Below are 109,180 nucleotides of genomic sequence, written 5' to 3' on the forward strand. Positions count from 1 at the left end.
ACACCCTGGATATATCCGTGAATACATCGTACGTTTTAACTAATGCATATTTTAATATTCAGTATATTAAGAATTTAGAAATTAACAACAATAACAAGCAATGACAAGATAAATAACCAAATAGAAAATAGTGTCCATTTAATAATCATTTAAGTTAATAACTGCAATATTAGGAAAAGATAAGTAAGTATATATTTAAAATTCCAACCCACTTGATGGGTAAAACAAATAAAAAACTTAATATCTTTAATAATCATTGCTATAGCATTCCAATGTTGAATTGAAAACTAGATAAGTAAATGACAATAGAAAGTAAGATGTTATAAAAAAGTAAACAATGTCAGTCACTATCAGAATCAAAGAAGCCATACTACTAGTTCCAGTTCAAATTTCAAATTGTAAGTCAACCCTCTATATCTTCCAATTCTTCAATCTCTGTATCTTGTCAATTGTGTGTAAAATAAGTGATTAAAATATAAAGAAATTATCATGGAGAGTTTAATTCTGCATCCTTGAGTGGTAACCTTATCAGAATCCATTACAACAAAAATAAATTGGTGTCAGGAGTGGGCTACTTTGTTAGCGCCTTGGAAAAAGAAAAATTCAACCAGTGTCTATAAGATTCAAGGAATTTCATCCAACCGCACAATCTACCTTGGAAGACAAGATACTACCTGGTATTCTTACACTGCAACAACGGAAATTGGAGCAGTCGTGACCTATCCCTTTAAACGAATCGAAAGAAACTCTAGGGGTTCTGAAATTACATCGAATAGGATGTACATAATCATCTTCTTAATCCTGTAAGTTTTTAAAAAAAAATCTGTATCGTTGTATTTGTGCTTATGTCTCCGTACCCTGATATATCCGAAGAAATTATGAACGCAGAAGCTTCTACATCATGCTGTTATGTCTCCTTAGAATTAGCTGAAAAATGCTAATTAAGTTCGACGGTACGAAATCTAAGATATACGAATTTTTAAATAACTGTGACAAGGCCAGAATTTAGGATAATCTTATAAGCTATAATAGAAACCAAACTAACAGATAACGCACAAGCTCTAATAAGGAATAGAACACTTAATGATTGAAATAGTTTAAAAAATAATTTACTTGACGCATATGCTGAAAAAGAAACAATAGGACAGTGGCAGTTAGAGTTGAATAGTTGTATGTATGTATGTTAGTTAGTATGCATATTGGGCAGTACAATTAGTGAGTCCTAAAAGTGAAAGTAAAGCGTACACGTGTGAAATAACGCTGATAAATGATAAAAATCCACACAAAAAGCTCACAATACTCGATTTCTGTCAACAATTTACAAATAATGAAAACATTTTTGACAGATCCATTAAACTACCTTTGGGCATACTTTCTGAATTTTCAAACACTGGTGACCCCGACTAAAGAACATATGGACACTAATGAACTACAGTGAAACAGTGGTGACCCCGATGGAGAACATATGGACAGTAATAAACTACAGTGGTGACCCCGACTAAAGAACATACGGACAGTAATAAACTAGGTGGACGCCTAATCATGCCGCGTCCTCAAAATGCCGAAACCGTTATCTGAATTGCCGTCAACGAAGGAAGGAACGTCATCGTCTTGCCCGCTTACAACTAGCCGCCCAACATCCACCTTCACCTCCTGACATTAGTGACCACAGCCGGAACCTTCTGAAGATGATCTGCCATCCAAGCCGCCGTCTCGTCCGTTACACATTTTCCACCGGCCAGTCCTCATCAGGACTACATTGGTCACCCTGCGAAACAGCACAAACCTGTTCCACGACACGCAGCATGTAAACTAACGACACCGCCCAGGACAGCCGCAACGTGACGCCCAAACTTGCCACAACACGCCACCATGTCCCTTGACCGACTAGACGTCAAATTGCCACCCTTCGTGCCATCCGACCCTGAACTCTGGTTTTGTATGGTCGACTGCACTTTTGAGACCTACGGAATTACGTCCGAATTACCAAAGTTTGGGTATGAGCTAGGCAACTTGACTCTCACTATGCGGCGGAAGTGCGTGATATCATTGTCATTCCCCCGGCGACTGAACCATATGCCACCATCAGGGCAGCACTCATTCGTCGGCTGGGCATCTCCCAAGAAACACGGATGAAACAACTCCGCGAGCCAGGCGATTTGGGAGACAGGAAACTCACGCAATTTCTGCGCCGTCTACGCGGTCTGGGCGGAACCACAATATCGGACAATTTACTGCGAACCATTTGGTCAAGTCATCATCGCAACTATGCGCGATAAAAATCTGGATGAAATAGCAGAGATAGCTGATTGCATCACGAAAGCAAGTCAAACACAGTCCACGATGGCAGCTACGGTCAAGCCTACTCTCCAGCACGATATCATCCAACAAGCAAGGTACAGGCACTCCAGATTGATCTAAATCATATAAGACGACACATGGCAAGAAAACTGAAGAACCAACACCGTTCAAATTCACGCAGTTCTCTACCCCGACAGCGTTCCAACCACAATATTAGGGCAAATGGTCAAGGGCAAGGCACACTAGCGCATCCCACCATGACGGAAGACAACAGGAAATCAACCACGAAACCACGCATGGCAAACTCAGTAGTTTCCACTAAACTCAGCGTCGCCTATTTGTGTCGGACAGAGCCACACATCAAAAATTCCTAGTCGACACCGGTGCTGATATCTGCATGTATCCCAAGTCACTAACACCTGGACTACGTCAGAAATCCACGTTCACGCTACAAGCAGCAAACGGCACCAGCATAGCGACTTATGGTACCATTGTTCTGTCTCTCAATTTAGGTCTACGAAGATGTTTCCCGTGGCGTTTTATCATAGCTGACGTCACCAAACCAATTATCGGTGCAGATTTTCTTGCACACTACCAATTGCTAGTAGACTTAAGCAACCAACGACTCCTGGATCGACTCACACACCTCACCACCTCTGGTCAACTAATCAACTGCAGCCAACCTTCCGTCACTTTCGTCATAGAAACGAAATCGACCACTTCTGCATACCACGAGATACTTCAGCATTTTCCCTCACTATCTCGACCAAGCGGCCAGATAACCTTTTCGAAACATTCAACAAGGCACTACATCAACACTACCCCCGGTCCACCGGTAGCATGTAAACCACGACGTTTAGTTCCGGACCGTTTCTCTGCAGCCAAGAGAGTGTAGCTGTAAAACACCGTTAAAATTAATTTTTATATTCGTTTTTGTTGAATTTTTAATATTATTATTGTTGTGTAAATACTCTTCTAAATCTATTTGTAGACTTACAACTTGTGCATGCCTTTGTTTCAACCTAGATTCTATTGTTCTACTATCGTTAGCCTTACCTAGAATTTCATCTTCACCTATACTTGCATGCACCCCTTACTAATATCTCGACTTTCCCTTAATTACTTTTCCTAAAATTCTATATTGCTCATTCTTAGTGTACCTGTACCTTCAACATTACTGTCCATACTTTTCCTTCTTGAATATTCTATCTCTTTTTACTAAAAATTCAGCTGTATATAAACCCCTAAATTTCCATACTCACCAACCACTCTCCTGCCAACATTCGAGTAAGTCTAAAACATTTCTTTATGGTTATTGTCTGCTTGTTTTAATTGTTTTTTTTGTATATATTTTTTGTGTCTTGTGTTCTTGTGTCTTTTGGACTTTTATGTTTTTCGTCTGTTGTATATATCTTTTCTATTCATGGTTTTTGTTTCGTGTACGTAAATTGACGTATTGTTATATCTATTTGTGTTCTATTTATGTTTTTATTTATCAAACATACCCAAAACGCTAAAAGAGAATTTGAAACGTTGGTACAACTGGGTATCACACGTCCCTCCTCCATCATCTGCGCATTGCCACTACACATTGTCCCAAAGAAAGACGATGAATGGCGCCCATGCGGATACTAGCGCACTCTCAACGCGAGAACAATCCCGGACAGATTGTACGCAATATTGACGATTTCACATATGCACTGGCAAACAAGACAATTTTCTCTACTATCGACATAGATCGAGCTTATAACGTAATTCCAGTTGCAGAAAAAGACATCCCAAAAACAGCAATTACAACACAGTTTGGTTTGTTCGAGTTTCCGTACATGAATTTTGGATTACGCAACGCCAGCCAAACATTCCAACGCTTTGTCGACGAAGTGTTACACGGTCTTGACTTCTGTTTTGCTTACATTGACGGCATACTGGTCGCATCGGAAAATGCTGAACAGCACAAGCTGCATTTACACACCTTATTTACTCACCTGCATTCCTACGGAATATTGCTTAATCAAGCAAAATGCAAATTTGGTAAACGAGAAGTCTCTTTNATCGCACACAAACACACTCGAGCTCGCTACACTGCTCCTCCTTAAGGATGTTTCGTCCCGAAACATTTTCACTTTCCGTTTCGCAGGATCATGCCGGAATCTGCAGTCCTCGCCTTCACGACATCTACTCCGGGAATAGAAGTAATAGTCCATGGTCTTCTCATGATTGGTCCAATTCGGGTTATTACTGCAAACCAAAATGTCTATTCCAGTACGGCGTAACAGGACTTCGATCATGTTCCGTACGATCATCCAATCTAGGTTGTCCAGTCCACAACCAAGCTTCGGAATTGCCAGCTTCTGTAGATTTTTCTCCAGAAGATGTCGGCGGAGTTCCAATACTGCGTCCCAAAGGTCTCTATAAGTTGGGTTATCAGAGCATCTTCCTTTAGTTACCAGGTAATAGATATTGCGTCGTCCGTCAGGCAAGTCCAACAGTCTTTTTCCCTTCTGTACTTGGTCTTAAAGATGTTTCAAACCGCCAAATCTGCGTTTGAACTCGGACGCGATACCACGGCTCATCCTGAGATCCTTTCAAACGCAGTGGGTCAGAGAATATTCCTTGGATATAGTAAAGAGGTCTCGTCGGATTTCTTGCGTCACTCCAAATCTCTTGTTAACCTGGGGTCCTTCCTTCATGAACTCTTCTAATGTGGGCTCGGAAGGAATAGTTCTTAATAATCTGGCCCGCGCCTCCTCTTCATTTGCACCGGTGAATGGAGTCAAACGATTAAAATGGACCACCTTCGGCTTCCAATTTGGAGTTTTCTTAATTCGGTAGATCATGTCGTTAATCCTCTTCACTATCTCCTAGGGTCCTTCCTAGTTCTGTTGGAACTTAGGTGATAGTCCACGGCGACGACGAGGATTGTACAACCAAACAAGATCTCCAATTTGGTAACCACCTGCTGTAGCCTGGATATCGTAGTTTTCATTAATCCTGTCACCAGCAATTTGTGTATGCAGACGAACCGACTCGTGGATATCGTTAAGCATCCTTCGGAGGTTGGTAACATAATCTTCTCCAGCCAAGTTATCTCCTGTTTTACAGCCGTTTTTTAGGTCAAAAGGCAGCTGTTTGGCCAGTCGTTTCGCGGACAGATGAACGATATGCCATTAAAAATAAAGGTAAATAGCGGTACCAGTCCCTTTGGTGATCAGACACTACCTTTGAGAGATATTTAATCAAGGTCCGGTTCATTTGTTCAACCATGCCGTCCGAGTGTGGATGTGGATAAAGTGGAGTGCTTCGAGTTTTCTTTATTCCTAGGAGCTCGCATATTCAATGGAATATATCCGATTCGAAATTCCTCCCTTGGTCTGAGTGCAACTCCAAGGGCACCCCAAAACGACTGATCAACTCTTTCAGCTCCTCAAATATGGTCTCCGACTCCTGGTTCGGAAGGGCATAGGCTTCAACCCACTTGGTAAAATAGCCCATAACGACCACGATGTACTTATTACCTTTCTCGGACTCTGGGAATGGAACCGCCACTTCGATTGCGATTCGTTCGAAGGGGCCACCGACATTATATTGCCGCATTGGCGCCCTTGGCCTTTTCTGTGGTACATTACATAATGTGCGTAGGGTGAATTTTCGTCTATATAGGTATTTAGAAAAATGTTCTACACCTTTAACTACAGCCAGCACTTCTCGCCTAGTGACACAGTAGTTTCTTTCGGCTTTTGATAAGGTTTTACTAAAATAGCCGATTACCTTCTTTTGGCCATCTTGTAACTGCGAGAGAACGGCTCCCATTCCCACATTGCTGGCGTCGGTGTCGAAAATGAACATTCCATTGGGCCGAGGATATACCAGTACGGGGGCTGTGATTAAAGCCTGCTTCAAAGTCTCAAATGCCGTTTGACAATCCGAATCTCAATGAAATTTACGGTCACTTTCGGTAAAACGTGTGAAAGGTTTGGCGATATTGGCGAATCCATAAACATAGCGACGATAATAAGTGCACAATCCCAAGAAGCTTCTTATATCGTGGACATTTTCAGGCACTGGCCATTCCTTTATGGCCTTTATCTTCTCTGGATCCACGGCCACGTCCTTCGCTGATATAACATGTCCTATGTAAGAAACCACTTCGCGGAAAAGGTGGCACTTTTTCGGACTGAGTTTCAAATTGGCCTCACGAAACTGCTGGAACACCGCTTGCAAATTCTGCAGGTGTTCATTAAAGGTGTTTCCAATCACTATGATGTCATCCGAGTATACCAAGCAGGTCCTTCCAATTTGATCACTCAAGATTTTCTCCATCAACTTTTCGAACGTCGTCGGGGCATTGCATAACCCGAAAAGCATAACTGTAAACTGCCATAGGCCCGTACCGATCGAGAATGCGATCTTTTCCTTGTCGGCAACTTCTAAAGCAACTTGCCAGTATCCGCTCTTCAAATCGAGTGTGGAAAACATGTTTGAGCCAGAAAGCATTTCCAAGGTGTCATCAATCCATGGTAGCGGATAACTGTTTTTCTTGGTTACGTTGTTGAGCTGTCGGTAATCCACACCAAAACGGGTTGTCCCACCCTTCTTCCTTACCAATACTACCGGTGATGTCGATGGACTTGAGAATGGCACAATTATGCCGATCTCCTGCATTTCATGGATTATTAGCTCTTCTTCTTCCTTCTTGACCAGGGGCAATCGTCTAGGCCTTTGACGAATAGGCTGCACATTCTTGTCAGTCTCAATGATGTCGACATTCTGACAAAGTAAATGTTGCACTTTGCATTTCTGCTCACTGGTTAGATTCCTACAATATCCGTCAATCACTCCACTTATTTCAACTGTTTCAGAATTTACCTGTTGTTGACGTCGAGTACTTGAGAAAGGAGTAGTGATCCTACTATGCCTCCTCATACAATTTAGTTCGCCGCAATTCCAACATCCCAGCTTCTGGGTTTCTTTATCGAACTTGGAGATGATTCGGCAGACGGTGTCTTCTAAAGATTCTGACGAATCCGCTTCTTCACGCAGTAGCCGAACCCTTCTCTGTTTGCTATAGGCCCGTTTAACAGTTTCGTACTCCAATGCACGAGCCAATGCATCAGCTAGCGTCTTAGGTCGGTCAAGGCGTATTCGTTGTTGTGTGTCACTGTCCCGAAGTCCATTAGTAAATGCCTCCATTGGCAACCTTTCCATCAATTCCTCTGGAGTATTAGGATAAGCCAGTCGAGACAGTCTCGCAATATCGGCCTCGAATTCTTGTAGGTATTCCGTTGGTTTCTGCTGACGGGTTTTCAGCTGGATGTGACACACCGCTGTTAAATGAGCCTCACCGTAGCGCAACTCCAACCGTTTTACCAACTGGTCATAATCCGCCAATTCTTTCGGGGAAAGGGTGTTCACAATGTCACATGCATCTCCACGAAGCGCAACGATCAACGCAGTGGCTTTTTCTTCAGGCGCCCAGTTATTCGCCTTAGCAGCCGCCTCGAATTGCTTGTGGTATTGGTCCATGAAGACTTTCAGTCAAACGTTGGTGGTTTTACTCATGTTCTTGACTCTATACCGCTTCCTTGGCTGGCTTCGTTGAGTGTACTAGATGCGCCAACATCCCCTTCGATTGTTTTTGTTTTTGCTTTAAAGATCAATTCTTCCACCACTTTTATCTTCTCTTCTGTTTCTTAGATATTTTATTAAATTTTTCTTCCCATTTATTTTCCANCACTTTCGTCATAGAAACGAAATCGACCACTTCTGCATACCACGAGATACTTCAGCATTTTCCCTCACTATCTCGACCAAGCGGCCAGATAACCTTTTCGAAACATTCAACAAGGCACTACATCAACACTACCCCCGGTCCACCGGTAGCATGTAAACCACGACGTTTAGTTCCGGACCGTTTCTCTGCAGCCAAGAGAGTGTAGCTGTAAAACACCGTTAAAATTAATTTTTATATTCGTTTTTGTTGAATTTTTAATATTATTATTGTTGTGTAAATACTCTTCTAAATCTATTTGTAGACTTACAACTTGTGCATGCCTTTGTTTCAACCTAGATTCTATTGTTCTACTATCGTTAGCCTTACCTAGAATTTCATCTTCACCTATACTTGCATGCACCCCTTACTAATATCTCGACTTTCCCTTAATTACTTTTCCTAAAATTCTATATTGCTCATTCTTAGTGTACCTGTACCTTCAACATTACTGTCCATACTTTTCCTTCTTGAATATTCTATCTCTTTTTACTAAAAATTCAGCTGTATATAAACCCCTAAATTTCCATACTCACCAACCACTCTCCTGCCAACATTCGAGTAAGTCTAAAACATTTCTTTATGGTTATTGTCTGCTTGTTTTAATTGTTTTTTTTGTATATATTTTTTGTGTCTTGTGTTCTTGTGTCTTTTGGACTTTTATGTTTTTCGTCTGTTGTATATATCTTTTCTATTCATGGTTTTTGTTTCGTGTACGTAAATTGACGTATTGTTATATCTATTTGTGTTCTATTTATGTTTTTATTTATCAAACATACCCAAAACGCTAAAAGAGAATTTGAAACGTTGGTACAACTGGGTATCACACGTCCCTCCTCCATCATCTGCGCATTGCCACTACACATTGTCCCAAAGAAAGACGATGAATGGCGCCCATGCGGATACTAGCGCACTCTCAACGCGAGAACAATCCCGGACAGATTGTACGCAATATTGACGATTTCACATATGCACTGGCAAACAAGACAATTTTCTCTACTATCGACATAGATCGAGCTTATAACGTAATTCCAGTTGCAGAAAAAGACATCCCAAAAACAGCAATTACAACACAGTTTGGTTTGTTCGAGTTTCCGTACATGAATTTTGGATTACGCAACGCCAGCCAAACATTCCAACGCTTTGTCGACGAAGTGTTACACGGTCTTGACTTCTGTTTTGCTTACATTGACGGCATACTGGTCGCATCGGAAAATGCTGAACAGCACAAGCTGCATTTACACACCTTATTTACTCACCTGCATTCCTACGGAATATTGCTTAATCAAGCAAAATGCAAATTTGGTAAACGAGAAGTCTCTTTTCTAGGTTATTCTGTCTCGGTAAATGGAATACGCACTTTACCCGACAGAGTAACAGCAATTTTCAATTTCCCCAAACCTACTACCGCAAAACAATTGCGACGATTCCTGGGTATGTTCAACTTCTACAGAAAGTTCCTGCACAATATTGCCCGCACCCGTTCTGCTTTGAATGAACTTCTACTGGGGAAGATCAAAAGAAATGCACCACTACAATGGAATCCCACAGCCGACGAGGCATTCGATTTAAGTAAGGAGCAACAAGCGCAGACTACTCTTCTGTACCATCCGCAACCAGATGCTACCTTAGCAATTTTTGTGACGCATCCGAACATCACTTGGGCGCTGCGTTACAACAATTCCACAATGGAACCTGGGAACCCCTTGCATTTTTCTCCTCTAAACTCTCGAATGCTGAAGTTAAATACAGCACATTCGACAGAGAATTTCTCGCGATTTATCGCACCATCAAGTATTTCCGTCATTTTCTCGAAGCCCGTGAACAGCACACACAACAACCCAGTCCGGTCGTCGAGTACTTTTCCCAAGCTATATCCGAACAGGTTAAACCACACCGTTCCCCACTGGAAGGGGAATCCTGTGGGAACACTCGGTGTAGCATTAAACAAATTAAATGTGTAATAATTAAAATCATTTGTGCCGACTTAGTAAAATCGCGGTACAGTGCGACTAACTAGGTCATAGACATTTACATACACAGATGTAAACTGCTCAAATAACTATTGCCATTACACCAATGTAAATAATTTTTATATAAATAGCGTGTAAATAATTGAATAAATCAGTCTAACACAGGGCTCACTTTTATTCGGATGCTGTAATAGTATCAACCCTTGGATACTGCAATAGTGTCAACCATCGGATCTTCCAATAGTGTCAGAACTCATCATAGATGCAGAAATGTGTCCAACGCTATTATAAAATCGGTTCTTCTCAGAACCACAACTTTTGTAGGTCACATCTCATACGACTACACCAATAAGGTAGAAAATTGCTACATAAAATTATTAAATACATTAGATCCTAGTTTAGGTAGGGAGACTAGGGAAGCGTGTGTGAATTTACTAAAAAGTCAGGCATTAAATGTTTTCATTAGAGGATTACAAAGTAACTTATTTCTTATTGTAAAATCACAAAGAATCTTTAGAAGACGCTATAGCAGTAGCTTTGGAGAAAGAGCAGGAACTTAAATCTAAATTTGAAATTCAGAAGTACCAAAACATTAATAATTCCAACGCTGGATTGTGTTAATTTTGTAACAAACGAGGGCATACAAGCTTCAAATGTCATTTCAATAAAAGTAATTCTAGACCACCAAATATAAGACACTTTTTCAAAATTTAAATACTAGTCACAGTAACAATTTTTCAAGATTTTCTAATAATAATTTTCGAACAATTATGATAAACAAAATTCACATTCAAATAATACAAACAAACTAAAGTCTGCGCATATTGCAAAAATATTTGGCACTTGATTAACGAATGCAGGAAACGGGAATACAACAATAAAATACGTTATCAAAATAATGTTTCAAATAACCCAGGTCTTAGTGGTTCAACTAATACCAATCAGTTGTTTTTAAACTCACAGGGCTCTCGTCAAACGCCCGGGACGAGAACAACACGAACAATACAAGCTGAATCAACATCATTAAGTTCAGAAACTTCAAAATTTTTAATAGATACTGGAGTTGACATCTCTTTAATAAAAATTTCTAATCTTAAACCGGAAGTAAAATGTTACGAAGATCACAAAACAAAACTTTGGGTGGTATTGACCATGTCGAAAATCCTTTTTGTACATTATATTATGCTTTTTTCAATGTTCACCGTGGAACAGTTCAGTCTGTATTGTCCCTAAAAACTAGATGCGTCAGGAGAAAACATAGCGTGTTAGATTAGATAGATTATCGTAAATGAAATTTAGTAACTGTAGGGGATAGTCACCCATTAGTAAGGTCAACTAGGTCATTCTAAATATTTTACCACTATTTTTTTAATTTCCGGGTTTCACCAGATCAAAATAAATTCGAATGACGCAGATAAAACAGCATTTTCTACTTCCTCTGGGCATTATAGCATGCCGTTTGGTCTCCGAAATGTACCTGCTACATTTCAGAGGCTAATGAATACAGTCCTTTCAGGTTTAAATGAACTTAAGAGTTTCGTCTATCTGGACGATATATTTATTCATGACGACACAATCCAGAACCATAACCTCAAACTTCAAAAGATATTTCAAAAATTATTAGAATTCAACCACAAAATTTAGCCCGATATGTGCGAATTCTTAAGACGTCAGGTTATGTACTTAGGGCATTCGATTACCGATTCTGGAGTGAAACCAGATTCAAAAAAGGCCCCTTCCGTACAAAATTTTCCTATCCCTAAAAATCTCCAGGATATTAAGTCATTCTTAGGTCTTGCTGGGTGTTGTAGGTGTTTCAAAAAAAAATTCCGAAAGCTATCACAATCGCTTACCAAACTTTTAAAAAAGGATATTGCCTTTCTTTGGAGCAGTCAACAAGAAGCGGCTTTTCAATCCCTTAAGAATATCCTTTGTTCTGAACCGATTCTCCAATACCCCGATTTTTCAAAATCATTTACCTTAACCACAGACGCAAGTAATTGTCCAATCGGCTCGGTATTGTCACAGGGTTATTATCCTAATTATCTACCTGTCACTTACGTTAGTCGTACGTTAAATGGCACTAAATCTAATGGGAGGGAGTTATTAGCAATTGTCTGGAGCATGAAATATTTCCGTTCTTGCCTTTACGAGCGATACCTTAACATCTTTTCTGACAACAGACCTTTAATGTGGCTGTTTAATGTCAAAAATCCAGGCTCTCGGCTTATTCGGTGGCGACTGTTACTAGAAGAGTATGATTATTAAACCTGTTTCAAACCGGGTAAGATTAACAACAATGCAGATGCAGTCGGGCTAAAATTGAAAATGAAATTGATAACTATTCTACATTTTTAGATAAATTCCATAAAACATTAATAACATATGATAATAAAGTTGAAGGTAGTCAAAGTATTGTTAATATTACAGATGTTTCGGCAATCCCAATTTCTACAGATATAGAAGTTAAGGTACTTAATGAAATCTTTTTAAAATTTTCCCAATCAGTTGCAAATGTTAAAATCTAATAAAATCAATAAGAGAGAGAGGGAAAGAGAGAGTCAGTATTCCTTGGAAACATTTCACTTTCAAACCTAATGAAGACTGGTGCGAAACGATTCAGATTGACAATCAGTACAAGGTTAATGTCAAATTCGTCACCGGTGCACACCGCAATGTGATTTCACTGGAAAATCTCAAAAAAGTGTGCACTGATGAACCAGACCATGTAAAGTTCTCTGCAATTTTAAAAGCATATGGAGGAAGCCAAATTCCGGTTTTAGGAGTGTTACTTGACATGCTAATTTGAAAATCGACGTCCATCGATTTTGGAATTTGTTGTGGTTGATAGGAACTCAAATGTACCAACCGTGATTGGCTCACCTTCATTAAAAAAGCTTTAACTTGTACACAGAGTCAATGTTATTGAAGAAAAACAAAAAAAAATAGTTTGAAAAATGAGTTTGTTAAAAAATACAAAAAGGTTGCTTCGGGAACAGGTTGTATTAAAGATTTTGAGTATGATATAAAATTGAAAGAAGATGCAAAACCAAATGTTTTGCTTTGTAGAAATATTCAAATTGCGCTTACGGATCCTTTGAAACAAGAGTTAGATAAAATGGAAAAGTTAGGAATTATTGAAAGCGTACAAGGTCCTTCAGACTGGGTAAATCAATATGTAATTGTGAGAAAACCAGATGGTTCATTGATAATTTGCCTTGATCCACTTATTTAATTCAAAATATAAGAAGGGAACATTTTAAAATTTCAAGTTTTGAAGAATTATGCTCTAGAATGCCTAGTACGAAGGTTTTCACAACACTGGATGCAAACAAGGCATTTTGGCAGACCAAATTAACTGATAAAGGTTCTTTTTTAGTAGTGTTCAATACACCGTACGGAAGGTACAGATTTTTGCGCATGCCTTATGGCATAACATCAACTTTTGGCATTTCAAATGATTTTTGGAGATATTGAAGATGTTTTAATTATATTGATGATCTCATGGTTTGGGGTAAAGATCAAAACGAACATGATGAAAGAAGAAAAACTTTTGCAAAGATCAGCAGAATGGGGTACAACTTTTAAAACATGTATTTATGGAGCTGTGTTAAGATTCATAAAGTATTTGCCGATTTTCAAAAGTTCAGGTCATGTATAAACCCATATTGTATTTACGTCTAAGAAACGGGGTGCAATATCTATTATTATTTGCATTTCTAAAGATATTAAATTGCACGTCATAAAACTATTTCAAATACAGTGGAAATTCGATAAGTCGAACTTCGATAACTCGAGTGTTTGATAAGTCGAACCAAATTGGTTGGCAATAGCGTCAAAAGTAGGAAATGCGTGAAAATTTGTCTTGATTACTCGAATATCTTGACGACTCGAACGAAATATTTTGCGCCAACTTCGATAAGTCGAATTTTTTGGGGGAATCCCGTAATTACTGTCGATTTTAACCTATCTTTTTTAACGTATTTATGCAGGCAGTTCAGTTTCTGCGCTTACTAAGTTCACTTGTTTGACTTACTAGCTACTACTAACAATAAGTAAAAAACAACTGCGCCTATTTTATTTATATATTACATTAAAGGTATTTTTGCGTGTGTTAATATGTCATAAAGGAAAGGCATTGGAGTTTAGTAAAAAACTAGGACAACCAAACTTTAAGACAAGCTACGGTTGGCTTGATAATTGGAAACGCAGGTATGGTACATACAGAAATTTATGCAGTAATTAGGTTTAAAAGTTGTTCGTTTTTTAATTATAGATCTAGCGTATGTCATAAAAAGGCTTATGGAGAAAGCAGTGACGTAAGTAACGAAGATTGTACTAAATGAAGACGTGATGTTTTACCTCATTTGACGTGTTTAATACAGATGAGATAGGATTATTTTTCTAATGCCTTCCAGATAACACCTCAACTTTTAAAAATCAGAAGTGCCATGGAGGTAAACATAGTAAACAGATATTTACACTGATGCTTCTTGCAAACATGGATGGATCAGAAAAAGTAAAATTGTTTTTAATAGGTAAAACTAATCAACCTCCCCGCTTTCGAAGTGTTAAATGGTTGCCCCTTGATTACAAAGCAAACTCAAAGGCTTGGATGACAAGCGCACTGTTTGAAGAATGGCTATTAAAATTGGACAAACAATTTAAAAACCAGAGAAGGAAAATTATTCTTTTTATTGACAACTGTCCGGCCCATCCTAAAAACATCCAAGAAAAATTTAAATGTATTAAATTTGCTTTTTTCCCGCCAAATATGACAACCACTTGATCAGGGAATTATACAATGTTTAAAATGTCATTATCGCCGAAAAATTTTGAAAAAATCTATCAAACGTTTTGAAGAAAGAAAAACAATATCATTACATTAATGGATTGTGTTGACGAGATAACTATCGACGTCAAACCTGAAACAATTTCTAACTGTTTTAAAAAAGCTGGTTTTGGTCAGTATTCCGAATGAGAAGAAGAAGACGAAATTCTCTTGATTTCACGAAAGTGACACAATGGAGGAAGAATTGGAAGATGATTTCCAGCAACCACCTTCAAATGAATTGGTTGAAAATTCATTGAGTGTCTTGCGTTTCTATTTAAAAGCCAGTGAATATACAAGCGATGTCCTTTATAATAGTTTAAATGAAAGTGAAGCTTTTTCCGAAAACCAAAATAAAAAATTCATCCGTCAGTCACAAATAACTGTCCATTACAGGAAAATAGTAAATACATACATATATTTATATATGTACTTGTAGTACATACATATGTATATACTTACTACGTATGTAAAAATATGTTGATAGTACTGTTTCATAATTTTTGTTATTCCTTTGAAAAGCATAGATATTAAGGCACTTATGTAACATTTAACCAATTTTTACTGAAATAAATACATCAATGTTCATTCACAAAGAAATACTAATTAAAAAAGTATTATTTGATAACTGGAAGTATTGCTAACTCGAATTTTTTATGTGTCACATCACAGTTCGAGTTATTTAAATTCGACTGTATGTATTGTAATGTTCGTGGGTTTAACAAAACTTTTTCTAAGACTCACAACAACAAAAACTATTTATTTACACTAATTATTATCAAAGGACTTAAAAACACTATTAAATTATTACTAACTTAGGTGATGAATTACTCTATTTATTTACAGTACTGTTGATGTATCACTATTCACTGCGCTGTCAATTTATTTCTAGATTCACTTCTGCAACGGTCAATTTATTTCTACTACATTTCGGCGACCGTCTCCTCCTTCAAATACACCCTTCCTTTTGGGAACCTCCTCGAGCCGTCCGGAAAAATTTCTTTTTCTTTGAACTGTTTAATTGCTTTCCATGAACGCATCCACGACACACACATTTACAAATACGGCGCACATGAAGAAAGGCGCCCGCGGCTAGTCGGCGAATCGATAAGCCGCCCGCACACACGTATGCCCGATCGCACACAAACACACTCGAGCTCGCTACACTGCTCCTCCTTAAGGATGTTTCGTCCCGAAACATTTTCACTTTCCGTTTCGCAGGATCATGCCGGAATCTGCAGTCCTCGCCTTCACGACATCTACTCCGGGAATAGAAGTAATAGTCCATGGTCTTCTCATGATTGGTCCAATTCGGGTTATTACTGCAAACCAAAATGTCTATTCCAGTACGGCGTAACAGGACTTCGATCATGTTCCGTACGATCATCCAATCTAGGTTGTCCAGTCCACAACCAAGCTTCGGAATTGCCAGCTTCTGTAGATTTTTCTCCAGAAGATGTCGGCGGAGTTCCAATACTGCGTCCCAAAGGTNTGCAAACCAAAATGTCTATTCCAGTACGGCGTAACAGGACTTCGATCATGTTCCGTACGATCATCCAATCTAGGTTGTCCAGTCCACAACCAAGCTTCGGAATTGCCAGCTTCTGTAGATTTTTCTCCAGAAGATGTCGGCGGAGTTCCAATACTGCGTCCCAAAGGTCTCTATAAGTTGGGTTATCAGAGCATCTTCCTTTAGTTACCAGGTAATAGATATTGCGTCGTCCGTCAGGCAAGTCCAACAGTCTTTTTCCCTTCTGTACTTGGTCTTAAAGATGTTTCAAACCGCCAAATCTGCGTTTGAACTCGGACGCGATACCACGGCTCATCCTGAGATCCTTTCAAACGCAGTGGGTCAGAGAATATTCCTTGGATATAGTAAAGAGGTCTCGTCGGATTTCTTGCGTCACTCCAAATCTCTTGTTAACCTGGGGTCCTTCCTTCATGAACTCTTCTAATGTGGGCTCGGAAGGAATAGTTCTTAATAATCTGGCCCGCGCCTCCTCTTCATTTGCACCGGTGAATGGAGTCAAACGATTAAAATGGACCACCTTCGGCTTCCAATTTGGAGTTTTCTTAATTCGGTAGATCATGTCGTTAATCCTCTTCACTATCTCCTAGGGTCCTTCCTAGTTCTGTTGGAACTTAGGTGATAGTCCACGGCGACGACGAGGATTGTACAACCAAACAAGATCTCCAATTTGGTAACCACCTGCTGTAGCCTGGATATCGTAGTTTTCATTAATCCTGTCACCAGCAATTTGTGTATGCAGACGAACCGACTCGTGGATATCGTTAAGCATCCTTCGGAGGTTGGTAACATAATCTTCTCCAGCCAAGTTATCTCCTGTTTTACAGCCGTTTTTTAGGTCAAAAGGCAGCTGTTTGGCCAGTCGTTTCGCGGACAGATGAACGATATGCCATTAAAAATAAAGGTAAATAGCGGTACCAGTCCCTTTGGTGATCAGACACTACCTTTGAGAGATATTTAATCAAGGTCCGGTTCATTTGTTCAACCATGCCGTCCGAGTGTGGATGTGGATAAAGTGGAGTGCTTCGAGTTTTCTTTATTCCTAGGAGCTCGCATATTCAATGGAATATATCCGATTCGAAATTCCTCCCTTGGTCTGAGTGCAACTCCAAGGGCACCCCAAAACGACTGATCAACTCTTTCAGCTCCTCAAATATGGTCTCCGACTCCTGGTTCGGAAGGGCATAGGCTTCAACCCACTTGGTAAAATAGCCCATAACGACCACGATGTACTTATTACCTTTCTCGGACTCTGGGAATGGAACCGCCACTTCGATTGCGATTCGTTCGAAGGGGCCACCGACATTATATTGCCGCATTGGCGCCCTTGGCCTTTTCTGTGGTACATTACATAATGTGCGTAGGGTGAATTTTCGTCTATATAGGTATTTAGAAAAATGTTCTACACCTTTAACTACAGCCAGCACTTCTCGCCTAGTGACACAGTAGTTTCTTTCGGCTTTTGATAAGGTTTTACTAAAATAGCCGATTACCTTCTTTTGGCCATCTTGTAACTGCGAGAGAACGGCTCCCATTCCCACATTGCTGGCGTCGGTGTCGAAAATGAACATTCCATTGGGCCGAGGATATACCAGTACGGGGGCTGTGATTAAAGCCTGCTTCAAAGTCTCAAATGCCGTTTGACAATCCGAATCTCAATGAAATTTACGGTCACTTTCGGTAAAACGTGTGAAAGGTTTGGCGATATTGGCGAATCCATAAACATAGCGACGATAATAAGTGCACAATCCCAAGAAGCTTCTTATATCGTGGACATTTTCAGGCACTGGCCATTCCTTTATGGCCTTTATCTTCTCTGGATCCACGGCCACGTCCTTCGCTGATATAACATGTCCTATGTAAGAAACCACTTCGCGGAAAAGGTGGCACTTTTTCGGACTGAGTTTCAAATTGGCCTCACGAAACTGCTGGAACACCGCTTGCAAATTCTGCAGGTGTTCATTAAAGGTGTTTCCAATCACTATGATGTCATCCGAGTATACCAAGCAGGTCCTTCCAATTTGATCACTCAAGATTTTCTCCATCAACTTTTCGAACGTCGTCGGGGCATTGCATAACCCGAAAAGCATAACTGTAAACTGCCATAGGCCCGTACCGATCGAGAATGCGATCTTTTCCTTGTCGGCAACTTCTAAAGCAACTTGCCAGTATCCGCTCTTCAAATCGAGTGTGGAAAACATGTTTGAGCCAGAAAGCATTTCCAAGGTGTCATCAATCCATGGTAGCGGATAACTGTTTTTCTTGGTTACGTTGTTGAGCTGTCGGTAATCCACACCAAAACGGGTTGTCCCACCCTTCTTCCTTACCAATACTACCGGTGATGTCGATGGACTTGAGAATGGCACAATTATGCCGATCTCCTGCATTTCATGGATTATTAGCTCTTCTTCTTCCTTCTTGACCAGGGGCAATCGTCTAGGCCTTTGACGAATAGGCTGCACATTCTTGTCAGTCTCAATGATGTCGACATTCTGACAAAGTAAATGTTGCACTTTGCATTTCTGCTCACTGGTTAGATTCCTACAATATCCGTCAATCACTCCACTTATTTCAACTGTTTCAGAATTTACCTGTTGTTGACGTCGAGTACTTGAGAAAGGAGTAGTGATCCTACTATGCCTCCTCATACAATTTAGTTCGCCGCAATTCCAACATCCCAGCTTCTGGGTTTCTTTATCGAACTTGGAGATGATTCGGCAGACGGTGTCTTCTAAAGATTCTGACGAATCCGCTTCTTCACGCAGTAGCCGAACCCTTCTCTGTTTGCTATAGGCCCGTTTAACAGTTTCGTACTCCAATGCACGAGCCAATGCATCAGCTAGCGTCTTAGGTCGGTCAAGGCGTATTCGTTGTTGTGTGTCACTGTCCCGAAGTCCATTAGTAAATGCCTCCATTGGCAACCTTTCCATCAATTCCTCTGGAGTATTAGGATAAGCCAGTCGAGACAGTCTCGCAATATCGGCCTCGAATTCTTGTAGGTATTCCGTTGGTTTCTGCTGACGGGTTTTCAGCTGGATGTGACACACCGCTGTTAAATGAGCCTCACCGTAGCGCAACTCCAACCGTTTTACCAACTGGTCATAATCCGCCAATTCTTTCGGGGAAAGGGTGTTCACAATGTCACATGCATCTCCACGAAGCGCAACGATCAACGCAGTGGCTTTTTCTTCAGGCGCCCAGTTATTCGCCTTAGCAGCCGCCTCGAATTGCTTGTGGTATTGGTCCATGAAGACTTTCAGTCAAACGTTGGTGGTTTTACTCATGTTCTTGACTCTATACCGCTTCCTTGGCTGGCTTCGTTGAGTGTACTAGATGCGCCAACATCCCCTTCGATTGTTTTTGTTTTTGCTTTAAAGATCAATTCTTCCACCACTTTTATCTTCTCTTCTGTTTCTTGAATATTCTTATTAATTTTTCTTCCTATTTATTTTCCAAACTTTTACTGTTTTCTTCCAATTTACCTTTCAAGTTTTTGCTATTTTCTTCTAATTTTTCTTTCAATTTATTTTCCAAACTTTTACTATTTTCTTCCAATTTATTTTCCAAACTTTTACTATTTTCTACCAATTTATTTTCCAAATTTTTACTGTTTTCTTCCAATTCACGTTTCAAACTTTTACTATTTTCTTCCAATTCACGATTCGAGATTTGCGACAGTCTTCGAAAAAGAACGTTTCAGGATCATGGCCATCGTTTTTCAACGCTTCCGCTAGCCGCCACTAAAGTTCCGCTTGGTTACCGCTTGTCGCTTCATCCCGATCTTCCAATTATCTTCTTAACTCGGCTACTTTTAATTCGTACAACTTCTTTGCCATTGTAATGTCTTTTACTCAACCCCACACCTGACACCAGTTGTAATGTTCGTGGGTTTAACAAAATTAACTTTTCAGACTGTTAACGACAAAACTATTTATTTACACTAATTATTAAGGAAAACGCTTTTAAATTATTACTAAACTTAGATGATGAATTATTCTATTTATTTACACTACTGTCTATATATCACTATTCACTGCGCTATTTAATTTCACTGCTATCACTGTCAATTTATTTCTTCTTCTTCATTTCTACAGCGGTCAATTTATTTCTTCTGTCTCTCGGCGATCGTCTCTTCCTTTAAATACTCTTTTGTTTCCGTTCGGGAAACTTCTCGAACCGTCCGGAAAAGTTTCTTTTCCTATGAACTGTTTAATTTCTTTTCCAGAACGCAGATACGACACACACATTTACAAATACGGCGCACATGAAGAAAGGCGCCCGCGGCTTGTCGGCGTATCGATAAGCCGTTCACACACACGTATGTCCGATCGCACACAAACACGCTCGTGCTCGCTACAGTATGTATTTTTGTGTGTGCAAAATGTATCAACAACAAACACTGATGGTTCGAACTGTACGTACGTACACACCATCTAGCATACCATTCAACTATACGTACACATTTATGTACATATGATTCAAAGCCAACGGTAGCGTTGCTGGCAGCTGTATGTATGTATGTATGTATGTATGTATGTATGTATGTATGTATGTATGTATGTATGTATGTATGTATGTATGTATGTATGTATGTATGTATGTATGTATGTATGTATGTATGTATGTATGTATGTATGTATGTATGTANAGAAAGAAATTATATATACATAATAAAACCTACTTATTACATATTAAATGGTACTAGGACCTAAGATACTAATGATCAAACAATGTTTTAATTATAAATCGTAAAACTTCACAAACAGGGGTCATGACACAGATTAAAGTCTTTTCGGTGACCAATCCGGGTCATTTTCACTTTTTTCACTAATGTAGTCTTTTATTTCGGATAACCGAACACTCGGAGTTACTGTCAAATTCGGGGCCGAGGCGACCAATTTTTTTTCGAATCGGTCCAACGGGGTCGTTTCCTCGTATCGAGGTGGTAATGGCTTCCTTGCGGACACACGCTGTATGTTGATTATCTTAGTGCAATGACTGCCGCAATCGAGCCATCTGGGTCGGATTAACTTCAAGCAATTAGGACAGCAACAACAGCAGAGTAGGAGAGTGATCGTAATGCTGACCAAAATGGATAAAAGAGCGTGCCACCATCATAGTCCGAGTATTTTCGTAACAGGCTTCAATTGCTCCTTGTAGATATCCAACTGTCCAATTTGTGTTTATTCATAATGAGCTCCTCCTGGTTGAGGGCATGAACAGGCAGAGCATGGATAGGCAAGAGTGGAGGTGCGTGTTCAACCAGTCTTAGGACTTTTGGGACCTTATGATGATGATGATGATGTTGTAGGGGTCCCAAAGGCATAATTACCATGCCACCGAGCGCAGGTCATAAGAAGGCTCACAAGAGCACTATGCATATATGCTAATATCCAAATCCAAACCGTACTAGGAAAAAACTTGCAACTTGCTATTAAACTCAAGCTAGTCAAACAAATTCACCTGTGACGGTAAATTCACAAGATTCGCCGATTGGAAATTTATCCATCCGGCAAGACTCAACACTCTCCTCCTAAACGGCGCTAAACAATGGGCTCGCAACGACAAACGCTGTAGAAGATGCGAATACGTAGGGTAAACACTCCCCCATGTACTATGCTACTCAAACGCCTGAAAACACAGCCATCCTAACAAGAATTTCGAAGGTCAGCAACATCGAAGGAACAAGGAGCACAGACAACAGAATAGAAGGATTGCATGTACATCTCGGCACGTTAAGACCTGATTTAGTTATTCTAAACAACAACAACTACATCATCATTGACCTCACCATCACCTTTGAGAATGGAACCGATACATTTCAACCGGCCAGAAATGAAAAATTTCAATTTCAAATATCAGTCCATCGCTGAATTTCTGACCAGCCGGTGTTGTACCGTACAATAACTACACCAAGACGAATCACCAACTTAACTAACTCTTTCAATACGATAGCTACTGTGCCCACATGGCTAGGACTAACTAGTGCAATACAGCATTACATACATAATAATGACATGTATCATTAAGTTAACATGTAACATTGTAATACATATATACTTATTTGCGCTAACTTAATTGAGTGGATGTTCGTACGCATGTGCCCAGGGCCGGACAAAGAACATTTAGCGTCGTATCTTGCCAACATCATTTTCGGTGGTGGTTCCCGATCATCGGTTGCGACGGCTTTTTTTTTTGGCTGGCAGTTGTCCACCTGTACCCTCCTGAGATGCGAGCAGACAGGACATTTATTTAGGGAGTGTGAGGAACCAATAAGGTGTAGGAACAGTACAAAGAAAGGGGATAGAGGGGATCACAGTGTAGTAAGTCAAGAGCGTCCATATTTTAGAGCTGCGGTGGAAAGGGTGCAACTAAAATAATCATACAGTTAATGGATAATACACCTCTAAAAATAATTCAACTGAATTGTCAAAGATCAATGGCGGTGACAATAGAATTGGGACATACTATGAGGGAGATGAGGGTGAATGCGGCGTTGGTTCAGGAACCTTATGTTAGGGAAGGAGTAGTTTTTGGTTTACCGTCGGACATGCGGGTAATAACTCTAGGAAAAGAGCCTGAGGCGGCCGTGATCATTGATATAGGTTACGATGTTTTTGCTTACAATGAACACTCCAACGAGACCTGTGGTTGTATTTCGCTATCGTCGAAATCGGATACAACTGGACTTGTCAGTGTATATTGTCAGTTTGGACAGGAATTATATCCCTATCTTACCATGATGGAGAATATTCTTGATAACATACATGATAAAAGCATACTCTTGGGGCAAGATGCTACTGCTGTGTCTCCTATGTGGCACAGTAAGATTAATGTCAGAGCATCAAGAAACAGCAAGTTACGCGGTGTAATTTTAGAAGAATTTGTTATAGCAAAGGACCTGGCTGTACTCAATACCCCTGCATCTGAATATACCTTCAGTAGTTCCAACGGTGAATCAGATATTGATGTAACACTCGCTAACCAACAAACTGTAGACAAGTATAACGTGTCTTGGGAAGTATGCGCTGATTCAAGTCCAAGTGACCACAACGCACTTTTCATTACCCTATCTAGTAGAGTAACTAGCCCAATGCTTAAAAATATAGATGAGACGAAAGCGTAGGTACTTAAAGATGTTGATTGGCACACCTATAGCGGAATTTTACAAACTATGATTGAAGAGTTTTCTTTATATCATTATAACAGTATGTCGGCGGAAGAAAAGTGGGGATATGTATGTGATTATTCCCGTGGTACTAAAAGTATAACTTTATAATAATCTTTGAAAGAATAAACGTTAAAACTTAGCAGCTCTCTTATTGAGAAAAGCACACTGTACATTGGTCCTTCGAGCCGGACAGGGTAGTGATAACGGCTATACTTCCGGCAAATACAATGCTAGGTGACCGTGGGAAAAATCGAAAAATTCGAATTGTCTTCAGAGTGCGGCGACGAAATCGATAAGCAGACCGACTGAAGAGTGTGCAGGCGGGGGAGAACTAGAGGCAGGAAGCAGGGAAATTGGGAACTCTGGAAAGGTTAGTGAGCATCCCTTTTTCTAACTGTCCTTTGCTTATCTAAGTGTGACAGCTTTGCTTGAACTTAAATTGTACGTTGTACTGATAAATTAAAATGTCGTTGGCGGAATTGAAGAAGTTGCTCGTTAAGCGTTCTCATTTAGAGGGAAAATTTAATAATATCGGACTATTTGTGCAACAATTCGATTCGTTTAAGCACGATATCAACGATATTCAGGTTCGCTTGGCGGAAATGCCTAAAATTCGAGACGATTACGAAGCGGTAATCTTTGAGATAGTCAGATTTGAAATCGAGGACGAATCTATGTCGGAACAAAAACAGGATCCGAATCCTACAGAATCGATAGGAGAAAACGAAATGTCGGCTCTAAACAAATTCGATACTGATTGGTTGAAAATTATGAGCGACCTCCAAAGGATTTTTTAAAGGTTGTCAGTGGCACCTAGTGCAAACGTGCCCGTGGCGGGTTCTGTTCAGGCGTCAAATCCTAGTCAGTTTAATGTGAGACTTCCACGAATCAATTTACCTCGATTTTCGGGAGAATGTACGGAATGGTTACTATTTTACAATGCGTTTGACAGCCTCATTCATAATAACAATACGTTAGACGACTCTCAAAAGTTTCATTACTTAAAATACTACAAAAGAGATATAAAAATGCTAGGCTGATAGTACAGTCACGTAAATTCGATTCTAAATACGCCCGAATTATCGAAGTCATCGGCGGAGGGCTTGAGCAAATTAGTGAACGACATTTCTGTGAATTCAGAGGCATTAAAGGTAATGCACATTCAAGTAGATCCTTGGGATGCTTTTCTTATATAGTCGTATAGATTATATTATCAGTCGAGGAAGGAACTCTCACGTTGTTACGACGAGATTAACTTGTAGATATTGCGACAAAAGACATTTTGTAAACCAATGCGGAGATTTCTCCCGTTTAAATATCGGCAATAGCATCAAGGAGGTAAAGAATAAGAATCTTTGTCTTAACTGCTTGAGGAAAAATCATACGACAAACGCGTGTAGAGCAAAAGGTTGCAGCATATGTAAAGCACGCACACATCATACATTACTACATGATAGGAGCGCTAAGAATAGTTCGGAATCTAATTCCCCGAATCACGGCTTTGCTAACAAATCAAAACCGGAAACCAAGGTTAATGCTACAGTAAATCACTTTAAATCAAAAGTTGGATAAAAGATTGTGATGGTCAATACCAAGAATGTCGCTCGCGTTTAGACGTCGGATCGCAAATAAATTTAATGTCGACAGCTACATGAAAACGACTGGGCCTAAACCCGACAAACACGACTATTTCCGTATCGGGAGTTAATCACACGTACACCAAAATTTCAAAATCAGTCGAAATATGGATCAGGTCGTCTGATTCCAAATTTAAAATGCCCATTACTTGTATCACAGAACGTGTAACTTCAAATTTGCCCATCGTTTCATTCAATACCGAAAACCTTTCCATTCCGTCAGACATCTGTTTAGCGAATCCAGATTTCAACAAAAGTCGTCCTGTTGATTTATTATTAGGGGCTGAAGTATTTTGGGATTTATTGTGCGACGATCGCAGGAGACTGTCGAATCCTAGCTTGTTCCTTACAAAAACATTGTTAGGTTGGGTAGTTGGGGGAGCATCTTATAATTTAGAGAGTTCGGGACGATCCGGAAATCGAGTCGCGAACCTGGCCATAAAGGATGAAAGCGACGAGCTTCAAAGAGTCATGGAAAAATTCTGGATTCAGGAAGAAATCCCGGAATCCAAGAAAAAGTGGTTCAAAGAGGAAATAGAATGTGAAGAACAGTTTAGAAACACGTACATGCGTGATCCATCGGAAGGTAGATTTGTCGTGAAGTTACCATTCAAGAAAGGAAACGTAGAATTACGTGACTCAAGCGGAGTTGCGCTCAGAAGGTTCTTGTCATTGGAAAGGAGATTCAAAAGGGATCGTAAACTCAAAGATTTGTACGCCATGCAAGAGCTCATTCAGTCGAATATCGTGGAAAGAGCACCAGAAGGTGAAGTCGCTCATAATACCACTTACTATTTGCCACATTCGGGCATAGTAAAAGAAGCCAGACAAAAGGTAAAGATACGAATAGTGTATGATGGTTGGGCAAAGTCGACCAACAGGTTGAGTCTAAACGACAATTTGATGACGGGCCCTAATTTGCAAACAGAATTATTTTCTCTGCTCATACGCTTCAAGATGCATCAAATTGCCTTCTCATTCGACTTGGAGAAAATGTTTCTACAGGCCAAAATAAATCCTGAAGACACGAATTATCAGAGATTTTTCTGGTAAAATTCCGAAAGTGAATCAGTTCAAATTTACCGCATGACAAGGCTGGTCTTTGGCTTAACAAACTCCCCATTTACAGCCATGAGGTGTGTAAGGCAGTTAGCCACGGACTCGGCGGAAAGTTGCAAGTAATCCAACTGAGAAGAGTAGTTTTGTTGTTCCGAACATCCAACCAGTGATGCTGACTGGTACTACGGGAGGTCCGGGTGCCCCAGGCAGGGATCTTTCCTGTCTGCCCGGGTGACCAGAGGTTGGACTCGTAGTGACAGTGGTAACGGATGAGCTGCGTTCCGCTCAGGTACCAAGCCTACTAAGCTTGGTAGGGATTAGATAGGTCCCGCCCGCACCAGAGGGTTCCAGATGGTCTTGCTAACCACATGGAAGGACCTGGTAACGGTGACAGTCATCGCCCGCTGATTGAGGGTATCTCAATCCCGCTCCCCTGAGGGCCGTGGTGGATATGCTATTAAGTAGGAATCACCACGTTAAATTAAATAAATTAGGGTTCATCCCTTGGTACGTCATGTACCCTCCTGCGAGGAAACCTGCAAAAAATAATAACCAATGAATCGTTTTGATGGAACGCTGCAGTCTACTTCCTTCTGTGCTGCCATCCGCGTATGCTAGTCTAATTGTCCGGTGTTGTTGTCGAATCCTCCTTGCTCACGCTACCAATGTAAGGTGTGGGCAAAGAGATTTTCTCGACACTCGTGCATTATATTCTAGCGAGCACGAGGATGTTTGTGTGCAATCGGGCATATTTATGTGTGAGCGGCTTATCGAATCGCCGACTAGCCGCGGGCGCCTTTCTTCATGTGCGCCGTATCTGTAAACGTATGTGTCATACCTGCGTTCCGGGAAAGAAATGAAAGACTTCAAAGAAGACGAAACTTTTCCGGACGGCTCGAGAAAGTTCCAGAAAGGACACAAAAGAGTATATAAAGGAAGAAACGATCGCCGAGAGGAGGAGAAATAAATTGACCGTTGTAGAAGTGAAGAGTAGAAATAAATTGACCGTTGCAGAAGTAAATCAAGAAATAAATTGACAATGATAGAAGTGAATAGAACAGTTAATAGTAACAGTAGTGTAAATAAATAGAATAATTACCTAAGTAAAGTAAATAATTAAATAGTGTTTCGAAGTTCAACAATAATTAGTGCAAATAAAAAGTTTTCTTCTTAAAAGTTAATTTGTTAAACCCACGAACATAATAATTGGTGTCAGGTGTGGGGTTGAGTAAAAGACATTACAATTGCAAAGAAGTTGTACGAATTAAAAGTGAGTTAAGAAGAGAATTGGAGGAACGGGACGAAGCGACTTGCGGTAACAAAGAGGAACTTCAGTGGCGGCTCGCGGATGCGTTGAAAAGGGATGGCCATGATCCTAAAACGTTCCTTTTCGAAGGCGAATTGTCGCAAATGATGAAAAGTTTGGAAAATAAATTGGAAGAAAATAGTAAAAGTATGAAACATGAATTGGCACAAAACAGTAGAAGTTTGGAAAATAAATGGGAAGAAAAATTTAATAAAATATCTAAGAAACAGAAGAGAAGATAAAAGTGGTGGAAGAATTGATCTTTAAAGCAAAAACAAAAACAATCGAAGGGGATGTTGGCGCATCTAGTACACTCAACGAAGCCAGCCAAGGAAGCGGTATAGAGTCAAGAACATGAGTAAAACCACCAACGTTTGACGGGAAGTCCTCATGAATCACATACCACAAACAATTCGAGGCGGCTGCTAGGGCGAATGACTGGGCGCCTGAAGAAAAAGGCATTGCGTTGACCGTTGCGCTTCGTGGAGATGCACGTGACATTTTGAACACCCTTTCCCCGAAAGAATTGGCGGATTATGACCAGTTGGTAAAACGGTTGGAGTTGCGCTACCGCGAGGCTCATTTAACAGCGATGTATCACATCCAACTGAAAACCCGTCAGTAGAAACCAACAGAATCCCTACAAGAATTTGAGGTCGATATTGCGAGACTGTCTCGACTGGCTTATCGTAATACTCCAGAAGAATTTATGGAAAGGTTGGCAGTGGAGGCATTTACTAATGGACTTCGGAACAGTGACATTCAACAACGAATACGCCTTGACCGACCTAAGACGCTAGCGGATGCATTGGCTCGTGCATTGGAGTACGAAACTGTTAAACGGGCGTATAGCAAACAGTGTGAAGAAACGGATTCGTCAGAATCTTTAGAAGAAACCGTGCGCCGAATCATCTCCAAGTTCGATAGAGAAACTCAAAAGCTAAGATTTTGGAATTGCGGCGAACTAGGTCACACGAGGAGGCAGTGTAAGAAAAGTACTCCTTCCCCAAGTACTCGACGTCAAACAGACTGCAAGCAGTATGATCGAATGGAAAAGAACGAAGAGGCAATTCGACGCGTCACGGTAATCGATGACAAGTGGTCACCTGAAAATATAAAACACGACCAGGAAAATGACCAGGACTTGAAGAAGGTGATGGAATGGAAAAGAGACGGAAATCGGCCAACGTGGCAGCAAGTTTCTTCCTGTACCCAAGTACTAAAATCGTTATGGGCTCAGTGGGATTTTGGAGGATGGCATCCTGTAGCGTGTTGTTGAAAGTCCAGATGGAGAGGAAGACAGAAAGCAACTGTCATTCCTCGAAACTAGGTTAGAGAGGTTTTGCAGTATCTTCATGATGGATCATCTGGTGACCATTTTGGAGTGAATAAGACGCTTGGGAAAGTTCGAGAGTGATTTTATTGGGTGGACTGTAAGGAGGATGTCAAGAATTGGTGTAAGAAGTGTACCACCTGTGCCGCGAGTAATGGACCACAGAAAAGGCCAAGGGCGCCAATGCGTCAATACAATGTCGGTGACCACTTCGAACGTATCGCAATTGATGTGGTAGGTCCACTCCCAGAGTCCGAGAAAGGTAACAAGTACATCGTGGTCCTTATGGACTATTTTACCATATATAGGTTATGCCCTTCCGAACCATGAGTCGGAGACCATAGTTGAGGAGCTGGTGAAGGAATTGATCAGTCGTTTTGGGGTGCCCTTGGAGTTGCACTCAGACCAAGGGAGGAATTTCGAATCGGCTATATTCCGTGGAATATGCGAGCTCCTGGGAATAAAGAAAACTCGAACTACTCCAATCCATCCGCAATCGGACAGCATGGTTGAACGAATGAGCCGAACCTTGATTAAATATCTCTCCAAGGTAGTGTCTGATCACCAAAAAGACTGGGACCACTATTTGCCTTTATTTTTAATGGCATATCGTTGTTCTGTCCACGAAACGACAGGCCAAACACCTGCCAGTGTCCTTTTTGGAAGGGAGTTACGACTACCTTGTGACCTCAAATACGGCTGTAAACCTGGAGACGACTTGGATGGAGAAGGCGAGAACTGCAGATTCCGGCATGATCCTGCGAAATGGAAAGTGAAAATGTTTCGGGACGAAACATTCTTAAGGAGGGGGGCAGTACAGCGAGCACGAGGGTGTTTGTGTGCGATCGGGCATACGTGTGTGTGAGCGGCTTATGGAGTCGCCGACTAGCCGTGGGCGCCTTTTTTCATGTGTACCGTATCTGTAAACGTGTGTGCCGTACCTGCGTTCCGAGAAAGCAATTAAACAGTTCGAAGAAAACGAAACTTTTCCGGACGGCTCGAGAAAGTTCCAGAAAGGACCCAAAAGAGTATATGAAGGAAGAGACGATCGCCGAGAGGAGGAGAAATAAATTGACCGTTGCAGAAGTAAATCAAGAAATAAATTGACAGTGATAGGTGTTAATAAAACAGTTAATAGTAACAGTAGTGTAAGTAAATAGAATAATGACCATAAAATAGTAAACAATTAAATAGTGTTTTTAAGTTCAACAATAATTAGTGTAAATAAATAGTTTTCTTCTTAAAAATTAATTTGTTAAACCACGAACATTACAATATGTTACATTTGACTGCTTTCATAGCACAATATTTGTTCCTTCCTATCCAACCATACATTCTTTATTTCGTAAAGTATAATTGTCACCCTTCCTCTTCATTGCGCTCACCAACCAAAGACTTTTCCCACAATAAGGACTCTCATGCACAATATTCCACTGCATTCCTTACCCGCCTCTTGTCCCTCCCTTTGCAGTTTTCCATTTTCTTCACATTTCCTCTCATTAGCAGTACTACTAAATCTAAAATACAATTTACGTCATTTCTCCAACAATCCCGTCAAAATTACCATGTGTATTACAGTTCCTCTTCATCCCTTCAAACTTCCCACTTACGCCACATTTAAGCTGAACAAAAAAAGTATTAACGTCTACAATACAATAATTTCCGTAATTTCCCAACAAAACCCGCAAAAATACCTATGTGAACTACACTTTACCTACAATAAATCTAATATTAGAACATGAAGTTTCATATACAAGCGAAAATAAATAGCGTATGTAATCTAATAAAACTACGACTGTAGAAACTATAGGGCATGTAATGGCACATATAACAGTTCATGTTCACGTAACAAGTGAAGTTTCCATCCATGTCGTAGATAATACTTGTCAAATATTCAATTTACTAATCGGTCGCCCTTTTACGAAATCAGAATATTTATGTCATTAAATCGACAAATTGAACTTCTATGAAGAAAATGATGTTATGTCCTGTCAAGCAATAGAACCCAACAAAAAAGTATCCGTGCAATACTATAGAACAGTTACTATTGTACAGGGTGTTAATCAGAGCGGAAATTTCAGATGGATTATTAACCTCTAATCCGTCGGAACACTCATAATGGTACATCCCTCATTATTCCCCAGAAACCAGACGAATTTCAAAACTATTTGGGAATAGTACTAAGACGTAACGTACCGTGAAGCGCGTATGGTCTCTGGCCGTAGAACAATCCAATCGCTTAGATAATCTTCTGCAGACGTACTGACATTGGTTTGTAACAAACACATCCGAACTGGGAAACACCTCTGTGAAAATGATAATAAGACTAACCAGCTTTACTTCTATGTTACAGACCATACAGACTTACTTTTCATCAGCGACAAATAGTGCAAGGTATTCTCAATGACCTTTTCAAGAATGACGTGTCATCGATCCAACTGTTTCTGATTACACAAACACTATATTACTCGTTAAATGGTCACGGCATCTAGCAAATCCCTAAATGTAAAGTCTACAATAATAGAAAAGTTAAATGAGGAACTAATCAAACTAGATTTAAACACAAAGGAAAACTTATGATCTTAAGCGTATACATGAGAGATAGAAGGAGTGAAATCTATGAAAAAGTAGGAAAAATATTAGAAGATATTAAGGAAGGATTTTAACGCAAGAACAGCAAATAAAGGTGGAAGGGAGAGTGAAATGATGACAGAAGAATATAGGCTATCGAAAGATAAGGTTGTAAATAAAGAAGGAGAGGTACTACTGAATTGGGTTTCAGATAATGGAATGTACATCCTAAATGGAAACGTAAGAGGCGATGAACAAGGGGAATTAACCTACATAGGAACTAAAGGAAGGTCAGTAATAGATTACGTAATTACTAATAGGAAAACTGAAGAACATCTGATAGAGAGAATGCAGGTAGTGGATAACAATGAGTCAGACCATCAAAGATTAGACTTGCAATTAAATATTTTAACGAAAAAGGTACATGAAAAAGGATCTAAATACAAAACAATAATCTACGAAGGATGGTCGGAGGAGGATATCTTAAATTACAACAATAAGTTAAAAGAATTAGGAAGACCAGAAAATTGGAACGGACTCAGAGAAAAGCTAAAAGCAGCGGTATGTATAAAGGAAATAAGGATTAATACAAGTATCCAGAAAAAGAAATGGTGGGATCAAGAATGTCACGCAGCAAAACTGGAGTTAAAGAAGACAAGGAAAAAATATATAGAAACAGGTGAACTGAAAACAGATTACTGTGAATGTAAAAAGAAATACAAAAAAATAATTGAGGATANATTGATGGTTTTCTGTAAGATATTCACTAAAAAGCAATATTACAAAAAAATTATAGAATTCTGTGCGCTGCCCTGTCAAAGTTTATTAACGTACAAATTTTGCAACAGTATAAACCAAGAGTCATCATTATAGTCTTAATTATTTTTTGGCATAAAACCAATTTTAAAATTTGCAACCTTGGTGATTTTCAGCCAAATGCTTAGAACCTGCATTACGCCCAATCCTTAGTGATTTTTAATTTTCCTATTCCCCAGCCAAAAAGAATAAAGTAGGTACTTACGTATTACTTTTATTACCATTTCTTCCCCAAAACTTTTTGTATAGAGTAGGAAATCAAGCTGGAGTATAACCGTATTTGCTGTAGATTAGACAATTGGATGAATTGAACTCTTTTTCTTGCTCTGTTGTAATCTGTAAGGGTGCACCAAATCGACGAATACGTCCTTAGCAGAAAACAAAATCTACAGTTGCTTTTTGATATTTGACAGAAATAAATTCTGGTTAAGATGTGTATTAGTCTACGCACGTGAGGCAATATCGGCATCCTTCAGATCAGGACTACGTGTATTGAAATCTATCTGAGATTTTTTCATTCTGACAAATGCACGCACGTGGCCATTTTGCATAATCATCATTTGTTGATAGCCAGATCATGCATGATAAATTTGGTAAAGTGTGCTTTAGGGAATGTAATTGGTTGGAAACAGCGAAACGATATAGCGGTATCAGGAATGGTCTAACAGCAACTGGGATGTCACAGAAGGTATCCTTGTTTGTACCCGGTATATGGATATGTTTTATGACTAGGGAATCGTTTGAATTAAATTACGATTGAATTATCAATATAAATTTATCATTACACTGAGCATCCTATATTGAAGTCACCAAATCTTACCACAAATTAGCTACTATGTGGAAAACACAACATGATTGTATAAAACAAAAAGAAAGTTGTAGGTGTTGTATTGATATTTAATTTACTGGCACCCATTGTGTAGTCATTAATATTTAAATTACAAAAATTATTGATGAAGGAATAACTGCTTGGTTAGATTTTCCATTAATGGTACAAGTGGAAACACATGTAATACTATTGCATTAGGTAACCCAACATCCGGTCATGTGTAGACAACCCTATATATTGTACATAGTAACAAAGGAGACCATAATTTTCTAGATGTTACATTCTGGATTTTCCTAAAATAAGTCCAGCGCCTATAAATAGTTTCCGCGAGTTCGGAAGAGTCAGTCAATAAAGTCGTCATGTACTTCAGTAAACCAGTCCCGAAAAAAGACAAAATTACTGTGTGGCCGATCAAAGCCACCAGTTATGATTAAAACCCTCCAATATTTCCACAAATACTTACATGGAAGTTACGAAGTTACTCTTAAGAAGGAATCAAGCCTCACTGATGTGGCTACTGTAATTTAAGAACCGGGAAGGACAAATTGCACGATGGTTACGACTTCAGGAGTTATCGAACATTGCACATGCAAACTACACGACAACGTAGATGCACAGAAGAACTGTGAAAAACTGTAAAAATTGCTCGTCTGCAGAGAAGAAAGAAGATTTGGCATCGTCCTGATATAATCTGACCACCGTTCAGCCTAACGGATCCTGGGAAGATAAAAAATTAATCGAAGGATAGAGGAACGAAGAAGATATTCGTTCAACAATTAAACGGAAAGAAGTCGGAATCTGAAGAGTATTGTGGGCAAATGTGAGTGAGACAACGAAAAATTATCGAACCCAGTTTATTTCTCTTGCCTTGAACCACGACAGATGGAACCAGAAACAAACTTCAAGAGGTACTTTGGTTACGAAGTAGAAGCGATGCGGAAGGCCTGTGCCAGTAAGAAGACGTGATGTTTGATCGCCCTGGAGACTCTCCAGAAGAAAACGTGCGCAAATTACATGAACGCCTAGAAGCTATTTACAATGGATATGTAGTAGCAAAATAAACCATTCGCTTTAAAACGATGAGCTCCTCATCATAAGTGGTAATCATAAATCATGTAAAATCGAAGATGTAGTATTAAAAATAAGCTGCTATTTTATTTTATAAGTATTTTAGAAACTGTAAATAAATATGTAAATAGTAATTTATACACCCCGATATATCAAAGAGTGCAGTATTCTATAATATTATTTTAAACCACATCACAATTACAGTTCATAAACAATTCTACTTTCTTCAATTATCTGCCAACAACTAGCTTTTTAAAAATAGACGGAATAATTCGGAATTTCATTGAATGTTTCGGTAAGTACCTTATTTGCAGCTTTCTCAGTAACTCATTCGAACTCTTTCTTTTCGTTATTATTTTAATTATTTTAATTCACAATTTCAGTTTAGTCGATAAGATGGATCAGAAAGTGCAGGATGGCGTAGCTTAATAATCTATAAATTAATTGGTAATGTCTTCACATAAATTGTAATATGAGCTGAGCAGTTAACACTTGAACATTACTCCTTAAAATAATTCGAAGTGGTCTGTATTCTGTCGAAATTGCCAGACGCGGATCGCGATTTCGATCTGTTTGGATCTCATCAGCGCATCGCAGACAGCTCCGACAGAACACAGACCAACTTTTTCCTGCTGTCTTAACAGTGCGTTTTAGAAAATACCACAAATGGCGCGGTAAACGCCATCTGTAGTACGATGCTACATTTTAAGATTACGTATGCTCCATTACATAACATGCTTGATGCCCTTCTCATTCATAAAATTAGCAAATGATTTACTAATAAAAGCCAATCCCCTATCAGTTATTACGCGTCTTGGGTACTAAAACTCACCAAGTGTCCACACTAACGTCTCTAGAGTTTCTACTGAGCTTAAAGTTTTTGTAGGCTTGACTTACGTATATTTAGTAAACGTATCTACCATTACTAACAAACAAGTATATCGCATTACACTCTTGACAAAGGGACCTATCTATGTGCATCGTGTCTAATAAAGTCGCCTTCTTCTCGTAAGGATGCAGAAATCCTTCGCCTCGCCCAAGCACATCTTCTGCATAAGTACAAACCGCCGCATCTTAGGAGACAAATACGATTTCTTAAAAGGATGAAAACGGGATACGTAATATTGTCATGGTATTTTCCTAGTAAGCTAAATTTGGAAATTGCAGGAACATACAGTTTGTCACCTTAACCTGTAACACGCCACAACCCCTCATCTCTCACCTTAAATGCTGTTCGCACGTCTTTATCAGCTATACCTCCTTTCAATTCCTTTATGATAGCCTGCATCTTCTCGTCCTGCAATTTAGTTGCTTCAAACCAATCCGTTTCAGTAATAGCCGCTAAATTTACTCTCTACTTTCGTAGTTGCTTTGCTAAAATAGGAATTCAACTTGCCTGTTGATTTCTTCTGCATCAATATACCGCCCAATCCGATCTTAATAGCGTTAGTGTGCAATTTAATAGGCAGTTCACTGCGATACAATTCTAATATTGGTCGTTGTACCAATGATGCCGTCAGCTTTTCAAATACCGACTGCTCCGCTTCGCCCCAAACTAAATAGGCGGACGTACCAAGGTTCCAAGATCTTAAACTAGCGGAAATAGCTAACCAACCCATATATGAAGATTGGAAAAAACTTTGGCGGTTGTTGTAGAACAAACAGAATAGCTCAAAACCCCAACGCCAAAACACGACACTGTAGTTGTCCGAAGCATTTTCGGTAACAAAGTTACCTTCTTCAGGGACCTGATAGGGAAAACCTTTGTCCTACTTAAGTACTAAAAATATCCGCATTACGTGAATATGATTGGGATTGTTACGCTTTTCGGTATGAAGGACCTTTCAAAAAAATAAATGTTGGAACCTAAAATCTCTATAATAAATCACGGGAGAACCCTATCAAAACCAACCTGCTTGTAAAAATTCATTATGAAAGAAGTACAAGTATATACTTAACTGACCCGGCAAACGTTCTTTTCCCATATAAATTATTTCTAGTAAATATTTTGGTAGTCAATTAAAAAAGAACTAACTTATTGTAAGTATGTGGGGGTGTGTGTATGATTTAAAAGGAATGGAACGCTGTGAAGAAATGACTGCCTATAAAAAAACACAACATGAAACATTCATTTTTTGAGTTAATTGTAAATAAATGGAAAATCATAGAATACAAATGCATAGAACTAAATACATAAAAAAACAACCATATACGAAAGAAAAGGCAGGAGGGAATAAAAAAAAACGTACTATAGAATGGCAAAAAAAAATAAGGGAAAAATAATAAATTATCTAAGATACATATTGCAAAAGCAATAACAAAAGTGAAACCACATAAATAATCTAATGAAGAAAGCAATAACGCATCTAGGAGAAGTATTGGACATTGCAGGAAAAAGTATCATAATATACTCATATATGGAGACGAAGGGTGGAAAACATACAAAGAAACTGAGATTTCAAAAAAATTCGTTAAAAAGACTGTGAAGTTAAACAGAACAGAGAAAGGAAACAAGAAGGCCGCTCCCCGCTCTGGACTGTGCTAATAGTAATACAGGGGAGATTTGAAATAATTGTTCAACATCTTACCACTTTTTGACCCTCAGGACATCTTGCTAGACTTTCAACTCTAGAGAAGGAGTTAGAACACACGCTTTTTGTCAACAATACCAGGAGCTTTGTTGAAGATCCTCTGGAATTGTCGTAGAGCACCACTCGGAGCTTATTTAAATTTGAATTTCCTGCGTTAAGTTGTGACCCATTAAATTTTGTCAAACAAGATATCGCTAGAATATTGAAAAACGGTTTTTTGTTAAAGTAGGCATATTTGGAGCGTTCTTTTTCGTTGGCTATTAAATTTGATCAATAACTGCCACAAATATGTCGAGAAATGGAGGGTGGGCAAGGCTAGGCCTGTTTAAGTTTGAATTTTCCACCAAGAAACATAGGAAATAATATTCTACATTAAATAACGGTAATGATGGTTCAAGCTTTATCTCATTCTATCCGCACTTTAGACATAAACGAAAGGCTACTAACTCAAGCAAAATAATTTATTTGGTCAGTACCAATAAATAGTTGCCACAAGCTCGAGTAACGAGGCGATGCAAAGTGAAGTATAAAGAGCGAACAAGTTTGCGATATAGTTTTGAATTAATAATTAATTAATAATAATAGTGTTGGTTAGAAAGTAAATAGTTAAATAAATTTAGAAATATTGAGGAAGGTGTTTGAATACGGGTTATTTCTTCTTGAGGTGCTTTTAGTTCTTCTTGTGCTATTTTCACGTCATCTTGTACTGTTTCCATCTTCTCTTCTATTTCATTTTATCCTTTTTCTATTTTTTTTTGTCATTTTTGCCATCACTACCATTAATGCCTTTATTTGTTCTTCAATTTTTGTTCCAATAACACAGGTCGTAACAGGCACATAATTTCTCTATTTCTTCGATGAAAATTTTCAATTTTGGTAAAATCGGCCTTCTTTCGTGGTGGGCTTCGCAATCCGGTTATTATTATTATCTGTGGAAACATCTATTTCTACTTTATACTTTACAATGTTCTTCATGTATTGGTGAAGCCTCTACGGTAGGTGTAGTCAAGATCCGCATTCTTATCAAATGTCGAACTCCTTTGTCGATAACCATTCTAACATTGTGCTAAAAGACTTCTTCCGGGCCTTTATTGTGCCCCTTAAAGTTGACTGATCGTTAGTTCTCCGACTGCTGCGTTTTTATTTGAGGTACACTCTCAACTTAGTTGTCCTATTTTTCCGCAACTCCAGCATTTCAGACGACCACTGTAATTCTTGCACTTTCAAGCAAAATGAGTACTTCATCTACATTCCCAAGATTTTGAGTTTCGTTCTCTGGCGTTTGTAGCAGTGCCTTTCTTCACATCCATTATGCATTTCCTGATGAGCGACAAGACACTTTCTCTTGTAATTTGTGCTATCGACGATTTCTGCTCCACTACCCATATATGGAAGCATCCAGAGTACGTGAGAGAGTGTTCAATAACATCGACTGCTTTATACAAGTTATTTAATTTTGCTTGTTCGTTTGTAAAAAACTGGTTCAATTATTTCTGATACGTTTACGCGTATTTCTGTCAAGTTGTTTTTAATGTAGAGTGTCATAAAATGGTACATTCTTGCTTTCCAATATTATTATAAGTTTGGTATACTAAAATTAAACCTATTTCACGTAACTTTAAGTTTTCATAAAGACCGTACAGTAAATAAAAAGCTGTAAAATTAGTAGTAGAGTGTATTAGAATTTTAATTATCATAGTCATCAGTCATTAGTTCTCTAGGGGTTTTGTAAGGGTTTTCTATTTGTAATGTTCGCAATTTTTCTAATAACGTACAATGTAACTTCTCTATTGGTGAATTATTTCTGGGCATATTTTCAAAATAAATCCATCAAAGTGAGAAATTTATAGTTAAAATTAAAATAAAAAATTTAAATACGTCACCATGTATGATTTCAACAGGTCTTTTAGCACATTTATTTATCAATGTGTTTATTTTAGTTTTCATATTAGATCAATAGTATTTTCGTTTTGAATATAAGTACGTTTTGTTTATACCGTTATAGTTTTGTTTATGATAGTCATCAATTGTGTGCATTTGTTTTTCAATACTACTTATACCTTGAGCCATAAAATTTAACTAACCTAATTTTATTTTCTTTAAATATTGGGAAATTTTTTCTAATTGTTCTGAGTTGATTAATTATTTGGATTAAAAATTTCTGTTTACCTTTTAATTGTGTCTTTCTTTTAATTTCCTCTACGAATAAATATTTTATAATTTTACCGAAAAGTTTGGTTAATATTAATTTGTAAGATGAGACATGTCTAACAATTATTCAATTATGAAATTCGTTTACATGTCTTTCCGAATTTGACATCGGAAATGTGGAGGTTTCTATTGAAGTGTGTTGTGTGTCGACATCTTCTAATTTAGCAAATACATTATCTATATTATTTATTTGTGGTACTTTATTTTCGTCTACTTGCGGCAAAATTGATTACTGCACCTAGTTATCAGTATCTTTCCCGCTACGCGTACTAATTTCGGTACGAATGAGGCATCGACATTTGTATTTTCCTATCCTTTGTTATATTTTACTTCATAGTTTCAACAAATTTATTAATAAGATTTTTCCCAACATTGTACAAAAACTAGTGTCCGACCGAAAGTTCGGTTTCCGTCGAGTTTCGGTTTAGTTTCGATTTCGGCGGCAAACCTGCCGAAACTACGACCGAAACCGAAACTGCGTTCGGGAGTTCTCGCGCTCTGCTCGGTCATGTTCGGCGCGTTAAATTCCATCCAAGCGAAGTAGATTAGTAGACATTTCGCCGCGTCTAGGTGCATAATCATATTGTGACTGGTTCGTGTTTGCAGTTCGTTTTGTTATTTATGTTCCTATACCTATTGTGATATTAGGTAACAATAACAAAAGTAATTTTATGTTTAATATTATATAAAAAAAGCATGAATAATCTTCAAAANACGGTTGTTGCAATAATCCTTTAGGTCCACCACGACGAAGAAATACGCTTTCCGTGTCGGAAAGCTCTTTGAAAATAAATATTGACCTCCTACCATGATTTGACCCATCTGTAGGACGTAGTTGCTGTATGTATTGACGTAATGTCTGTACGTAGTTGATTGGTGCGTCGTTACATACAGGATTGGTTGGAACGAAGAATTCTCCAGGTATTCGAAATGGCTCTCCGTAGACCATCTCTGCTGCTGATGATTTTAGGTCATCTTTCCGCGCAGTACGAATTCCTAGCATTACTGCAGAAAGAATTTCTGTCCAACGGGAAACAGCACGGCACATAATCGCTCCTTTCAGCTGTCGGTGAAGGCGTTCGACAAGACCATTGGCCTGCGGATGGTAAGCGGATGTTCGAAAATGGGCCGTACCAGTCAAGATATTTAGTTGCTTGAACAGGTAGTAAAATTAAAACAGTTGGTATAACTACCAAAGCTATAAATGTTATTTTAATTTTTTTACAATTTTACTGTTATAAATATGCTACCTTTAAATTGAAACATTTTTTTGCGGCTTGTTCTGCATACTGCTTTGACAATCCTAGTCTTTAACATTACTCATCATAGATTTTACATATGCCTTAAATATATCATCACTCATCAGTCAGCATCTCACTGTCCTCGTCCTTAAGGGTTCTTCACACTTCTGCAATTTCAATGAATTCAAAATAATATCGATCCTTTCATGAATATAGTTTACATTCATACACAAATTAAAATTAATATTTTATATCAATAATGCAAATGAAATATCTCTATTATAATTATGATCGATAGCTTATTTCTTTACACGTCCAAACACTAATTCGTTATGAGTAAAAGAAACATTTCGGCACTTGTATTACCCGCTAATTCTATTAATATGTATAAGCACGGTATGGTAAAAATATTCTGTATAAAGAGTATATTGTATACAAAAAATAAGACGCTGCTGATTGCACAGTCCAAATAAAGGAAATAAAAAACAAGCAGTACGAATCCACCAAAAGTCTGCACGGTGGCAAATCATTAATTTATCGTTAACCAGAAACAAATGCAACAAACTTTGTACATATTACTACGTAAGTTGTAGGTACCGATATATGTAAATTTTGGCAATTAAGTTCATTTTGAATTTTCAATGAGATTAGTGCAAAAAGTACTGTAAAATTACGTTATGTATATACATAGAAGTGCTCGTTTAGAGATATACCTGATTTGATACGACACAATAACAAAAAATCAAATGCGTGTAGTGTACCTACAGTCTTTAGTATCATGGTAATTAGATATTACTTCTAGGGCTTTTTCTCGATTGTAAGGTGTCAAGTCAACACGGGCTTTTGTAAAAGTAACTTTATTGTTTTATCCAAGCAGCGCTTTAGGTAATGTTTGTAATATAGTCGAAAAGCATTGCTAATTTTGTTGTCAAAATGTACTCCTACTTGAATAGGTACTTTAAAGGGGGTATTAGACAATTTAAACTAAAATAGTGTTAATGTTAATCTGAATGTAATTTCTTTATGTAACATTTGGTAGTGTTTTTGTCGTAAACTTAACGTTTTTCTAATGTAAATGTGCATTGTAAAGGAAAACCTGAAGGGGTTTCTCTTCGAATAATTTCATTGTAGATACAAGGTCTTCTCGTCATTGTCGTTATTGGGTTCATTGTCGTTATTGGGTTCATTGTCATTGACGGGTTCAACTAATTGGGACAATTAAGCAAGGAACTCATCAGCTTCTTAGAGTGGTAAGAAATCTAGGTCTTGGTCTGAACAAGGGTTGACAAATAATGAATCTGTATCAAAATCGTCATCTTCTTCAAGGGCGTTTACCTCCATTCACATAAGCGCGCCTGCTACATGATTTTCTTCTCCTTTTGTATGTTTTTTAGGGGATTGCAAGGTAAAATAACACAATAAAACAAATGAAATCAAACAGGACTAACAACTTAACAATATATTTACAAAACTGGAACAATGAAATTAGAAGTGAAAAAAACTGAGAATAAAACTAGTTGAAGACTTAGCAGATTAATTGAATTGAACTGTAGAAAACCGACTTAGGAAGTGTTAATGTTTTGGAAATGAAAATGTTAGGAAAACTATTAAGGCGGAGCTAGAAGCGTTTAGATGAAAGTAGGGAACCAATTAGAAGAGAATAATATCTGGAAATGTGAATATACAAAATACTAAGAAATAGACAGGTAGAATGTTAACCCTACACCGCTGAAGAAACCTATCATTAAAAAGCAATTAAGAAGGGACAATAGTTATTGACATCATGCAGTTAGTACGTGAAGTTGAACTGTTAAAAGGGATTATAGAAAAGTCCAAGTAATAAAGTTATTTGCAGAGAACACAATAGATAGGTACATACACAAANGACTAAAAAGACGAAAGACGCATAAAAGATGTGATAGTGGAAAACTCTTATTGTACAAACTATTATACTTCTTAATATTAATATTTTATTCATTAAAAACATTCTAAAGTAGTGGATCTGGATTCGCTTTTATTTACCCTAGACAAACTAAAGAAAAAGCCTACACTCATTATTTGTTTTAAAATAGTCCATATCCCTAAATGTATCAATTTGTGATATGTTAATAGAGGCAACTTTATTAAAACCAACTTTATTGTTAGTTAAACACTTTTTCTCAGATTACTACGCTTTATCTGAACGGCTGGTAACGATAATACAAATATCAGCGGGCAGGTATGCGCGGCCACAATACCCCCCTGCCAGTGATTGAGATCACGAAACTTGTAGACGATCCGGGAATCGGACACGTCTTCCAGAACGTGTACAACGGGTTGATGGTTGCTTGACAGAATTGCTGTTTGTGGATGGTTGGTAAATGTTTTGTCGGATCTTTCTACAACTTTGAAAGGACCTTCGTACGGTTGTTGCAATAATCCTTTAGGTCCACCACGACGAAGAAATACGCTTTCCGTGTCGGAAAGCTCTTTGAAAATAAATATTGACCTCCTACCATGATTTGACCCATCTGTAGGACGTAGTTGCTGTATGTATTGACGTAATGTCTGTACGTAGTTGATTGGTGCGTCGTTACATACAGGATTGGTTGGAGCGAAGAATTCTCCAGGTATTCGAATTGGCTCTCCGTAGACCATCTCTGCTGCTGATGATTTTAGGTCATCTTTCCACGCAGTACGAATTCCTAGCATTACTGCAGGAAGAATTTCTGTCCAACGGGGAACAGCATGGCACATAATCGCTCCTTTCAGCTGTCGGTGAAGGCGTTCGACAAGACCATTGGCCTGCGGATGGTAAGCGGATGTTCGAAAATGGGCCGTACCAGTCAAGATATTTAGTTGCTTGAACAGGTGGGATTCAAATTGCCTTCCCTGGTCTGTGGTAACTTTCAGTGGGACGCCGAATCTTGCAATCCAGGTCGAGAAGAACGTTCGCGCTACGGTGGTGGCCTCTTGGTCTTCCATTGGTATAGCTTCCGGCCAACGAGAGAATCTATCAACACAGGTTAAGCAATACCTAAAACCTTCTGAGATGGGCATAACGACAATGTCGATATGCACGTGTTGAAAGCGTCCTGAGGGTGCTGCGAAGGTACCAGATGGCGATTTTGTATAGCGCGTAACTTTAGATCGCTGACACGCTTCACAACCTTGTGCCCACTTTCTGCAGTCCTTTTTTATTGAAGGCCAAACGTAACGCTGTGTTACCAGTTTGACCGTTGTGCGTACTCCAGGATGAGAGAGACCATGAACTAAATTGAAGACTGTGCGCCTATAATTAGGTGTTACGAAAGGACGAACGTTGCTAGTTGATACGTCACAGAGTAACTATATGCCGGTTTCTGGCATTCTTATCATCTTCAGTTGCAAAGATGTAGAGTTTTCGCTAGTAAGGGATTTTAATTCCTCGTCTGTCTTTAGCGCTGCTGCCAATACATTTAGATCTAATTCCTTGGACACCTCGTCAATTCGGGAAAGAGCGTCTACCACTACATTTACGTCTCCTGAAACATGGCGAATATCTGTGGAAAATTGTCCAATGAAGTCTAAATACCTGAATTGACGAGGTGTGCATTGCTTTTCTTTCTTCCTAAATGCGTATGTTAATGGTCGGTGGTCTGTGAAAATAGCGAATTGTCTAGCTTCAACCATATGCCGAAAATACTTTACGGCTTCTTATATCGCTAACAATTCCCTATCGTAGGCTGCATACTTTCGTTCTGCCGTAGTAAGTTTTCTCGAAAAGAAAGCTAGTGGTTGCCAGGATCCATTTACTTGCTGTTGCAGAACTGCGCCTATGGTGAAATCTGAAGCATCAGAGAAAACTGCCAACGGTGCATTTGGTGCAGGATGCGCCAATAAGGTAGCTTGTGCCAAACATTCCTTACAGGCGTTGAATTCCATTTTCGTTGCTGGTGTCCATGCTACGGGTGTATTTCCTTTCACGTTTCCTTGCAGTTGGTCATTCATGCCCGTTTGCACCGACGTTTTACTAAGGCAGACTTAACAAAGTACTGCTTAAGCATAAGTCTTACTTAACTTCCAATTCGTTTGCACCGTACGCTGTCTACCTGCAACTTAAGTAAGTAGTGCTTAGTTGTTGATGGTTTGGCAACAACGGTAAAATTTAGTAATTTGTAGGGTTTTTTGTGCAGAATGGTCAAGAAGTTTCAAATTTATTGTGTCCGTTAAGTAACATCTGGTGTCGTGAAGTGTTGTTTGCCGCCTTTTTCTGCTTTTATACGTTTTTGTTTTTGTAATTATTTGTGTTTTGTTAGGTTTTGTTGTGTTTTAGTTTGTATATATATTAGTGATATGATGTTAGAAACAATTTTTAGTTGTAATTGGTATAGTGTAGAGACAATTTTCTTCTGAATTTCGTATAAACAAACCTTTTCCAACTAAAAGCAGTACTACAGGAGTTTAACTGTTAACGCCAACTGCCAAAATGAACTCTTAAGTGTAATCTAAAAGTGTTTATTTTCAATAAAAACCAAACTTCTGATAAAACGTACTATTATTGTATATTATTAGTTCACCTTCTATTACTAATGATTAGCTATTGGCGTTCTTATCACTACTCCAGTTAAATTGTGTACATTTTCAAATTTCTAATATATCATCAGATACTAATTACTACTCTTGGAATGTAAATAATCCGTACATTGCAATACAATAACATAAATGATAACACACACCAACTTCCATTTAATGATAATTTAATTTAATAATTATTATATTGTTTATTTTATTATTTAATAGTAACATGATAATAACCTCTTTACTATAACGATGTTATTTTCTTACGGCGAAAAATGCCGAACTACTGCCGAAATTGTTACGATAGGCTTAAGCAATGCTTAAGTCAGGAACATCCTGTGCTTAAAGTTAAGCATCTGTTTCGATTCTTAAGCGCGACTTAACTTGCGGTGCAAACCAATTCCGTCTTTTAAGAACTACTTAAAGCTAAGTAGTACTTATTTAGGTCGGTGCAAACGGGCATCATACATTGAAGCAATGCGCTGTTGCCAAACTTCTCAGCATGGCTTTTAGTAGAGACAGTTTTGCTACTACTATTTTCTTTTATACCTTCTTATAATACAGATCAAAGTTTGTATGAAAAAATAAGCAGTAAGGACTTATAACTTTTTATTTTGCGTAAGACCCCGTAAGACTGCCTTTTTATACCATTCTTTTTTTGCTCAATTGATAGTTTAACAGGAGTAATATATATAATATTTATACATTGAAATAACAGTAACTAATCAGGAATAATTTATTATTATTTAAGCTAGGTTTAATTAAAAAGAAACTGAAATTATTTAACATGCGTTAATAATAAATTAATTATTAAACTAATAACGTAAGGACCACTGCAGCTTTATTCAATTCATTCCTGTACTAACGTGGATACTCTTAAGGGTTTTTATTTCATTTTATATGTTTTTTTATTCGTAAGTAATAATAGCTATATTTACCCTGGTGTTTGTTTTCGTAAATCCCAGATTATAGGGAATTTACCGATGCGAACGACGGTGAATACCGCGAGGGGTGGGGCGAAGTAGTCTAAAATAGTTAGCCATCTAAGTCAGACTAAAAAGACGAAAGACGCATAAAAGATGTGATAGTGGAAAACTCTTATTGTACAAACTATTATACTTCTTAATATTAATATTTTATTCATTAAAAACATTCTAAAGTAGTGGATCTGGATTCGCTTTTATTTACCCTAGACAAACTAAAGAAAAAGCCTACACTCATTATTTGTTTTAAAATAGTCCATATCCCTAAATGTATCAATTTGTGATATGTTAATAGAGGCAACTTTATTAAAACCAACTTTATTGTTAGTAAAACACTTTTTCTTAAATTACTACGCTTTATCTGAACGGCTGGTAACGATAATACAAATATCAGTCTCTTGTATCTCAAAACTAAAATAGCTAATAATATCAAATTTTAAGGCCATAATAAAAATATTAAATACTACACAAAATCGTACAGAAACCAAAACAAACTTTAGGAACAAGCCCATTTCCTGTATTTTTAATTATATGGGAGAAATGGTTTCCATTTTCTTTGCATTCCGGCACTGCACAATTTGTCATTTTTATTAAATTTTATAAAACTTTAAAATTTAGTTAGTCTGTCTCTTTTGAACATACAAGATTTACATTAACCTATAGTAGAGACGATTGGAAATAAATCCGCAATAAATTATCCGTAAGAATAGACGTATCCTTTTCCTTGTTCCCACTTGGAACTGCACTGATGCCCGTCTGCACCGACGTAAATAAGTACTACTTAGCTTTAAGTAGTTCTTAAAAGACGGAATTGATTTGCACCGCAAGTTAAGTCGCGCTTAAGAATCGAAACAGATGCTTAACTTTAAGCACAGGATGTTCCTGACTTAAGCATTGCTTAAGCCTATCGTAACAATTTCGGCAGTAGTTCGGCATTTTTCGCCGTAAGAAAATAACATCGTTATAGTAAAGAGGTTATTATCATGTTACTATTAAATAATAAAATAAACAATATAATAATTATTAAATTAAATTATCATTAAATGGAAGTTGGTGTGTGTTATCATTTATGTTATTGTATTGCAATGTACGGATTATTTACATTCCAAGAGTAGTAATTAGTATCTGATGATATATTAGAAATTTGAAAATGTACACAATTTAACTGGAGTAGTGATAAGAACGCCAATAGCTAATCATTAGTAATAGAAGGTGAACTAATAATATACAATAATAGTACGTTTTATCAGAAGTTTGGTTTTTATTGAAAATAAACACTTTTAGATTACACTTAAGAGTTCATTTTGGCAGTTGGCGTTAACAGTTAAACTCCTGTAGTACTGCTTTTAGTTGGAAAAGGTTTGTTTATACGAAATTCAGAAGAAAATTGTCTCTACACTATACCAATTACAACTAAAAATTGTTTCTAACATCATATCACTAATATATATACAAACTAAAACACAACAAAACCTAACAAAACACAAATAATTACAAAAACAAAAACGTATAAAAGCAGAAAAAGGCGGCAAACAACACTTCACGACACCAGATGTTACTTAACGGACACAATAAATTTGAAACTTCTTGACCATTCTGCACAAAAAACCCTACAAATTACTAAATTTTACCGTTGTTGCCAAACCATCAACAACTAAGCACTACTTACTTAAGTTGCAGGTAGACAGCGTACGATGCAAACGAATTGGAAGTTAAGTAAGACTTATGCTTAAGCAGTACTTTGTTAAGTCTGCCTTAGTAAAACGTCGGTGCAAACGGGCATGAGTGTTTTGAACATGCCCTTAATAAGTTAAGAAATACTTCATGAGTAGTACAGACGAAGTGAAAAATGATAACCGAATAACAGTAAGCGCTGCAGCAGTTACAGTTTGCTTAGGTACGCAAAAGATCAGAATCGGCTTTATAACTGCCTGGTTGGAATTATATTTTTAAGCAATCGTCTGTGGTGTAAAATTGTCGGCACAAATAAGAAATCATTTCCGTGTTATGCGATTTTTTTATTAAATCTCAGTAATAGCTAGTAATTGACATATGCGGTGCGAACGTAATAATTACTAAAAAATATTACGGATGTTTGTGAAAATATTAAATAGGCGAAATTCAACTACCTCATATAGAAAAAGAAACGGTACAATGTTTATTCAATAACCATTCGTTACTATTCTATTCAAATATTGCTAATACTAAAAATAATATCTTCCTGAACAACAAAATTTCAGTGGTGAACAATTGACCTAAATAATCCAGAAATGCACAAAATTATTTAATAATTTAATAAAGTCCGAAGACAAGAAATCATCAGTGGATAATTTCTCTAGTAACATATCGCTTTTGCTCGGTCATTTCATAAATGTTTCGGATTTCGACTTTTATTTACTCATCCATATCTCGAGTTTTGTAAGCCTTTCAGGTATTCTATAAAACATTTTGGAATAAACTATTTCTGAAAATCTAAGAAACAAATTCTGTTGAATATTTTCAATATTTTGCTTTGGTTTATTATTAATTTGAATTTTAATTTAAAAGCTTTGTACTTATTTTTCTCGTTTGTCCAACTGCACATTTCTTTCTTATCCTAGAAATGGTTCTGGGGCTATTTTAACGCTTCCGATGCACACTCGATAACCGATAAATTGTCTCCTGTAGTCTCCTTTTTATTCGAAAAGTATAACATTAAGAGCTAATTGCTTACTCTGAATACTCAAATGTTTGGAAGTCATCTTTAAAGTCAAAGAAAAAATAAATAAAACAACGAACGCACTTTTGACCTGTATGAGGACTACACAACAATGACCAGTTATTTATTTCTGAAATATATTTTGAAATTATAACTTACCTATTTCTTTTGCTCAGGCTAATTGCACCCTAAGTAGTTTAAACTAATTACGAAAGCCTACATAATAACAATTTTATTTATGCCTGAAGTATATACATTTTGTTTTAATTACTGAACTTTTTCCGTAAATTGAAAGTAAAATTAATCAATTTCTTGAATTTTTTTATCGTTGGATGTCCAATCCTCATGATATGCATTAATTGGTTATGCTTCTACCTCATTATATTTGGTCACATACCGTTTTCCTTTCCCTCATTACTTTGGTTGGGGTAATTGCACGATAATTAGTATTAACTAATTGCATATGATTTGGTATGTAGGTATCTACATAATGACAATTTTATTTCTTTCTGAACTATATGTATTTTGAGATTAAATATACAGAACCTATTTCAGTTCATTAAATTTTAATATTATAGAAACATTTACCGAATAGTTTTGTAAACTGATAGCAAAATCAGCAATTTCCTGATTTATTGTATTGTTGGATGTCTGATATTGATATTATGCACATATAATGTATAAGCTTCCACATCTTTCTGCTTTCAGATTTGGTCGCATACCTTTTTCCTTTTTCATCTGTAAGTGTCTACTGTAATACTTACACTACTTCTCTTTCTAATTTTTACTATATTTTTAATGACGTCTGTCGTGACTTAAAAAAGGCGTCGCCTTTACTATCGCTATACTCTGTATTAATAAGATAAAAGAAAAAAGAAAATGTGGCAGTTTTACTGGGGACTTTGCCATTTCCAGTCGTCTCTACTACATACCGTCAAGATAAACCTGAAGATCATAGTAATAGCGAGACGTAGCGAGAAAAAATGGTAAAAATCTTCTCCAAGCTTTCGGAGTATGCAATAGAGAATCGCATAGTGAGTAAAGCAGCGTGGTTAAGGGACAAAAAATTTATTAAAAAACCAGACGAAATTGCGATCCGAAGCCAGCCCTGGGCTCGACTTGGCAACGCATAAAGAAATTGCGATAACTAAGCAATTACATCGATGAAAAAAGTAAACAGTTGTGGAACGATTAATAAAGTAAATATCAACAGCTTACTACTACGCTATTACACTAAGAATAAATTAAATACTTTGTTCGTCGCTGATAATATGCAGTACTATTTAAAGTAGACCTCGACGTGGTAATAAAAACACATGGTAAAAAAATTACCATTATGTGAACTTTAATAGATAAATTAATATCCTTTAGATAACTAATAATAGTTTTATTAAATTTCAAAACCAACATTGCCAAAGTGCATTTCCTTTTTTATGAATGGTTCGGTTCGTCAATAGCCCTATCTTTCGATTGGAAAAAACAAATTGCAACACCAGTAAACACACACACACAGACTACAAAAATGTTTACAAGTAGTCCAAAAACGTCTGGCATTTAACGTACATACTCCATTTACAGCGATCATACACGGTCGTACAAATCAATAGCTTTTTGCACTGACGTATGATCACGCTGTTTTATGCAAGCCCATACAAGCAAGTCAAGTCAAGACTAGGCATCAGACTACAAGACCCCCACGTCCGATCCAGGGTCTAGGAATATGTTCCTGTAGAAACTCACGCTTTCGTTAATGCAATAATAATATTCTGCATTGACTTATAAGACTGACACATTGGCACACTTCTAAGACTTCAACTGCCTACATGCATACGTAATACAAGCCTGCAACGGTAAATGAACAAATAACTACTCTACACTGGCTGCAGATATTAAACGTCAATCACACTAATAACAAAAACATGAGTACAAAAATACAATGCCTTGCAATGTTGCATTTCCTTATGTGATGCTAACAAAGCCACACTGGTACGAACTGCCTATCACTCTCTGTAAGCATGCTACATGTTTCAGAAAGACCCTGTATATATGGGATCCTCACTATTGCTCGTGAGTCTACTAACCAACTGGTAGGTGTTAGCTTATATTTTTAAATAAATACTTTGGATGTACTATTTTTTATTAGTGACTTAAATAAAAAATTATGGATACTATGTAACAGTATATTTTTTCTAATTCTAAGTAGATAAATGAAACACAATTGCAAGCAAACGCATTTTATTTATTCATTATTTTCAATCAGATGTAAATAATCATATGATCGGGTATATAAAAACAAGTAAATAAAAATTGAAGCAATCATAGCGTAAATTGAACTAAATAAGATTTTTAAGAGAATCACAATCAATGGAATACATTGAAGGAAATTATCTTTTCGAAGTAATAATTAGATAAAGCAACTAATAAGACTTGTTTTAATTTACGGTTTGAATATCAACTCTGTATGTGTTTGGACGAAGAGCACATTAATTTGGGAATCGATACCAACGCTTTCAACTCTTACCACTGAGGCTTTATTGGAATTCGGTTCTTTACGTACCACCGCAAGACCATAAACTCTTAACAAGTGTTCTTCTCCATTACTACCAGTTATATTCATTCTTACATGGCATAAAACGTCAACGTGGATATATTTTTCTATGGCGCATTGTTTACCACATGATGATGGCACCTACAGAAACAATTATTTCGCAAAAATAAGTAGACATACGTTGATTAATCATAAGAAAAATATTCTTACCCTTTCCATTTTTTCTTCCTTTTGGGGCAAATCTGCTCTCCAAACAGTTGCCGTACCAATATTTTGATCGCCAGCTAGTATAGTAAATTTCATTCCTTTTTCAAGAGCTCGCGGTTCCAATCCTAGGCCATCTGGATGATTATCGGACCATAAATAATTGTTGGGTTCCAAAAGAGAGTCAGGAGCAAATGTCAGCCTTTTGGCATATCCCATTCCAATACTGAGAAGTCTTAGTGATCGTCCCTCAAACAGACGTTCCTTCCTGTCATTTGGACGAACCTTGTAGCAGAATCCGGGAATCACTCGAGGATCTACGTATGTTCCTGAAAATTAGAACGGGTATTATAAATAGCTGCCGTATAAAGCAGATGTCTTAATTAGAATATGGATATACAGTCCACCTACCTACAACTGGGAGTTCATAATGTTCTAAGCCATTGATAGTATATCTAGTTGGAATGTCGTTAATATCTTCTCCTTTTACCACAACCCTTCTGTCCGTTTTGTAAATTCCTGGCTTCAAAATGTATCTGTGACTATTAATTTTAACATTTACAATTTTCCGTATTTCTGCATTGGATTTTCCTTTTTGTTTAATACAGATAACGGTTCCTGAAACAGGTTTTGGCTTTGCCACACCTGTTTCATAAAATTCTACTTTTCCTATGAAATTAACTTTGGCTCTTTTTTCTATGCCATTTTTTGTATATTCAGTGCTAATTTCAATTTGAGGTCCCTGAAAGAGTGAGCTTTGCCTAATATATGTAATTCAATCTTGTAGCATTTTCTTACAAACTACAACTTACGAATGTTAACCATCACGACGAAATACCCTACGAGTAAATTTGAACAACCCTGGAGGATTCTGCAATATGCTTGGTGGGTCTATGATCTAGCAGCACAAGTTCGATACCAACAATTCCAAAAAAAATAACAGAGTTTAAAGGATGTTTGTAACTCACCTCAATTTTAAGAACTTCCAAAGTTCCTTGAGCTTCTTGCATAACGTCATAGATGGTAAATTTATCTCCTTCCGATACTATTTCCATTTCAAAAGCGAACCCTTCTGGTCTGTTGTCACTCCAAAAATAATTCTCATTGTTGTTCAGGCAGCCTTTATCAGCTTCAAAAGTGAAACGTCTAGCGTAACCTCTTCCGATGGATTTCAATGTTAAAGCTTTGCCATTAAACAAGTAAGGTAGACATCTACGCACTTGCTCTTTGGAAGGAAGTGGGCTTACTTTGTACTTAAAACCAGGAACAACTCTATTATCAACAAAGACACCAACCACCGGTAACTGATGTGGTAAAAGTCCATACACGATATATTGAGCTGGAAAATCTCCTAAATCAGAAGCACTTAGCTTTACTGGCTGTAACCCGGTATCTACCAGTTCTTCCAGGTCAGGTTCCTAAAAAACAAAAGTTGTGATTGAAAATTAGATTATAAGAAAGTCAAGAGTAAATAGATATATTCTTCTAAATTTGATGGTATTACACTTACACATTCGAATACTTCTTCTTCATGTATGGGTGTTGGTTTTGTTGCAGGGGAAGCACACGATGCTATCAAAGATGGGCCCTAGAACATTAGTAGGTCCATGAAATTGAAGAAAAGCAATATGAATGTTTCAATGAACAGTATCAGAGTAACAGTGTTCTCCTTTGTTACTTACCACTTGGCTTGCGCTTGTAAATATGTCATCTAATTCAACACTTTCTTCAAAAACTGAGAGAGATGAAGGCTTTCTTTGCCAAACACGTTGCATAGCTTCCAATTGGAGCTCTTCTTCAGGGGTATTTGTCATCATCATTTTGTCTAAAAATATATTTCTGCGTAAATTAATATTGAAGATTAATAATATACTAATAAATTATAGATACAGACATTTCATGTAACTACTATTAAAAAACTTCTTCAAAATACCAATTTAAGGTACATTTATTCAATGAAAGATTATTAACCTTTTTTAATGCCTTCTCTGTTAAGAAAATCGCCAATTTTAAAAACTAAATAAATTACAGCAACAACATGATTTATTAGATCTACATCACACTATGTAGCACTTGTACAGGAAATTGTTTGCTTTGAACTGATAATTAATTAATCAGACATTACCTAAATGTAAAATAAATGACCTAAATGTAACGTAATAATGCCTATTTATCTGAAAAGTTATTCTATGATTACGAAATAAACCTACACAGTTTTGATTCAAAAATTTATTCCCCTTCAACAGTTCTTTTATATTTGTCAAAAATTTAAAATTAACTCAGGGATTATTTAGATTTATTCAGATTTTTTGAGATATCAGTTGATACACTAAACAGGTCAGCAACTAAAGACACTACCATCATAAAGTAAACAATAGGTACCTACATGTTAATATGTATAAACTTGTTACTTGTTCAATTCAAAAATGCTATAAATTTTCCAATACCTACAGGCTAAAGAATTAAACCGCAATTTTATCTCCACAGGGGATTGCAAATTTTTAATGAATCGATTTACAAAACACCCTCAACACTGTCTTAATAGATAACTAAAATAAATTACAACCAGTTACAAGTGTACGTACTTATCAGCACTGTACATACTGTCACTAAATAGTATTATCAATAATTATAAATTAACTTAAAAATCATTAATTTAAGATTGAAAAACTAAAATGAGTTTTTATTTTTATTTTCTTGTGGGAATAAGAAACATTTGAAAAACCTGGCATTTTCAAATACAACGAAGAAAACTAAGAAAGAAAAGCTATTTTCATCAGGAGCTATTTACACGAATAAGTTAATAGTTACTTAATTATTATTTTGAATATTTAATTGGACCTTTAAGGAGATTAGTCGCAATACACATTTTTTTTTGTACTTTAATTTTCTTAGAAAAATGAAAACAGAGCAAGTATGTATATAAGGTTGTGGAAACCATAATATTTATTTATATTTTCAGTAAGAATTATACTCCGTAAGAACGTTCGATTTCCTTAAAGTTAAGTGGTAGCAATTATTGTATCACATTCATTATCGTCTTGAACAGAACTACATACAAACTATGTACCTACATAATAAATGCACTTAAATTATTGTGAATTTACGGCTTAATGATTTATTAAATAAGTAGTTATCATTGTTTGTTTATTATTGTGCTTACTCATAAGTTTAGACTTACGTTTAGTTGACAAACGGTAGGTATTTTATTATAGCAGGCAAGCAAATGGTTTAATAATTTTTCTGGTTTATATTTTTACAACTGGTATAACAGTAGTAATGTTTATATTTTCGGAGTGAAGGACATTGTTTGTGCACGTAGGTATGCAATGTAATTAAAAGTATAGACCACGTATTATATACCTACTGCAAACATAAAATGCAGTAACAACTGGTAACTTAAGCCAAAAGCAAAGTTATTTAAAGATTTGTTGGAAAACAAGCGACTACCTAAGAATATCCCTGACAAAAATGGTCGTTATCCGTTAGAGGTTTGGCGTAGAAAACAATTACGTAAAAGATAAAATTTCTAATAGATGCTTTTATTGAGGCGCTTTACAAAGCAGAAAGAATCAATCTTCCAAAGAGATGATAAAAAGCAGTAAAATTTTCGAAATTTAGATGATTCTGGAGCAAAAATTTACATATTTCCCTCCATCAAGAAATCAACCAAATAGTACAGACTGAATCTAATGAGGTTAACGTTGCAATTCTTACTTAACACACTTACTGGGCTCTCAACTGATAATGTGCCTATAGTGTTCACATACAAATTACAACATATTTACTGTTGCTATAGTTTATATTCCATCTGCCTTTTATCAATACGGACAGATGTACATTGACTCACTTTAATAATTCGAAACTGCGTTGGGTGAGTTCTGTCTTGTTTATTATCCCTCTCATAAGAACACTACGACGATATTAATTGGCCAGGATACATCTGGTATGCACAAGATAATAATCTTATCGCTTTTGGACATCATTCTCATCAAGCAGTGTTCAATCTACAACTCGTTTTGAATAGCCTGGAGTGTTTTCATGTAATGTCCGTACAATATTCTCCCACTGTTAATAGGGTTGATTTGGTTTTAACAAATTTGCCTAATTGTAGTTCTAGCAGCACTGCTGATCCATTTATAAAAGTTAATTATTATCATTATCTAAATGAGATAAGTATAAACAATTTTAATTGAACTTTTAATTTAAAAAAATGTTTAGATTTAATAAGGCTGTTTACTCAAAAACATGCTGATTTTGAAGTGACTGGAATTTTATTAAAAAGGATGTAGAACTGGATGATATTGTCCACACGTGGTGATTAATATTCCTTCCCTGTTTGGTTTAGTGGTCTTATTGCAAGTCCAGTCAAACGCAAGAAATAGTTGCATGCAATATAATGGTTTGATGAATGTAGTCTATTTAAATCTCAGAGAACTTATTGCAATCCATTAATTCCTCGAATGTGCTGATAATTTTGCACTGTTTTTTGCTGCTTTTTCAAGCAACACTCATTCAGTCCAAAATATGGGGGTAAAAACTCAATTTTCTTTTTCATTTAATTTGTATTGATTACACAGAAGCGTTCTTACGCATTGTTTCCCTACAAGCATTAGTGGCTGGTCCAGATAATATGCCTGTAATTTTTATAAAACAGTGTGCGAAGTGTTTGGTAAAACCATTAGCAAGGATTTTTGAATGACGTACCACTGATATAAAATATCTGACTGTTTAGAAATGTTTCTTTGTTACACCATTAATGAAAGATAGTGATTCGTTAAATACAGCTAACTACAGATCGATAGCAAGTATTTCAATTTTTGCCAAATTGTTTGATGCATTTGTTACCAAGCAATTATCTGAGTACTTCTATAGTTTAATTGATGTACATCAGCATGGCTTCGTGATGGGCAATCTACGGTCTTCAACCTGTAGAAAACCCTAAACTCATAACTACAGATATGTCGAAAGCCTTTGATTGTGTTAAGCATGACCTACTCCTCATGAAGCTGTCGAACTGTGGTGTAAAAGACCGATTATTAACCTGATATATTTCATATTTGATCAAAGGAATATCATTTGCGAAGTTGCATAGTTGCGATTGGAAAGAATATAAAAACATATCTGGAGTCCCACTGGGATCCCATTGTGGTCCATTATTATTCTAAATGTCATTAAGTATTTTCAGGCTTTTCTGAACGCAGATGACTTAAAAGTATCTGAAATATTTAAGAAAATCTAAGTACACTAAATAAATGGAGGAGTTTTAATATAACGAAATGTTTTGTCTTTCAATTTTACCGTGAAGGAATTGTCCTGAATTATGACTACACACTTAACGGTAAATCTCTTAAGCATGTGAAGTAAATTAAGGACCTAGCAGTAATCTTTGATAGTAGACTGAATTTGAAGAATATGTTTGTAATACTGCAAACGGAAGCCTTAGGTTCATATTATGACAATCAAATAAGTTCAAGAATATAAACTTGTCCTAGATCACTTACGGATAGACTATATATGTACATACGTTACACCCATATAAAAAAATAGTGTTTCTGAAATAAGTAGCAAGCTTTGGACGGTGTTAACTAGATGCAGCAAGGAATCGCATGGTGAGCAAAGCAGCGTAGTTCCAGGATAAAAGAAAATTGTAAGAAAACTAGACGAAATTGCAATCTGAAGTCAGCCCTAGGAATGAATTGGCAACGTACAGAGAAAATGCGATAACTAAGTAACTACATCCATGAGTAATGTAAACAATGACGATTGTGGAATGACTAATAATGTAAATATCGTGAGTTTACTACTACGCTACTTTAAATATTTAAATAATAATTTTTAAACATACATTGCGATAACAATTAATTAAATACCTTCTTTGTTCATCACTGATAGTATACAGTACCATGTACACCTCGAAATAATATTAATTAATAACAACATTAAAATCACAACTGTGAGGTATTGCTAAGGTGCGTTACCTTTTTTATGGGTGGTTCGCCAATAGCCCTATTCTTCCATTTGAAAAAATTAATTACAACACCAGTATACTCACACACGGAAAGGTACGCACGTATATTACAAAAATTATTTCTGAGTCGCGCAAAAACGTCCGACATATGGCATACTTCATTTGCAGCGATCATGTGTGGTAGGTAGTACAAATCATTAGCATTGTACAGTTTAAACACAAAAATACGTTTTTTTGCGAATAACTGTTTAAATTTTATTTGTACAGAGGGTGAAGAAGTTACAAAGTGTGCGATATAGTCTTGAAATGAGTAAAATTAAAAAGTAAATAGTTAACTAAATTTAGTAATAATGAGGAAGATGTTTGGTTACGTGACAGTATGATAACAACTACCTACCAAATTCGAGCCGAAATTACAATTTTTTTTCGCCATTTTGTATCCGACATTTTAAATTTCGCAAATCCGACATCAAATTCGTAATCAGCATACCCAAAAACTGATTTTCATGTTTTTTCATCAATTAATTTTCGAGATATACCTATTGTTCAGATAATAACTAATTTTGCAGTTTTTTGTTATTAATAAACAAAAAGAGATTTATCGTACAATATCAGCCAGTAGACTTTGAACTTTTAACTTGTTTAGAATATATTTCAAAAGTGCATTTTGATATAGTTACTAATTATTCTGAAACAATTCCTCCTTTTTGAATACGTTTACTTCTCTAATTAACCACAATTATATAATTCATGAAGACAAATATCAAATATTTTAGATAGGGGTTTTAACGATTTTGACGAACACTGCAATTTTAGTCATCCTTTCGAATTAAATGCACAGAGAATAATACAAAATGATTTTCAAACAATTTTAGTTCACAATGAAAACCGCATAATTCATAATGATGAATTCACGTTAGTAGTAAAAAGTAACCATAAAATCATCATATAATAAGTGTAATTCAAAAAATAATTGTCATTTGATTACTAGTTATTTATTGTTTATTGATATGTCAATAACCAAAACAATTCGGAGACCTGGAGACATATCGACTTAGAGTAGGACAGAATATGTGACACGTGTTGATAAAATTACACTATTTTGATGAATGTTAACAGTGATTGTTCTCAAGTCTGGACACGATACAGTAACCGTCAAAACAGCAACTGTGTAATAAAGTTAAAAACATTCACATTTAAGCGTGAGTTGTGTTAATTTTTCTATTTTGGATATTTATAAGTTTACGTTAGTGTTGTGTAGTGTCTTTTACAATACAGGCTACAACTATAAAGAATGGACATGTGCAAAACTTTTAAAGAACAAGTCGTCAGTAAGTACATTCTCCAATTTCAAGTTGAAGTAAGCAGTTTACTGTCCCAAAAAGGCTGGCGAAAAAAATCTTCAGAAACGTTCTATGGGAACACTCTGTATAGATAATATTTTATCAGTAATTTTTTTTTTCATGCATTGGTAAAACACGGCAGTGTAAATGAAGTAGGTCAAAGACATTTACGCACACATATGTGACTTGCTGAATTAACTTTTGTCATATGATCAAATGTAAACAAGGAACTATATATAGTCAGTGAATACTCGAATAAATGACTTTGATACAAGGACTCATCCTTACTAGATGCTGCAAAATATATCTAACCATCCTTCACTGATGAAAGTGTTCAACGTTACTATTAGTTAACCTTAAGCAGAAAAATCTGTTCTTGTCGAAACTAATAATCTACGTTAACCGCAATAATCAAATCAACTTCACTGGAGATCCCGACGTCATCGAAAAATAAACTACAGTTTCTTTTAGGAGATTTTCACAAACGACTTTAAAACGGAATTCAGTTAAAACGAAGGAATATTACTACAAAGAGTTGTAGAATAAGAGAATAATCCCCAATAACACCAAACATTGACAACACTAACAAGTAAAAAATGTTAAGAACGTAATTTTGTTATGTAAATGCATAATTTTTTTTCATTAAACCACAAAAGTGGCAGAGCAATGGTGCGCAAAGCCAGAAACCCGGGTTCGATTCCCGGCGAGAGCGTGCCAGCAGCAAAAAATTTTCCTCATTAATTTGAGATTATCATTAGTTGTTAAAAATTAATTCATTATGTAATTACATTAAATCTACAAAAATTCTTTTAAATACCTATTTCTAGTTGTTTTTTAAGTTACTTAAACAGGGTTTGTACTTTTAAGAGTAAATTTTCAGTGATGAGTAAGTACCATTTTGTAATAATTAATTAGTTGCAGTTAATCACTAATATTGAATATATGTCATTATTGGGTCATTAATAACAAACAGTAATAAAAAATTGTTGTAATGTCTCATTAACTTACTAAAAACTTCAAATGAATGCAAAAATTGTAAAATCGGTTATGAAAATCCTAAACAGCTAAAACCAGTTTCATAATTAGACAATAATTAACCATTGACAATGTAGACTACCAACCAGGAGATTCCAATCTTCTTTTTTTTCGAAATAGCGACATTGATATTGTCGGCCGACAACCGGTGTAATATCCACTGAGATTACAGTAGATTTTAAATCGGGCTTGAAAGCTACTGTATTTCGCAAATTTTACTCAAGAATAACTCCATTATGAAGAAAAAAACAGTTCGAAGAACTATTCACGCTTTTCCTAACTGATTTTACAATGTGTTTTGCTTGCGCGACTTATTTTTGGCTTTAGATGCTAATTTGCAAAATATTCATAGAAAGTTTCAAATCCGAATTAGAGTGCCTAATGTAACCTGAGTCGATATTGAGCAGTTAAAATTAGAAAATGGGGTTCTAACGATTTTGACGAACACTGCAATTTAACACAGAGAATAATACAAAATGATTTTCAAACAATTTTAGTTCACAATGGAAACCACATAATACATAATGACGAATTCACGTTAGTAGTAAAAAGTAACCATAAAAGCCATTTGAAAGAAAAAGTCGAACCCCTTGTATATAAGTACAAATAAGTACTGTTCATTTGTAACGAATAACTTTTTTAATTTTAATACACATATGTATATATACATACTTGTAAATAAATTTTCGAAAAAATAAAGTAAATTATTCGAGTTCATTACCTTCGAATATTTTTCCTTTTGACACGTCAAAATGATAAAAATTAAATCAACTGTTTTTGAATTAACACAATTTCATAATTAATACATTGATTAACAAAATCAATCTTTATTACTGTACGATTAATATGTAACAATGTGGGCGCAAGTAGTTAATAAATAATAATTAACGTAAGGTTAAGGTTAGATTAAGGTGAATATATACGTTTAACATTTTTTTAAGTTTTTATTTCTTGCTTTAGAAAATTAACCACGTCTCTTAAATAAGTTGCAAAACAAGATAACGCAACCAAATTAAATTCATATACTACAAAAAAAAATTAACGGAACTGGCTGACTAAGTTTGGCAAAAAACTTATATAGCAACTGATGGTAATTAAATTATTACTTTCGATAGTAACGGTATGTCGGTATGTCGTAGCAGCATTAAAAAAAGGAGGTATGTCGTAGCACCATTAGAAAAGAGTTGTTAGTAAATTGACCTACAAGGACCAAGTGCATTGATTACTGCTAGTTGTTTGTTTTCAATTGCAATAAAAGCGTACAACACATTTATTAAAATAATGTGCGTTGGTAAGCAATTGTCTATAAAAAGACATAAGCTCTACAATGTTACGTCAATTGGTAAGTAACTAAAAATTATTGCATTTATTTTACAATAATACTACATTAATACTGCAGTGAGCATTTCTAGATATCAATATTCATAACTAATAAACAGGTTCAGGGGCGTCATTACGTGTAGGGTAGCCATGGCAATACCCATGCTCAGTTATAGACTTCTGTACTCTGGAAATCAGTTATTTTTCACGTGTTGGCAGACGGATATATAATCTTATAAGCTTAAGCGTGGACCAAGCTCTCAACCCTCCGATAACCTTACAATGAAATAAAAAACAAGAGAGAGCAAAATAGTGCTCGAGATTTGTTTGAAAAAGTAGATCCCAAGTTATTAATAAACGAGTCTAATTTATAACATAATATAAGAAAGCAAAAATGTTCTTTTTTTTTGTAACAGAATAAATTAATTCAAAAAATCATAAAGAGTAGAATAAAGGGCGCTATGCAAATCAATAAGGAAAGGAAGAAACAGGAACACAAACATCGAACACTTTCTTAAAAATGAAGGATTAGTTAGAAATATTAGAAAAGGTTAGAGAGGAGCAGAAGTAGACCCACAGGTTATTGTTAACAAATAGTTGACGGAATGACGAGAAGGGGTATATTTTTTCTCTATTTGATATAATCTGACCAATGCTGCAATGACTGTCATGCCTCCCCTGCCTAGAATATTACTGTTACTCTTAGAGGAAGTGCTGGTAATAAATATTATTTTGAAACCACTCGCTGGAATTCATATTTAAAGATAAAAGATGATTTATTTAAATTTATTTACGATTAATTATATTCCAGTAGTATAACATGTTTTGTGTAACTACACATGCTTGTAATTTGCACCATTATGAATATTAAATGGTTATTGTGTAATGTGGTGTATATTTGCAATGTCTTACATGAAATGAATAAAAAAAAGAATAGAAACTAATTAACATATTTTACCATTTGGAAAAAACTATAGTAAGTAAAACTGCATAATAAGTTTTACTTAATGACATTTTATTTGTATAAACAAAATAAGTTACAGATGTAAATGAAACAACGAAACTTGTTTAGACTTTACGATAAAAATTTAATTGCAGTATTTATATCAGTAAGTATTTAGTACAAATTAATACATCTGTATACAGAAAAAAATGCTCTTGTTAGAAACCCACCCTCTTCGCTAAAGTTGTAACATACGATGATTTTGTTAATGTACATCATCCAAGTTTTGGGTGTGATACCTACCTATAGGTACATATTCTTCTGGTAGGTATATATGACTGTTTTTTTTTGTGATTCAATTTTAAAGGATATTCTAAATCACCATTTTAATGACATTGATTAAAAAAAGTATAACAAGCTGCTTAAAACACCCACATAGCATGAAATTTTATGTACAAGACTACCTATATGAAATATGACTGTATCGTATGTACTATTTACGGCTATTTTAGGCGGTAAATTATTGTTTTGCGGAATGTTTTTTATACTAGTTAAAAATAGATGATTTGAAAGGTTACTGACCAACAGTAACCGTTCAGAACATATACCTAATCGTAGAATTCTAGAATTTACCACGTCCACATGCCTACACTACTATAAAATATAGTCCTTCGACTAGGTAACAGTAGGTAAAGGAAATATTTATCGACTTTAAATTTGCTAAATTTTTAGAATTTCTCTAAATACCTAATAGGTTACAATTTTACTGATTACAATTTTGAAATGGTTTTAAAAATTGGGTAAGTATAAGGACATCAAATAATTACAGTGAAAGTAGAATTCAAACTTCACCAGCAATTTGAAATTTTAAGAGAAAGTATTAATCAACTTGATTTTATCAAATGGAGATCCAAAAAATGCAGACAAAAAAAATTATAAGGTTTACGGTTGTTCTTGAACAGCTATTTATACACACATGCCGATCTCCATTTCGACCCACTTAACTATTTAATAGTCGGCTTAGATATATAAAGATACAATTAAATTAATTTGTACTTAACGATTTTTTTTTCTTCCTTTTCAAAATAAAATAGGTACTCACCGGTTTTTGTATATAATCTGTTAAATGACTGAAGCAATTAATAAATTTCTGAGAACTGATGGTTTACTGATTAACGACAACCACGTATCGTCGCCTACCGATTGTAACTGAACGAAAATCAAGCACACACAAACCTTCCAGCCTTCTACAAGTTTTCAGATTAAGGCAGTCTACAGTCTACACGGTCAATAATATAACACACCATACCAGACGAGACGCCGGGCGGTGGGTTTAGCTAAAAATGGATTGGAGAGAATGGTGGGGAAGGAAAGTACAGAGTCGGACTTCTATTGATTGTTATAATTACAACTGTAACTATAAAACACCAATACTTGTTTATTAAAGCTATTTTGCTGACATAAGTAAAAGGCTTAGTTACTTTCACTTACAGATGTAAATATTAGAAACCACTTTAGCACCGTTACACTATTATTAAAACGTTTATTTAAAAATGATGTACCTACGTAAGTACCGAAACATTAGCGGAGTAAACGAACAAATGGGAATTTTGAGTGCGTAGTAATTGGATAATTATACCACCATACTATACTAATGATTACGAGTTATTTATCGAAGAGACGACTTACCACTTAGTGCAATAATCCTTTACTGTAAGGGAAAATTTTATTATTTATACTTGCAATGTGGAAATTCTGATTTTAACTTTGCAGTGAAATTTAAACTTCGTAGNTTGCTGGGTTGAAGGTATTATGATTAAAGAAGATTTTTTTTTACTATTTTTTCGTCAATTTTGATAGTGTATTTTAAAATTGGTTCAGTATGTCAAATAAAATACCTTCTTTGAAATAGTTTAATACAATTACCAAAAACTTTTTGTCATCAATTACCAAATACTTTTTGTCATTGGTATAGTATTTGAAATACCACCAGTAGTATTTAAATAAGTTTTCTATATACCTTTATTTGAAATACTTGACAAGTATCTCTCGGTAACATTAACTAAGTACTTATTACTTACAACTTTTTCAAACATTATTAGATTTATTTTATTAAAATAAAACTTAATAAAATGCAGAAGTATAACCAGCATCATTACTTAAATGACTGACGAGTAAATACTAAAAGTATCTTTTTTTTTTCACTTCACAGTTAACACAGATAAATGAGTATTGAAAGAAACTAAAAAAGAAAAAAGTAATTTACCTAAAGATTTGTAGTTATCATTAAATATATTTTATTAAAGTAGTTATCAGATAACAAGCGAAACTTTTTTGGTTGATTTACGTAGACACACACTGTTTCTATAAAAATAGTAAGCAGGTAGTCAACTCATGTTTTCGTTTCTTTTTTATTTAAAAACGAGAAACCTTTAAAGAAGGTCTCGATTGAAAATACTCACCTTCAGTTGTACCTACAGTTTCCAGCTAACATCAGATATAAACTTGTGTTAATTAACTAAGGAGGCAGGTAGAAAAGGGCGGTAGAACTTTATTCAAAAGTAAAAGTTGTCCATATGCTTGTAGTCCAGTCCAGAATTAGCACTTTTACAGACAAATAGATATACACTAGATATACACTGAATTGAGAATGTTCAGAACGATGATAGAAATGCAGGCTTCCTGGGCTTCAATCTGTTAAATCGGCTAATTTGTTTATGAATTATTCTAATAAACATGCTAAAATGGTTGTTTTTTAATTGTTAATAAACCACAGTAAGAGAAGGATCTTGTAGCACATAAAACACAATTGATGTTTTTTGAAATATTGTTATAGTTTATGTTTAATTTCGCGACTTATATAAGTAGTAGTCTGTGGTAACTATCAGTTTGTTTGTAAAAATAAAGAACATCCCTATTTCACTCGTACATATTCTAAATAAATTAATAAATACTTATTGCAACAGGTTATGGGCCCAGAAGCCCTAGTAAAAGCAGACACCGTATAAAACAACATTGTAACAACATAAAAGGTGAAAACGTTATGCGGTGATTGAGACTGTGTTGTGTCAAACAATTCCTTCACCATGATCAGAAAGTTAACTGGTCGAGAAAACTGTTCCACATGGAGATTTGCAGAAAAAACATATCTCCAACATGAAGAACTATGGGCCTTTGTTGAACAAGCGATCCCGAACTTGAAGTCAGAGTCAAATCTAAAATTATGTTGCTTGTGGATTCTGTAAACTGTGCCCACATACAAGAGGTAACAACTGCAAAGGAGGTATGGGACTGCTTGGCAAACGCTTTGACGACTCAGGGCTAAGACGCTGTGTGGGTTTGCTTCGAGACTTATGTACAACAAATCTCGCAGGATGTTCAAATTTAGAAGAATATGTGTGTAAAATTGGCTTCAACGTGGATGATTAGTGGCTTGGAACTTTGCTTCTCTCCGGTCTACCAGAAACATACAAGCCTACGATCATAGCAATCGAAAGTTCAGGCATGAAAAAAAGTGCAGGCTCTGTTAAGTCAAAAATTCTACAAGATGTCAAAATGAGTGGAATAATGTTAAATGGAATATAGGTTCAAATAAACAGTTTAAATAGGGACTTCGTTGTTATAATTGCAATAAATATGGTCATGTCGCTAATGAATGTAAGTCCAAGTCCCTAAAGAAGAGTCAAAAAGAAGTTCAAATTATGCAGCTTCTTTTATAGCTTCTACAATGAACCCTAATGAAGATCCGTGATATATAGATTCCGCCAAACAATAATTTATTGTAAGATGAGAAAGTGCCACTTATTAAGGCATAAAACTAGTAAATAACAAGTACTGGACACTTGAATAAACAAGTGAAAAGAATATTCAGTGTCATTCGTTTCCTTTTTCCCGCACCATTATCCATTACGACGTACTTTAATGTAGTATAGAAAAGAGGTCAATCCGCAACAAATGGCGACCCTGTCAGGATAGTGGTGCATTGAATAATGCGAAGCTAACAAACGGCGCGGCGGCCATATCTCACCACGTGTTCAAAGTGATCGATGAACTTCAAAGACACACGCACAATTCTGTGATTCAATGGTCACGTCTGTTAGTAGATAAAAGTGCACATACGGTACGCTAGTCATAGATGAAGGAAATGATTTTCCATTTACTACTGCAGTTTTAAATCATGACACATTTGTCGATAATCTGCTCTTTGGAGCATATGATGATAAAACGGCGAGTAGTAGCCCGCAACTGAAAGTTGATATCAATTAAGCCAATCATGAGATAGTCTGGACACTCAGTCACCTGATGCTTATGTGGGTGACCCTGAGTGGTTAAGGAAACTGCCAAAGGAATGGCCGAACTCCTTTTCAGAGACTTCTCTGGAAGCCACCACTGATGTTAAGATCAAAGTCCTTCATGGTATTGACAGCTCAAACACCCGCTTGTTTATGATTGCTTCTAAGTTTTCATCATGGATAAGAGCTGTTTTGTTACTGCATATTTGGTACGCTGCAAAAATATTCTAAAATCCAAAGCCAAACATCGACACTCCAAAACCATTTTTTAATCCTCTATTCCACGTCATCTGTCTTCACTAAAATTGACCAAGTCAAAACGTCTCTTCTCAGAGCAAGCTTTCTTCGCTTAACCCGTTGATAGAACAAGAAACGGGATTGCTTTGGGTTGGAAGACGTCTAACTCATTTTCATTAAATGAAGCCCAACATCCAGTGATTCTTCAATCACACCCACTAGTTTCAGCTCTCATTCTATATGTTCATTTGCGTTGTTTGCACGGGGGAGAAAACTTACTCTTAGTACATTAAGACAAATGTATGACCCACAAATTAAATCAGTCCTGTACAACTGCATAACATGCACAAAAATTTGTGCAAAATTAGCATCCCAGTTGATGGCTGACTTGCCAATGGTCAGGGTAACGTGATCACAGCGTGGGTTTATGCACTACGTAGTCAATTATACTGGACCATTAAAGGTTCGCATGGCGGTCAGTCGTGACCTAAGATCTCAACTATGTTATATAGCTGTTTTTATGTGCTTGTCGGTTAAAGCTGTACACTTAGAGTTGGTCTCTGACTACTCATCTTCTACATTCATCGCAGCCTATAAACGTTTTTTGAGTAGACGCGGAACCCTAACCCCACATGCACAGTGATCGAGACATCACTTTCCAAGGAGCTGACCGTTTACTTCATGCAGAATACATAAAAGCAGTTTCAGGCCCATAATTTCAAGCATGCTTGTCCCAGGACAATATCCAATAACATGTTATCTCTCCTGCAGCACCCCACTTTCGTGGGATTGGGGTGCCGGGGTAAGAAACGCATACTTCTGAATCAAACTCCGACTTTTGACACACTATTATGTCAGATAGAAGCGGTTTATTGAGCCATTAACTGATACAATCGATGATTTCGATCCTCTAATTCCGGGCCACTTCCTTGAAGGAAGGGGCTCAATTCAATTCAGGGACCCGTTGGGAACGAAGGCAACAAAACTTGAAACTTTTTTGGAATAAATGGGCAACTTACTATCTATAATCATTACAACATCGCACTAAATGGCTTACTCCTAAATTGCAACTTAAAGTTGGGCAAATGATTTTGCTCAAACAACCTAATTGCCCTCCCTCAAAGTGGAATCTTGCACGTATTGTCAACTGTTTCGCGAGTACGGATGGTCATGTCCGAGTCGTTAGAATTAAAACTGCGAACTCAGAATATACACAATCTATATCAGAACTTGTATTGTTACAAATTGATCTAGAACATCTAAATATTGCGCAAGGTTAACAAGAATCAATTGAAAACTGAGTTCCTGTACTCTGTCGGTAAGGTTAATGTATTGTTTATATTTTCTTAATTATGTACTTGAATTACTGTTTCCTTGTTTCTCTAGTTGTTCATGCAATGATACATGTATTTAGATTAAGCCTATTTCTATTTTCACATTGCTTAAATTAAATAGGTATGTTTGATTACTGATTGTTGAAATTTAGATTTCAAGGCGGACGGCTTGTTTGGGAAGATTGTTTGAACACATCTCAGGAGGTAAGAAGGTCAGGTAGATTTTGTTGCTCTGTATGAAGATAGCTGTGAGAGTACGTGGAACCTTGTAATAACGGTGTGTATTGTATTTGTGGTGAGCCAAACAAAATGTATAGCAATGTGCTAGACTAAGAATGTTAATAATAAAGAGATAAAGTTACAAGTGAAAAGAATATTCAGTGTCATTCGTTTCCTTTTTCCCGCATCATTCATCAATGCACTACCCGCAGAAGTGTCAGCGGCGTATTTTAATGTAGTATAGTAAAACGGTCAATCCGCGGCAAAGAACAGCACTATTTGCCTCGTACATATTCTAAATAAATTAATAAATATTTTAACAATGCTATATGCTTGAACAGTTTTTGCACAATGTATTTGCTAATAAGATTTTGACTTTTTTTACGTCTATTTCTCTGCGATTTGACAGTTCTACAGTAATCTGCCGGTCCGCATATTAATGTTCATGATTAATACCACCCATACCGAAAAATAACAAAACGAAGTATACGTTTTTAATTTCTTGAAAACAAGTACCAAGTTAATAAACTATCTCTTCGACTATTCATGGTACCGAAATGCCGACGAAAGCATCAGGTAGTTGTTCTCGAATTCAAACAAAGGAGTCCTCTTGAAGTTGACAATCATGGAAAAAATATCTGTACAATCCTCGGTTAATTTTGTTAATAGATTAAGTTAAAATTTTGTAATTTGGTAGTGAAACTGCACTTAGAAATGTTGTTACCTCAAGTATACAATCCTATAACTATTATATACTGTACATATTTCTCAGAAGCCTTCATTGAAATGATCTGTAAATAATTTTAAAAGAGTAAAAACATTTCTTTATTCCTTATTTGGTAATTTCATACATGCTGTAATATCCAAATTCTAAAAACTGTAGTAATGATTACATAAATCTACTCATACTTTATGAAAATCATTTCTATATTAAAATTAAAATCATTTCTATATTAAAATTAAAACGTTTGCACCTAGTTGTCTCCAGAAATTATAGAATTGAACATAATGGGTTGTCATTTTCCTTATTCGTACAGAAAGCAATTTAAGTTTTAAGTAAAAGCTAAAAATTAGACCTATTAGAATCTATATTTGGCTAAAATCTAAATTCCGTAACAAAGGTAGGTACCTAAATGTAAATACAGATGCTTTTATAAAAAAAATAATTTAAATAGAAATATAAACACTTAAGAAGTATTTCAAATACTGATACTGCGATTTATAGGTAAAAGACAATACTTCCTTCTATAGATAATAGATAATAGATTCTGGATCTGAAGTCGAAGATGGCGAAATAAAAACAATGGCCATGTCGATAACAGAATTTTTTAATCTAGCTAATAAATTGGTACCAACGGAATTCGATGCTTCTTTTGACAAACTCAAATCCTTCTGAGATGCGCTGATCCGTCACAAAAGCAATTCAAATAATCATACTCAGGACGTATGCATATATCAAAACACATTTAATCGGACGTCCAAGGGACTTAATCACAAGTGAATCAAGTATTGACAACACAATAGATACTTAATAAAATAAAAAGTTCGACACTTTTCACTTCAAAATTACAGAATCTAAAGCAAAATTCAAATATTGTGTTACGTACGTTACTGAGATGGCCGCCAGTTTAAAACAAGCGTACATCAACGAAGGACATTACCTAACTTACACAACAAAACTTTTGTTTTACTTTTATTCTTTTGTCAATTAACATTGTTGAGATCTACTAATCCTATGTATCCGATCGCTTGCTTTTTATCATTTTTTTTATTATTACCCGTAAAGCAAAAATGGTCTCACACGCTCCCCTCTTTCTTTTACACCCGAATTGGTCTTCCCCTAATAAATCTTCCGTCCTTTTTTCCTACCATCTCAATAAATATTTTTGACACAAAGGATGTTAGCTAATTCTTTTAATGTACTAAGTGGATTAAGTGAACAGTCTCTAACCTCTTGTCTTGAATGTTTTAAAATTTCGCTTCGGTACAGTATTTTTTTTTATGCCAACTTAAACTATTGTATTTCCGTCTTTTATCTTATAATCCTAGGGTTTTCTAATCTGATTTTGCTTATATACTCTCGCTGAGAAATCAAGACATGTTTTAGTTCAAATCCATTGCGTTTAAATGTACATCATTAACATTAGTTTCTTCAATTCCCTTTCGTATTTCTGTCAAGCCTATCACATGTATCGTTACATCTTAATCTTTCCAAGTTAAGACTTCCAACATTTCCTGTTCATAATTTTAATACGCCTGCTCCTGACTAACTCAAGCTAGGTTATGTTTATCTGAAAACACCCCTATCGTTTTTATTTCCTCGCCCACAAGAACCTTTTATTGCTCTTTCTTAACCTTCACCTACTATTGAAGTCTATAATTATTAGGTTTTTAGACCTCTCACTAAACATTACCCGCCTTCGATATTTTCAGAGACCGCTTCTACGTCTTCGTCATTGTAAGATGGCGTGGACATACACACCGTTTTTCATACTTGTATAAAATACTAGAAAAAAGTATTTACATGCAAATATAATTATTTTTTTTTAAATATGTTTTTAAATACAAATACAAGTATTTTAAATACTACATTTATTGTAAAATTTTATTAGGTATAATGAACTGACGGTAAAAAATAAAACTAAAGAAAAATGTTATTTTTTAAGCAAGCATATACTTGGTTAAAATACAAAAGAATAGTATCTAAATACAAATACAAATACTGCAGTTGTATTTAAATAATAACAAATTTATTTGAAATTGCTGGGTTGAAGGTATTATGATTAAAGAAGATTTTTTTTTACTATTTTTTCGTCAATTTTGATAGTGTATTTTAAAATTGGTTCAGTATGTCAAATAAAATACCTTCTTTGAAATAGTTTAATACAATTACCAAAAACTTTTTGTCATCAATTACCAAATACTTTTTGTCATTGGTATAGTATTTGAAATACCACCAGTAGTATTTAAATAAGTTTTCTATATACCTTTATTTGAAATACTTGACAAGTATGCCGTTTTTCTGGTTTCAAATTTAACATTATTATAACTATTTTATTATTTTTCTGTAAATAATTTTTTACCTGTGTCCTGTATTCCTATGCATTACAATTATTGGACTTGAATTACTTTCCACTGATACTGTAGGTATTATTCTAAAGTATCCACTCCAAAAGTGTCTCCAATATCTAATTATGCCGCTTTTAGTATTTTAAGCTTGATGCACATCCAAGCTTCCGCATTATTTGGTTGTGAGTGCATGTGCGCTCCTTAATGTCATGTTTTGCTCTATAAATGGACAAAACTTATAAATTTACTGAAGATTTCATATCAGTTTTTGCAGCATATAACACATTTAGCTTCCGTTGTATGTTAAAATTTGTACAGATATTTAATAAGTAGCCCTAATTAATAATTTCATTAGCATGGTTTCCAGGTTAGTCAAAATAGGCACATATTTAATATACCATTAACTGTCTTCAAAAATTTACTCATAAACGAAAGTTTCATCATTAATGTAAAGTAACATTAGTGTGAAGCGACATGTCAAAGGTTTCTAAAGAAGCGCCGTACTGAAAAAAATAAGAATTATTAGAAATCTGGATTTTGACTTTTCAGTATTTTTATTTATTATTTTAAAGTATTTAAAGCTAACCATCCAGGAGGATGGTAGGGTAATATCTAGCTTTTTAAAACGACATCCACAGTAGGAATTACAGCAGCCGACATTAGAAAATGGGCTTCCAGTGTAGAAGCCTATTTACAGAATGAAGTACTTGTCCTTGAAGATTTTCGCAAAATATACAATGGTGACGAAACCTGCTTTTGACTTTGCCCAAACATTATAAGAGCTTTTGCCCCAAAGGGGCTGAAAACGTATACGAAATATAACACCATCCATTGATGTTCACATTTCCTGCTCAACGAGATGCTGCCCCGTCCTATGATTATCTCTGTCAACAAAAGATGAATCAGCATCCAACATTGAAGATAATAATTTAAACATTATGAGGATACGTAAAAGGAACTGTTTATAACACATTTCCTATGACAACATAAGCAGCACATTATAGAAGCTTTAAGAATCCTAGATCCAAAATCCACAAATGTTGATCAATGTTGCTGAAGAGAATACCTTCATGTTTAAAATCAGGCGGTCGTTATTTGGAACACTTGCTATAGGGTAGTATTATTTGTTGTATTTCCATCACTCTTCTCCTTTCCTCCTTTAAACTAGCCCAGCTGTTTCTTACATAATTCCGACCTGTTAAAATGTCATACTTGACTAAATTTATTAAAATCGCTTTATGTTCTGAATTAGCTATAAGAAGATATAACAGTATTCGATAGAGGATTAAATTCTACAACTGCTGTTAACATAAAATACAGGATGTTCTATTTAAACTATACAGGTTATTCTTATTTAAAGCTAGCGTTTAATCATATTTTTGGGACACCCTCTATACGTTGGTCACAATTTCACAATTGCGATACGAAAGTTAAGTAACTAGCAGGCTTCAATTTAAATTTGGTTTCAAAAGGAGGAATGCATGTTGAGAATTAAAAAATTAAAAATTAAATTAAAATTGTTACATTTTCACAAAATTCAAAATATCTAGGAACAAAGTCGTTATCTTTCGTGTCGAATAATGTATAATACGTAATATCATTCTAAAGCCCTTAACATTATAATAGAACTTCTCATATGTTCGCCAAAGTGTACCTACCATTCACTGTATCCTTTACCTTAGCTACTGTATCTAATTATAGTCTATATGTCTTGACTTTTAAATTTTCCGACTTCCCTGCTTGTTACCTATAACATTGTACTTCTTGCAGCAAGCCGCGAAAAGTCCTCGCGTAGAAATGCCTTTATTTTACTTCCGGTATGTTTTACACCAGTGCAATATACAATGAAATGGTTTCCTGTTACCTTCCACATCGCAGTGTCATATGCTGTGGTCTCTACATTAATTGGAGTGTTTAAATACAAATATTAAACACTTTTTAGTCATCAATATTTTAATAATATTTGATATAACAGGTCAATTGAAAAGTCCCCGGCCTAAAATAGTAAAACACATTTTTTTTGCAAAATTCGTTTTTTTTATTCAACATAATTCCCTTCAAGGGTGATACACTGATTATAGCGACCTTCCAACTTTTCGATACCATTTTTGTAGTACGATTTGTCCTTTGCTTCAAAATAGGCCTCAGTTTCGGCGATCACCTCTTCATTCGACGAAAATTTTTTCCCAACGAGCATTCTTTTGAGATCTGAGAACAGGAAGTAGTCGCTGGGGGCCAGATCTGGAGAATACGGTGGATGCGGAAGCAATTCGAAGCCCAATTCATGAATTTTTGCCATCGTTTTCACTGACTTGTGAGACGGTGCATTGTCTTGGTGAAGCAGGACTTTCTTTTTCTGCAAATGCGGTCGTTTCTCGGCGATTTCGTCCTTCAAACGGTCCAATAACGCTATGTAATAGTCGCTGTTGATGGTCCTTCCTTTTTCAAGGTAGTCAATGAAAATTATTCCACGCGCATCCCAAAATACAGACGCCATAACCTTGCCAGCCGACTGTTGCGTTTTTGCACGCTTTGGAGCGGGTTCATCGTGTGCAGTCCACTCCGATGACTGTCGATTGGACTTCGGAGTGAAATGATGGAGCCATGTTTCATCCATTGTCACATATCGACGCAAAAACTCGGGTTTATTACGCGTGATCATCTTCAAACACTGCTCTGAATCATCAACTCGTCGTTGTTTTTGGTCAAAAGTGAGCTCGCGCGGCACCCACTTTGCACAGAGCTTTCTCATACCCAAATATTCGTGAATGATGTGATGTATACGTTCCGTTGATATCTGTAGAGTGTCTGCTATTTCATTCAATTTCAATTTACGGTCATTCAAAATCATTTTGTGGATTTTTTTAATGTTTTCGTCCGTAACAGCCTCTTTTGGGCGTCCACTGCGTTCACCGTCTTCGGTGCTCATTTCACCACGTCTAAACTTAGCATACCAATCCTTGATGGTTGATTTTCCTGGGGCAGTGTCCGGAAATTCGTTATCAAGCCAAGTTTTTGCTTCAACTGTATTTTTTCCCTTCAAAAAGCAATATTTTATCAACACGCGAAATTCCTTTTTATCCATTTTTTTCACAATAACAAAAGTTGCTTCACTAAAAATGCTATAATTCACAAACTAATGATCCGACAGCCGTCAAATTTATAGACGCGTCTTTTGAAGGTTAGGACTAACTGAAAATCATATGGATTTAGTTCTGGTGCCGCCATCTCTGTGTCAGGCCGGGGACTTTTCAATTGACCCTAGTACTTCAAAAGTATTTATAAATGTATTCCAAATATTTTTTTTTATTTTTATATGTGAATCAATAAATTTTAGGACAAAAACTACACTTTAACGACCTATTCTAATAATTCTGCTTTCTAAATCTACAGCCAAACTTTAAGACAACCCTAGTCAAGGAGAAATTGGTGTAAATATACATAAGAAACTTATTTTTATTACTTTTCATTTTTTTACTTTTGGAGAAAACACAAAGTGGCGAAAGGTTCGTCAAGCTAATAATTATATGTTGTATTATTTATTTTACTGTTAAAACGTATTTAAATAAATTGCATTTCTAGGTATATCCCATAGGTACATAAAGATTTTTTGTAAGCAGGTATACCTATTAATTCTACCGACACAAGAGACATAGAGTTCCTCTCTATGATCAAGGAGGATAAACTCCATGTATACAAAAATTATGCGTGTCAACTCTGACACGTGAGTGGAGATTACTCCGGAAGAACGATTACCTTAAAATATATAATATAGGCAAAAGAAGTGAATCCATATATTTACTTATATTGATTTGATAAAATACATTACATAAATTATATAGCATAATAAATATTAAAATGCCAATCGCTTACTGATTTTAAAAAACTATCATTAAAATAATTAAATAGTTATTGAACTAATAATTAAGATTTCAATTCGCTCAAAAGTTGCAAATGATTCCGTTAAACATTACCTTAAAAGTATAACACTTTACAATGCTACAGACAATATTTATATTAATTACTAAATTACTTGAACAACTTTCCAGAAAGATAACCTCTTGGATGGACATATTTTTATTTTAATAGATATTGATTAATTTTCCTTACGTATATTAACCATTATTGTAAAATTGGGATCATTTGTGGCATCTAGTAATTATTAATAAATCTTCTTATCAATGGAGTGAAAGGTCGCAGAATACACTGACAGAAGATAAAGCGAGGAGTTATTTCTTTTTTGCTATGAATAACACTGTTATTGTTATTAAACCTAATCATCTTGTGTATTTTTCCACATCGTTGTGTCTTGCATAATAATTAACAACTATTCTAATAATTAATTACTTAGAAGTTATATTTTAATAAGAAATTATCAATGTATTTTCTAAGAAACGATTGTGCATAGGTAACTTACACATACAAACATATTAAAACGCAACTAACGTTGTCATTCGATTTACGTCTTAGCAAACACATTCGCATGCAATGCCAAGGTCTTACCGTTAGGCTTAAAATAGCTGTTCATTTGCCAAATAATAATAATTTGTTGTTATTTTCCGCAATCTTACTGCGAGGCATATAATTTATTATTATGGTCTGGCGAGTAGCGTCAAAGTTTCGTGACTGATATTACTATAATTCTTTAGTCTTGTATACATTAGTTTTCACTTCAAGAATAAAAGAAACATGTGTTAGTTGGCGCGATTCCCTGATCATCATCCTATAACTAAAAAGCTGCAAATTATTAGTTACAGAAGTTGTACTCCCAAACAAATGTTAGGACTACTTTATTATGACTGAAATTTTATGTTCAATAGTTATCGGTTTGAAAATCGTGAAAATAAATATGAGCTGATTAAACCTGTTTCCGCTTGCTGCTTTAAATAATTCAACTTTTTTCAAGCTTCTTTTACGAATTTTTAACAAGTAGCAACAATTTTTTTTCACGCTCTACGATAAGTGAATGAATATTATATCTAAATTACGACACTAATTTTCAAAAGGTTAAATGAATTAATAATAAAAATGATAAACTGCATTGCAGATCGGTGCGTCGTTTGCCGAGTGTGACGATGAATACAATTCATGTACTATACTTATAAAATAATGTGTATTTCCAATAGATTTCATTCCTTTCATGTACATTATATTTTTAAAATAACTGGAATTAATTTACAATTTAATGAAACATTTAGCATGATGAGTCATCCTCCAAATCGGAATAACTTCCTTCTTCGTCCGAATTGATTTCAGAATCTTCTTCGATGAATGTTTTCTTCAGCTTTCTGAAATTCATAGTTATTCTCATTTTTTTCATCTAAAACATCTGTAATTAGAAGGGAAAATTTTATAAAACTGAACCATCAAGGAGCTCAAAATATGCTATTAAATAGCACTCCACTGCCTCCACTGTCATTTATAATTTTATTAATTTGGGGTAATTGATCACCTTTAAAACATCTAAAAACATGCTTATTATCTTATTCGTCCCATCACAAATCACTTAGGGATGACAATGTCGGTGTACATAATTTCAGAGTTGTGCGATGAGTGACGCTCGCAAAAAATACTGCAGCAATGCAAGTCTGCATCGAACCTTTAATGTTTTGGTCTCGTATGCTCCCTTGCTCGGGTGTTAAAAAATAATAAGACTGTTTTGTGCAGTCGTGAGATAAAAAATTATCGGAAGTTGCGTTTCTGAACTCCCGTTCTACTAGAATGTTTTAAATAAAACTAGTAGCGAATTTGATTTAATGTAGTTAATGAGAAGGTTTCTTACATACTAACTAACAATATTAAATTTACTTAAAACTAGAGAACAACTAACAAAGGGGGTGGAGTCTAAGTGAAAGATATTGTAGTGGTAGATAAATGTAGGAATTTCCTGAATGTCGTCATAGACGAGAGGGTGTTGACTTCAACTAGATACAGAAAAGTTCTGAAAACAAGTATACAAGAGCTAACAATGGGCCAGGTATTAGTGACAGAAAAACCTCATTTATGCTACCAGGAATTATTGAATTCATAACGTACATTTTGTCTGTATGACAATGAAATTATTTACAAATATTATAAAACCAAATAATAAAGGAAAGGAAGTTATAACTTAAAATGTTTGAAGAAATGTTTGAAGTTGAACTGAACAAAGAAATTTGAAATGTAGATAAAGTAATTAACAAGACTAAATCTAACTAAACGGAAAAGTTTTCGAATTAAAATAATTGTATAAAATAAGCTTAAAAGAGATACGATATGGAAGACCTTAGAAGAGCTAAATATAGAAAACAAATTAAAAGAGAGGATAAGAGAAATTTATGAGGAAACTTACTTTAAGATAGAAGTTAATGGGGAAAAATCAAAGATTATATCAATGAGAGAAGGCATAAGACAGGGGTGTCCACTGAGCACAGTACTTTTTAATGCAACATTTGCAAACTTAGAGAAGAAAATGAGCACAGCGCAAGAAGGAGGTATAGTAATCGGTAGAAAAAAAATTTGGTCAGTGTCATATGCAGATGACATAGTTTTATTAGCGAATAATGAAAGAGGAATGAGGGAAATGTTAACAAAATTCAACAAATACATAAAGGAAAGAGGGTTGGAATTAAATACAGACAAATCAAAAATTTTAAGAGGGAAGAAGGCAGGAGGAAGAAAGAAAAAAGTCGAATTCCAATGGAACGGAAAAACAATCGAAGAGGTTACAGAATTTAATTACTTAGGCTTCATATTACAGAGGAATAATGGAGTAGACAAGCACATTAAAAATCTGAAAAAGAAGGCATTAAGTGTAATGGGAAAAGTATGGGGAATAGGAGAAAGAAACTTAAGAGATTGCTGGAAAAAGAGAATGTTTCTTTTCGAGACACTAGTAGAAAGTATAATAATGTATGGGGCAGAAATCTGGGGATGGGAAGAGAGAAAAGAAATCGAAAGTATTCAGGACAGATATATTAAATGGACACTAAAGCTAGATAAGAGTACTCCGAGATACCTTCTTCAGGAAGAAACAAAATATGAAAAACTGACCATAAAATATTCAAAAAGGGCCTTAAAGTACGAAGAAAAAATATTAAATTCCGAAGGCAACGCAATACTAAAAGAATGTGTAAAAGTTAAGGACAAAATTGCGCTCTTGCAAAAGGAAGAAAAGAAAACCACAAGGGAAAGATGGAAAAAAGAAAGAAAGAATTTTTTAATGGAGAGAGGATGGTCAATCAAACATTATATATGGAAGCTGGAAAATGAGAGAAATGTATGGAAGGAACTAGAAAACTTAACTAAAGATATTGACAAACAAAGAAGGAGAGAGAAAATGAGAAACATGAAATTCGCTCAAGAGTACAAGATATTATGGAAAGAAGGAGAAGAAAAACCTCATTATTTGAAAGATGAAGGAGTAAAGAGAAAAAACCACCTACAATTAACTGCAAGATTCAGATTGGGAAGCGAAAATAGAGCGTCAAGGTATTGGGAGGAAGAAGAAAAGAAATTATGCAGATTATGTAAAAAGGAGCCAGAGACGCTTGAACATATTTTTGAGCGATGTGGGGAAACGGGAAGTTCTGCAAAAAGCTGGAAAGCTCAACTGGAAGGAGTGAACAACATGAAAAGGATGAGAGAAATCTTGTGGAAGAGAAAAATAGCAGGAGAAGAAAATTAATAAAAATTGTACCTTGTTTATATTGTAGGAAATGGGAAAATTCAAATGGAAAGAAAGGATGGTCTAAATAAGATGAGAAAAATATGAATAAGAAGGAAAATAGCAAAAAAACGAGAAAGTAGAAAAAGAAAATAAGTAAATGTAAATGTAACTGCACCTTGTATATATAAAACATAATGTTTTTAATAAAGCTATCTACCTATCTATCTATAAAATATAGATAAGTATAAGGACTAAACAAAGACATTACCTTGTTTATGGTTTTCCAGGTACCCGATTCCACTCAGAATAATTGAAAGAAATGGTCGAGACCTAATAATATACAAGATTGGGCCAACCCGCCACACGCCTCTTATAGGAAACCTCTACAACATCAAAGTCACCAATTGAAATACTAATCGTTTAAGTCATAAATTAGGAAATTAATCATTAATACATTCGATTTCTAAAATATCCGCGCAATGGAGAATACCGGTCCATAGTTAATGGAAGTCCGTTGAACGTGGGAAAGCACATTGGTAAATGACGAAGAAAAAGGCTTTAGCGGTGTTGTAGATTAGGAAGCAGGATAGAAAATCGTCGCTACCCTTGATACTGTTTGTGAGCTTTGGAAAGCGTTTAAAAGGCAAGGCGAAAAGGCGCAGTGGAAAGGGAAGATTTTTTGAGTATAAAAGCCCCATAGAATTCATGGAAAGGCGTCCTGCCGCCAAAGCATATAGCCGCACTGTGCAAAATCACAAATACCATCATGCAGCTACACAACTTCCTTTTAGTCTGGAAAGTAGCCACTTTCTATCATCTGTCTCCCTAAAAAAGGGAAGCCCCTCAGTTTTCCCTCAAGCTACGGGCCAATCAGCCTGCTCAATTCGTTGAGCAAAGTAGCTGAATCAATCCTTCTTGATCGGCTCTTCGACTACGTGGAGCAAAACAACCTTCTCCCTGATCATTAACACGGCACCAGCCACCAACTTCTTCGCATATCTGAATTCATTTCCGACAACCTTAACAAGCGGCGTCACACCTCCATGTTTCTTCTTGACGTCCAACAAGGGTTCGACCGAGTCTGGCACGAAGGCCTTATCTCAAAACTCTTCGCTCTTAACATTCCACATTTTCTAGTTGGGGTTATCAGGCCCTTTCTCACAGACAGAAGCCTTCGGGTACGCGTCGGCTCTGTTTTCTCTGCCAGTAAACCCGTCACAGCCGGTGTCTCACAAGACTACTAACTATCACCTATTCTATTTAACCTGTTCTGTGCGGACATGCCCTCCGATTCGAGCATGAGATCGACTGGCTGCCTTAAAAATATATTAGCTTTGGTGTTTTTGACGCCAAATGAACCTTTATTTAGTTGCAGTTCCAAGCCAGGATGCGCATGCTCCACTTTTAGAAGTTTTTCATGGTGCAATAGGATGTATCGCGCGATATTTTGCTGATTGTATGTAAAAAATATATTTCCGATAAGAGGTAAGATCTAGTTCAAAATCTGAAGTTCTGATCAAATAATACATTAATCAATGTATTCGACGTACATCATGTAAAACTGAGTCGTTTTACTGTGTAAACCAAACAGCGTTTTATTTCTGAACTCTTCATACTTACAAGAATTTGGATTAAATATCTGGCTTCAATTTTTGGAATTTCTGATGTGGATGTCTTGAAATTCACTAATCGTAGATAATTTTGCAAATCATCAGTTATTTCAATTTCAAAAGCGGATAGAAACTTTTCTAAATGAAATATATGTAGCGATAATAGTGGATATAATCTTTTACATCTTTCAAAATGTTTTTTCCGGTTAGAAGACCATTAACTGAACCACTTGATGAAATTTCGCTGTTCACCATTATGTTTGGAATACCGGACCCATTGATAAATTTGCCTCTGGCTTTGAAAAAGGTCATGTAAACTTCCAATATGAATAAATATTTTAAGAAATGTTGGTCTTTCTATTTCCAATTTGACGAGCAATTTTCGTAAACACTAAATCATATGTAACTGCAGCTGCTCTCATAGCTTGATGCATAGTTTCGACAACTACAGAGTAATTTTTGTCGGTGAACAGTTTATCATTGTTAAATAGGATATTTTCTGTTTATTCCTTGTATCTTCGTGTTTTAAACTATTGAATCCGATCCATGATAGTGTATCTGGTAATCTTGTGGGATAACATCCTACCCAAGCGTTCGCAAAGAATCATCAAAAGACAACAACATTTCTTGGTACTTCGGTCTCTTATTATAACGTGTTAATTCGAATATAATAACGTCTAGTGATCGTTGTCTCTTCCTTGTCATCTCACTAGAAATAATATCTTGGGCATCGTTTTTCGCATAATACCAATACCGGAATTTGATTCGTAGTTAAGACATCGGTTACATTCTGGAATATTATTCCGATTATGTCATACAACGTTTCTTTTCCACTTGTAACTGTAGCAATGACCGAGTCTATTTACGATGTTTATGACTTGCTGACTATGATGTTTTAACTGCTCCATTTGATATTACATAAATCACTATTTGATACTGTATAAATCAAATGTTCAGATGATCAATTAGCTAATCTCTGATTAATTTCGTCATTTTTTAGTCAAGCGCTTGTAGAAGTCAATGCCAAATAAAAATCTCTTACGAGGTTTGGAACACCGCATTTTCCTCCTATTAAATTCGTCGCTGCTATTTAACGGAAAGCGGTTTCTTTCAATTTTCTTACTTCTGGTCGCTGCTCTCTTTAGAACGTCTCTTTTTCGATACTATTAAAACTGTTTGTAAAGAACACCCCACTGAAAGGTTTGATATCTTTCTTTTTGGTGTAGAAAACAATTGCGATGTGTCTTGGAAATAATACTAGTAATCTTTGTTCTAGGTTACAAACTTCAATGACACCTGAAGATCTTAGTTTCACACAATGTCGGTCTGTTTAGTAATTCCATGTTTCCTCACTCTATATCATATGATTTCAGAATCCTTTCTGCCTGACAATTATTGATTTATTTTTTAGTCTTTTCCTAGCCTGTTACATCATCCGGAACCTGAATTTCTTGGATATTGACGTAAGAAAGTAATTTTCATTGTTTTCCTTTTCCTCAGACCTCGTGTCTTCTATTTTATCTGTAGTGTTTATCTCAACATTAGGGCTTTGACTTGAACTGAAAACATAATGGCGAAATTGAATTTTTAGATTGAGGTACTGTTATTATCTCAGAGGCTTTATAGTTATAATTTATGTGATTAAAAAAGAATGTAATGTACACGAATAAAAAGCGGAAGCGATTAGATTATTGGTACTTCTTACCTTGGTTCACTTGACATTGATTCTTCAACATTCAATTCATTAGTTTCTATCGAGAAAAATTTTGATGTAGTTGCAGACGATCTATGCTTTGGTAGCAAAGCAAAAAATTTCGTTCGAAGGAATATGTCACTATCTGTGATTGTTTCTGGTACCCATTCATTGTAAATCGCTGTCATGAAGTAAATTTATATATTTATTCCGAATTGATTACCGAAAATTAAACGAAAAGGATATTGAGGATAAATACCGATACCGATTTCATTAATTCGAAATAGACAATGCCGATAAAACTGCGTTTACGGTTAACAGTGGACATTGCCAATTTGAACGGATGCACTTCGGCCTGTAGAACGCCCCTACTACTTATCAAAGAGTTATGGATAACATTTTAAAACAATGCCTGTATAAATTTTGCTTTGTTGTATAGACGATATCATATTTTCCAAATATTTGCTAAACGATTTGATTTATTTGAAATTAGTGTTTGAAAAATTAAAATTAAAAGAACTCAATTTGTTCAGTTCAGCTATAAAAATCAGAATTTTTACCGATAGAGGGCATATAAGAACGCCAGAAGGCACTAAACCCAAGGAAGATAAAATTAAAGCTGTTTTAAAATATCCTTTACCAAATATTCAAAAAAAAAAATAAAAGCGTTCATAAGCTTAATAGGCTACTATCGAAAAATCGTTTTAAAAAATTACACAACCATTAAAGTGTTTCCAAAAAAGTTCTAAAGTCAATGTCAATGGCACTAAATACGTAGCATTTACTTTGTGTAAATCTATTTTAACCAGCACACCAATTCTTTAATATCCCGATTTTGGCAAATAATTTATTTTGATAATCGGCGCATGTAATGTCATTGGCGGAATACTTTCGTAAAGTCTCATACCACATGATCAACAAATCGCATATTATTCTAGAACCTTAAATTCAGCGGAGCAAAATTATTCTGCGATTATTATTCTAAGGAGAACGACTTTACTGAAATCGAAGATTTTCATCGAAGAAATCGAGATATTATGTGCTTGTTACGACCTGAGCTACTGGAACAAAAATGGAGGAACAAACAAACACATTAATGGTAATGATGGCAAAAATGACACAAAAAATGGAAAAACAAGCAAACAAGGGAGATGTTCAATGGACCTTAACAATCATAAACGTAATTAAACTAGACTAAATAGCGGAGATCCAGGGATAGGACCGTTTATTTTTATAAATGTATAAACTTTCAAAACTGTCTAATAAACGATTATTCCTAACTTCTTTAACTAACTTAAGATTATTAATATTAATATTATGTTCATAAGTAAGAATATGTTGGGCAACACTAGATTTTTCTTCTCTACCAAACTAGCATGAGCTAGATGTTCCTTAAATCTAGTTTTGATTGAGCGTCTAGTTTGTCCAATATATTTTTTACTACAGTCATTACAACTAATTTCATATATCCCCGACTTTTCTAAGAATGGAATTTTATCTTTAGGGTTACCAAGGAGAGTTTGAATGGAGTTGCTATTTGAACTGTAAGCAATCCGTAAACCAAGTTTTCGAAAAATACCCTCGAGTCCGCGAGTAAATCTTGGCTCGTATGGCATAGTAATAAATTTGGTCTTATTAGCGTCTGTTTGAAATGTCGTAGATCTTGAAATAAAATTCCTAAATTTTATCTTATTAATTAATTTATCAATAATGTTACAATTGTAACCATTGTCTTTTGCAATTTTCTTAATTGTACAGAGTTCCTTATGATATCTATCTTTACTAAGAGGGAAGCTCAGTAATCTGTGTACAAGGAAGTTAAAACTAGCCATTTTATGTTGAACACAATGATTAGAGTCGTTGGGTGTATATCTAGAATTAGTTCTCATTTAGGTTTAGTTTACTTCAGTCCCTGAAGAAGGTAATTTGTTACCGAAAAGTGCTTCGGACAACTACAGTGTCGTGTTTTGGCGTTGGGGTTTTAAGCTTTTCTGTTTGTTCTACAACAACCGCCAAAGTTTTTCCAATCTTTATATTTATATATACTTATATTTATATTTATTGATCATATTTAATAGTCAACGGAAACGAAAGCTGCAAATATACTTACACTCACACAGAAAAATTTCAATATTCTAGCGATATCTCTTTCGACAAAATTTAATAGGTAACTATTTAACGCAGGAAATTCAAATTCAAATAGGTTCCGAGTGGTTCTCTACGACAATTCCAGAAGATCTTCAACAAAGCTCCTGGTATTGTTGACAAAAGGAGTATGTTGTAACTCCTCTTCAGCTGAAGATCTAGCAAGATGTTCTGAATGTCAAAAAGTGGTAAGATATTGATGATCAATTATTTCAAATCTCTTTTCTGTCGTATATATTTGGTTTTTGTATTCAGTTCTATGCCTCTATATTCTATGATTTTTTTTTATTTCCTTATCACTACATCTATGTTTGCTTTAGCTAGAAAGGATCCCATTCGAATACTTAAAGTATTGGATTCCAAATAGTATACGCTTTTTTGCACTTCTAGTTTGTATTGAATTTGTATGCGTTCTTCGTGTCTGCCCGTACTCTGAGCTCTTCTTCTTTATATTCTTCCGCTTTTTCCTCTAATTCTTACCATGATATGATCTGACGCTGAACACTCTGAAATTTCTCTATTCTCCTACTCTTCCTATTACATCCCCATCCCACCTGACCATCTTTATAAACGGTATCTTCATCATTAGCCCGTAACACTACATTTCAAACACTTTAACTTTTTCTTTTCCGTCGCTCTCACTATCCACGTTTCGGATCCGTATTGAGACGTGCTGCAAGCATATAGGTACCTTAAACCGTGCTTTTTTAATTCTTATATTTTTGTTGAAGACGGCTTAACCTTGCACTCTTCTTTGCTTTATATCTCAATCTCTCGTTCCAACCAGAATTGTCTAACTTCCAGAATATCGAAAATCAACGGCTTCTGATAATTTTTCGTCTCCTATTTTTATATTTGCTCTTTCCTTACTTTTCGCTTGCTTGTATACCAATATTTTCGTTTTATTTTTGTTTATATTCATACCATAATTTTTTATCAAAACTGATTTTACAATATTTAAGACCATCTAATCCCTTGCTAGATGCTAACACCACTGCAAGTAGAAGCATATGTTAATCTCTTGTTTCTGTATATCTATCCTTACTGCTGTTATGTGTTTAATGATATTAATCACGCCTTCGATATGCAAGGTGTTTTTGAAATTAATAGCCAACTTTGAAGAATTTCAATTAAAAAAAAAAAAAAAACAGGGGATCGCATGGTAAATACAGCAGTGTGATTAAGAGACAAAAAAATTGTAAGAAAACCACAATAAATTACAATCTGAAACCATTGCTGGACGTGAATTGTCAACATAAGTCTGTACCTATATACCAATAAGGACTCAAAAGTTACAACGATGGAAAACGTAAATAATATCGTTTGTCGATAAACTAAAACAAATATCAACACAACTATTACTGCACTTAATGTTTAGATGCCTATCACGTTATAAATGAATTAATAACATTTGTTAGTAGAACAGAAAATTATTTCGACGCCACCCTTGAGGTGTTACCAAGGCAAGTTACCTTTGTGACATAGTACACACACACACAGAGATACGCATGCACGCACGCACGTGCAGTTTCCTGCAATGCTTTTATTTGCTGTAAATGATAAGAATGCAGCAACTGTCACATGAAAAGAGTCAACGTTGCATGTTGTTTCGCGTGTACTGCTTCTGGGGATTGTTATATATGAAAATCAAGGGCTTTATCTTCTTATCAGTGATATGCTTCTGGCATCGACGCTCCCGACTTGCAGATGTAGCGTATTTCTGACATGGACTCATTTATCTATCATCGATTGACTAAATATTGGGTACATCAAGGTTATAACATTGCCTCTTGCTATCATATACATATATAGTCAAGCTCAAACGAGAAAACAACGTGACAATTTTTATAATCATACGATCCTTATCTGCATCGCTTAATGTACGACATTTTGAGCAATGGCATTCTGTTGAAGAATTTTCATACAAACCAGCATCTTAAGGTTTCATTTGTCTTTTTTAGAAGAATTTTTGTAGGCGTTTTCCAGTTAATTTACACACAGGAATTTGTGTAATTCTCGACCACGAACAAATCATCCAGGCATTTACAATACAGATAACGGCTTTACTGATATTCAATGTCGCAATAATATTCACATGTATACTCTTGACCAATATGTTTACACTGACAAAATAGCAATTGATGTTAATATAAATTGCGATGTAATTAAACAGCTTCGATTAGATCATATAAATATAAGATCTAGATTTGGTGATTTGAAAGAAATTCAATTTTTATGGCACGTAATCACAACTGATGAGATAAAACCTAATCTCGACAAAATTACTTCTATCAATAAGTTCTCGGTACCCAAAACAGTAAAAAATCCTAAATCATTTTTAGGCTTAAGCGGCTACTATCGAAAATTTATAAAAAATTATTCCAAAATTGTCATTTCCCTCACGTGATGTTTAAAGAAAAGTACTTCAATCAATATTAAGGATAATATCATATTTAGTAACTGTTGATAAAATTAAAGAGTTAATCATTAACGCACCTTTTTGAGCATATCCATATTTTTTAATAAATCTTTTTCTATTTTTAACGAAGCTAGCGATAAGGCGATAGGTTCCGTAATATATCAAGAAAAACACCCCATCGCGTTTTACTCTCGTATCTTTTATCCGGATTAATGAAATTACAGTACTACAGGAAAAGTATAATTAGCTGTAGTAGACATTTTAGGTCCTACATGGTAGAAAATTTACTCTATTTAAGGAACACGTCCCTAGTATGGTTCCAAGACTTTAAAGTATTTAATAATAAATTAGCAGTGAGAGTGAGTGAGTGAGATACTTCAAGACATAAGTGCCGCCCGCCTTGAAGGAACTGCGTTCAACAAATTATTTTACACTTAAAAGATTACGAATGACTAAAATACGATTTAAAGAAAATTACCTAAAATAATTAGGAGCTAATGCAATATGACTATCTTATTCTATTGGAAGAGGTATCACTCGCGTCACACATCGCTTATACACTCACGATTTGGTTTTTACATTTATGACAAGAACCTTGTCATCCGTTCCAGGAAATACGTCGATGATTCGGCCAGGAGGCCATCGAAGGGGTGGTTTGTTATCCTCTTTCAACAATACCAGGGTGCCGACCTTTATATCGTTTGGTGTCTGCAGCTGCCACTTTGTTCGAATATTTAATTGATTTAAATACTCTTTGTGCCATCTTCTCCAGAATTGTTGTTCGATGTCTTGGATGTATTGCCAATTTCATAAACGATTTGTTGGCAAATGTGTAAGATCCTGATTTGGCAATGTAGTAAATAGTTCTCCTGTGAGGAAGTGGGCAGGAGTAAGGGCTTTTAGGTCATTTGGGTCGTCGGTCAATGCTATTAGGAATCGTGAATTTAGGATAGCTTCAATTTCAGTCGTGTATGTAATCAATTCTTCATAAGTAAACAATCTCTCTCCTACTACTCTAAAAAAATGAAATTTAAAAGACTTTACGGCTGCCTCCCAAAGAACACCGAAATGCGGCGGTCGAGGAGGCGACAAATGCCAATTTATGCCAAGATTTAATAAATACTGTTTAAGTTTATTATTATGATTTTCAGACACAACTAATCTTACGACGTTTTCGATATCATTTTTTGCTCCCACGAAGTTGGTAGCATTGTCACTATACAAATTTTGGTAACGACTGCGACTAGCAAAGAATCGGCGAAGACTTCCAATAAATGCATCGGTACTCAAATCCGTTACTAATTCTATGTGTATGGCTTTAGTAACAAAACACACAAATATACATGCACTAACTTTTACTTTACCACAATTTATTATATTATATTTATAATATTTCTTCTCCTTAACCTTAAATGGACCGCAATAGTCAACCCCTACATTCAAAAATGGGTGCGACTGAATAACACGATTTTGCGGGAGATCACCCATGAAGTAGGGAATGTTGTCGTTAGGTTTAGCTTTAAAACAGATAATACATTCTCGAATAAATTTTGTAATGGTATTTTTTGCATTGAGGGGCCAGTATTTCGATGTAACCGCATTAAGTGTGAAGGTTGTGTATATGTTCCTCTTTTATTATTAGTTTCGTTACAAAATTGACCTTTGCTACCAAAATTGGATGCTTTTCTGAGTATGACAGAATTGAATTTTTTAATCGTCCCCCAACTCGAATACGCCCATCATCGTTGACGCCAATTATCAAGTCGTCTACATAACAATCGTGTTTCAAAATTTGACAGTAGGAAATCTGGATTTTTCATCATCAGCTGGTTGATTTAATACCCGTAATGCTGAATGTAGTGCCGATACACTTCCAAACATTACTACTGGAATTATATATGATTTCAATTCGTCCGTTTCATTCTCACGCCAAGAAACTAATTGATATTGAGCATCTTCTTCGTGTAGAAGTATTTGCCTATACATTTTCTTGATATCAGCTAAAATTACAATTTGATGAGTGCGAAACCTAAGAATAATATCGAAACTTTGACTCTGAACTATCGCGTCGACTTTCAAACAATTATTTAAGGAGATACCTGTACTGTTTTTTGCAGACGCATTGTAAACGATTCGATCTGTAGTAGTTGAGTTTGACTCTTTGATTACTGAATAATGTGGCAAAAAACAATGTGACTTTTGAATTTCATGAATTTTAATTTCTTTTATATGACCCAATAAAATAGCTTCACGCATACCTTCAATGTACTGGGTCTTTAATGTTGGATTTTTTGACAATTTATATTCTAAAGCATAAAATTGCCTTTCAGCTAATTTACGTGACTCTCCTAATTTTTGTATTTTTTGATTTAATGGTAATCTAACAATATATCGCCCCGTGATTGAATCGCGCCTTGTAGTATTTTTAAAATGCTCTTCTACTTCAACTTGGTCGTCTGATAAAAATGTCTTATTATCTATTTCTTGGATTTCCCAGAATCTTTTTATACAGTCTTGTAAAGCATACACTTTAAAGAATTACGCTTTTTTAAATTATCACCTATTCTTCCCGAAAGTATCCAACCTAGCTTTGTTTTATGCAACTTTGCTTTGTGGCCTGGTATTTGCATTTGACCTATACATAAAAGATCTAAAAATATATCTACTCCTAACAACGCATCTACTTCAGTGGGTTCGTGGAGTTGCGGATCAGAAAGAATTATCATCATCATAGGGTCGTCAGTTCTAAGACTGGTTGGACACGTACATCCACTCTTTCCTATCCTGAGCTAAACTTCGCATTTTCCTAAAACTAGAAAAACCCACATACTTAACTATTTGTGAACAGTGATCTAACCTAGGTCTACCTCTACCCCTACTAACTCCTGTTTCTGCCTCTAATATGTCTCTGAAAGAATTATATTGAAAGGAATATTCAGCAGTCGTTTATCAATATTTTCATTAGGTGAGCTACTACAAATATCCGATACAACTAAGAATTCTAAATTATCACGGTAATTATTAATTTTAGAGAAAATTTCTGCTTCAGTTGAATATGTTATTCTACTTTCCAATTGATTTACACATCCTAAAGGTAGATTAACTTTTTGTAAAGGTAATTGTAATTGCTCAGAAAATCGTTTCGTGATAAGGTGCGATTGCGAAGCATTATCTAACAATACGCGTGATTGAACTAGGTTCCCGTTTTTAGCTTTTACGTTTACCAAAGCTGTTGTGGTCGTCAGTATCATGACTCTTGAATTTCCCGCGGATGCTTGGACTTCATTCAGACACTCATCAGCTTTATTATCAACCTTATTTTCGCCATAATTCTACAATTAATTGTGCCTTTTAGCGCTCTCCCTACATCCAGACCATTTACATTCATCACTACGATGTCCCGAATTTAAACAGTTAAATCATAAGTTCATTGATTTGACTTTATTTATACGATCACAAAATTTCATCTTTTTGAACATTTCATATTTATAAAGTTTATGAGGTTCATTACAAAGAATGCATAGATATGGTTTACGTATTGTAGCTAACGCGTGTGACTTTGATTTATTCAGATTATTTTTTGCTGAATGTATATGACTCGATTCCGAAACATTAATTACAGTTATTTATAATAATTGACACCGTTCTTCCAAGAATTCTAGAAATGATTTCATTCTTGGCATTTCGGTACCTTTACTGGGCCTTTCCCATTCCTTATGCGAATTTTTATCAATTTTTTTTGTAAGAATTTGAATTAACAATGTATCCCAATAGTCAACATGTTCACCTAACGTTTTTAATGTCAGTAAATGTGTTTGAATAGCGTCTAACAGTTTTCTAATTTCGCTTGCCGATTCTCTCGAAATACTGGGTAATTCTATGTTTTTACATGTTTTTGAACGATTATTCTTTTATTATAAAAGCGGCTTTTTAACAACGATAATGCTTCTTCGTAATTCTCATCAGACGATTTCAATGATTCAATTACTGTTATTGCTTCTCCCTTTAAACATGACTTTAAATATAATAATTTCTGAGTGTTCGAAAGATCTGTTCTTCTGTGAATAGAAGTTTCAAAACTATTATAAAAATTCAACCACTTTGTAATTTCCTCTATTTCTGTCTGAATTTCTCCGAACTTATCTAAATAGGTTTCAACTTTTCTTAAACGCAACTCAATTTCAATAACATTTTCTTCTACGTTTAAGGAATTCCCGAATTTTGTAAGATTACCTTTCAATGTGGTTTTTTGCTTTTTTTAAGGAATTTAGCTGCGCTTCTAATTCTGTCATACTGACAAATTAGATGAAGACTATTTACCGAATAAAGTAGAAAGAGGAGACTGTGGTAAATATTAATTAAAAATTAAAAGGAATATTCACCCCTAGTTACTACAAAAAACTTTATTTGAGCGGACACGTGTTTCGCCCACTTCATACGTGGGCATTATCAACGCGAGACTGTCCAATGACCGGGAAGCCATATTCAAAGTAGAAAGAGGAGACTGTGGTAAATATTAATTAAAAATTAATAGGAATACTCACCCCTAATTACCACAAAAAGCTTTATTGGAGCGGACACGTGTTTCGCCCACTTCATACGTGGGCATTATCAACGCGAGACAGTCTCGCGGATTACTAGGTACCTAGTTGTAAATGACTGCAAATGATGATGATGATGAACTTCTCGTATCCGTGAATTTCCTGTGTTGAGGAATGAAGATGGCTTCCATTGCTAACTTTGAAGGTTGCACTCCCTTCTGTATCAATGAAGTATTCGGGCCCGTACGATATAATAATTCGATAATTAATCAGGATATCATCGAATTACGCACAATTTGTTAGTCTACCAACGAATTTGCACTTTTCGTATACTTCTACGAATTAGTTTTCGATATGATTGAATTTCACTGTCACTGTAACACAACGTATATACGCTCGAATTAATTGATTGCGTATTAACACTGAATACGGAGATAAGTAGACGTGTATCCAAACTATTTTCTGGAAACTTATCATCCGGCTCGAAGGACCATCACTTAAGGTGAGGAAACATATTCCCATTTCAGAACAAAATTTTACCATCCAAATTTAAAAAAATTGATCATGTATTATATCAATAACTGTAACGTGTGTTTAAAATCAAAATATGAACAAAACCCTTATAAACCACGCTATAAAGGACCCATGATAATGTCAAAACTCTTTGAAACCATTATAATAGACTTGTTTACATTTGATAATTTTAATAAATTTCAGTAGACATACGTAAGCTTATCACACTAACGGACAAAACTGGTATTACTACAGTTGACAGATTAAGATTAACCATCATAATCTCCCAGGAAGAATAGTTGTCGACATGAGATAATTTTACAACCCTCACCTTAATGATTTCTATAAGCTGTACCACTTCAACTTCCTGAACTACCCAGAGACATTTACACTAAAACTTCTGAAAAATCTAAAATTGACCCTAAATTTCAATGAACTACAAAAATTGAACAAAATGATGAAAACGTTGAAGAGATACCAGCACTAAAATTAGAAAAATCTCAGTTCGAAATATTAGACGAGTGAGAAAAAGCATTTTGTTGCGAGATAACGAAAGCACTCTTCATCGCTTTTCTCCCCAACCCGGCACAAGCCGAGACTGGACAAGGAGATTACCATTGCATTCGAAACTTTTGGCAGTTCCCTAGTATTCCCATTATCATTACTTTACTTACTCTTTTAATCCTTCACTATGAAGAACAAAATCTATATTTGTCATTTTCATTCACAGCTCTAAAGACTGTACAGGGTGTTAGAAAATACTACAAATAGCGCAGTAAACGCCATCTGTAGTATTTTCTAAAACGCACTGTTAAGACAGCAGGGAAAAGTTGGTCTGTATTCTGTCGGAGCTACATCCGACGCGCTGATGAGATCCAAAATGATCGAAATCGCGATCCGCGTCATCAGTTTTGACAGAATACGGACCACTTCGAATTATTTTATACAGGGTGTGTCGGAAATAAACAGCAAGCTTGCAGGAGGTGATAAGGTACTATAAGACAAGAAAATTAGGTATGGTGGTCCGAAACTCCATCGTTTTCGAGAAGAACGTATGTCAAAATACAGGGAAAAGCCAGTCCGGCCCTGATAGGACCGCAGGGAATTACAGCAATTCAACGCCGTATTCCATTAGCTGATCATCGGGAGCATCCGTGTTGTATTTGTTTTGTATTTTTGTACTCATGCATTGTTTGTTATTTGTTAGGTTAGATTAAGTGTGACTAACGATATTTATGTTACCACCTGTTTACAATAGCTCTTTATTCTTTTAATGTTGTAAAAGTGTATATATGTATTCAGTCGAATTGATGGTAGGAAGGTCAAAGTGCCATTGTCATAGGTCAATAACATCCTCAAAGGTGGTGTGGAAATTTGTCTTACAATTAATAACATTACAATTACCTACCGATAAGATATTAATTAACCTATTCATGTTTACGTTACGTTAATTTTATTTTTCTTTGGTGTTCTAGTTACCATGTTGAGGTGTACCTTAAATAATTCTTCATATTATTAGCGATGAACAAAGTTGTTATTTAATTAATTTTTATCATAATGGGCGTTTAAAAGCACTATTATGTGTAGTAGCCTAGTAGTAAGGTGTTGGATAACCAATAGTGTATGTTTATAATCTTCATCGATCTTGCTACTTAGTTGTAATCGAAATTGTATATTAATAATTGTGTTGTCAATTCAAACCTAGGACCGGCTTGCATGTTTTAACAAGTCCGTCTTCATCTCAGTAAATTATTATCTACCTTTGTCAGTTACTTCACAGCCGGGCAAATTTTAACTTCGCAGGAGCCGCTACATGAGGTTAGTTAGAGTCACTCCATACCCTTCAAACGAGAGAGTAAACAGTAATGAATAATTTTGTTTTGTCTTTTTCTTCTCCCTTCCACTCCTATATCAAGCCCCTTCATCCCGTAGACGAGCGAAGCCACTCTCTCAACTTAAATAATACCTACGAAAATTTTCGTTACTACGTTCGCAAAACTATTGGGTTTGACTGTGGAAGAGGGGACTCACCTACGAAATGGAAGGGAAAAGAAAAGGAAAGAATCATCTCACTCGCACTCGCAGGATCAATGAGGAGCTACTTGGTTAATCTTGAGGAGCACTCGGGAGTCAAAAGAGCCGAGTTTGCCCGGCGCTGAGTTACTTAGTCACATCCTCGGTAATTGATTCTAACTTTATACGCTACATTTTTGTACACTATTGCAGAATAAGATAAGTGTAATAAAACTCTTAGATCAAATAAGTTTTGTTATTTTAAATAATCGTCCTGATAATACAATTGTAAGCAGAATAGGACCACGGCAGCCTATCTGGAATTGTGATTAAAACCAAAACAATGGGGCCGGGGATTTTCGAAACGAGAGACACTCTTGAGCCTGCTAGATTCGCGACCGGTTATATAATGTTCTATTCTTGATCGTGTACTATTTGATATGTGCATATGTAAAATATTTTAAATCAAAGACTCGTTAATGTATTTACTTATATAATGGAAAAACTAAAAATGTGTCTAAATTCATCTCCCACATCTCAGGAGTGGGATTTTGACTCCGAAAGCCCACAATGCTGAACTGCATAGACTTTATAGACTTTGTTAGTTACAACTGTGTGTCAAAAAAAACTGTTAAACGTGTGTGTATTTCTTTTTCATCGAATATTCTATCTGAGTGTGTACGTTATGGAGTCCTTCGAAAGCATGTCTGAAAACGAAAGGTCCCGCACACCCCCTGTTTCTTTACAAATGATTAAACATGAGTAGAGAACTGGGCAGATTACGCCGTGCGGTAAGTAGTACGAGTTCTGTGCATGAAAGCTTACCTGAACGTAAATCTAACGTCAATTGGATGCTTTTTAAAGATACTAATATCCTATCAGACTTGATCCATCATTAGGTAACCAATCGGTGGATAATGGGTTAAAGAAAATTAACGAATGCACCGAAATATACCACTGGGACGAGGTCACTATTGTTTATTTAGCCTTGGGAAAGTTAAAAGGGCTGCCAAGGGTTTGGTATAAGGGTTTAAGCAGCAAAAATTGAAACAAACCTTCCCGTTTAAAAGCAACTTTTCCGAGTTGTTTTATGACGCTGCCACCTATCAATTAGAATTTGGGCAAAATCTAAGCGATTACTGTTTCATCAAATTATCAAAACTAAACAAGTTAAAACTAGATTTCTCTGAGCAACAAATTGTTGACTGTGTGATCGGAGGAATTACGAATAAATAAATTCAATTATCAATAAAAGCAGCGAACTGCAAAAGTTTTGTCGAGTTATCCCAATTTGTTACTAACTTTCCGTTTACGAGTACGGGAATAGTATTAGATTCATCTAGCAATCTCCGTATGATGGGCAGAGTAGTAAAAAGAAACCCGACTCCAGAAAGTACTAGTAATCACGAGGCAAAGCTACCAAAAATTAGTTTTGCAAATTTAAAATGTTTCACCTGTGGTGAGACAGGTCACAAACGCGTAGACGGTACGGCTAAAACGCGTAATTTCGATAATAAACAACAAATGATTTATAATCATTGCTAAAAAAGAGGTCACTTGGAAGCCGCATGTCGCAAGAAACTTCGAGAAGCTTGGAAGAACAATAAAAATGTTAACTTTGTTGGCTCCCAAGAACCATTCAGTATTTACCACAAACAAGCTAAAATAAACAATCAGATTGTTCCGTGTTTTATTGACTTAGAGTGCATTAATACGGCAGTCCGTTGCTAAAAGATTAAAACTTAAACAAGAACTATTACAGAGCAGCATAGTTTTATATGGATTTAATAACAGTCATAGACGCACGAATTTAGGAACTACTACCAACATAGTAATAGGTAATACACTGTGTTCGTGTTTACACACAAATGTATTATAGTTGGTGACGATGACATACGGCACGATTTATTAATAGGTCACACATATACAGAGCACCCGTCGGTTCTTATAATTAAAACAAACAATTGTTTGCAAATATCCAGATTACCAGGCGCAGATAATGTTCAGTTAGGAAGTTAGGTGATCCTTTTGCTACTAATTAAATATCAGATTCCAAAAACGCAAGAGAAACAGCAATAAAGCAAAATATACAGTGCGGCTCAATGAAACCCAAATATTTGAAAAAATTACATGACAAACTAGTTGAATACAAAAATAGAATCAGCTTTTCCCTTAGTAATTTAGGTAAGATAGGAACTACCTCAATGAAAATAGAATGTTTGACAGACAAACCTATAACCTATGCACCTTATCGGCTATCTTTGGCGGAACGGAATGAGGTAAAAACAATGATCAATGAACTTCTGATGCACGAAATAATACAGGAGTCTCAATCGTTTTATTCGAGTTCGATATTATTGGTTAAAAAGAAAGACGGTGCTAAAAGGTTTTGCGTAGATTTCAGAGGTTAGAATCAAATTACCAAAAAGGATAGATACCCACTACCACTGATAGAGGATCATTTAGACAGATTGGGAGGTTCCTGTTATTTCATAACACTGAACTTGACCTCAGGATTTTACCAAGTCCCTATAAGTCCAGAATCTGTAGAAAAGACGGCGTTCATAACTGCAGACGGTAGTTATTATTAGTTCCTCCGTATGCCGTTTGGTCTTGCCAACGCCCCTGCGGTATTTCAACGCCTTATGAATACCGTCTTGGAAGAACTTAGGCATGAAACAGCACTGGTTTATATAGGTGACGTTATCATACCGGCTAAAACATACAAAGATGACTTACGCAATTTAGAAGCGGTTTTACAGAGGCTCAGAAATCATAATTTAACATTAATACTTTCCAAATGCTCTGTCTTCCAAACCACAATAGAATACTTGGAGCGCGAAATATCAATCGATGGAGTTCGACCAGGCAGACGAAAAATAGCAGAAATATTGGATATGCCCGTCCCTAATATTATTCGACAACTCAGACAGTTTTTGAGACTGGCTGGGTATTTCCTGAAATTTGTTCGAAGCTTTGCTGTTACAACATAACCTTTGACAAAATTATTAAAAAAAGACATCCCCTGGGAATGGAAAGACGAACAAAACAAGGCTGTAGTCAAAGTGAAAGAAATATTAACCACCCGACCGATCCTAACAATATTAAACTATGTGTGGGGAAACAGAAGTCCATACCGACTAGGTATTCTAATTCAAAATGATAATAAATAAAATAAACATGTTGTAGCGTACTACAGCAGACAAACTGAAGTCCTAGAAGCTATGCCTCATTTTAGAGTGTACTTAATTGGAATCAAATTCAAATTGATAACAGACTGCAGTGCAATCAAAAGTTCTGCTGTTAAAAAGGATCATTCCCCGGATGGGACAATGCAGGACTTATGAAATTGAATACAGACCTGGTGCCAAAATGGCACATGTAGATTGCCTGAGTCTTAACTTATCTGAAGAGAAACAAAGAGTCAACACCATAATAAATATAACGGAGGCATACTGGCTACAAGCTGCGCAGTTAGAGGAGGAAGTAATCATGATCCAGGCTTAAAAGTATATTTTGACAACTATACATCAAAAGAAGGCAAAGTTCATCGGAAGTTGGGACAAGATGCAAAATGGGTTGTGCCGAGAGTCAATCGTTGGCAGTTAAGCAAACTATGCCACGATGATATGGGGCATTTTGGCCTAGAAAAGACCTTAAGCAGAATACAAGAGAATTATTGGTTTGCAGGGATGCGTCGATTTGTAAAAAAGTATGTTGACTCCTGCTTAAATTGCCTTTACTACATGACTCCATCAGGGCGAAAGCCAGGAAAGCTGCATCCCATACAAAAAGTACCGATACCCTTTCATACTATCCACCTTGACTACCTCGGATCTTTTGTGAAATCTAATAAGCGCAATACACAACTACTAGTGGCAGTAAATAGTTTTAATAAATTCTGCATCATCGAAACCGTACGAAGTACATAGACAAAATACGTAATCCGGGAAGTTGAAGACATAATAAATCTAGTACTAGATCACCCGCTTTAAACCCTGTTATTTTGTTCCCCTTCATATGTTTTAGTTTCCTTCTTTCGGCAGAACTAACCAACTTCGCGTACGCTAACTCCCAGACTTGTTCCCGAGTCGCAGAACTCGTTGGATTACCAGATGGGAACTCGATCAAGTTTCTGATATTATTTGGCTCGGAAATCCCGAATTGCAAGAAATTCGGAGTGTACCCCGTGATACTATGCGTAACATTATTTAAACAATTTTCTACCTCCCTTATCTTAAATGCCCAAAGCGTGTGTTTTGCAAAACAAAATGTTCGCAACAACCTTCCTATCTCTTTATTTGACCTCTCCGTAAGATTTCCCTGCGGGAAGTAAGTTGATGTAGTTTTAACCCGTATATTTAGTTCTCTTAAGCGTTCCATCCATACTTTCGATCTAAACTGCGTTCCGTTGTCGCTAAGTATACATTCCGGTATTCCCACATTAAGAAAGTAATCGTTTGTTAATCGGTTAATAATCGCGCGAGCACTGGCTTTCTTCAGAGCGTATAATTTTACGTAACGCGAAAAAGCGTCTACTACCACCAACAGTTGCGTTGCTCCTAACCTGGATTTAGGCAACGGGCCCATCAAATCGACACATACTAACTGACCCGGTTTCCCAACAATAACAGAATTAAGTTCGCCTATACATCGCCTTGAACTTTTTGTCTTCTGGCATATATCGCATGACGTTACTAATCTTTTAATATCCCTCAACATTTTTGGCCAATAAAAATCCCGCTTCATGTGCTCACAAGTTTTTTTATAGCCGAAATGACCTAAGTCGTTATGCTGTTGTACCACTATATCTCCAACCAAACATTTGGGTACACAGAGTTTTGGACCAGGACAAAATTCATTACCCTTCTTAAATAGAATATCCTTGTACATCTGATAGTGCTCTACTTTCTCCTTTGATCTCTCATTACCCCCATTAATTTTATCCTTTATCGCTCCTATCCACTCATCCTGAGATTGATCTCTGATTATATTCCTCAACTGCTCTTTCACCGAATTGAACCACTTGGTACATTTTAGCATACTTATCCCTATTACTTCCATATCCGGTAATGGACCTCTAGACAAACTATCGGCAATACAATTTTCTTTTCCCCTACAATATCTTATGGTAAAATCAAATTCTTGTATGTATAAGACCCAACGAGATAACCGAGACGAACCTAACCTACATTTCATCAGAAAGGATAGTGACTTATGGTCAGTTACGATCACTAACTCCTGTCCCAGTACTAAAGATCTCCACTGTTTTAATGCAAAAACAAAGGCTAACGCCTCTTTCTCAGTGACGGTGTAATTCAATTCAGCGCCCCTAAGGACCCTGCTCGTATACGCAATCACTCCCTTTTCTCCCGTTTGTCTATTTACCTGGAATAAACAAGCGCCTATCCCGTACCCTGAACTATCTGATTGTATATAAAAAGCCTCGGTAAAATCCGGATGAACCATCATAGTGACCGACAAAAATTTATCTTTCACCGCATTCAACGCCTTCTCTTGCTCCTCTCCCCACTGCCATTTATTCCCCTTTTTTAATAATTTTAATAACGGTAACGTCATATCCGAGAAATTCTCGCAAAACCTTCTCTCAAAATTGACCATTCCTAAAAATCCTCTAAGTTCCCTAATATTCCCTGGTTTTGGAAACTCCCTTATCGCTCTCACTCGCTCCGGGTTAATTCGAATTCCCTTAAAAGAAATTATATGACCCAAGAATTCTACGTTACGTCGCGCAAAAACACACTTCCTCAATTTAATTGTAAGTCCGGACTCCTTAAATCTCGTGAATAACTTCCTCAGATGCACTATATGCTCTACTTCATTTCGAGAGAATACCAGCATGTCATCTACATAAACTAACACAAATGACTCGAATTCCGACCCTAACGCGTTATCCACACACCTAATAAAACTTGCTACCGACGTTGACAGTCCGAATGGTAGAACCTTGAAACAATATGTCTGATTGTCAAACATAAACCCTGTATATTTCCGATCCGCCTCTTTAATTGGNCTTGCTATGCCTAGCTCAGTCGGCAGGGGTTCTTCACATAAAAATATTATGTTTGTGCAATTAAAACAAGTTGTTCTAAGCTCATAAAACATATAATTCATAAAAGGCAACTACCAACTACGGAACACAAAACAAAATCAAGTAAAAACCAAAACATAAAAACAAAAGCAAATGATATAACTTACAGGTACAAATGTTGAACTAAATACCCTACAAAAATGTCTCTTTTCAATCCCACCTTCGTCCAAGTTCCAGGCTGAGGGTCCAGAATTGTATTAATCTTGTACCAGGCAATATTACGTCGATATTCAAGGTAAGTATTCTTAATTATCAATGAATAATTAATACTCTTTTTCTCTTTATTATTATTATTCGTCTTTTAGACTTGGACCTCGATCCAACACCAAAAACTAGCCAGCTCGGCTATTTCAAAAACAACGTGAATTATACGTCGTTTCACTGTGGCGGTCAACCGCCGTCTGCCTCACCTGGTATCAACCCTCGCCGTACATCCGTCTGGATCCCCTCTTTTGTGCGGCTCGCTTTGAACTTCTGAAGCACATCAACTTGGCGACCCTAAGAAGAAGAGTACAAGATCGATTATCCGCAGGTCAAGAGACAGAAAAGACGCTTTGACACAAAACGATCAAAATCTAGGGAATACAAGGTCGGCGATCTAGTGATGATTGCAAAAACCGATAGTCCAGCCACCGGTGAGAGCCGAAAGCTACAACCTAAGCTAAGTTTAAAGGGCCATTTTGAATTACAGCTATTTTGGCAAACGATAGGTACGCTGCAGACCTGGTATCCGAGAGGTACCGTAAATGCCCAATTGTAGTTAGTGTTGACAAAATGAAGCCCTTTGTTACCTTGAAAGACGACAAAACTACGCCTCTCACAAGTGGTAATGTATTAAATGTATACCTATTGAATAAACATATGCAAAGCAGCTAAGCTCGAGATATGAATAAAATAAAAAGGAAGTTTATAAACTCTAGTAAATGAAATATCACAGACTTTTCAAAATTCGTTTCTAAACGCTTTGTAAAGTGCTCAAAGCATACGATGCTGCATACGTACATAAATGCTAAGTACTCCTAAACACAAAGAATTTACAATCCGACACAAATGCAAAATGTTCGTAGTAAGACAGTAAACCAAAACATTCGAATCGTTTGTGTTCTACTCAGATATGCAAAATATTCTATCATGTAAAACGCGGTGCACGATAAACATGAAAATATTCGAGGCATAAGGGAAAGCTATCTTTATAAACTGTTCGGTGTGCACTAAAACAGTCGATACAAAATAGCCGATTAAAGTGTAAAATACTCAATAAATGAGTGTTCGAAGCACACACGTGATTAATATTTGTATGGCATCGAATACATCCTTGATGACGCAAAATGCCGGAGTAATTTAATCCTAGAAATCTGAAAATAGATTAATGTCTGGGTCAAGACCGGGATTGAAGACAATCCGTGAATCAAGAAGGCCGAATGTAAGCAGAATAGGCCCATGCACGCCAGCTTATCTGGAATTGTGACTAAAACCAAAACAATTGGGCCGGGGATTTTCAAAAAGAGAGGCACTCTTGAGCTTGCTAGATTCGCGACCGGTCATATAACGTTCTATTCTTTATCGTGTATTATTTGATATGTGCATATGTAAAATATTGTAAATCAAAGACTCGTTAATATATTTACCTATATAAACGAAAAACTAAAAGTGTGTCTAAATTCATCTCCAACACAATTATTTGTATCGGTCTGGTATCAGAGTTCACAACATTATTATACAATTAGATAGGACAATATTTTCCGGCGTTTCTTTTTATGTCATCTTCTTGTTACGTAAATACAATTACATATTACAAACATATACGCAAATGTGAGTGTTATAAAACATACATAAAATTAAATATGGTGATTAATTGTGAAATAGTTGATGCAACATTAATGTGAAATCAGCAATGATTATTACAGAGATTTTGATTTTCTTTACGTAGATATTGCACAATAATTGTTTTTCGAGATTAACAAAACGCTACCGTATCGTAACTTCCGTTATAAGTATATACAAATTAGTTAACTTCTTATTACGGTATACAACAAAAAAGTACTTTTTCTGTAAACCCAAGTTAATACTGATCGGAAAAGGAAATTCTCCTAGTTGTTTCCACAACTGACTTCTAGAAGTAAACATGTAATTTGATAAGCACACTATTCTTAGGCGTGTAAGTTACAAAATGCGCTGGTACACACAACGATATCTTCATTTAGTTACAACAAGTATCAAATCAATGTTACTGTTGAGAGTATCTACGTCAACTTATTTATTGGCTTTTTATAATTCACATTCAATTTCTGTACCAGTCTATAGATGATACAGGATATACTAATTGTAAAACATCTATCAACATTAGCGGTGGCGTTAGCTGAAAACCAAAATTTGTATTACTGAGAAAGAAAAAGATCGTTTTTGTTTTCTTGTGAAAGGAGTCGTTCAATTTGATCAGTGATTTCCTTGCCGATTTTCTAAAATGAGTGATTTACAGTGGTTTTGGTTATTATGTCAGGAATAGTGTTGGCTAAATTTAGATAACAAATATAAAATAGCTACTTTGGAAAAAGAATTATTAGCCCTCAAAGTCAGTTCTCCATCGCAAGTGATCCAATGGAGAAATTTCATAGTGGTGCACTTTTTTACATAAAATATAATGGTGCCGGTAAAATTAAAAAGAAATAAAAATCCACTTTCTAGTTATAACATAAACTTGTATCTTTTAAGTAGAATTCATATTTAGCTGAGCTGTCGTTAAAACGATAATGCTTCCTCTTTTCAAATACTTACATATATATATAATGTGCAGGGTGTGTTTTATAACAGAAATCCTTGACGAATCATCTTTTTGTTTCTTTTCTACTGTACACATATGAGCCCCCTTCTTTCTATCTCATTGGTTAACCCCATTTACGTATACCAATTATCCCCGGCTATGTTTCTGTTAGTTTTGTCAATCGTTTTTACCATGAAAAGAGCAATATTAGTTGGATGTTAAAATGACGTAATTTTTGGAAGATTTTTTCCAGTACAGATCTGAGCGTTGTACATATAATGCGTTTGAGAATCAGATAAAATCTACCCACTAAAGCCATATTTGGCAGGCTTATTAAGCATGTACATGCATACTACTAAATTAAACGCAAGAGGTCTTGCTGAAAGAATTTGTTATTTGCTTTAGTTTACGGTAAATTTTCCATAAACTTCTCAATAATATGCTGGTCTAAGACGTCATAGTACCGTTGATGATTACAATGTTCTTGATAGCTAGAGGCGATAAGTTAAAACATGATTGCTTACGACAACATCAGCCTCAATTTGGCGACTTGAAACTGAATGATTTACAATTACCATTTTAATTACATTTTCAGTAGTTTTTTCAGCATCGTCACTGTTGTAATTTTTTGGTCTTGGTTGGTTAAAACTCCCACGATTGATTGGGTTTTATTTTATTTTCGCAAAATTACATGATGACACATAAGAATTGCTAGCCCTTTTACAGGAGTTAATTAGTAAAACTTAATTTAATGCCATGGGTGATCACTATCAGATGCCTACTAGAGGGTAAACTATGGAAAGCTTATTTTCGTTATCAAATGCTTACCCATCGAATGCGACCCCACACATATGTATTATAGTTGGTGACGATGACATACNAAAAAATATTTTTTTTAACTAAAGAATAGCCAACGATTCCTATTAAAAAAAAAACAAGTTTATGTTATAATATTACTCGAAACGAGATGAATTTTTACTTTTTCCGACACCACTGTATTATATGTAAAGAAGTGAAAGAAAAACGTAACAGTTGTTTTTTAATAAATATACATGTAGCCAAAACTCAAATTTTCCTACTTTTGTTTTTCGAAAACAAAAGATGGCAAGTTTTTGAAAATGCCAATAAATTTGTTTCAAAAAAGGAGATCGAGAAACCACCATTTTTTTCTGTATTTCTTATAGTTACCAAGTTATCCTATACAAAGGCGAAATTTGCCCATCCTACACAAAGATAAATGAATAATATTTAAAAAATTGCATTGCGAAAATGCAATCTGCAAAACCTAAAGTTTTTGACAAAATACATACGAGTTAAAACTAAGCTGAAAAATATATGTATAAGGAAAACCAAATTCTTTAATATGAAAGAACAGCTAAATATTATATTTACACAAATGTAGCTTTGGTATGGAAACTGTTGAAGTGGTAACGTCACAAGCATTGTCTATTAAAGGCAGGGACTTGACCAAAACAATGGACGGTGAACTGCATCAAGTTAACTCGACGAAATTTATTACTATTATTTGACCACATATACTGAAGGACATAAGATTGGACTGGAGCTCGCAAACAGATGTTTTATGCAACGAAAAATGCTACTCACAATATTTGACCCATTTCGCAAACAAGTCTTCAGGGCTCCTTCTTTGCTAGGGAGAATTGTAGATTGCGAGGAGATTGTGGGATCTTTTATATTCAAGTGGGTTGCCCTTTCCACTGTGACGATTGTGCTTCTTGAACTTCCCCTTTCACTCCTACTACGCCTATGTATATGAATTCAACCAGAGAGATGTGAAAATCTCCATTCATTTATCTGGGTTGCAGATAAATCTTACTTTCTCATACTTTCGACGATGAAGTAGTTCCTTCCCTTTTACAACCCCGAAACTACCACCACGCGAGAGGAGTTTCTTCTTTTTTCGTATAACCGGCCTATACATAATACTGTAATGTTGGTGGGTTTAGAAAAATTTACTTGTAAGAATGATAACGACAAAAACTATTTATTTACACAAATTATTATTAAAGAACTTAAAAACACTATTAAATTATTTCTAAACTTAGGTTATGAATTATTATTTATATACACTACTGTTGATGTATCACTACTTACTTCTATCACTGTCAATTTATTTTTGAATTCATTTCTGCAACGGTCAATTTATTTCTTCTTTTCTCGGCGATCGTCTCTTCCTTTAAATACTCGTTTGATTACTTTCGGGAACCTTCTGGAAAACGTCCGGATAGTTTATTTTTTCTTTGAACTATTTAACTGCTTTACCAGAAGGCACGTACGACACACACATTTACAAATACGGCGCACATGAAGAAATGCGCCCGCGGCTAGTCGACGAATCGATAAGCCGTTCACGCACATGTGTGCCCGATGATTACACACAAACACACTCGTACTCGCTACACTACCCCCTCCTTAAGGATGTTTCAAACATTTTCACTTTCCGTTTCGCAGGATCATGCCGGAATATGCAGTTCTCGCCTTCACGACATCCGCTCCGGAAATAGAAGTAACAGTCCACGGTCTTCTCATGATTGGTCCGATTCGGCCAGATTCTGTAGGTTATTCTCCAGAAGATGTCTGCGGAGTTCCATTACTGCGTCCCAAAGGCCTCTATAAGTTGGTTTATCAGAGCATCTTCCTTTAGTTACTAGGTAGTCAATATTGTGTCGTCCGTCAGACAACAGTCTTCTTCCCTTCCATACTTGGTTTTCAAGATGTTCCAAACCGCCAAATCTGCGTTTGAACTCGGACGCGATACCACGCCTCATTTTGAGATCCTTTGAAACGCAATGGGCCAGAAAATATTCCTTAGATATAGGAAAGAAGTCTCGTCGGATTTCTTGCGTCACTCCAAATCTCCTGTTAACGTGGGGGCCTTCCTTCATGAACTGTTCGAATGTGGGCTCGGAAGGAATAGTTCTTAATAATCTGGCCCACGCCTCCTCTTCATTTGCACCGGCGAATGGAGCCAAGCGATTAAAATGGACTTGCAGTTGCAAAGAGTATTTTGTGGTCGTCTCTGTCCAATGCTAGTTCTCCAACAGCCGACTTTTCAGGAAGAAGATATGCGGTAAACCCCTGATGCTGAAAGAGGGTCCCTCTTGATTTTAGCTGATCTGATGGTCTGCTGCATCTTCTTCGTAGATTTGAAGTTCTGATGTCGTGTTTCTACTGTACTTTGCCAATTCGATCCGCGACCTTTGGAACATATGACAGGTATACTAGAGAGGTAGTACGCCTTTCGTTGCTCTCGAATGCCTTTAATCTGTTCATGTCCACTGACCTCCCGATCTCCCCCTTTTTGTTACCATTCGGCTCGAAGGCGGTCTTTAAGTGTTCCAGTTCCGCCACATAAGCATTAAAATATTCCACATGTTCTTTAATAAACGTTTTCTACGTCTATACCCTGATGGCACAATATTCGTAGGGTCGGCCTTCATTCGCCATAAAATTTTTTGTAATGAATATGCATTTCCGTACTCATCATAAACGTATGGGTCTTTTTCAACATTTGGTAATTCTTCGGCTAGGAAACGAAGTCTCTGTTGGTTTTGGAAGTTATTGGTTTCTGACTGATTTTGAGAGTTATGGATTGTCTGAATTCAGAGACGGTTCTCACAGAAACATCGCCAGTGTTTAAAAGTCCTTGAGTATTATTTTGATGTATATTCCTGTGTTATTTTTAGAATATCGGGTAAGGCTTAGGCGCAATGAAAGGTCTGAAGGGAGTATTTCTGTTTAATAAAGGAAATTTTTGTCCAGGATTTTGTTGAAAGGTTTGAGGATTGGTAAAGGTTGTCTTTGCGTAGGACTGCAATTTAATCGAGGTGCAAGGTGATTTATCTGTGGTAGTTGTTTTTGAGTAGGAGTGTTGTGTGGGTGTAGCTTTTTGGAAGTACCTGCCATTTGCCTATATATTTCTACTTTCTTATTTTCATTGTCTAATTCCTGACAATGACTTGAATTTTGTCATAAAAATCTTCTACTGATTCGTTAGACTTTCTAACGCATAAAATTAATTGACTGAATAACAAATCGGCATTTTCTGGAGATTTAAATTTGGTTGTTATCAGAATGTTCAGGCTAAGTATGCAGAATCTGCTCTGTCTGTTAACGAGTTCGAATTTCGGAGCGAAATACCTGCCTGAAAAAGACTAACTTCGCTTTTATACGGATGATTTGTCAACAGGTCGTTTTCCCATCAATACCCTGGTCTAGTCGTCAGAGAACGCGTTGTTTTACAGCACTAACTGCTCGAAATTTGAGCCTTTTCGATACTGTCCTCCTTGAAAAAGTGCGGCTCGAAATTTAGATGTTAGTCGTTTTGAAAACGATCAGCTATATTTCAGCAAGTACACAAAATTTGACACTGTTCATCTAAATAATATTCAAAAATAATGTAATTCTAACTCCTAAATAAAACGCCTACTATACAAGTAGATCATAACAGTATGAGTCAGATATTCATCGAATTACTTTGTCACTAAATGTATAAAAGTTCATGTTTTCGTTTAGCCAAAAAGTTCTTTTCCCCATTTCTCATTTTGTAAATGTATTGTCTTTACTATCAGTAGTCACACCATTAAGCAACTATGCTTTGAGAAGAAAACTATCGAGACCTTGGAGTACAAACCAACTGTTTGGTTCCGATACGTGAATCACACTTTCGTATTTTGGGGAAAAGGTAAATCACTCCCTCCAACACCTGAACAGACAATACCCCAGCATCCTGTTCACCAAGGAAACTGAGAATGACCAACAGTTAGCATTCTTGTCAGTGGTTTGTTTGAACTGGAACAAGCACCGCTCCCTACCCACCGGCATAGACACAACTTCCGCAGGAGAAGTCGCCATCCAGCTTCAGAGATGTAAGGACCTCTGATGAAACTCGCCACTCATGCTTGCGAAACGTTAGGAAGCAACTCCGACTAACGACCGCCTTTAGGACAGCATCAATTAACTGTTGAAGATAAAAAAAGGTTAGAAACGAGAAAGATGCCCAGAACACAGGGCGCTATTGAATTCAATAAGGAATAGAACTGTTATGTTGGTAGGACACATTCTCAAATGTGAAGAGCTAGTTAGAGATATATTTTAAGCAAAAACAGGAATTACGAGGGACGGAGTGTAAGGGTTGAAATTAAACTAAACAGTTCAAGGTTCAAAACGAATCACACTATATATTTTTTTACAGTCCATACATCGACTTTTTATATATAACCTTCTATCGTCATGTCTTAGCATATATTCATCCAGGTTGTCATCCTGTTACAACTTTATCCACACCGCTCGATCGGCTACCAGGAAAAGCCCCTTTCTTATACCTCTTACAGGAGCTAGACTTAGATTAGATTACTGTTTATAAATAGTTATAGGCATGGGTAGATCGAGGTTTCGAGAAATACGAAGATTGACTCAAGAGAGAAAAACGTTAGTGGAAGTGCATTTTTAACTGGTATTCGGACTAAACACCTTATGATGACTGTTATGGTGCTGACCCATTTTGTTGTAGTTGTCAGGTTGTGGCCTTCTAACTGATTCTTATAATTTGCCCCTGTGTATATTGATACTAACATTACTATGTATAGTGCAAACATAATTGTAATCTGTAAAATAATAATCGTAAACACACAACATAACGTCATATTTACATTCAAAATTAGCATATTTAACTTTATGCTTATTGCACTATGAGCATTAAGTGCAGACTAACTATGGAAATATATTACCTACTTAAATAGGCTTAAATGTATTCCAATAACTAAAAATTATTTTTTTCAGATCAATTATTTGACGCCGTCTGCTCTACGTGGAAATGATTTAAGAACATAAAAATTTCATATTTCTTGATTTTACATTTATAATTCGGTATGTAGGCATTTAAAATATTCAATAAACAAAATATAAATATAAACGTAGTTAAAATAAAATGAGAACCTAATCTAAAATATAATGTACAAATATCAAATAAAGTTTATCATAAATTCAAATTAGCAACCACTGTGTAGCTAGAAACAGGTGTATTTTTATTATTCTTAAGATCACTGCAGCTGAGAAAGTGCTAAATGCTTTAATTTTACATTCATGCACATTAAAATCATTTTATGAAAATAATATGTAATTACTACATAACTGCGGCAACTAGTCTAACAAATTCGCGTATTGACAGTCACATATATACCTTTTTACTTTTAAACTTTAATATCAGTGCAAACATTCTCTAAATTAACCAATAAAAATCTATACACGTAATAAATAAGTAGGGTGTATTAACATAATTCGAAATCCAGTAAAAGTTTACGTTATTTTAATGATTTTGATGAATGTTAAAACCTTAGATTATGCTAAGCGAATTAACTGGGTGAGTTACTTGCTACTTATCAAAGTATGATATTGAACTAATAGTTTCTAAATGTGGTAAATTTATTAATAACTATGTACAAAAGGAGAAGAATCTCGCTGTTTATTTTTACAAAAATCAAAGGGGAAGATTGTCAAACTAAACTTAAATATGAATTTTATCAATTTATAGTTTTAATAATTTTTATAAGAAAAATAAAATGACAATCAGTTTTCTCACATAGATTCATTCATAGTAACAGTAGTGTAAATAAATAGAATAATTACCTAAGTTTAGTAATAATTTAATAGTGTTTTTAAGTTCAATAATAATTAGTGTAAATAAATAGTTTTCTTCTTAAAAGTTAATTTGTTAAACCCACGAACATTACAATAT

The 109,180-nt window shown here is 35.8% G+C and overlaps 3 protein-coding genes and 2 long non-coding RNA genes across 7 annotated transcripts; 2 read left to right on the plus strand and 3 right to left on the minus strand.

The window, feature by feature from the left end:
• The first annotated feature begins 25,346 nt into the window (after positions 1-25,346).
• LOC108735897 lies at positions 25,347-26,261 on the plus strand. The gene has a single exon (XM_018468117.1). The coding sequence runs from the start codon at positions 25,347-25,349 to the stop codon at positions 26,259-26,261; it is 915 nt and encodes a 304-aa protein (XP_018323619.1).
• Positions 26,262-26,584: 323 nt separating this feature from the next.
• LOC108735898 (uncharacterized protein K02A2.6-like) lies at positions 26,585-50,594 on the minus strand. The gene is made up of 4 exons (XM_018468118.1): positions 50,194-50,594; positions 42,436-44,156; positions 35,413-35,487; positions 26,585-26,671 (listed from the first exon to the last, which is right to left on the minus strand). The coding sequence occupies exons 2-4, from the start codon at positions 43,270-43,272 to the stop codon at positions 26,585-26,587; spliced, it is 999 nt and encodes a 332-aa protein (XP_018323620.1). The 5' UTR covers positions 43,273-44,156; positions 50,194-50,594.
• A 77-nt stretch (positions 50,595-50,671) lies between these two features.
• Positions 50,672-63,108, minus strand: LOC108735921. 2 transcript variants are annotated; one of them, XM_018468153.1, is made up of 7 exons: positions 62,920-63,108; positions 52,888-53,030; positions 52,716-52,793; positions 52,174-52,623; positions 51,617-51,947; positions 51,212-51,534; positions 50,672-51,142 (listed from the first exon to the last, which is right to left on the minus strand). In XM_018468153.1, the coding sequence occupies exons 2-7, from the start codon at positions 53,023-53,025 to the stop codon at positions 50,891-50,893; spliced, it is 1,572 nt and encodes a 523-aa protein (XP_018323655.1). In that variant the 5' UTR covers positions 53,026-53,030; positions 62,920-63,108; the 3' UTR covers positions 50,672-50,890. The 2 variants fall into 2 exon arrangements, with proteins under 2 accessions (XP_018323655.1, XP_018323656.1); XM_018468154.2 differs by lacking the exon at positions 62,920-63,108 and adding an exon at positions 55,056-55,342.
• Positions 63,109-74,204: 11,096 nt separating this feature from the next.
• On the plus strand, positions 74,205-74,825 carry LOC112904149. The gene is made up of 3 exons (XR_003230918.1): positions 74,205-74,243; positions 74,306-74,474; positions 74,551-74,825. It is a non-coding gene; the product is annotated as an uncharacterized LOC112904149 (long non-coding RNA).
• Positions 74,826-76,062: 1,237 nt separating this feature from the next.
• LOC108735927 lies at positions 76,063-86,451 on the minus strand. Of its 2 annotated transcripts, XR_001937646.1 has the most exons (3): positions 85,537-86,451; positions 78,885-78,999; positions 76,063-76,256 (listed from the first exon to the last, which is right to left on the minus strand). It is a non-coding gene; the product is annotated as an uncharacterized LOC108735927 (long non-coding RNA). The 2 variants fall into 2 exon arrangements; XR_001937645.2 differs by lacking the exon at positions 85,537-86,451 and having other exon boundaries at positions 78,885-79,705.
• Positions 86,452-109,180: the final 22,729 nt, after the last annotated feature.

This window comes from Agrilus planipennis, unplaced genomic scaffold (genome assembly GCF_000699045.2).
Source record: "Agrilus planipennis isolate EAB-ADULT unplaced genomic scaffold, Apla_2.0 scaffold95, whole genome shotgun sequence".
Taxonomy (NCBI): Eukaryota; Metazoa; Arthropoda; class Insecta; order Coleoptera; family Buprestidae; genus Agrilus; species Agrilus planipennis.

Coding starts and splice junctions, on each gene's coding strand:
- LOC108735897 (XM_018468117.1), top strand. CDS start 25,347: ATGCCCATTACTTGTATCACAGAACGTGTAACTTCAAATTTGCCCATC.
- LOC108735921 (XM_018468153.1), bottom strand. CDS start 53,025: ATGATGATGACAAATACCCCTGAAGAAGAGCTCCAATTGGAAGCTATG. Junction 52,794..52,887: donor TTACAAGCGCAAGCCAAGTG/GTAAGTAACAAA, acceptor CTAATGTTCTAG/GGCCCATCTTTGATAGCATC. Junction 51,535..51,616: donor TTATGAACTCCCAGTTGTAG/GTAGGTGGACTG, acceptor TCTAATTTTCAG/GAACATACGTAGATCCTCGA.
- LOC108735898 (XM_018468118.1), bottom strand. CDS start 43,272: ATGCCCATCTCAGAAGGTTTTAGGTATTGCTTAACCTGTGTTGATAGA. Junction 35,488..42,435: donor ATACCTGCCCGCTGATATTT/GTATTATCGTTA, acceptor ACTAAATTGCAG/GACGAGAAGATGCAGGCTAT. Junction 26,672..35,412: donor ACGTGCGAACAGCATTTAAG/GTGAGAGATGAG, acceptor ACCCTCAATCAG/CGGGCGATGACTGTCACCGT.